The sequence below is a fragment of the Arvicola amphibius genome, chromosome 15 (assembly GCF_903992535.2).
Source record: "Arvicola amphibius chromosome 15, mArvAmp1.2, whole genome shotgun sequence".
In the NCBI taxonomy this organism is placed as follows: domain Eukaryota; kingdom Metazoa; phylum Chordata; class Mammalia; order Rodentia; family Cricetidae; genus Arvicola; species Arvicola amphibius.
In genome coordinates, this window is record NC_052061.1 from 42,997,128 (window position 1) to 43,139,141 (window position 142,014).

Here is a 142,014-nt window from a genome sequence, read left to right on the forward strand (position 1 = left end):
GGCTCTTTCCCTCTGGCACTGCGTGTCAACCTAAACTCTTTATCCCTCGAGTGCTTCTGTCAGTATATTTTATCACAATGACAGAGATAAAATTAACACACCTGCATGTCTATAACACGGGTGCTGGGGTATCAGACTCAAGCCAGCACTTGACACCCTCTGAGCTATAGCCTTGGCCCCATAGTCGTTTGGCCAGAAGGAGAGAACAGTGTTATGGGTTCGGCTCCCAGGGCCTGAGGGGAGGGCATGAGAGATGAGGCTCCAGCTGAAACCTGAGCATATGAGACAAGGATGAGGCTGTAACCAAACCCAGAGACTACTACAAAGGAATGACGTGGAGACTCCCATCTGAGACGGGTGTGGGGCCCCTCACCCTGGTGGAGACTCCCATCTGAGACGGGTGTGGGGCCCCTCACCCTGGTGGAGACTCCCATCTGAGACGGGTGTGGGGCCCCTCACCCTGGTGGAGACTCCCATCTGAGACGGGCGTAGGGCCCCTCACCCTGGTGGAGACTCCCATCTGAGACGGGCGGGGGGCCCCTCACCCTGGTGGAGACTCCCATCTTAGAGAGGCATGGGGCCCCTCACACAGCCTCACCTTGGCCTCTCCTATCAACTTCACTCAAGTTCTGGCTGGCCCCATGTCCTTGGACCATGCCAAGATCTACTCTGTCCTGTAGATCATTTCACACAACAGTATGTCCCCGCCCACAGCCCCTTTGCTCTTAGGGAATGTGGCTTTCTGGAGAAATCTTCCCCTGACCTCCATGTGTTGATGACTGCTCTCATTCAAGGTGCCCTTCCACACTATCCTCCACCCCTCAGTCTGGCCACCACCTTCCCCTGAAGCTGCCCAGTGCACGGCACCCCAGAACTCTCTAGATGAACCAGTGTCTGGATGCACTTCCTCTGCAGCCACAGCTCCTTTCTGGGTTCCAGTAGCCCCCTCCTTCCTCTCATCCTTTCAAATCCATGGCTGGCAAGAGCTTTCAGCTGATGCTTCTCTCTAGGATCCTCAAGGGCCCTTGTTGGTCTTTTTAACCCTAGCCTTACCTCTGAGATCGTTCCCCTAGTGAAAATGCTTCAACCCATCTGAAGCAGCCGTTCCCTGCAGGACTCTTAACTGAAACCTAACCTTGAGAACACTGTTCCTCCAACACCACCCCTCCTCCTCCACACCCATCCTGCGTCTTCCTCCCCTCTGACTAGAACCTGGCTCAGCTTTCCACAGAACCAGAGCAACTTTTCAGCCCTGGAGTCCCTTGTACTTCCTCTCCCTGTCCCCGCTCCTTTTTCATTAAGTAAGTGATCGAGCTGCAGGTGGAGCAGGCCCTCCCAGCTGCTTGCCTCTTTCCGGATTGCTTTCTTCTCAGAGACAGTTTTGGCAGCGCGGCCTCTGAAGGTCACTCAGGACATCCTGTTCCAGGCTCACAGGTCTCTGTCTCTCCGTGACTTCTCCTCTACTTCCTGAGGTCTGAAATATAGAATTTCACCTGCGTGTGGCCTGTGCCTCTGTCTGCTCCTTATACACTCAAGGCCCCTAATAGATGATCCTGTTCGGCCTTCCACCTCATTACACCTCACCATCTGCCAGTTCCAGGCCCCTTGAATCTCTAGACTCCTCTCTCCACCTGACAGGACCCAGAAGGGTCACCTTCAACCTGGATCGCCCACACCTCCCGCCTGGAACCTGTGTTAGTCAGGACCCCCACCTAAACAGAATTAATAATCTCGGGGTTATTATAGAGGCCAAGGAGTCCCACTGTGTGCTTTCCACAAGCTGGAGAGCCAGGCAAGGTGGTGCTATAATTAAATCTGAGCCCCAAGGCCTGAGACTCAAACACAAGTTGAGTCGTAAAGTCAAAGACCTGAGAGCCAGGGCTTCTCACGTCCAAGGTGGGAAGGGATGGATGGCCCAGCTCTAGAAGACAGACCCTGCCTTTTCCCTGCCTTTCTGCTTCATCCAGCCCTTCTGCAGAGTGGCCGATGCCTGTCCAAATGAGCGCTTATCATCAATTAGAAATTGAGTGTTTTATTCTTACATTTCCTGGAGAGACCTTCACGAACACCCCAGAAACTCTGCTATTGTAAAGCTCTCTGATACCTTTGGCCCAGTTACACAAAAGAATCTCTGGCCACCATCACCACCCCATTCCTCTCTCCGTGTTGCCAGCTTCCATCTGTGACACTCATGACATTTCACAGGTATGGGTCCATGAGGCCAACGTCCAGGATGCCATGGCTCCCCTCTTGCCTTCTCTGCCTGCCCTATGGGTGGGCACTGCCCTGATGGTGGTGCCTGGACAATGGGCACACGTGTCATTTCCAAACCAAACAGGCCAAATTCACCAAGAGTACTAAAGCCACTAGGCCTCATCCAGGCACTGCTAAGTAGACTCTCCAGGGGTGAAACCTATGCATTTGTATTATTTAATCAAGCTTCTGAATGATGGGTATGTGAATCTACTGGGGAAACCTGTGACCCCAGGGGATGGTGTGGGTACACTTTTTCACTAGATTGTATAGTCTACTAAATAAAGAGAAACAAATCAGTAAAACAAAGCAGCTTCTAATGTTTTTGAACTTTTAAGTATAATTTTTTTAAGTTTTAGTACCACATACTAATAATACATAACTATGGGTTTCATTAGAACTTTTTCACACATATACATAATGTCCTTTGATCATATGCGCCACCACTGCCTTCTTTTGTCTTCCTCTCTCCTCTATGGATTCCCCTCTTCCTCTCAACTCATCCCCTTTCAAGTTCATGGCTTTTGCTTGGGGTTTGTGTTTTGTTTTCTTTTTTAGTGACGCGATGACTTAACTAGGTTTGCTTACATCAGTATGGACAATGTACCGGGAGCTACACGACTGAAGGGGATGAGTCTGTCTTCCAGAGCAACCATTAACTGACTACAGATCTTGAGGAAAAGTGGGGCCTCCCTGCTCCATAGGGAATGTTGACTGTCGGCTACTGTGTAGGTGATCACACCCGGAAGACAGTGTTTCCCAACACTGTTCCCATTCCTATGGCTCTGATGTTCTTCCTCCCCTTCCTCTGCGATGGTCCCTGAGCCTTGACAAGACTGGTATAGAGGTTCTGTTTTTAGCCGAGTCTTCAACAGTCAGCATCTCATCACCTTGACTGCAATACCACCGCCCAATGCAAAAAGCTGCTTCTCGGAAGTTGACAGCACCGCTAATCTTTGGGCATGAATATAAATAAACATTATGAAGGTATATGATAGCCATAGCATGTAAATTTAGCAAGACAATAAATAATAGCCATTTCACTTCGAGAGCCCATGACCTCCCTAAGTAGCCAGCTTTCAAGCAGGTTTAAAGTAGAAGATGAGCATCCTCTCCAGTGGAGCAGACCCCATATCCTTCCAGAAAGTGGCTGGTTACCCCTAAAACAGACATACCACTATTGCACTGAAAGCACCTTTGGCCCCCACAGCTTCCGGCTTGAAGGCAGAGCTTACATGAGAACTTATGTAAGCGGCTGTAGCATTCCTGATTCTCTCTCTGGGTGACAAGAGCAGCTTCGAGACCACAGGGGGAAAGACAAAAAGGTATGCTAGGGGAGAAAAGAAGAGAAATGAGGGGGCTGGAGAGATGGCTCAGCGGTTAAGAACATTGCCTGCTCTTCCAAAGGTCCTGAGTTCAACTCCCAGCAACCACATAGTGATGGAGGAGAGTTATCTGTCTATGTTTCTTTCATTGGTTAATTAATAAAGAAAACTGCCTTGGCCCTTTAAGAACAGAAAATTAGGTAGGTGGAGTGGACAGAACAGAATTGTGGGAACAAGGAAGTAGAGTTAAGGAGAGACGCTTCAGGCAGTCGCGTGGTGAGTCTCCATGCTGCTCCTCTCCGAGATGGACGCAGGTTAAGATCTCTCCTGGTAAGCCACAACTCGTGGTGCTACCCAAATTACTAAATATGGGTTAAAGGAAGATGTGAGAATTAGCCAATAAGAGGCTGAAACTATGGGCCAGGCAGTGTTTTAAAAGAATACAGTTTCCGTGTAATTATTTCGGGTGTAAAGCTAGCCGGCGGCGGGTGGCGGGACGCAGCCCCGCCGCTTCCCACTACACACATAGTGAGTGGCTCACAACCATCTGTAATGAGGTCTGGTGCCCTCTTCTGGCCTGCAGGCATACACACAGACAGAATATTGTATACATAATAAATAAATAAATATTTTTTAAAAAGAAGAGGAATAAAGAACAGGGAGGATTCGTAATATAGAATACTAAAGTATTTGTATTTTTTTTAAATCAGGACATACAACTGCAGCACTTGCTGAGATGAAGGGAATTGAGACCAAGATGTCAAGATATGGGAAGAAGTTAGTCAGCCTCCTCTCTAACTAGACTTCTGTGGCTTTCCACGCTTTCAGCTTACTTCCGTCTTTGTTTTTCCATGATCTCCCAGATGTAATTTCCCCTTGTGAGGAAAAGCTCACTAACACTCAGAGCTCCACAGTGTTCTCAGGCTTGCTTCTGGCACCTTGGTGCTGGCGACCCACCACCCGTTTTTTTCAAGTGCTCAGTCTAAACTGTTCTCTCTAAAAATAACTCGAGTGGACTTTGGTAGCTGCCTTCAGCCACTCAAAAGGAATATTCCACTTTTTTTCTAATTTTCATAATTATCCTTCCGTCAGAAAGACAGAGGAAAAGGGGGATGCTTAAGGCAATTTTACCTACGACCTCTGTTTTGAAAGAGACTCGACCCCATACTCCCTCTGAAAGGCAGCTGAGATCACTGTCCCAGGCTGGTTAGTATAGAAGTCAGTCCTCCTGCCTCCAAGGCTCTGAACCATCGAGACACTGTCTACCCTTGGGACTGGAAGCACTGTTGGGCTGGAGTTCTGTGTCTAAGCAGTAGCGTGCACCCAAGGCATGTGTTGTGAAATAATCTTTTTGTACACCATGAAGTTGTGTCACTCAGACTGGTTTAATAAAAAAGCTGAATGGCCAACAGCTAGGCAGGATTTGGGGGGCAGAGAGGATACTGGGAAGAAGAAGGGAGGGGTCATGTGGAGACATGGAGGAAGCAGGAGAGCAAAATAGACAGTACGTAGATGAGGTAAACAAGCCACGGGGCAGTACATAGATGAAGAGAACTAAATTAACCTAAGTTATAAGAGCTAGCTAAAAGCAAGCCTAAGCTATTGCCAAGCTTCCATAATTAATAATAAGTCTCTGCGTTGTGATTTGGGAGCTGGCTGGTGAAACAGAGACAAATCATCTTCCAGGCATGCTTCTGGGTGCCTATGCCTCCCTGCCCTAGTTGAGACCCAACCCAGAAAGAATTCTGGGGAAGCTGGATTGTCTGTCTCCTCATCAAAGCCTGGGCAGCACTGTGCTCCCAGCCAGCTTCCCTGTCACTTTCTTTGCCCTCTGCTTACAATGGGTAAAGGCACCACCCTGGTGGAGTCTGACCCATCTCACTAGTCACAGGTAAGAAGTGCTACCCACTCAAGGAAGGCCTACTACCCTGGTGAAACTCAACCACTTTCTCGGGATGGCTCTTCTGTCCTCCCTGGCACAAGCCAAGAAAGGTCCGTGAGTTTTAGAATTCCAGAACTGGATGGAGCATCCCCAGCAAGGGCCAGAGGCAAGGTCAGGGCTCCTAATGCTCAGCCTTGTCCTGCATGTGTCATCTCAGTCAAGGTTCTCCAGGGAAACAGATGATGGATAACGTTTTAATGGTCATAGTGCGCTTATCAGGAGCTCTGTTTAGGACAATGTTCCTATAAAACCAGCCCTGGAACTAGAGTTAAAGATAGTTGTGAGCCGCCAGGATGCTGGGAACTGGACTTGGGTCCTCTGCAAGAGCAGCCAGTGCTCTTAACTTATCTTAAGCTATCTCTCTCCAGCCCCTGAGTTAACATTCTGATCTTCACAGCCTGATCCCTCACCCCAAAGTCCAGACTCACAGAGGAGGTTAAGGAAAGGCGGCTAAGGGTGTTATTGAGTACCAACTGTGTGCCAGGAACTTCATAAACACCACCTCATTTAATTTTAACTTAATTGTAATCATGCCCCATAGCAGCTAATATTTGTCCATGCATTACAGGTAAGGAAACAGAGCCTTGCAGAAATGAACGACTTACGCTTTTTAATCTGCATGCCAGCTCAGAAGTAACTGGATTTCACATAACCACCACAAACTGAGCTGAGCAAGAGAACCAGGGGGCCACCAGGCCCCCGTTTTAACACTGATTCCACCAGCTGCTCGCAAACCTCAGAAACACCTGGAGGCCTTGGCAAACACAGGCAGGGGCTGGAGAGATGGCTCCAGAGTTAAGGTGCTCACCACGTGTCCTAGCTAGGGTTTTTTTTTTTTTTTTTTTTCTGTGATAAACACCACGAGCAAAAGCAGCTTGGGGAAGACAGGGTTTGTTTCATCCTACAACTCCCAAGTCACACTCCGTCACTGGGAGAAGTCAGGGCGGGCGTCTGGAGGCAGGAACTGAAGCAGAAGAACCACGGGGGAACACCGCTCACTGGCTTGCTCCTCACAGCTCCCAGGACCACCAGCTCAGGGGCGGTACCTGCTCATACTCACCATTTAACAAGCCAATCCGGTGAGGGCGCTTCCTCGATTGACGCTTTCTCTTCTCAAACGACTCTAAGGGCATCGAGCCAACAAAAAAAGCTAAACAGGTCTTTACGAAAGCGTGAGGGTCAGGGTTTGGGTCCCCTGAACCCATGTAAGTGCTGGGCAGCATAGCAGCCCACCTGTGATGCCAGTCTCTGAAGGTGGAGCTGAAGAACCCCTGAGCAAGGTGGCCAGTGAGGCTAGGTCAATCAGCGAGCTCAGGGTTTGATTGAGAGACTCTGTCTCGGTGACGTAGGTAGGAGAGTGATTGAGACTGATTCCCGACTTCAACCTCAGGCCTCTAGTGCACGCTCACACCGTCAGACAACTAGCCAAAGATAATAATTACTATAACACTAGTCAAAGTGAGCTAGGGTTCTGGAAGGGTCCAGGCTGCACTTTTAAATAGGAGGGTCAGAGCAGGACTCTCAGGGATGAGCAAGGACTAGAAGGTGAGGTGAACTGTGAAGACTCAGAGCAAGTGTCCTTGGGGCAGCAGCAACAGTATGTGCAAAGGTCCTGGGGTGAGGGCCTTTGAAGATCAGTCAAGCTGTTGCAGGACCCAGTGAAGGAAAGACAATTGTTCACAGAGTATGATTAGGTGGTTTTTATTCCTGGAAGTTAGAAGCCAACGACAGGCCACAGACGCTATATTAATTATTTTTCTATTCCTGCGGTAAAGCACCATCTCCAGAAGGAGCTAATAGAAGGAAGAGTTTATTGGGGGGAGGGAGGCTCCAGAGGGCTAAGAGTCCATCATGATGAGGAGGTGTGGCAGCAATGGCAGGCTCAGGCAGGAATCAGAAGCTGAGAGCTCCCAGTCTCAACCATAAGCCCAAAGGGGAGGAAGAGAACTGGAAGTGGGGCGGAGCTACGACCCCCCTCCCCCAGCCCAATGATATACTTCTTCCAGCAAGGGCAAAGGGCGTCACCAACTGATGATTCACTGTCCAGGTACCTGAGCCAGTGAGGGACATTTCTCATTTAAACCAACAGTTGTAAGTCAATTTGCCTAGAAACAGCGACCGAGTCACAAACTTAATATTTGCAATGTTTTACACGATACCGCAATCTTGGCAAACATAGCTGTGTAAAGTCTGCTCTTCTGGTTAATTAAAAAAGAAAAAAAAAGAGCAACCTTCGCTAATACCAGTCAAGCCTAGACTCTCAGAAGGAGAACTAGAAAACAAATCTCCATGACTCTGCCCAGACAGAAGGGCAGGCAGACCTCTGAACTCGCTCTCGGAAAAAAAAAAAAAAAAAGTTTCTTTCTGGAATCCATCACAGCCACCAGCACGCTGGCCACAAGAGGATGTTACTTCACACTTAGTGCCTTCTGGGCCTTGGGGAGGAGCCTCCTCTCTCCATCCTACACTCCCCTGAGCACAGTTGGGCGGAGAGACTGGAGGGCAGGAACAAGCTGTCAAGACAGGGAGAGAGAGGATGAGAACGAAGCTCAGGGACCTATGGCTGCCTGGGCTCTGCTCTCAGGCAGCTTCTCTGAGATGGCACTGGGGACTCTTCTTTATTTCTAACGCACCCCCCCTCCAGGGGGGATGTCACATGCTAGGCAACAAGGAGACAGCTCTTTCTGCCAGTCATTCCTCTAAGAAAAACGATTTACTAACGGAAGGGTTTCTTTTGGCTTACGGTTTCAGAGGCTTCTGCCCAAGACTAGTGAGCCACGCTGCCCTTGGTTCACAGCAGGGCAAAATGTCACAGAGAACACATGGCAGAGCAAAGCTGCCCACTGGGTGGTGTCCGGGAAGCTGAGAAAGATGGGGATGGAGAACAGAGACAGGACGAATGCTTCAATACATGTCCATTATCCTCCTTCCTCCCATCAGATTCCAGGTCCCAACAGTCCCTCCAAGTACAAATCCATCTGTGGGTTAACTCATCCATCCCTTCAGACTCCTCGTGGTTCAGTCACATCTCCCACTTGTGAATCCTACCTGTACCAGAAACAAAACCTTCAGCACCGAGTCTTTGGTATCGTTCACAACGAAATTGGCAGATAAACCCAAAGTGGGATAAAGCAATAACGGGAACGAGCGTCTATGTCACACAGCCTCTGAATGGCAACCCTATGACGTAAGACTTGAGCAGAAGGACCCAGCCTCGCCAAGAGGAAAGGGACCTGTGTGGAAGGCCTGGGTGGAGCAGGACCTAGATGTGTTACAGGCCCAGGGAGGAAGCCAAGAGGCTGCTCAGAGATGACAGTGAAGAGAGCCAGGCCATAGGGCATGGTGTGGGGATTTATTCCTAACGTGCAATGGAATGCCACTGGAATCTTGAAGCAGGGGAGTTCCTGATTGACATGAAATCGTGAAACACATGTGCATGCCCCCTTGAGAGAGATGGTCTATACTCCACCCCTTGGGTCAGCTGTTGTCTGCAGCTGCTCTCGCCTGGTGGCGGCAGTGCTGTCTGATCCCATGGAGGCTAGTGACTAATGGTAGCAGTGGGAACTGATCAAAATGATGAAACGATTATACACTGAGATGGGGTCTCAGATACAAGGAAATTGTTCCATGGAGAAGTAGAGACATGATTTAGAAGAGGGGCTGGGGGAAGATTTACTGAAGAAATGTTTGACTGAAGAAAGCTAAAAAAAAAAAAAAAAAACCCTTTTGGAGCTGGTCTTCCAACCAGAACCATCTGCCACAGAGGGAGGCCAAGGTTTTGCTATTGGATGTAAGCCAAATGGAGCGAGAAAGTTTCCGGTCTTGATGGCAAATGATGAGGCATTATGGACTTCTTCCTCCTGGGACAATCTCGTCCCTCTGAAGAAGTTCCCAGATGGAGTAGCTACCATCTCATTGCTGCGATCAAATACAGACGCTAAGGGAGGATGGGTTTGTTCGGATGTGTTTTGAGGACATAGTAGATTATTGTAGGGAAGGCGTGGTAGCAAGGAATATACAAGAGCAGGAAATACTGGCCAGTGGGAGTGGCTCTCGGCTGTGTTGGCAGGAGCATTAAGCTACCTGTTAACATCTGGGAGGGTCAGGAGCAAAAGAAGAAGGCTGGAAGCTTGGCCCGGCTGTACACTCAAGGCTGGCTCTCAGGGACTCTCTTCCTCCAACCGGGCCCCAGCTCCCAGAGATTCTACAACCACACTGTCTTAGTTAGGGTTTCTACTGCTGTGAAGAGACACCATGACCATGGCAACTCTTATAAAGGAAACATTTCATTGAGGTGGCAGCTTACAGTTTCAGAGGTTTAGTCCATTATTGTCATAGCAGGGAATATGGTGGCATTCAGGCAGATGTGGTGTTGGAGAAGCTGAGAGTCCTACATCTTGCAGGCAACAGGAAGTTGACTGAGACACTGGGCTAATCCTGAGCATAGGAAACCTCAAAGTCGGCCCCCACCGTGTCACACTTCTGATGTAAAAGGTCCTTCTGTCTATGTGTTGCTTTTATTGGTTAATGAATAAAGAATTGGCCTGTTGGCAGGGCAGAGTAGAAATAGGTGGGGAAAACTATAATGAATGCTGGGAGAAAGAAGGCGGAGCAAGGAGAAGCCATGTAGCCCCACCGGATACAGACACTAGAATTTTACCCAGTAAACCACAGCCATGTGGTGATACACAGATTAATGGAGATGGGCTAATTTAAGATGTGAATTAGGCAAAAGTATGCTTAAGCTATTGGCCAAACAGTATTGCAAATAATATGGTTTCTGTGTGGTTATTTCAGGGCTGAGCAGCTGGGAACAAACAGGTGGCGGCCTCCTACAACACACCTCCTCCAACAAGGCCATGCAAACTCCAAAACAAAGCCACACCTCCTAATAGAACCACTCCCTATGAGATTATGGGAGCCAATTAGATTCAAACTATCATACTCGCTAAACAGCACCTCCATCTGGGAATAAAGTATGCAAACCCCAGAGCTTGTGGGAGACATTTCACACCCAAACCACTGCACCAGGTGAGGCTGGCCAGCACTGCCTTTCCCTGGTGAGTGAATCTGTGCAGGATCAAGAGAACCCAGAGCATCTGCTCCCCCAAAAAATCCTAAATTTTGTCAAGATTGGCCATTCAAGGATGAGGGATATGATAAGCCTTATGCTATTAAAAGGAAACTTTCTGACAGAGTCGCAATGGACTCAAGGGAAGAGATCCTGAGGTTTGTATTTTCTAGTTTCGAAGCAGAGAACCATGTGGGCCCTGTGTTTATGCACAGGCTTCAGGGTTGTTTGGGTGTGTCTCTGATGATCTCAGCTGTCCCCCTTTTCCTAACTAGAAACAAGATTCTAACCTACATCCATCTCAGGCCGGAAATTCATGGCGTCAGCCACACTTCCCTTCTTCCCAGCATTCTGTTCTGTCTACTCCACCCACCTAAGGGCTGCCCTATCAAAAGGCCAAGGCAGTTTTTTTTTATTCAACCAATGAAAACAATGCAAATACAGAAGGACCTCCTACACCAGGAAGAAGTTTGGGGGAGGAAGAAACAAGTAACATGGGGTAGGTGAAACTGTCCTTGGCTGTATGATTTGCAGTGACATGACTGTGTGCATCTGTCAAAGACCTTTAAATCTGAGCTTTCATCACAGAGTTAGGGCTACTGTGCTCTGAACATAATCAGGATTACCACCCTAATCAGACCAACAGTGATCATCTGCAAGACACCCTCAACAAGGGCTGGCATGTTAGAAAAGGAGGGGGTGGTGAGGCCATTAGACTCTGGCCTGAGACCACAGTCATGCCTTCCAGAATCCCGTTCTGACCTGTATGTAATTCTGTCCCAGTTGCATGTGGTCCTGGGGTATACTACAGAGGAGGCATGTGAACTAAAGCAAAGACTCCATCTGTGCAGCTATGGGGGTGTCACCACTCTGGTGGGAGTTTTCATCAACACAGCTGTGTTGGTGATCTGTCATATTCTATAAGCAACCCCAATCAACTCATTGGTTCACCAAGCTAGTTCCAGATGGAATTGCCACTTTGATGTGTCGTGGGCGCCCTCTCTGGGGTGAGTAGACAGTTGTTCACACAACCAAGATAGAGGAATACATTTAGAAGAGATATATCAAATTGTGAGGTAATTTAGAATTATGTAAGCCCTTTAAGACCCAATGCATAGCTAGGGAAAGGGTATAAAAAATTTATATGGGACAGTATGAATAGTTGAGAAAGGCATAGGAGGAAATCTACGCTGTTGAATTTTACATTTTTATTGCATGTGTTTATTTATGTCTTTGAGCACGCACACGTCATAGTGTGTGGAGGTCAGAGGACAACTTGAAGGACCAGTTCACTCCTTCTGTCGGAACCCATGAATGTGGATCCATTCCACTGTGACCAAAGGTCAGAGAATTCAGCCTATTCTTGCTCCTTCAAGGTTATGACAGGAGATTTGACCTAGGATGTGGCTTGGCCTAAGGTTTGGTCACTGCATGTCCTCCTAAACAACAGAATATTTAACTCAGGATATAGTTACTTGATGTTGAAATGGTAATTGCTGTTTGGTCTTTGTATCATATTAAAGCAGTCTTTTGCCTTCTCCCTCCCACCCCGCCCACACACTCTTGGATTGGGGTGTATAAGCATATGGAAAAGAAATGTGGGCGAATTCAGTATTCATTGGGTTGCCCTCCTGACTCTATTCTGGGTCTTTTTCTTTTGTATCTCTGTTTTTTCTAACATTTCTAATTCACATGCCCCTACCCTGGAACATACAAACCCATCAAGGCTGAACCCCGACAGATGTTGCCCAGATGTGGGACCATGACATCCTTCCACCTCACGGATTCTGGGGATTGAACCCAGGTTATCAGGCTTGGCAGCAAGCACCTTTACCCTCTGTCTTAGTAAGTTTTCTATGGTTGTGACTAAATGTTCTGCCAAGGCACTTATAAAACAGTTAGAGGTTAGAGTTAGAGGGTCAGAGGCCATGATGGTAGAATTAAGACATGTTAGCAGGAACAGCTGAGAGTGCACAGCTTGATCCATAACCACGAGGCTGAGAGAGTTCACTGAGTGTATTGTCTTTGGAAACCTCGGAGCCCACCCCAAGCGGCACACCTTCAACAAGGCCACGCCTCCTAATCCTTCCCAAACAGTTCCACCAACTGGGCACCAAGTATTCGAACATATGAGCCTGTGGAGGCTCTTTTCATTCCAGCTACCATGCTGTGCTGTTTGGGAGACTATGGACATTTAGAACACAAAGACTCACTGGAGAAAGCGTGTCCTAGGAAGTGGGGTTTAAGAGCTCATAGGCTCACCACACTCCAAGTGTACCCTCTTGATTTCCTGACAACAAAATGTCTTCAACTGGAGTCCAGCTCCAGGTTCCTGCTGCCATGTTTTTCCCCACCATTATATATTTTGGCCGTCTGGAATTATAAGCCAAAAGAAACTCTTGCTTCCTTAAGTTGCTTCCTGTCTCGGTATTTTATCAGAACAACAACAACAAAAACTAATTTATAGTCTGAGCAATCACCTGCTCCCTGTTAAATTTCAATGTGATGCCAAAGGAACCTGACATGTCGTCGGCAAGCTTCTGGATTTGGTGAACTTTCATAAAATAAGCAATATGTATAGTGGGCCAGGTGGTAATGGAAAGGGAGTGGGCCTCCATTCATTATGGGTATCAGTACAAATAAAGACGGCCTCTGGGAAACAGCTGTAAACATTTCCCATAATTTCAGCATTGGAAATGCATTCTAAAAAAAAAATAATTCGGCAAAATCAAAATGTCATGTGTCACAAAAATGCTTATTACATTGTCTGCTAATACAGAAAAATAACAATGGCTAGAAACTGAATATCTAACGCTAGGAAAATAGGATGATAAATTATAACATATCCAGTAGACACGACATCTGAAAAGCTGAAGAGACTATAAAAATGCTAATGAGTATTTCTGGGTTTAGAAAATGATACAAATTTTCATATGCGATAGCTTTTCACTCCAAAGGAGAACTAAATTTTATTGTCTGTAAACAAGAACAGCCTATATATTTCAAGATAACAGAAGCCGATAACATTTGGAAAACAAGAATAGGGATTGTATCCAGTTCCGCTTCCCTTGGGCTCCCTCTCCTTACCAGCTGTGTAGGAGAATCACATCCCTTAGTGTCTGCTCCTGGATTGTAAACTAAGGTAAATAACAAATTTCCGAGAGGGAAAAAGTAAAGAAAACTCTCTGTCCGTGGTGAGGGCACGGTGATGGAGCTCCATGTTGTCATCTTTAGCAGCCTGAAGAGTTCCCCCCCACCTCCCAATCTTTTAAGGACCTCAACTCCTGCAAACCCAGATTTGTGAATTTGACACAGAAAATAATTGCAGACTAGGCTGTATAAGACCGAGTTAGATAGCTTATTAAGGAGATTTTAATGTAGACTTTAAGCCCCAAGAGTTAGGACAAAGAGGTGTGCTCAGAAAGAAAGATCGACGTACCTCAGGGCAGGAAGCAGACCTCCAGAAGAGTGACAGAAGTAAGACACACTCAAGCGTGGGTGCCACTCAAGTAAAAGTCGCAACTGTCTCTGTATTAGCCTTCTTGGCATCTTGCTAGCTCTTGGGTTACATAGTCAAAGATTCCTATGAACTTTAAGTTTTCATTCTCTCTCTCTCTCTCTCTCTCTCTCTCTCTCTCTCTCTCTCTCTCTCTCTCTCTCTCTGTGTGTGTGTGTGTGTGTGTGTGTGTGTGTGCGTGTGCGTGTGCGTGTGCGTGTGCATATGTTGGGGGGGTTGCTCACAAGTGCACATGTGCTCCCAGGTGACTTTGGAAGCCAGAAGGCATTGGATCAGGGTCCTAAAGCTGCAGATACAGGTTTAATGTCTTGTGGGCAATGCGAGCCCAACTCTGGTCCTCTGCAAAAGCAGCAAGCAGTCTTAAGTGCCAAGTGGTCTCTCCAACCCTTCAAAGCCTTTACCAGAGCTGAAAATGCTCCTTAAAATTTTATCACTTCTTGGTATTCTAACCCATGAGAACAATCACGACTGGGTTCAACAGTTAAAACCAGTAAAGAGCTTTTTCCAGTGTGAGGAATCAGACAGGTGAAACAAGAGCTAAGACCCCAGCCCAAGGGTTTGTCTTAAACGTGGTCAGATGCAGACAGGAGACTATAAAACCAGGATGTCCTTCCCCACCCAGTCCCACCTACTCCAGTCCCAACCCCACCTACCCACCCGGTTGCCCCTGCCCCACCCCTGCTGGAGGGAAGAAAGGAGAAAGGGAAACCAAAAGAGGAGAAGGAAAGGAGGCAGGGGGATAAATGGGGGAGGAAAGGAGGGAGGGGAATAAATGGGGGAGGAAAAAAGGGAGGGGGAAATGAGGGGGAAAAGGAGGGAGGGGGAAATGAGGAGGGGAGGAAGGAGGGATATGTTCATACTACAGAATAGCAAATATGGGTATGAATCTCAATTTTAAAAATTCCAAATAAGAATTTAAGAAAGCAGTAAGCATCTACTGTGTTTGAATGATTCTTTTAGACAGGCAATTCAACAAACAGAAGATATACCGAAAAATGTATAGATTGTTTTCCTAATGTGAAGACACACACACACACACACACGCAAAGTACTAGGATAATGGTCACAATGGTATAAATTTGGAAGGTGATATCTTGAAAATATTATACCTATATTCCTTCCTAAAGAAAAACCAGATTCGCAAATCATTATTGAATAATTTCAAAATATAATCCATATATCATATTATATTATATCCAGAGATGGCAACGGAAAAGTGCAAACAAGGGGAAGCTGGGACCCTGTCACACATCTGGAATCCCTGGGACCTTGCCACACATCTGGAATCCCAGCACATCTGGAATCCCAGCACATCTGGAATCCCAGAAGTTAGAGGATTAGAAGCTCCAGGCTCTCCTCCGCTACATTGTAAGTCTGAGGCCAGCCTGGGCTACACGAGAACCTGTTTCACCAAGATAACAAAACCCACCACACAAAACAAAAGCTCAGAGTTCTTGATGAGGATTGGATCCAAACAGAGATCATGGCACCAGTGAGAAGGCTGGGTGGGTAAAGCTCTTGCCAGCAGTTCTTACAACCTGAGCTTAGTCACAGTGGGAGGAGAAAAGCAACTTGTCATCTGCCCCCCAGAGCCAGCTGGAGTGGGGTGCGGGGGTGGAGAGAACAATGGTCTGTAACTCTAGCTCTAGGGTACTCAGTGCCCTCTTCTGGCTTCCGTGGGCACCAGGCAAACACATGGTGCACAGACATATACCCAGGCAAAACATCTACACACATAGATTAAAAATGATATTTTACAAAATGTTAAGTGGAGGTAAAAAGACAGATGTTCAAGGCAAGCCTGTCCTTTAAAAAATACAGATAAGCCGGGCGGTGGTGGCGCACGCCTTTAATCCCAGCACTCGGGAGGCAGAGGCAGGCGGATCTCTGTGAGTTCGAGGCCAGCCTGGTCTACAAGAGCTAGTTCCAGGACAGGCTCCAAAGCCACAGAGAAACCCTGTCTCGAAAAACCAAAAAAAAAAAAATAATAATAATAATAAAATAAAATAAAATAAAATAAAATAAAAAAATAAAAATAAAAATAAAAAATACAGATAAATAATTAACCAACAGTGAAGATGCATGGGAAATATATTTATGTCACTCAACAGTGATGTTCTAAGTGTGAAAAATTAAAAATAATCATAGTATAACTTACAAATCAAGAAGCTAAAAGAAGGGGTGGGAGGAAGGATTTGTGCTAAATGCTTTCAGTTTCCCTAGCAGGAATTAATTAACTAGCTAAAATTGAAACACATTGCTTTTTAAATCTCCAACCACTTAATTCTCCCCCTTCCCTCCCCTCTCCTTTCTTCATGTTCTTTCTGAATTTTTCTTAAAGGAATACGGAATATTTTACTGTTCATCCTGTAGTAAAATACATTTACTTAAAAATTCAGCAATTCTTTTCCATTTCACTGTAGTTTCTTGAATCCAAATAAAATCACCAACGTGAATTTTTTTTCATTTAAAAGTAACTATTTTAAGTCTCGTTTTAATAAGATCTCTTTCTCTAACTGCATACTCCCGTAAAATACAATACACTTGAGGGATGTCATTCTGGTAACTATAGCTGTTCCTCGGTAGTGGAAATTTTGGTTTGCTCCAGTGTGAAATTTATTGCATCTTTTGATTTACTTTAAACTAGTCCGCTGCCTCTTAGAAGGAGGTGCCTGTCTCATAGAGATGATGGAGGAGAGGAAGAGGGAGCAGCGAGTGGAGGAGACTTGGGAAGGGAGGGAGCCCGGGCTCAGGAGAGGCAGGAAGCTCTCCAGGAGGCTGCTGGCCGCAGGCTGACCTAGTTTCTCAGTCGGGTTTGCAGCCAGCGCTACCGCGAAGCCTTGAGCTCAGCCCTAGCCTAGGAGGAAGTCAGGCCGGCGGCGCGCCAGGACTTTCTGCGGGCGCCAAAGGCCGTGAGTTCCTTCCAACCCGCTTCCTGGCGGGACATCCCCTGACGATGAAGGCCAGGCTTCTAGAAAGAGGTCCAATCGGCTTCCTCCTGCTTACTGCGGTAGCTCCATGAACCTCTCTTTTCACCCTGGAAAAGACTAGACCCATAGGCGGGAGGCGGGAGGCGGGAGGGGACGGTATTTCTGGGATCCTGGCCTCTTTAATCCAGGTCCCCTCTGGTTCTCCTGGCTTAGGAACATCCCCCGCGGTCACAAGCACAAGTCCACGTCCTTCCTGGTCCAGGTGACTCCGAGCACCTGCTGCAAGACCTGAAAGGAGCTGGATTTGGCTCCACAGTGCTGGCTCTCTCCCGCCTTTGTCTTTGGACAAGTCTTCTGCACCTGGGAATCTTCTGCTTTGTCCTCGTTTTTAAGACGAAGAAGATGTGGTCTTCACCTCAGTCCCAGTGTGGAGATTATAAAGAAAGTAACACGCGTGAGAGTGCCTGGCAGAGCAGGTGGCATTTGGCATGTGCCCGGTGAAAATGTGGGTTAGGAAGAAACTGCTTGGTGGGACATAGCTGGTCCCTGCAGGCAGGCCACAGTGGACAGCTGGTCTCCAGTATTCTATGCCATCCCAGTCACGACGAGCCCTGAGGAAACGCCTCCTTCCAGGGGCATTCCTCATGAGGCACTTTGTTCTCGTGTCCATGCCTGAAGATGGACGTTGTGGGTTATTGGCTTTAAAAAAAAAAAAAAAAGGAAGGAAGGAAAGAAGGAAAGAGGGAAGGAAGGAGGGAGGGAGGGAGGGAGGGAGGGAGGGAGGGAGGGAGGGAGGGAGGGAGGAGCGAGCTGGTCGGTGGTGGCGCATGCCTTTAATCCCAGCACTCCGGAGGCAGAGACGGGCAGATAGATGTCTGTGAGTTCGAGGTCAGTCTGGTCTACAGAGCTAGTTCCAGGACAGGCTCCAAAAAGCTACAGAGAAACCCTGTCTGGAAAAACCAAAAAGAAAGAGAGAGAGAGAGAGAGAGAGAGAGAGAGAGAGAGAGAGAGAGAGAGAGAGAGAGAGAGAGAGAGAGAGAAAAAAAAAAAGAGAGAAAAAAAAAGAAAAAAAAAGAAAAGAAAAGAAAAGAAAAGAAAAGAAAAGAAAAGAAAAGAAAGGCAAGCTGGCAGGTGACTCAGATGCTGGCCACCAACCCTGCCTGACACCTGAGTTCAATCACAGGGACCTGCATGGTGGAAGGAGAGAACCGACTACGGCAAGTTGTCTTCTGACCTCCAAGTGCCCTCTGTGACACATGAGCGCGCACACACGTACACACACACACACAACAAATAAAGTTTAAACTTAAAAGGATAAGTCATCAACACCCTAACAGAGTGACTATGACGTACACGGAAAGGAGGAAACTCCCAGCAGAATCATAGATCTTTAGGCAGTGGACCTGATGCCGAAGAGGAATTCCCTGCAAGGGGGCCTCTCCTCATGACCCCTGACTGAAATGGCAGATCACTGGAGACCAGCTGTCCACTGTGGAAAGCCTGCTCTACAGGTCTGAGCAGGTGCCCTGGCCGTGAAGTAAATAGCCCCTGAAATAAGCCAGAGTAACAAGAGGATTTGGAAGGTGGCTGTGGTCCCTCTGTTGCGAAAATTCTCTCCCTGGGAAAAATGCAAACAGCACCCATACCTCCTTCTAAGGGTCCAGTGACAAACTGAGGTACCATTCCACCAAAGTGGAGAACCAATGAGTTTATTGGGCCAACTAGAGAGTATGAGTGAGTGGTATTACAGGAACACACACACACACACACACACGTTTGCATCCTGATTCTGGCAAGAACCATGCCTCCACTTCTTCCTGGAATTCCCCTGTGGACAGAGTGGTTAGGGATAGGAGTACAATCCAAGTCAGACCCACCCAAGGTCTTTATTGTTCATTGTACCTGACAACAGCCTCAGAGGACCTCTGCCTCTTCAGCCAGGGAGAAGGCTCCGGTAGTGAGCAGAGAACAGTCATAAAAGCCAGAAGAGGCGGGAGATGAGCAGCAGAACGTCCAGGTCCACGCGGGAGCTCTTCTTTCCTCCTGTGGCCGTCCCTCACACACACACATACACAGAGGCACACAAAAATTAATAAATATCATTTTAACTTTTGATTATTTTAATTTTATGCATGTGGTGTTTTATCTTCTTAAACGTGTGCAGCACCCGGGTGCAGTATCCACAGTGTCCAGAAGAGGGTATCAGATGCCCTGGAACTGAAGACAGTGTGTGTGGAATTCTAACCTGGATCCTCCACAAGAACAGCAAGTGCTCTCAACCAATGAGCCACCTCTCCAGTGTCTAGGGTTTTTTTGGTTTTTTTTGTTTGTTTGTTTGTTTGTTTGTTTTTGTTTTTTTAAAGCTTATTTCTTGCACTCAAGTTAGCTGCTTGGCTCCCTCGGGGACTCGGGGTAGAAGGAACAGCCACACTGTGGTGCTTACCGTTCTTACGGCAGGAGATGGGAAAGCGAGAAACAGAGAACTCAGCTCTGCGATCTTGCAGACGCTTCTGTCCAGACTTGAAATAAATCACGGCTGCTGGCATTCCAGTGGCAGAGCCTACAGATGTACTCCACCTACTGGAACCACTCCTGAGAGAAATCCTTTCTGTCTACTGCAGTGTTTTGCTGACTGGAACAGCTCCTGGAAGCCACACAGCAAAATGGGAGAGGAAAAAGCGTGAGAAGAGAGTAGCCCTCAATAGCCGTGCCTGTAATATATACCAAGTCACAGACAGCACAATGGGACTTGGGAGAAAACTACCTATCGTCAGGAAGTCTCGCCAGGATGCCTGGTGGAAAGGGAACAGAGGAAACTCCCAGACCCCAGAATGGAGCCCTGGTTTTGGACAGGGTAGATTCTACAGGCCAAACAAGGACTCGAACACTAGACATTTCAATATCTGGGGTCCAGTTGGGGACCTAACAAAACATCAGGCCCACAAAACAATGATCCAAGCAGATAGACGATGACTGTCAGAATAACCATTGTCTCGGGCACTGTTAGTGAGTAATTTCCCCCGGGCTCTATTGTGCTACTTCCATAATTATATTTTAAAAAACAAAACAAAACTGTGGGGTTTGTGGCGGTTGTTTTTTAAGCCGCATGCCCTTCCTGAAGCCCCAAACAGCATGAGCCAGACAGGAGTGGCGGCTGCTTTTCCTCCAGCCCTCGGGGCTGGGAAGGCTTCCCCTCCAGATGCTGCAGTGAAGTGCCCATTTCAATGCCAAATGGTCCTGCCCATTATACCTGACAAATGGAAAGGCAATGATAGGGTGACCTTCTCCTTGGCTAATTGTGTTTGCTTGCTTTGTTTCATTTGGTTTGGTTTTGGGTTGGTTGTTTTTGGGTTTTTTTGTTGTTGTTTGTTTCGTTTGGTTTGGTTGGTTTTTTATTTTTTGTTTTTATTTATTTATTTTTGGTAAGCAAATTAGGCTTCACTTCCTAAATCAAGACATTTCTGGAATTTTCCACTGCAGATTCTGTCAGAGGTTGAAGGAAGAGAAAAGCCATTATGAGTTCACTATCCAGGACATCCTGAATCTCTTTCTGACCCAAGAGAGATTAGGAAATGGAGACTTATAGGTGTCCTGGCTGGCAAGAAACCTGTGACAAGCCAGCTCTGTGGTTATGTAACAGTCAAACATCAACTGGAGTCGAGTTACGTGATCCAGATGAACAGAGGCCCGGGCTTTTGGTTACTCAGGCCTTTGACACTTGGCCTTGTGTTTCATAGCTCAGCTTTGGGCAAATGATTTAACTTTTTGAGCCTCCATTGTCTTCTTTGAAAATGGGGTGCTGGGCTGAGGATAGAACCCAGTGGTAGAATGCCTGCCCAGATGGCACAAGGCCCCAGGTTCAATCCTGGACAGCAGCAAGAGGAAGGGGAGTGGACAGGAGAGAAAGGAGAGAGGGAAGGCAAGAGAGAAACTCTAGTGGCTCCCACGGTTAGATATGTTTTTAGAATAAAATATAGACACACATTGAATAAATAGAAATTTTTGATCCTAAGTCTTAATAGAGACAAAACTGATCAATCTATCAATCCATGTATATTTGTGCTGTCCCCCGCCCTCCCCTTACCGCCCTTTACAGAAGCTAGCATCGGCTGTATTTCCGTTCTCCACATTTTCCTCTCTCTCGGGGTCTTATTGGAGAAATTGGGCAATCAATGGAAGAACCAGAAAAATAAGAATAGGAATTTGCAATAGAACAAGCTAAACAAATGAAAATAAGAAGAGCTTATGATAAAGGGGGCATCAGAGGGGTGTAGAGAACACAAAGGAAATGAGAGTGTGTTTATAGAAACTTTGGGAAAACCAAGGAGCATAAAACAAGAGGAGAGACTGAGGACGACAGTGTGATGTAATATATATATATGTATACACACACACACACACAGATTCAATTAGAATGAATAAAGAAGTGCCAGAAGCAAGCTATAAACACTACACGGTGTTGCCTAAATAAAATGTTCCTTTATGTACACTAGTATCCTGTTTATGGATACTCACACATGAAAATGAACTACATCTAAGTCTGTGTAGCAGTTCTCTCTGGCAACAAGAGGAACAGACATGGGATAAGAAACACAGGAGACTTTGCTCATATTTGCAAAGTATTCTTTCTTAAAAAGAAAGACAATTTGAAGCCGGGCGGTGGTGGCGCACGCCTTTAATCCCAGCACTCGGGAGGCAGAGGCAGGTGTATCTCTGAGTTCAAGGCCAGTCTGGTCTACAAGAGCTAGTTCCAGGACAGGCCCTAGAAACTACAGGGAAACCCTGTCTCGAAAAACCAAAAACCAAAAAACAAAACAAAAAAGAAAGACAATTTGGACTGGGAAGATGGTTCAGCAGTACTTATGGGTGCACATGACTCTCTTTTTTAAAAAAAAAATACTTATTAGCCGGGTGGTGGTGGCGCACGCCTTTAATCCCAGCACTCGGGAGGCAGAGGCAGGCAGATCTCTGTGAGTTCGAGACCAGCCTGGTCTACAAGAGCTAGCTCCAGGACAGGCTCTAAAGCTGCAGAGAAACCCTGTCTCGAAAAACCAAAAATAAAATAAATAAATAAATAAAAAATACTTATTTATTATGTGTACAATATTCTGTCTGTGTGTATTTCTGGAGGCCAGAAGAGGGCACCAGACCCCATTACAAATGATTGTGAGCCACCATGTGGTTGCTGGGAGTTGAACTCAGGACCTTTGGAAGAGCAGGCAATGCTCTTAACCTCCGAGCCATCTCTCCAGCCCCCATGCACATGACTCTTGTGGAGGACCCAAGGTTGGTTCCCAGCACCTGTGGCAGGCAGCTCTCAACTGCCTCTAACTCATATTTCAGGGGCTCTGATCCCCCTGGCTTCCACACGCACAAACAGCTGGGGAGATGCCTCCCTTGGTAAGGTGCTGGCCATGACCTGAGTTCAGTTCCCAAGCTCCTTAGAACAACCAGGTGTGGCAGGAGCAACCCCAGTGCTGGAAGGTGGGGAGTTGGGCCTATGGGGCTCCCTGGTCAGTCAAGTCTAGCTTGCCTGGAGAGTTCAAGGCCAGCGGAAGATGCTCTCTCAAAAATAAAACAAGTGTTTTAAAGGGTGAGCAGCACCTATAGTACTGCAGGAATGACACCCTGAGGTTGTCCTTGGGCCTCCACCAGCAGAGACTGGGATGGCTGTTATTGGTTGTCAGCTTAACTATCTCTGGAATTAACTAAAACCTAGCAGGCAGGGTATACCTCTGAGGGAGTTTTCTTAATTAAATCATTTGAAGTGGGAGAATCTGTGAGGGCCCACAGAGCTGTGAGCCTGTTCCACCTTGACTGGAGGTCAGAGAGTTTGGGCTTATTTTTGCTCTCTCGAAGTTGTTGACAATAGGTGTGGCTACGAGAGACTCTGACCTAGGGTGTGGTTAATTAGTATTTTGGATGTAGAGGTGGGTCCTCTTCACCTGGACCAAGGGTCAGAGAATTCAAATCTATTCCTCGTGTCATTCTATGAAATCTGTTGCCTCCCTCCTCTCATTTTGGAGTGGAGTATATAAGCGTGTGGAAGAATGAACGAGGCGAATTCAGTATTCGCTGAATGTCCCTCCCGATGCTGTTCTGTGTTTCTCTCTCATTTCTCCTATATCTCTATTCCTTTTGCTTAATAATTCTAGTCTCACACTCCTATCCTAGAACGTATGTGTTTTGTCAAAGCTGACTTTCGACAAAGACCCACCTTAAATCTGGGCCACACCTTCTGGTGGCAGCATAGATAAAGGACAAAGAAAAAGAAAGCTTCTGTTCTGCTCTTAGCCTGCTTTCCCTCACTCCTTCTAGCAAGTCCATTGCTTCACCAAATTAGAATTACTTTTTTGGGAAGCTGGCATATACTGAAAGCCAGCTGAGACACCCAGTGTCGTGGACTGAACAATTGCTGGGCTTTTCCAGTTGTAGAGAGCCACTGTTGGACTAGCTGGACCCTAGCCCGTAAGTCATTCTAATAAACCCCGCTTATACATACATATTGATAGACAGACAGATAGAGTCATTCATTCATTTGTTCTAGCAATTCTGAGAACACTGTGTCCTACAAAAACCTCAAACACGTACGGCAGAATGGTGACACCGAAAGCCTGGGAGTGGCAGGCACTCATCAATCTACGCGCTTCCCTACAAAACAAAGCAATTCATCTTTAAAGGGCAATATCATATAAAAGGTCTATTGCAAAGTGTGCTACTCCCTCCTCTCTCTCTGGCTCAGGAAGGGTAGACACGCTTAGCTAGGTTCTTCTGCCAGCACTCTGCTTTCTCTTGTCTACTGCCCTCCTTTTGAGGCTCCCATCTTCCCATGTGACCAGCTGCTGGTGAGAACAGACTTGTGCCCAAAGGAGGAAGAGCAGCCCGTGTCCATCCCTAATACATTGAGGCAGGTGGTGGGGACAATGAAGCATCAGTGGTACTTACTTTCCCAGGGCTGTGATAAAGCATCACTTCCAGAAGAAAGCTAATTTGGTGTGGTAGTTTGAATGTAACCGGCCCCCATAATCTCTTAGAGAGTGGCGCTATTAGGTGTGGTCTCGTTGGAGGAAGTGTGTCATTATAGAGGCTGGCTTTGAGGTCTCATATATGCTCAAGATACCGTCCAGTGTTTCAGACCGGTTTCCTATACTTACCTGCAAAATGTAGGACTCTCAGCTACTTCTCCAGCACCATGTCTGCCTACACACTGCCATGTCCCACCATGATGATAATGGACTGAACCTCTGAACCGTAAGTGAGTCACCCCAATTAAATGCTTTTCTTTATAAGAGTTGCCCTGGTTGTAGTGTCTCTTCCCAGCAACAGAAACCCTAACCAAGGCACTTGGACTGATAACAGCAGGCATGGTGGCTGGAGCAGCAAGCACCACTTACACAATCACAACCGTGAAGCAGAATGCAAACTAGAAATGGTGGGAGTCGGGGGCTGGAGAGATGGCTCAGCTGTCAAGAGCACTGCATGCTCTTCCAGAGGTCCTGAGTTCAAGTCCCAGCAACCACATGATGGCTCGCCACCATCTGTAATGAGATCTGGTGCCCTCTTCTGCTGTGCAGGAATACGTGGAGGCAGAACACTATGTACATAATAAATGAATAAAACAAAAAAAGAAACAAATGGTGGGAGTCTTTAAAACTCTCAAAGCCCATCCCCGGTGACTTACTTCCTCTAACAAGGCCACACCTCCTAATCCTCCCAAATAGCACAACCAGCTAGGGACCAAGAATTCAAATGCCCAAGTCTATGGGAAGTATCTCAAAGCACTTTCCTTTCTTCCCATTGGTAGTTAGTGCCTTCAGTGAACTCTCTCAGACAGGCAGACAGGCTACAGATTGAGGGAGGATTTGGACAAATCTAAGAATCTAAGACATTGGAGATTTAACTCAGTGACAGGACACTTACCTAGCAAGAACAAGGCCTTGGATTTGTTCAGTCCCCAGCACTAGAAAAGGGGGAAAAAAGGGGAGGGGGAAAGAAAAAGATAAAAAAAAAAAAAGGAAGTAAATGTGGACCCCTGAATATAAGTATTCAGCAGGTTCCAACTTCAGTTTCAGGCTGTGGAGGAGAAGGCAGTGCCTCTGTGCCTGTGAGACATGTTTGTTCATCTCTGCTAAGTACAACATGATCTCTCTGTCCAAGTCAAGTGGCAAGTCAGGGGGCACAGTTTATTTGGTTCAACCCAAGATTTTTCAGGAAAACGCTGTGCACTCAGCTAAAACCTCTGGAGACTAACCCGACTTTAAACTCCATTTACAAACGGTCAGAAGCAGTTCAGCTCTCTATCCTCACTTTTAAATATAAAATTCTGCTTCTCGCAATAAGCATTAGTAAATACGTTGTGAGCAGCGCCTCAGGGATCCGTGTTCAAAAAATTAGACTCCTCAGGAAAACCTTGGCCTGAGTCCCTCAGCTTCCAAGAGACTTTACCTTAAGACCCAAAGGTGGAAGGAGTTGAAATGTGTATCTATTCGCCTCCTCGGCATCCTGCAGACCAAATGCCTCCCCAGTTCCCACAGAAGGAAAGCCGAGGCTCGGAAGCTCACTTGGGGCGCACCTGTACTCATGAGACCCCACTCTCACCGCCTCCCTGGCCGTCACTCACCTGCAGCACCTGTTATGCCCAGATCTGCAAAGTCCCCTAAAAACCAACAAGGAGACTGAGTCCCGGATGTAAAAGCAAAGAGCCTTTATTTTATACAAACTCGGTCTCTCTGTATGTCCAATGTATTGGAATAATTGGAGAGCCCCAAGCTCAGTTAGAGTTGGGTATTTGTTTATTTATTCATTTAGAGTTGAGTTTTTATAGTAGTAAAGGTGGGGGTGAGTGAAATTACGGGACATGCAAGAAACTCGCTTAGTTTATTAGAGCAGGCGTGTATAGGCCTAGAGAGAGAGAGCGAGCACTAGCTGAAGATGGCGCCTCCAGCTTTTAAGGACTGTCTAGCGCGCACACGCACAGGGGGATGGCGTGGGTACATCATGCACAGATGAGGGAGCTCACACATGCGTGCAAGGGCTCACGTAGCTGCGTCATATGTAGATGATGCACGTGGGTCACTCGGGGTCCTTTAAGATTCCCGGGGCCATCAGGCACTTCTGCCTGAGGGCTTGTCCACACATGCATGACCCTGGAACCCGAAGTGTCAGCCATGTTGTGTGGCTGTATCATTACAGTGAGGGATTTCTAAGGTTCAGGACCCCTGATTGGTTGACATTTGTCTAGGGGTGTGCTGGTCAGTGTGCTGGCAGGTGATCCTATCTACAGTGGTTGGAACTTTAGGCATTTCCTTTGGACGGTCTGTTCTTGGATGGTGCTCAGGTAATCTCAGTTTATGGTCCTTCCTGCAACCTGGTATTGCTTCAGGGTAAACTACTGAGACTCGGGCCTTCATTAAACTTATGAATGGCCCAGTCCTACACGGGCAGGTGATAATGGTTGGAAGAACTTCCTTTGGGTGGTCTCTTTCTATTTAGCTTATCATGGCTGGCTCCTACACATCCAGCAATGACAAAGACACAACTCTACAAATGTGAGAAAGAAGTTTCTGCTCCTTTGCACCAAGAGAAAAAAAAAAAGTCAAAACTCTTGTTTGCTCTGGAAAAAAATAGCAGGGAGATCCCACCACCATCTACCGCAAGCTGAAGAAACTTAGGAGAGTAAAGACACCGTGTCGATCAGAGGTGTTATGATTGTGGAGGGTCGGTCAGCCTTTCCATCCCCGGGGCCAAGGAGCCAGCAGAGTGGGTCAGAAGTATTTGCTGGTTTTTTGACTTGGCACAAGCTTGAGTAATTGGATGTGTTAATGACTTTGCTATTGGTGTGACAGAACACCATGATCGAAGCAACTTAGTAATGTATCTATGTTGCATGCTGTGGTTCCCAAGGCCCAGGAGCATGGACCTGCCCACCTCCCCTTTGGTCTCACTCTGCCTTGTTCATGCTGCTCAGCTCGTGTGTTCTCATCAGGCTCTAAGACAGACATAGCCTACGCTGCCAAAGCCTCGAGTGTGTATTTCACAGGGATTGAGAATGGCGAGGATCTCCAAAGACTAAGACCTTACCCATGGCTTGCTGCCCTAGGAAAGGAGTTCCCAGACAGGTCTGCAGGTGGGCCAGACTAGAGCAGGAGAATCGTCCTGTGCAGGACTGCACGCCTCCACAGACCCTCAATATACTACTCAGTATGGTAAATTCCACTAGTGAAGTGGCTCCTTCAGGGGTGAGAAATGTCAGCACAGTAAGCCGAGGCCTAGCTCCCATGGGAAACAAGACAAAACAAACAGAAACCTGACTAAAGTACTCATGAGCACAAAATCCATTAAAGCAAAAGAATGCTACCCCAGCTGGAGATGGATCCTATCCTGTGCAAGGCCCTGGGCACATGGCACACACAAGTTGCCTCTTTCTTCTTCTTCTTCTTCTTTTTTTTTTTTTTTTTTTATGGGGGGCAGTTTCAAGACAGGATTTCTCTGTAGCTTTGGAGCATGTCCTGGAACTAGCTCTTGTAGACCAAGCTGGCCTCGAACTCACAGAGATCAGCTTGCCTCTGCCTCCCGAGTGCTCGGATGAAAGGCGGGTGTCACCACCACCCAGCCCTCCTACTTCTGTCTAACTTAGCACCCAGGCTTGAGGCGCTTTGGACTGTCAACCTCTAGTGTCTAGATGCATACACACAGCTACACATAAGTGAACATGCGTAAACACAAGCATGTGCACCATAAAAAAAAGACACCAATATTGGAGTTGAACCAGAGACTGAAGTGGCATAATCAGTGAACTTAAGAGACGGGCCATCGTACCACAAGCACATGTGCTCAACTATGCTCATAGCAGCATTGTTTGTCATAGCCAGAACCTGGAAGCAACCTAAATGCCCCTCGACCAAAGAATGGATGAAAATATGGTCCATTTGCACAATGGAGTACCACACAGTGGAAAAAAAGAACAACTTAAAATTTGCAGGCAAATGGATGGAGCTAGAAAACATCATACTGAGTAAGGTAACTCAAAGCCAGAAATATCATATGTACTCACTCATAAGTTGCTTTTAGAAAGAGAGCAAAGTAAAAACAGCCTACAACTCACAATCCCAGAGAACCTAGACAACAAAGAGGACCCTAAGAGAGACGTACATAGATCTAACCTACATGGGAAATAGACAAGATCTCCTGAGTGTGGGGATCATGGGAAAGGGCAGAAGAAGAAGAAGGAGGAAGGGAGGGGAGGGGAGAAAATACATAACTCAAAAAATAAATAAAAACAGAAAAATAAGCTGAGTGATGGTAGCACACACCTTTAATCCCAGCACTCGGGAGGCAGAGGCAGGCGGTTCTCTGTGAGTTCAAGACTAGCCTGGTCTACAAGAGCTAGTTCCAGGACAGGCTCCAAATCTACAGAGAAACGCTGTCTCAGAAAAAAATAAAAAAATAAAATAAGAGACAGCCCACGGCTGTTTGTAGCATTCATTCAACTACAGCTGGAGACGGCTGCTTATCTAATGTGACCACGAAGAGTTAGGCTAGGACTAGAGGCCTTTGGGACCCTGAACTCTGCTCCTGGGCCACAAACCCATGCAGGTCTCATTTCCTTCCTCAACCCATGAAGCAGGTGGTTATTCAATCTCCAACAAAGTGACGGGCCCAAGGGGCCTTTTAGGATGGAACACAGGGCAACCCAGCCATCCCGGGGGCACTGAGCAGAGTCCCAGTCAGTGCTCACAGCAGGTTCTGTTAGTTCTGTCAAAGCTCCTCCGAGGCCATTTCCCTGTAGGTCAGCAAAGACGCTGGGAGCAGGGCAAGCTGCTCTGGTGAGCGCAGCTGGACTCTCCTTTGCTTTTCTGGCTTCCCTGAACAAAAGGATCGATTTTGTTCCCAAGCTATAATCAGAAAAATCTCATTAAAATACAAACTGAAATAGCTCCTTCTTGCAACTCTCCTCACTACCACACTAAAACCAGTACTGCATACTTCAGAGCTTTCCAGGTGCTTCTTCCTTCATCATCAGCTCCACCTTCCATCATACCGATGCTCTGCTGGTACAGTGACAGTACCCCAACTTAGCTTGCCAAAGGTCACCCTCATCAAAAAGCTTTCCTGGAATGACTCCATGAACACTGGACACAAGTGCCCCTGGCATGGTTTCTTTAACACCTCAATAATCATGGGGTTTTTGTCATTGTAACTGACTATGATTACCAGTCAATTTATTGGCTTGCTACAAGGCTCTACCAGCAAAATGTCTAAATACCCATATCAGCTTTCATAGGAGGGACTTCAAGAATTCTGGTTCCACCCCCACTCCTTTCATCAGCTGTTTTATCCTGATTGGCCACTCTGCAAATTGAATGCCCAGCTTCTCCTGCAATAGGAAAATCATTTATTAAACACCAAGGTCTCATACACGCGTTACACACCAAGTACAACCAGAAGCTTATAGCCTGGGTTGTCTTGTGGCTCCTAAGTAGCCCTGAGAAGCCCTGCTGGAGCTGTGGCTAAAGCTGCCGGGTTCCAAACTGCTGAAGGTCTCAGAAACCAGTGGTAGGAGCCAGGAGCGAACACAGACAGCCCTGAGGTTCTAAAGCCCAGGAGTCAACTGGTACCCATGGTGGGAACATTTAACCAAATGAGAAAGTGGAGTTGACGGGACCTGAACTGGATGCAATGTTATCCGTGTCAATCATCACTTCAAAGGTTGGGCAGTTCTGTTTCTAGGACCCTCCACTACTCAAATCTGCAGATGCTCGAATCCCTTAAGGGCAAAGCATTTGCATAAAACCTACACACTTCCACGAGAGGCCACTCCAGCTCTAGCTTACCTATGCCTGACATGACGTTAATAATGATTAGCAGTTCTTGTGCTGTATCATTTAGAAAGTGGGAAGGAACATGCACATGCCCACTATAGGTCAAGCTTTTTCAAATATTTTCCATCCATAATTGGTGAGCTAACTAGAAATATATGGTCTTTCAGAAAATGTCTCTTTAAAAAGATAAAATTGGGAACTTCACACAGTTAACGCTGTTGGAATTTCCCCAGAATTCCCATGCTAGGTTTTGTCTTCAGTGCCTAATCTTCAACACCACATTCTCAAACAGAGGGACCTACTGTCTTTCTTTCTCTCTTGCCCTGAGAAGGTTAAAGAAAAAGGGAGGACAACACTGTCCAATTACTTTATTGTGGGAGGTGAGTTGGCACTAGATGGGTGGAGACTCAGAGCAGCAGCAAACTGTTAAGCAGGCACAGCCCATGGCACTAAAGGCTTTTGCTCAACAAGTACTAAGAATCCATATTCTCATGTTTCTCCATGGTTCAGTTCTTCATGGGTCACCTTTCATTCAAAGGGCCATAGAGACAAAAGAAGGGATTTTTTTCCAGCTCCCAGCCACCTTCAGGTCTCGCAGTCAAGGCATCCGGCGAACCTATTTTCCAGCTTCCTCTGGAGGGTTGAAAAGCCTCGCTCGCATGGCAACACCGTGCTCCCTGCTCCTGGTCCTCTTCTCTGAATACTGGAAAGGAGAGAGAAGAGGCAACAGGTCACACCACCCTCAGTTACGCAAAATAATGAACATTTTTACTGACGAGACTCTGGTCTTTCATTCACAGACCAGAGACGAGAGGCAGTGATCCCTGGGCCAACACAGGCTTGCCAACATCAACACAGACAGTCACGGCATCAAGCTCCTCACAAAGACGTCAAGGGGCATTTTGGACAGATGTATTCTGCCCCTGGCCCCAGAAGCTCCTCTAAGTACTGGGGTCACTACCTTGAGAGCAGCCTGCTCAGATGCTGGGTGGTTCTGCTGATCCAGAGTTGTCATGGTGAACCTGTATTCTCCTGTAAACTCCCACCACCTGCCATTACCCTGCCTTCTTTAATCTTCAAGTGACTGACAGCCAATAATGACTTCCCTTCCCTCTTCTTTAGCCCACATGTTACTGTTTTCTCCAAGTGTTTACAGGGTGCGGCCTTTTTCTTCTGATGCCTACAAAACAGCACCGTAACGGCAACGCTCTTTATTAAAAATTCAGAACTAGACTTGAACAACACGGTTCTCCAGCCAATGACTGGCAGACAGGGGGAAGGGAGCCTACTTCTGATACGGTTCTCTAAGCATTAGGAAGAGTAAGCAGCTCGTGGCAGTCACAGCTCCCAGTGATTCCCAGGTCACTTACAGCAGGATTTCTCCATCATCAACTGTCACCACACTGGGTCCTCCATAAACTCTAAGCTTTTGCAACTGGCCTGCTCTAAATGCAGTTTCTACCTCGTAGGTCTGCAACTGCCGTGCCTGTCTGGACATACGGCCAGCAGCCATTGTAGGTTATGGGGAACAGAGTGTACAGCTACTCACTATGAAAGAGCACTTTGATTTTCTCAAATGCTTATTAACCTACATTCTGAACAGAATGCTTTAATACACATGTGTTTATATGCTACTAATAGATATTGACAGATTTTAAAAAATAAATTATTATTCTTCCCTGGGGAAGGAGAGAGAAAGAAAATAAATTAAAACATGAACATATCTCAACAATGGAACATCTTTTAAGGGCCAGAGACATGGAAAGAAAGGACACAAAATCAGAGGACTTAGTAACATCTAAGCAAGGACTTGATTGAATTCCTCCCCCACTCCCAATAAGAAAAATATGAAGATTTTCAACTTTTAAATTCCTCCACTTGTCTGGGGCAAACAACAACCATTAAGAAGTTTCAATCAATTTAATTTCAAACTAAAGATTTTGATTGAAGAACTGTATAAATTCTTTTGAATGGCAGTTTTTAAAAATTACATTTATTGCTAGACATAATGGCACATGCCTTTAATCCCAGCACTTGAGAGGCAGAAGCAGATAAATCTCTGTGACTTTGAGGTCAGCCTGGTCTACAAAATGAATTCTAAAACAGCCAGAGCTACATAATGGGACCCTGTCTCAAAAAAAAAAAAAAGGCATTTATTTTGCATCTGTTTATGTGTGTGAGTGCACAGACGTCATAGTTCAAAGGTGGAGGCCAGAGGACAGCTTTTAGGACTTCATTCTCTCCTTCCACCGTGCATGGAACTTAGGTGGTCCACTTGACCACAAACACCCTCACCTAATAAGCCATGTTCTCAGCCCTTGAATAACAATTTTTCAAACTGTCCTTCATCAAAAGGCTTCTCTGTAAGTTCGAGGCCAGCCTGGGCTACAGAGCGAGTCCCAGGACAGGCTCCAAAGCTACACAGAGAAACCCTGTCTTGAAAAACCAAACCAAACCAAATCAAACCAGGGAAGAAGAGATGGAAGACAGACTCATAGGCAATCTTGTAGGTGCAGGAGGCCAAGGCAGCGTGGGCTCTATGAGACCCTGCCTCAAAAACAAAACAGAACAAAAGGATTATTTGTGAGAAAACATATAAAACACTATTCTAGAACACAGACAGGCATGTGCTCTAGGAAAAACGTTATGACCTGTCTGCAGCGACTAGAAGAGGAGAGTCTAAAGGTCAGAGTTCAGAAGGTGATGACACAGCAGGCCACTAAAAGCAGCACACTGAAGTAAAAGTTATACTACTGTAGTTAATAAGTCTATCCTAATGTGGGGGAAAGGGTAAATGTAAAGTCACTCCCAAGACATCATCAAAAGAGAACTTAGACAACAATGAGGACACTAAGAAAGACATACATAGATCTAATCTACACGGGAAGTAGAAAAGACAAGACCTCCTGAGTAAATTGGGAGCATGGGGACCTTGAAGGAGGGTAGAAGGGGAGGAGAGAGGCAGGGAGGGGAGCAGAGAAAAGTATAGAGCTCAATAAAAAAAAAAATTTTAAAAAAGGCAGAACAAAGAGGACATTAACCACACAATGCAGAACAGGAACAGAGGATATGCAAATGCAATTAACAGCAAAAACAAACAAACAATAAAAGGCAGCAAAGAGGCAGCAACAGCAGACACTTTGAAAGGGGCATGAGATACCCCAACACACTGGGGTTGAAGATGGCTCACTGGTTTGGAGCCTGTGCAGCTCTTACAGAGGACCCAATTGCAGTTTCCAGCACCCATGTCAAGCAGCTCACAACCACTTTAACCTCCAGCTCCAGGGATCCAACATCTCTAACCTCTGAGGGCACCTGCATGCATGTGCAAATACCCAAGCACATACACATAATTAAAAAAAAAAAGGTTCCAAACATGGAGGGATAGCAGGAGAGTCACTTTTTTATTGTTGTTGCTGTTTGTTTTTGAAGACAAGGTTTCTCTGTGTAACAGCCCTGACTGTCCTAGAACTAGCTTTGTAAACCAGGCTGACCTCAAACTCACAGAGATCCGCCTGCCTCTGTGCTGGGATTAAAGGTGTGCATCACCACCATCAGGTGGAGTCACTTTTAAGAACACAGGAACCACAGAAGAGCAACATAGATTTGGGAGTGAAGAAGAAAGATCGGACAGAGCAACATTCATAATGAAGCAGCATTAAACACAGGAAACTGAATAGTTTTAAGTTAACTTGACACAAGCTAGAGTCATCAGAGAGGAGGGAGCCTCAACTGAAAAAACGTCTCCATGAGATGGGGCTAGAGGAAAGCCTGTAGAGTATGTCTTAAATAGTGATTGATAGGGGAGGAATCAGTCTATTGTGGGCGGTGCCATCTCTGGGTGTGGTGGTCCTGGGTTCTATAAGAAAGCAGGCTGAGCAAGTCAGCAAAGAGCACCTTTCTGTGGCCTCTGCATCAGCTCTGGCCTCCAGGTCCCTGCCCTGTTTGGGTTCCTGCCCTGACTTCCTTCAGTGATGAACTGTGATGTGGCAGTGTGAGGTCATGGCGTTCATCACAGCAGTAGCAACCCTGAGAGAGAAGGAAGCAGGAAACCCTCTGAAGACAGACACAGACAAGAAGTCTCTACGACATTCAACTGGAGAGTCACTAGCAGTACTCAGGACAAGCTGGGAAGAGAGTTCACAGGAGGTTTTAGCAATGGAAACAATGGCAAAATTACTGAACTCCACAGGGACAGTGAACCCAAACATAGGTAAAAAGCTGTAAAACTGTGAGAAAACAAAGAGCAGGTGTTGGACAGAAGAACAGCACAGTCCTTGTTTCCTGCAAGCATGTGAAGGAAAACATTTTTCAAGAATCATCTCTAAATCCTAGCATACAGATTTGTAATCACAAAGAAAATCACCCTGGATATACTCGCTGGGCATGGCAGTGCATACCTTTAACCCCAATATTCAAGAAGCTGAGGCATGAGAAATGAGAGTTTAAAAATCAGACTGAGCTACTACCAAAAAATGCACCCTGAATAAAGACTCCTTCAAGAAATAAGATGACGACATCACAGTGATAAAAACTGCACAGAGCAGAAAGTTCATATAATGCAACATAGCTTCAGATATTGTATTTAAACCTTTCAATCTGAAACTAATGGGGAGGAGCCATCCCAACACACACACAAACTGGAACATGGATTTTTAGTATATACATACACACACATATACATATACATACACACACATACACATATACATACACACATATTTAATCATTGCTTATTTTTAAAAGTTCTGGCTATAAGGTGACTGATGTGTAAAACAGAGATGAAATTAACTTATTGCATCAATGTGTACCAGCTAAATCCACATAAAACCTGAGAGAGCTTGGAAAGGAATTCTAGACAGAAAAAAAAAAAAAAAAAACAGTTTAACACAGCTTCCTGCTCTGTTTGCTGGTGGAAAGCAGAGACATGGCTCTTTAAGAGGTTTCCTGACTCAGCCTTAGCAGCAAAAAATATGCAGTTTCATTAAAAACAGCGGCTTCCTGGCTCGCCAGCTCAAACAGTTCTGACTCTTTCAGGAGGTCCTGCTACAGAGCATTTAAATGGGATTTGTGAGTAGTGTGTTACAAACTACTTAACAGTGTAACATAGATCTGCTGTATACCTGGAACTGGGGCAGTGTGCATAGCTCACAGAGGTGGTGAACATGCCCCCACCATGTTGGATGGGGCAGAGCCAAAGGCAAAGCAGCTTTAGTCCTAGCCATGCTGCTTAGCATTTTAAGAAGCAGTTCTGGTCAGAAAAGGATTACAGATACATAATAAAGACAAATTCAGATGAAAAAGACCTCTAAATGGGTCACATAATGTTTAAAAAATGTACGTAGGCTTGGGAGAGAGAGAAAAAAAGTGTATAGAAATTTATAAAAACAGCTGGGCGGTGGTGGCGCACGCCTTTAATCCCAGCACTCGGGAGGCAGAGGCAGGTGGATCTCTAAGTTCGAGGCCAGCCTGGTCTACAAGAGCTAGATCCAGGACAGGCTCTAGAAACTACAGGGAAACCCTGTCTCAGAAAACCAAAAAAAAAAAAAAAAAGAAATTTATAAAAACAAAAGCAAATGACTTTTTTAAAAAATAAAGCAAAGTCTTTTAAAAAGACAGTCATAGGTTTAAAAAAAAGAAAAAGAAACCATGTAAAGATGGAATATACACAGAGTTTGGATTATGTATACTATTGTATTTTCTTTAAATTATTTGACTGTGAAGGAGCCAAGTACAGAGAAACATTTCATTGTACAGAATGCTAAACTAAACCAACATATATATTTTAAAAGTATATTGACTTCAAAATTTGGGTCTTAGAATTTGTTGCTTTGGAAAAGAGGTTCTTCTTTTGTTTTCACAGAGGATGAGAACCTGTGGATTCCGTCCAAACTAATATGGTTTGATGGACCAAGATCCCCCAAATGGTCATCGTAAAAACCCTCAAAAATTACTTCATCCAACAAAAAGCAGGAAGCATTTTGAAGAGAACTACGCCCAAATTTCCAAATATTGTTTGTAAATGTTTGTTTACATTTAAAGAGGGATATACTATAGAGATGAATACTTTGCACTGGTATGGATATTGGTCTATTGCTACAAATTTAAGGTCAATTTTGTTATATGTATATTTCTGCTCTTGATTAAGGTATCACATCTGGCCGGGCAGTGGTGGCACACCCACACGCCTTTAATCCCAGTACTCGGGAGGCAGAGGCAGGCAGATCTCTGTGAGTTCGAGGCCAGCATGGTCTACAAGAGCTAGTTCCAGGACAGGCTCCAAAGCTACAGAGAAACCCTGTCTTGAAAAAAAAAAAAGTATCACATCTGTGCAGCTCATTTAAAAATGTAATGCATAATTAAGAAATATAGGTTAATAGAGAGTCATCAATAATAGTCAAGCTTGTAGTCATGTTAGTTAGGTTTTCTAGATACATAGAGATATATTTCAGTTAGACAGATATTCTTCAAATCTTTCAGAGACCTTCAGAATGTGGCATTTAAAATGTTTCAAGAACTTAGGACTTTTCCTGACAGTGAGACATATCTGCTCCTGGCAGCACCAATCTACTTCAAGAGATGATGGGCACTGAAGAGGTTCCTCATGGAGTTTGTTAGACATTTGGGCAAGAAACTGCTCTTGCCTGAACTGCTTAAATGGACTTTCAGGACCCACAGAAAAATGACTGCTGAAGCTGCCTAAAGAAGGTGAGACAGTCCTTCGGGGTTCCTGCTTCATGAAAGAGTCTGCCAGACATTCTGCAGGACACAGAGGAAAGTGACTGACAAACTGATAATGTAGGTGGAACTGTCTTTGAAATTTCCTGCTTCATGGAAAGGTCTGCCGGATACTGTGATCCTGTAGGCTGAAGATGGGCACCCGCAACATTACGTAAGAACTTTGGGTGTCTGTCCAAGCAGCAAAATGTTTCTGTCAATTCTAGAGTTTTGGAAGTTTGCACTTCCTGTTTACTTCGGTAATATTATATCCTTCTGGAGTCTTTGATGGAGATGAAGAATAGATAGTTATAGTTTTCCTTAGTTATAATAAGAGATAAAGTAGATATAAATATTGTAATTGTAATTCTTGCTCAATACCTGTTTTATTATATATAATTTTACTATGTTAAAGTTAAAACCTTCCTTTTTATTTAGATAGAAAAAAAGGAGATGCTGTGAGAAATCCTTCTGTATATGTGTTGCTTTTATTGGTTAATAAATAAGCTTCTTTGGCCTGTGATAGGGCAGAGTACAGCTAGGTGGGAAAACCACACTGAATGCTGGAAGAAAGAAGGTGGAGTCAGTGAGAAGCCATGTAGCTGCCTGCAGGAGCGCACCGGAACCTTGCTGGTAAGCCACAGCCACAGCCACATGGCAATACACAGAATAATAGAAATGAGTTAAGATATGACAGTTAGCCAGAAATACGCTTAAGCTATTGCCCAAACTGTACTGCAAATAGTTTCTGTGTGATTATTGTGGGACTGGGCAAGACAAAAACCTCCACCAACACACACACATACACATACACACACACACACACACACACACACACACACACACACACTGTCCAATCTCAAAGGAACATACAGAGGCTTATATTAATTATACACTCTTTGGTCTATTAGCTCAGGTTTATTATTAACTAGCTCTTACAACTTAAAATAACCCATAATTCTTGTCTATCTTTAGCCACATGGCTTGGTACCTTTTCTCAGTGAGGCATTCTCATCTTGCATGCTCTGCATCTGGCTGATGATTTCCTCTTCCCTGAATTCACTTAGTCTGGTTTTTCCACCAATACTTCCTGCCTGGCTGCTGGCCAATCAGCATTTTATTAAACCAATATGAATGACAAATCTTTACAGTGTACAAAAGCCTTCCACAGCAGTGTCTCTTCATAGCAACAGAAACCAAACTAAGCAGGGCGGTGGTGGCGCACGCCTTTAATCCCAGACCTCAGGAGGCAGAGGCAGGCAGATCTCTGTGAGTTTGAGGCCAGCCTGGTCTACAAGACCTAGTTCCAGGACAGACACCAAAGCTACAAAGAAAAACCCTGTCTTGAAAAACAAAAACAAACAAAAAAACCAAACTAAGACAGGGAGTAATGTTCTAAAGCTGTCCCCAAAGCAAAATTCAGGCCTCTAGGTTTTAAAGAGAATGCCATACAAATAAAGCTGATTTTCTGAGAGATTAAAATTATAGAAAATTTAATAATAAAAACAATATAACATTAAAAATGTTATGCTGTTTAACTCTGGGCACAGTTCTTACCTCATTCTTCAAGCACTTTCTCATTTCCCGATCAAGATCGTTGCAATGACCAAAAAATTTCAGAATGTTGTGCTAAGGGGGAGAAAGAAGTAAGATATTTCATCTCGTAATATTCTAATGTCTCTGAAACACAGAACATAAACAGATGCTGCTATGGTAATGGGGTCTGCCGCACGTGGCTCTGGTAATAAGCAATTAGGAGTCAAACAAAACACCTAAGGAGGCCTACCCTGCCCTCCCTCCATGGCAGGAATGAATGTTTGCCAGACAGAAACAAAGACAACCGTGAACGATGAGATGACTTGGTGGGTGGAATGCTTGTAAGCACAGAGATGTGAGTCACACCCACAGCACGGACATAGAAGTCGGCAGCCCAGGAAGGTGGGGACAAGGAGATCCTGGGAACTCCATGGTCAGCCACCTAGCTGAATCCATGAGCTCCAGGTCAGTGAGAGATCTTGTCTCAAAACAGGGCGAAGTGATAAAGACATCAGACATTGCCCTCTACACTCATATATGTGTACACACACACACACACACACACACACACACACACACACACACGCCGCGCACTGCACCCCCGTGTCTGCATTTGGTGCTTGAACCCAGTTACCGAGATTCAGGCAAGGGGCAGGAGGTTAAAATACACAAACACATACAGACAGAGAGTCAGCGACACGGGTCATCCTTGAATTCCCCAAGAATGCCCCCTTTATTGTGTTCAGGGGCAGATTATATAGAGATAGCCATGCCCCAGCCAAACCCACCAGAAACCATTCTCCTGCCATCAGGAACTCCTGAAGGTCTCGTGCTCAGAGCAGCTGTAGGCACTCAAATCAGGGGATTACAAGAAATTCAGGATCTGGGGTCTCACTGCTCCCAACACACACACTTAGTTTAAAAAACAAGAAAGCCTCCTACCCCATTAAAATCTTATATAGCATAAAAGAATGGGAAAGTTTTAATCACAGAGCAGGAGAAATGGCTCAACAGTTAAGGTTACTTGGTATTCTTCCAGGACCCAAGTTCAGCTCCTATCACCCACAACAGGAAGCTCAACAACCTGCAACTTCATCTCCAGAGGAATCCAATGCTTCTGGCCTCCAAAAATAACCATATGCATGTTCTCTTATAGAAAAACACACAAACACATAATTAAAAACTTAAAATGATGGGCTGGAGACGTGGCTCAGAGTTTAAGTGCACTGACTGCTCTTCCAGAGGTCCTGAGTTCAATTCCCAACAACCACATGGTGGCTCACAACCATCTACAATGAGATCTGGTGCCCTCTTCTGGCGTGCAGGCACACATGCAGGCAGAACACCATATACATAATAAATCTTTTTTAATAAGTAAAAGGTTTAATCACCTAAACCATCTCCTTAATTAGCACACACCACCCCATCCCTATTAGAGGGATATGGCTTCAGCAACATAAGCAAAGACTCACTTCACTAGCAAACACTGATCCACAAAAGTTACTTAAGGGGCTGAAGAGATAAGTCTGGTTAGGAGTGCTTGCTGCTCTTGTAGAGGATTCAAATCCAATTCCCAGAACTCACACTGAGTATAATTCCTGTTTCAGGGGATCCTAAGCTCTCTTCTGGTCTCTATAGGCACCAGCACTCATGCATGCACGCAGTGTGTGTGAGAGAGAGAGAGAAAAAAAAAACTTTTAAAATGTTATTTATTAAAATGTTTGCTGCTGAAGCCACTTTCTCATGTGCCTCTATTCCAAAAGCTACCATCAAAATACATCAGACATATACTGCATCATTAGATAAGCCACTGGCTTATAAGAAAAACCTGTGTTGGGGCTGGAGCGATGGCTCAGTCCCTACTCTTACCCTGGTCTATTCTAAGGCGTACAGGGGTCATAACTCCAGTTCCAGTGGATCTGATGCCCTCTTCTGGCCTCCATGGGTAATGCATGCATATGGTGCACAAAAGCACATATAGGCAAAACACCCATACACATAAAATAAGAATAAATAAACCTCAAAAAATATTTTTAAATCTGTCTAAAGTTCAAAGTCTGCTTGGTTGGAAGCGCAGAACTAAAAATCTCATCTAGATTTCAAACCCTGTTGCCAGAACTGTGAACGCTGCATGTCAGATGCCGAGCTGGCACTAAGGGCCTGGGCTCTAGTGAAGTCAGGGTTGTTTGCATGCGACAATGTGTAAGGCGGGGCGGGCAGCACAGTGATCTGCAATAATGATCTGCTGTAAACGCTGAACTTGCGCCTGTAATAAGCATGGTTTTCCTTCTCCCCCTAATTATGGCTTGCGTAGGAACCAGACAACACATAATTAGGAAGCGACGCCTTGTGCTATTTCTCATTCCTCCTTCACCACCACAGAATCACTTCTCAGGTCGACGCTGCATAAACGGTCAGAGCTGTTCCAATAAACCCTTAAGTCAGTCTAGGATTTCCTCTCTGTTACCTAACGGCCTTTTCAGAACAAACACTTCCTTTGTTTTCCCTAAATGACTTCTGTGACAAAAAATAAACAGGGAAAACATTTTCACCCTTTATAATAAGAACTACAAGCGGACACTCTTAGAAATCACAGCACAGTGCTCAGTGTCTACAGCACCCCATAGGAGTGTGTGTACACACACATATACATGTCCCCACCCCAATGCATGTACATATGTGATCACGATTCCATCATGTGTGGAGGCCAGAGGTTAATGTTGGTGTTTTCTTCAATCTCTTTCCACCCCATTTTTAGAGTCAGGTCTCTCCTGAACCTGGAGTTGTCCAATTGGCCTACGCTGGCTGGCTAGCAAGCCCCAGGGATCTTCCTGTCTGAGACTCCCTAGACCAAACACAGGCCCACAACCGCTGCGACCAGCTTTTCCACACGTGCTTACCTCAGAACCACGCCCTCACACTTGCAGTTAGCATTTACCAGCTGGGCATCTCTCCAGCTGCCCCACAGACACACATCTTATTTTAAAATCTAAGAGAAAAGCTAGCTTTTGTCATTTCACCTCCACGCTAGCTAAGCCCAGATGAGAATCACACTTTGTGAAGTGGAAAACGTCAGCCGAACACCCAGGGGGAACTGTTAAAAAGCACCTGTGCACGGAGCCTCCTTGAACCTGCTAGTACTGGATGTGCATTCTAGAAACCAACCCACCGGAGTAGCGGGTGAGTGGGACCTGCGCACCTTTCATAGAGAGAGCAGTGGACCAGGCGCTGGGGAATCAGCAGTGAAGGAGCGAACTCCAACCCTGCCGCCATTGCAGGGGGAAGACAGGGCGAGCCATTTCCATACAACACTGCTGTAGTGGAGGGACACCTGGGGGGCCCAAGAGTCTGTCATCAGGAGATGCACATGGGTGGTTCTGGTTAAAATCAGTGGTGATAAAACAAAACAAAACAAAAAAGCTGTGAATGTGGGGGAGGGGTCAGTGGGGAGGAGAGAGGGCAGAGGTGGAGATGAGAGGAGGGAGGGGATAAATAGAAAACACTGTATACATGTATGAAACTGTCAAAGAACTCAACAAAATAGACATACAATTTAGATATGAATTTAAACACTTGAAGCTGCACAGTGGTGGCACACGCCTTTAATCCCAGCACTCAGAAGGCAACAGCAGGCTGATCTCTGAGTCTGAGGCCAGCCAGGTCTAGAAAGTGAGTTCCAGGACAGCCAGGGCTGTACACAGAGAAACCCTGTCTCAAATAAAAAAAAAATAGTAATGATAATAACTTTAAATACTTGAAAACTTCCCCAATAATGCAAGTACGTCTCTGTTCTGCTCACTGTCACCCTTCACAAGAGTGACAGCAGACATCTCCAGAGGCTGGGGAGAAGCGGGGCAGATGGAATCAGAGACAACACTGGTCTCCCCTGGCTTTGACAAGTAGATGTCACAAGACAGAAAAGGGGGACAGTCTAAAAAGAGCTGAGTTTGTTTGTGGAACAGTTAATTCATGGAGTTAACGTAGAGGTAAACAGAATTCAGAAAAAGAAAAAAAGTTTGAGCTAGAGATTTCAGTTGCCAAAATCACAGAAGAATTTCTCTGGACGCATAGCTGAGAAATAGGCTTAAGGTAGAGGCAAGATGGCCAAGGAGATGAAGCATAGTCAAGACTAAGTAAAACCAGGGAACAGACAAGGTTGCAGAAGAGACCAAATGCTGGCCTGAAGAGGTGAGGTAGCTGAAGAGGTCCACAGAGTTTAACCATGCTCTAGCCAGTGGCCTCAGTTGGTTCAGCATCCTCTCAAGGAGCAGGCAACCAGCTGAAAGAGGAGAAAGCCAACAGTCCTTCCAGTCTGCTCTGAAGCCTGGGATTACTGAAAGGTTTATGTGTTTGTGTTCTCAGCAAGGGAAAGACGGGAGTCTTTTAAAATGTTATTAGGAAGACTCCCTGCAAAAGGGGGGAAATACAGAGATAAGAAAATGCCCCCCCCCCGCGGTAAAGCCTATTTGTAGTGACTATTTCTGGGTGGCAAAGGAATGGTAGTTTCTGTTTCCTTGATGCTTTCTTGGGTTTTTCATACTGTCTACAAAGACATGTATTACTTAAATATTGCCTTTATAAATCAGAAAAAAAAAACATTAAGGGCTTGCAAGTGGCTTTGAGGAAAGCAGCTGCTTTACATTCTGTATTCTAAGAGCAGATGACTTGAGTCTTGCTGACAAATGCAGGCAAAACAGCCCAGCAGATCAGAGGCAGCCTGTAGATACTGACGGCCACGGAAATGACATGCGGCTGCAAAGACCACAGAAAACCATAAAACACGGGGAAAAGATGAAAGCACAGCAAGGCAGGCTCTGCAGAGATGAAGGGGCCCTGGACTTCAAGAGGACTACAGAGCACCGCAGCATCCCTGCATGGAAAGGGACTTCCAGAGTGATGGCCTCATAACACAGAAAGATTAAAACAGCCACACATATTGGGGCCAGAAGCTAGACAACTTCGTCTACCATCCTATCAATTAAACTACGAGGCAATGTGTGGTACATAACCCAACATCCTCAGAGAGTGCAGGAAAAGGCAGAAACTTGCAAGAATCCTATCAAAGTACACACACGGTACGTCCCGCTCACATCAGATGCAAATAGAATCTTAAAACCATTAGCCATTGGAGAAATACACTCTTAAAACAAAAAGGAGACATGACTACATCCTCATGAATTGGCTGAGATTAAAACACTTATCGCAATGCTGGTGGGAACGTTAAACAGCACACAGCGGAGGAGTCTGCTATTTCTTATAGACACCACACAATCTGGTCATTCCATTTCCATGCATTCATCCAAGACAAATTAAAAGATCGCCACACAACTGCTCGTGAACAAATGCTCACAGCAGCTTTATTCAAAACAGACAGCTCCAAACAAGGCCAATGTCTACCAGCATGCAGACTGTCAGACAGTGCACCAATCCCTGAAACAGGAGCCTGCAAGCCAGCGGCACAGCCAACAGGACACAGGCACAAGGTGAGGGTACATAAGGGTACATTTAGCAAACGCCACAGCAGCAAAGCCCTCTACAATGACAGAAAAGGTAGTGCTGAGTTCCCGAGGCCGGTGTGAAGCACACTGCAAACTGCGGGGTACTGGCGGGGAGTATTGGATTGTAGTTGTACTGACGGCAACATGGTGACAAAGGCTGGCCAAACTCAGTAAATTGTACACTTAAGATTATAAATGTCACTATTATATGTGTACTGACAATGATAATTTTTAATTATCTTTGGTTCTAGAATTTGATTTTTTACCTTTTCTGTATGAAATGTTTTAGAAAGAAAAAGCAGAACCAAATGCTTAAAATTATTCAAATTTATAGCAGTCTGGGACCAAATGTTAATAAACAAATAACAAACATGTAACACAGAATAACTTTTTCAAATGACATTAGCATGTGTCACATGCACACGCACGAGTGGATGTCAAAGCACAGCTTTTGGGAGTTCTGGGGTCAAATGCAGGTCTTCAGGCTTGGCAGCAAATGCCGTTACTGAGCTACCTTGTCAGCCCAACGAAGAATATTTAAAAGCAATGACTGACTGAAACCCCTGACTCTTAACTCACTAAGGCAGAGAGCACAGAAGAAAAGATGGCATCCCATGGCTAGCATTAGAGCCCAAGACCCTCAATGACAAGAGAACTGTCTTCCTATGAAGTCTCACGGGCTCTCTGTCGATCCCGCTCCTTTTCTGTCCTTGCCTGCATGTTATCACACGCGGCAGTGAAATGATGGGCGCTACATCAGCACAATCAGCTCCTTAAACAACATTTTACGGTTTGACTTTAAAACCCGTAAGTTGTGCTTCACTATGTCACCTGGTTCATTTTCCAGTTAGGGAGAGTGTTTACCAGAGAGCACCTAATTCTTTTTTTGTCGTTTGTTTGTTTTGGTTTTTTGTTTGTTTGTTTTCAGAAAGGGTTTCTCTGTGTATATCTAGCTATCCTGGAACTCACTCTGTAGACCAGGCTGGCCTCTAACTCAGAGATCCACCTGCCTCTGTCTCCCGAGTGCTGGGATTAAAGGTGTGCGCCACCACCTCCCAGCATAAGAGTGCCTAATTCTTGATCCACATATATGTTGTGTGAACTGTTTACCCAAGTATGTTGTCATCAACAGCATTCTTTGACCCAATAAAACATCTGTCTGCAAAGACTGTAGGCATTACTTATCATCACTTTTTGGGTCCTAATCTTATTCATCTGAGTGGCAGTCACTATTGCTAAATGTGGTGTATCTACAGTTTACATCATCATGAGATAAATAAAAGCACAACTTTAAAGAAATACACTAATAATTCATAAAACCATTAAAATGAACCAAATATTCAACATCTACAAAAAAGTCAACTTGATTTAATGTAGTCTCCATATGGGCTCAATTTTTACTTTCCATTTTACTAAGTGTTAAGTAAATTCATCAAATCTGGCCAAATAAAAATTAGAGCTTGCTAACATAAACTTACATAAAGGTGACTATAAAGGAGCAGACAACCTTAGAATGACGCCACATGGTCAGGGATTGGAGGTGCACTAACTGTCCCAGCATCCTTTGGTCAGGGATTGGAGGTGCACTAACTGTCCCAGCATCCTTTGGTCAGGGATTGGAGGTGCACTAACTGTCCCAGCATCCTTTGGTCAGGGATTGGAGGTGCACTAACTGTCCCAGCATCCTTTGGTCAGGGATTGGAGGTGCGCTAACTGTCCCAGCATCCTTTGGTCAGGAATTGGAGGTGCGCTAACTGTCCCAGCATCCTTCAGTAGGGAAGTGACATGTCTCCCTGTAAGAACATGCATTCCAACTACTGCACAGGACTGGATAGGACCGCACGGGCTCTACTTTGCTAGTAATAAAGAGCATGGAGTCACACACACAAGCTTCAAGCAGCTCACTCCTGTTACTAATAATACACTGCCCCTGTCCCTTTGGGCTATGGGAAAACACTTCACATCAGCGCTGTACCTAAGTTTCACTTGTGCGTTAAGGTCACTCTTCTGAATCCTTACATTTTTGTGACATTCCTTAAGCAAGTTAATCAAGACGTTGCATTCCTCGGTGTGCAAATGTGGTGATAAGTCAGGATGCATCTTTAGGAGGACGAATAAATGCAGGGCGACCTGTGAACACAAGAATTCCTTGAGTATGCATGAATATACTTGTATTTTCAATGAGAGCCGGCAATGACCTTTATCAGAATCAAGCGTCAACCATTAACCAAGTGTGTAGCTGGAGCCAAGCGTTTAAAGCGAGCCTCAGCTCCTTTATAGTGATGAGAACAGCCAGCATGTTCCCCAGGTTTAGAGCCTGCAGTGATGAGAACAGCCAGCATGTTCCCTGAATGTAGAGCCTGCAGTGACGGAACAGCCAGGACGTTCCCTGGATTTACAGCCTGCAGTGACGGAACAGCCAGCATGTTCCCCAGGTTTAGAGCCTGCAGGTCCCCAGGAGGAAGAGCAGTCCCTCCCTCGGAACACTTGCCTACAATAACAGCTGGACTTTAAAAACTTTGCTCAACACCAGGAACTAGTTAGGGCTCTTCTTATTAGGGTGAAAGTTTAGCAACTGGGAGAATTGGCTTATAACTTCTTTTAATCTGCATGCTCCTCTGAGAGGGTCAGTCTCACATGAGTGTGAATTGACTCGGACTGCTTTGTAACACCTGGCCGAGAAGACTTAGCTAAATGATGAAGTGAGACAATAAGTAGTTTTCAGATTCACAGAGCTGTGCACAGAAGTAATCACTGCACCGAAAACAGAAATAGAAGATCCCAGGAATGTGTTTAATGGGTCAACCACAAAAGAGAAAATTACCAACTAAGATTAAGAAAATGTATGGTTTTAAAATGTCTGCTATAGTTATATAGTGTTACTCTATTTTTTAACTACATTTTTTAACTCAGAACATGACCAAAAGAACCATTTAGTTGTTTTAATCTTAAAAGCTCTCAAAAAGAAAACATTAGAACTACCCCAGATCTATTAAGAAAGCCATGTCATCCGGGTGTGGTGGCACACAACCTTTAGGCCAGCACACAGGAGGCAGAGGCAGGCAAATCTCTGTGAGTTAGAGGCCAGCCTAGTCTACAGGGTGAGTTCCAAGACAGCCAGGGCTACACAAAAAAAAATTCGTCTTGAAAAACTAAAAAAAAAAAAAAAAAAAAAAAAAAGAAGAAGAAGAAGAAAGGGAAGGAAGGAGGGAGGGAAGGGGGGAAGAAGGGAGGGCAGGCAGGCAAGGAAGCTATTGTTATCAGGTATGGTGGTGCACTCCTTTAATCCCAGGATTTAGGAAGCATAGGCAGGTGACTCTCTGAGTTCCCAGCCAGTCTGGTCTATGAAGAGAATTCCAGAACAACCATGGCCACACAGAGAAACTTTGTCTCTCTCAAACCAACCAACCAAACATATAAAAAGAAAGCTGAAAAAAAATAGGGGGGAGGGGTGCTGAGAGGTAAGAGGTATGAACTTGCTGTCCTTACAGAACTCGAGTCCCATTCCCTGCCCACAACAGGCAGTTCATAAACCCCTGTAACCACAGCTCCAAGGAATCCAACACCCTCTCCTCTTCTGTCCTCCAAGGGCACATGCATGTACATGGTGTGTGTAACACACACACACACATATAATAATAAATGGGTTTTTTTAAGTAAAGGAAAATAAGGGCTGGAGAGGCTGTAAAGAAACTGGTGAGACTGTGACCCTTGCACACTGCTGTGTGACATAAAATGGTGTGGCCACCGTAAGAGTCATCTAAACACTCAAAGCATTTCATAGGGACCCACACCTGCAATCTCAGCTCTCAGAAGGCAGAGGCAGGAGAAACAAGCTTAAGGCCAATCTGACACAGTTGCATAGCAAATCTCAGGACAGCCCAGGCTACACAGCAAATCTCAGGACAGCCTAGGCTACACAGCAAATCTCAGGACAACCTAGGCTACATAGCAAATCTCTGGACAGCCTAGCCTACACAGCAAGACTGTCTCAAAAAGGGAATGAAATGGACCAGCTTCATCAGTGATGGGTGCTTCCTGCACAAGGCAGCTCACCAGTGTCTAACTCTAGTTCTGGGGGTTCCAATGTCCTCTTCCGACTTCTGCCAACACTGCATATATATTGTGTGGGGAAATCCCTCATACATAGAAGATAGATTTTGTTTTCTAAAAGGAGAAAATGAAAATGGAATTACTACACGAGGTAGCAATTCCGCTCCTAGAAATACCCCCAAAGAACTGCAGGCAGCGTCTAGAAGAGACAGCAAGACACCCACATGCACAGCAGGTCATTCCCAATACCAAAACAAGCAAAAAAAAAAAAAAAAAAAAAAAAAAAAAAAAAAAAAAAAAAAAAAACCAGCGAAGTGCTACCTTGGCCACACACAATGGAAGACCAATAAGCCTTAAAAAGAAATTAACTACATACTGCAACATGGATGAAGTTGGGGATAGGCTGAAGAAAATATTCCTGTCTCAAAAAAAAATGACGGAAAGAAAGAAGGAAAAGAAAAAGCACAGCACAATGGCACTGCCTGAAATACGTAGTCCACACGTTAAGTATAGAGAGGCAGCTCTAAGAGAAAAAACGTCAAAGATATGTAAGGGACAGTTCCCTTTCCACAAGAAAAACTGTTGCCGTAAAGATGGTGGTGACTGCCATACAACATCAACCTGTTCAACACCGTGCCCGGAAAAGGTTAAGAAGGCACATTTCTTGTTAGGCATATTTCACTAGAACAAAAGGGAGAGAAGAAAAAAACAAAAGCATGCCATTACGTTGGGCAACGACTTCTTAGATCAATCAAAGGATCATCCACAAAATAAAAATTTGATTATCTAATCAAAATTAAAATCTTTTATACTTTAGAGAACACAGTTTTTTTAAAAAATGGAAAGTCCCAGGCTGGCAAGATGTCTCAGCTGATAAAGTCACTTGCTGCCACACAAGCACCACAACACACACGCCCCCAACACACATACTGTAAGGAGCAGAGCAAGCTCTGAGTTAAGTCCCAGTGAATGTGTGTTATTGACACAGTCACAACTGTGTCAAGGAGAAAAGGACAGGGCCTTCTCCCTGAGGGTAAGGCTCAAAGGGAAATGGCAAAGCTGCCCCTCTAGTCTGAGTGTGGATATTGAGAGGGTGTGTGGAAACGCCCACCACAGCTTTGTCCCCAACCCCACCCACCCATGCTCAGATATTTAGTCTGAAGCCTGCTCTCTTACACTGACAGTTTCTACAGAGATTAGCTAAACCTGTCTGCATGGTCCAGCTGACTTCTTTTTTATCTGCATGTATTACCACTGTCTTCCTTGGTTTAGTTGTCCACAGTAGCCCCACCTCCCTGTTCAGCTCCATATAATAAACATGTTGAGTTGCTGTTTCTCCAGCCAAGAGCCCAGACCACCCAACCCCAGCTTTTCTGTCTCTGTGTCTGTCTTTTCTTCATCCACTCCTCTTCCCAATAGGTCTGTCCCTGGAGTCTTGCTCAAGGGGGCAACACACAAAAAATAAAAGAAAACCATAAAGGTCTGGAGGTCTGTACAGACAAATAGGAAGTGGTATGGCTGGGAGGAGAGAGGAATATAAGGCAGGAGACAGGAGTTCAGTTCTTTTTCAGCTGAGGACTCAGCAAGGTAAGAGTTGGCTGTGGCTTGCTCCTTTGTCTCTGTGATCTCAGCATTTACCCCGACATCTGGCTCCAGGCTTTTGTTAAGACCAATTAAAACTTGTGCAACAAATGACACCTAATGTTCAGCAAACTACAACCACATAAAACCTGAGAGAACTTGGTGAGGGGTTCTAAACACAAAAGAACAGAGCCAAGCACAGCTTCTCGGTAGCAGCACTTTCTTGGATGGGCTGTGTTTGCTAGAGGCAAGCAGAGGTGTAGCTCATTTAAGAGAGGCTTCCTGACTCACTGTTAGCAGCAAAAACCAGGTAGTTCCTCAGCTCCTGCTACCAAACACTTAAAGGATGTTTTTTGGGTTTTGGTGTTTTGTTTGTTTGTTTGTTTGATTCTGGGTTTTTATTGTTGTTGTTTTTTGTTTTTGTTTTTTTGTTTTGAGGCAGGGTTTCTCTGTGTAGCTTTGGAGCCTATCCTAGAATTAATTCACTCTGTAAACCAAGCTGGCCTTGAACTCACAGAGATCCACCTGCCTCTGTCTCCCTCCCAAGTGCTGGAATGAAAGAAGTGCACAACCACAGCCTGGCTTAAATTGTATTTATAAGCATCCTGCGGCTCTTGTACACTGTTAAGATTTGTTGCTCATATTGGTTTAATAACAATTGGCCATTAGTAAGGCAGGAAGTATAGGTGGGGTGATCAGACTAGGAGAATTCTGGGAAGAGGAAAGGCAGAGAGTCAGTCACCAGCCAGATGCAGAGGAAGCAAGATGAGAATGCTGCACTGAGAAAAGGCAACAAGCCACATGGCTAAACATAGACAAGAATTATGGGTTAATTAAATTGTAAGAGCTAGTTAGTAATAAGCCCGAGCAATAGGCCAAACATCTTACATTAAATATCAGTTTCTGTGTGTTTATTTGGGATAATAAAAGCATTTTTTTATTAATATAATTTTGGTTTTGTTTTTAAAAATAAGCTCTCATCAGGTAGCCCTGGCTGGTCTGAAACTCACAATGTAAGACCAGAATGGGCTGGATCTCAGATATCTGCATGCCTTACCCTCCCAAAGACTGGAACTAAAGGTATGTACAGCTGGGTAAGAACATTAGCTTTAAGAGTTAGGCCTGGGAATATAAAGCTACCAATATCTAATAAACAGGTGAATATTTAAACAAATGTGGTTTAACTATACAATAGTATACTCATTAGTTACATGTTCTAATCCTAATGAAAAGCCCTATCCTGGATGAAAGTAGACACCAAAGACTCCATATTGAATGTCTCTATTTTCAGACAATATTTACAAAAGGTTACATTCATGTTCACAGAAACAAAAATCAAGCCACTGGTTGTACAGGACTAAAGATGAAATGAGGGTTAATTTGTAAATGGACACAAACAAAGCTCTTAGAGCAGCGGTTCTCAACCTGTGGGTCACAACCCCTTTGGAGCCACATATCCGATATCCTGCGCATCAGGTATTTATATTATGACTCATAACAGTAGCAAAATTACAGCTATGTAGCATGAAATAATTTTATAGTTGGGGGTCACCACAACATGAGGGACTGTACTAACGGGTCACAGAATTAGGAAAAGTTGAGAACCACTGCCTCAGAGTAATGAAAATGTTCTAAAATTGGGTCCTGGTAATGGCTGCACAATTTTACAAACTTACTAATATCACTAAATTCGCTTACAATGGGCAAATTTTATGGTATGCACATTTTATGTAAAAATTTTTTATATAAAAAAATCTGAGAAATGTGTGTGTGTGTATGTGTGTGTGTATCTGAAATTCTCAAACTGCCCACCTCTTTCCCAACAAATACAAAAGAAAACCTAAATAAATGATCCCAAGTACTAAAGCACAGCCACTATCTTAAGTTGCAATTATCTGCTTACTGTTCAATTCAGTAACTATTAAACACACATCCACACCACAGCTAAAGACCACAAATCAAGCAGTCCCACCCAGCTAAGGGCTTGAAATGGAAAACAGAAACACAGCCAAGTTCAGATTTTCTTTGCTCTGCACTGACTACATGTCGTCTTAATGACACAAATTATATGCCTCAGAAGCGTGAAGTTCGACATAGTCCATCAATGTAAGTCATCAGCTTATGTTACGGTGTTAATCACCAGACGCTACCATGTATAGTAATGTAATAGAATGTAGAAGAGCTTATGTTATGGTGTTAATCACCAGAAGCTACCATGTATAGTAATGTAATAGAATGTAGAAGGGAGTTAATCTTGTTTTCATCTCACTTATTTTTTTCTAAAAGTACACGGATTTGTCACCTAGAAATTGATTTGAATGTTTTGTTTCAAAACGTACTTGTCAAAATATTTTTGCACATTCTGATCAAGCAGTCCTCAAATTTGTTCCTTCACTGCTCAAATGCAAATTTAAGATGTTCAGAAACAGCTTTTCTAATTAGCAAAGCAGACACATGGTCTCCAACTTTTGATGGCCCACCTTACAATTTCTCGACTTCAATTCAGGGAAAGACGACACACATTCGGAACCTGTCGTTCTGACCTGAAGCTTTTCATAAGCTAGCAATATACAGACCAATGCTGTCCTGTGTCATGGTGCTGAGCAGTGTGAACCAGTGCTAGCCCCAGAGTTACAGTGCAGAGAAACTGCCCATGCACTAAAGTATACTGGATGGCTACTACCTTTTTGAAGGATTATGTTTTCTGTTTTCACACTCTTTTCATGTCTGGAAAATACATATGCGTGTATGCATAAGTGGTGAGCCCACAAGTGTTATAAATAAATGTACAGCTGACATCGACTGGACTAATCCACGGGCAGTGTATATGTACACATTCCCTTGGGCTAGCCCGTTTTTACAGAGATACGGGAAAACCTGTCTTTTGGATAAGTCACTGTCGATTCTGTAGAAATCCTTTGAAACCATGATATTTCTACCTTCTATAGTATCCTAGCAGGGTATAAAACTGACCCTCCCCCCCTACAAGGGTAACTGGATACCTTCCCCACAGAGTGAAGCCCTAATATGAAAGTATTCACTCAGTCAAATCTTTGTTCTTAGAGCCAAAACCTGCTCCCCACAGACTTTCTGTATTGACAGTACTCACCGAAGAGAAAGGAGGCCGTACAGGCCGTAATGTCTGCTCTAACAGCAGACCCAGAGGGGTATCTACTGGGTCTTCTGCCGACTTAACAGGCTACTAATTAATATTCTGTATTTACCGGAGAAATAAAAATGGGGTCTTCTCATTGCTTAACCTAGATGGCTATTTGAGAGAATAAAATGTTAACTTTGTTTTTTTTTTTTTTTTTTTTTACTCTTGGCAAGAAGAATGCTATTTAACCTAAACCCTAAACACTCAACTTTACCTAACAAATTCCTTGCTTGACACCAGATGGCACCTTTTTAAAAATAAAGAGACTCTAGCACGCGTGAAAGCACGCTAATAACGCAGAGGGCATTATAATAGGTGAGCTCCCTCTATTTTAATGCCATGTTTTTTTTTTTTAGAACAGTGTTTCTCAACCTGTGGGTCACAACCCCATCGTATCAGATACTTACATTAAGACTTATAATGGCAGCAAAGTTACAGCTGGGAAATAGAAAAATCATTTTATGGTTGGGGGTCATCACAACATGAGGAACTGTAGTAAAGGATCACAGCATTAAGGAGGCTAAGAACCACTGCTTTAGGAAGATTTTGCTATTGTGTGGCTGCCTAAAAATGAAATGTACACTACAGTTGCTATTAGCTTAAAATAAGCAAGGGGCTGTGATGGAGGAGGGTCATCTGTCTATGTGTTACTTTCATTGGTTAATAAAGAAACTGCCTTGGCCCTTTAATAGGACAGAAAATTAGGTAGGCAGAGTAGACAGAACAGAATTGTGGGAGAAAGAAAGCAGAGTCAGGCAGACGTCTCAGGCAGTCGTCAAGCCTCTCCTCTCCAAGATGGATGCAGATTAAGATCTCTTTTGGTAAGCCACCACCTTGCGGTACTACACAGATTACTAAATATGGGTTAGTCAAGATGTGAGAGTTAGCCAATAAGAGGCTGAAACTAATGGGCCAAGCAGTGTGTAAAAGAATACAGTTTCCGTGTAATTATTCAGGGTAAAGCTAGCCGGGTGGCAGGAAGCAGCCCGCTGCTCTCACTTGTACAGGGCTGGAGAGACACTCAGTGGGTAATGCCTCTAACCTTTATGTGGAGATGGAGGTAGGCAAGACCCAGGGGGCTGCTCAATGGCCAGTCAACCTAGCCAACGTAGCAGGCTTACACAGGTCAGTGAGAGGCCGGGTATCAAGCCAGTAAGGCAGGGAGTGACACCAGACTTGACTGGACTGAGGTCAGTCCCAACCCTGCAAATACACACATACAAACACACACAAAACAGAATTAACTAAGGGCAGCAAGTTGGCTCAGCGCACGATGACTTGAATTCAGACTTCCGAATTCACATAGTGGAAGGAGAAAACCAACTCCAACAAGCATTCTCTAACCTACATACACACACACACACACACACACACACACACACACCGACATGGTGGTGGGCACAAAATACAAGTTTAAAAGAGAAGTCATGACTCTGAGATTTGAAAAAATAATAAAATAAAACACACAAAAAAAAGGAGAGAAAAGTTATCTTTAGTCTGAAGATTTGTTCTTTAACAAAACTGGAAAATCTACCTTTAATGCTTTTTTAATCTTTTTTTTTAAGACAAGGTGTCAGGTATTCCTTGAACGCCTCACCTCCCCCTCCACACCTCCTGAATGCTAAGACTATTGATGTGTGCTTGCTGCCTGGCCTAGTTTGATGCGACGTTAGGGATCAGCCCAAGGGCTACCCGCACACTAGGCAGCGCACTCTGCCAACTAAGCTACACCCTTGCTCCTTAAAAAGCCTACACGTTTGGCCCATGAGATGGCTCAATAGAAAAAGGCACCGCAAAACCCGAGGACCTGGGATTGGTGCTTGGGACCTACATGGTAGAACAGACTCCTACAGGTTGTCCCCTGACAGCCACACATACACCATGGCACCACTTGCCCCCACACGCACACACTCACGCACACACAAATTGATCACACCTCAACTATCACCCTTACGAAAAATAACAGTCACATTGCCCACTACTTTGAATTCCATCAAACTGCTTCACAAGAAATAGGCCTCCTATGCATCCTTCTGGAACAGTGGGTAAGCATTCTGCCAAGACAAGAGGAATTTTAGAGAAATAATAATCAGTCCTCACACTCATAATTGAACAGAAGCTTGTGAGGGAGTAATCTAGTAAATGTATATAGTGAAATGCCCAATAAATGTTTGCTGAATGTTGAAATTACTACTGAAGGGGCCAAAAAGAGGCTCATTTTGACTTTGTTCAACCAAACCAATACAAAGGGTTAAATGTACAAGACAGAACGGATGTCACAAGCGAATCCCTTTTGCCGATGCAAAGTTGTAGACATTTAAAGTAGGTTTAGTTAGTGACACAGTCTCATGTAGTCCAGCCTGGCTAAGAACTCCCTATGTACCTGAGGATGGCGCTGAATTCCTGACCCTGATCCCTGCCTCCAACTCCCCAGTACTGGGATTAAGGCAGGAGTCACCATACCAAGCTTGTTTTGTGTGTGTGTGTGTGATTTCGCAAAGTTTTAGCAGAGGTTTCTAATATTTCGACTCTACATACATCTATTGGGAAAACACAATCACAATGGTCCTCGAAGCCTATAAAAAGGACACGAAACGTAACTTTCCTTGCCCAGCGTACCGTGGAGATCCTTGTGGATACCTTCATCACCAGCCAGTAAATTGACTTTTCTGTACAAGAACTTTCACGGCAGCTAAAGTTTCGCACACTACCAGATGCCCGTTTCTGCAGGCAGATCCCTAGACGAGCGTCACGCATCTCCAAAAGCGCTGAGACAGGGGACGCGCACTCTATAAGATCGCAAGGCAAGAGCGGCTGCGAGCTGTCACACCCCGTAGAGGGTCACGGCCGCGGCTCACCAACCGAGTGTCCCCAGCCAAGGTCCAAGGACAAGGACGTGGGTGCACCCCAGCCGCCTCAGCATCCCGCCTAGCGGGGCGTGGGAACCCGAAGAGCCGTGTCTTCGCGCCGCAGGCTCCCAGAGGCCCCGAAGCTGAGGCCCGCCCGACACTCACCGCAGCTCGGCCCCCTCGGGAAATATTGAGAGAAAAGTCACGCACTCCGAGCACGCAGCTCCGCCGAGTGGACCGCCCTGCCCCGCCTCTCCGCGCGTGCGCCGCCCGCCGTGCGCCTCCCCGCCTGGATCGAGCCACTGTCCCAGGCTAAGGGGGATGAAGGGCTGGTTCACCACGCTCGGCGTGGGCAGCAGACAACGCGGACTGCAAGGAGGGATTCTAGACAGATGTCACCTTTATTTACCTGATCCTGCCCCTGAGTAGAGCGACTCTGGGGACCTGACGCATTTCCCATCGGGCGTGCCCACTACCGCGTTTCCTCCCCCCCCCCCCACCCCCATACACCGGGAGGAGTGCGGAGGCCTGGCCAGGTGGGCGGGGCCAGAGCAGCCATTGGCGGCTTCGAAAGCGCCGCGGCGGGAAGGGCTGCAGACGCGGCGGGCGATGTGGACAGGCCAGGTAGGCTTCAGCGACGCGCGTTGGGACCCGGAGGGTGGTGAGAGGACTAAGAGAGCCAGCCCCCAGTCCTCTATCGGAGCCCTGTCACGGCGCAGTACCGCCGCGGGACCTTGGCCTGAGACTAGTGGAGCCGGAGCAAGAGGGCGGTGATGCGCGCCCGTGGCGTCACGTCCGCCCGGAGTGGGGCGGGACTTTACGTGCCGCTTGGGGTCTGCGCTGCGACCTACGGCTCTGTCTGCGGGAAGGTGGCTCTGCTTTGAGACATGGGGCTCCATCAGGGCATTGGCTCTCCAGCCCTTGCCTTGCGTCTTTTTCGTCCATGCATCCTGTTGGTTTACTCGTTGTCCTCCCTGCGCGTCCAATGGATTGTTGCTTCAAGAGAGATCTTTTCTGTCGCTTGTTTACTCAACAACTGTCAGAGCACCTACTGTTTTAAAGCGCCAGAAAATAGGAGTTGACACAGTTACAGGGGAAACGTTCATTCAAGGGATTGCTAACTTTGCCGATATTTTACGCCCTTTCTGTCATTTCTTCTAGGAATGACATTCTGCAAGCCACTCAGAATTAAGAATCTTCAGAAGTGCTAAGGAATGTTATATCTCATCTTTTGGGCACCCCACCCTGAATGCCCAGACCTCGCCTGATTTTAGCAGGGTCAAGCCTGGTTAGTACGGGGATAGGAGAAATGCCTGCTTTGTATATACCCTCCCCGTTTACCTTATCAGTGCCCACGAAAGCCCTCCCAGATGTTCTTCATGGATGAAGTGTTGGCTTGATAGTTGACAGACTATGAAACCCAAATCCTTGCCATACGCATTATGCTTAGGGGGAGTATCCATCCTTCGTCCTTCAGGCGTTTGTCAAGTGCACATGAGATGGCTCCTGACTGGACTCCCTGGATGACTTGATTGACAGGCACTGAAATTGTTAGGGTCGGGCTGGTGAGATTGCTCAGAGGTTAAGAGCACTGGCTGCGTGCGCTTCCAGAGCTCCTGAGTTCAATTCCCAGAACCACATGTTGATGCACAACCATCTGTAATGGGATCTGGTGCCCCCTTCTAGCCTGCACGCATGCATGCAGGTGGAACACTATAGATAATAAATTTTTAAAAAGAAAAGAAATTGTTAAGATCAGAGCCTGGGCCTGGATAACCCTAACAAGCTAGGCTCAGTGGCCATCCTCAGTAGGCCAATTAAAAGGACAAGTCACAATGAAAAGCGGAGAAATGAGATTTATCCAGTGTGACCATACTTGGAAGAACAAAGAGGTCTGGTGATCCACCCCCACCAAGTTCATCTCTGGTGTCCAGACTTGAGACAGAAGTTTAAACAGAGAGCAGCAGGTACACACAACTCAGCAGTCCTGGTCACGGGGTGGTCCTGCCCATCTCTGAGCCAATGTGTCCTGGTGGCAGTCTCTCCCGCAGGAGTGACTGACAGGTTGGCAGAAAAGCTCCTCTGCTGGCTCCGGGTGCCAGCCTTTCCTTCTGCCTTGTGTTCCTGAATGAGTTACATTTTCTTGTTATCTGTTGTCTCAAAAGGGACTCTCCTTAGAATGACCTTACTCCTGCCAGGACAGTAACAGGGCTTTTACTGACAAAGTAATGAATAAGACAAACATAGTCCCTGTCTTGAGCACACAAAAAATTATTGTAGCTGTGATAAAATAATAAAGCTGATGGCAGGTGGCTCTGTAAAGACAGTAAGCACTGGAAGGTTGTAAAATAACTTTTTATTGGATGGTTGCGATAAGTTTCCGGGGAGAGACTTGGCTGAGGGCTGAATTACAGCAAGAACCTTCTAGTCAAGGGTTGCTGCAAATACAGTGCCCCGTCCCCAGAAGGATCCTTTAGTCTTACAGGAACTGAGACACAGTGTAGCTGAAGAGGTGGGCCTGGAGAAGTAGCTCAGTCGTAGAGTATGTGCCTCAGGGAAGGCCCAGAATTCTGTCCTCAAATCCACGTGCAGAAATGAAGAAGAAGATGAGGGGGAGGTAGACAGAAGGAAGAAGGCAAGGGCCAGGTCATATGTGGTCTTGTAGGCCATGATGATGGTTTCAGTTTTGACCTTTAAGGAAAAACAGTCTCATAACTGAACAGTACAGCAAATGATACTCCATTTTCACAACCTTAATTCAACTATTTTTTCATCCTAAAACATGCTTTGGTTTTCAGTGCCTTTTTAAAATACGGTCAACTGGGCCTGGGGATGTAACTCATGGGAATGTAACTCAGTTGGTAGAGTGCTTCCCTAGTGTGCAGTAAGCCCTGGATTCATCTCCCAAACCACATGAAACCTGACTGTAGCTCACGCCTGTAATACCAGCGCCTGGGAGATGGAGGCAGGAAGATCAGAAGTTCAAAGCTACCCTGTGATTCATGAGACTGTCTCAAAAGGCAAAAATAAGGAGCTAGAAAGTCGCCCCTTGCTGCTCTTGCAGAGGTCCTGAGTGAGTTCCCAGCAGCCATGTGAAGGGCTCACGGCCGCCTGGAACTCCAGCTCCAGGGGTCATGACACCTTGTCTAGATGGGGGTGCCAGCATAACTAGTTCACACGGTCACACGTTCATATAGAAGATAAAGTACAGTCAGTTGCCTATGGTTTAGCCAGCAGTCAGTAAGTTCAATGCAGTGTTCAAGAAGTTCTTATAACATTAGATGTCAGTCACAGCCAGGACTCTCGTGGAGAATAGTCCTCCATTTATCCTTAGGAATCCTAGGGTTGTGGGGAAGCGATGAACATGACAGACCTGCCTTTCATCTTAAGCATGGATACCCAAGTCTGTGTTCCTCGCTACAAGACACGCTCTTTAAGGAAATTGAAGTTTACAGAGACTTTGTTTAGTCTTTGCTTTCAAATCCTGTTTGCTCGCTGGGCATGGTGGCACAGGTCTTCAATCCCAGACTTGAGGCAGGTGGGCCTCAGAACTCGAGGCCAGCCTGGTCTACAGAGTGAGTTCCAGGACAGCCAGAGCAACATGGTGAGACCCTGTCTCGGAAAAAAAAAATAGAATAAAAGAAAAAAAAATGTGCTTGCTTGCATTTTACCTCCTGCGTCAGTTTTCCAGTTTAGGTAACAGTAGCCTTAGCTATGCCCTTTAAAGGCTCCGAAGAAGTAATAGAAGGCTCAGGATCTCTCTTCCCTGCCCACAGCTTTAATGCTCCCGAGGGTCCCTGTTGTTGAGGGAGTTATCCCATGTGTGGGGCTCAAGGCTAGGAGTGCACCGGAAGACTATTTACCTGCAAACACAGCAGGACAGTAAGGTACAACTGGCAATGCACCGAAGCATGAAAACAAGACGCTATATAGAGTTGTCCACACTTACTTCTAGTTTCACATTGTATAGGGAATCTGCTGCTGACTAAGTAGTCCATGGAAAATTCAAGAAATAAGTTCTTTGGGTTTTTGGGTTTTTTTTTGTCTTTTGTTTGGTTTTGGTTTTTTGTGGTGGTTTCTCTGTTTAGCCTTGGCTGTCCTGGAACTTGCTTTATAGACCAGGCTGGCCCCAAACTCATAGAGATCCACCTGCCTCTGCCTCCAGAGTGCTGGGATTAAAGGCGTGCGCCACCACCACCCAGCAACATTTTTATTTTTGGAGACAGTACGTCACTAGATAGCTCGAGGCAGCCTCCTGTCTTTGTCCTTAAGAATGCTAAGTTTAAGCCGGGCGGTGGTGGCGCACGCCTTTAATCCCAGCACTCGGGAGGCAGAGGCAGGCGGATCTCTGTGAGTTCGAGGCCAGCCTGGTCTACAAGAGCTAGTTCCAGGACAGGCTCTAGAAACTACAGGGAAACCCTGTCTCGAAAAACCAAAAAAAAAAAAAAAAAAAAAAAAAAAAAAAAAAAAAAAAAAAAAAAAAAAGAATGCTAAGTTTATAGACCTGTTTCCCAATGACTGGATTCATACACCCCACCCACCCTGTGAGTGTGTGGGGGGTGGGTGTGCAAGTGAGTGATAGCTTGTATATAATTGTGCTTGTGTGTGTGCTCTAAGGGTAGACATTCAGTATCCTCCTTAGTCACTTTCCACCTTATTTTTCGAGACAGTCTCACTTAACCTTCAGCTCACAATTCTGCTAGACTGCCTGGCCAGCAAGCCTCCTACCTCCAGCCTCTGCCCTGCCCCCTGGCACCAGGATTTCTCCAAGGGCACAAGGGATCCAACTCACTGATCGCATCATCTCCCCAGCTCTCTTTAAAAAAAAAAATCCTTGTGGAAACTAATCTGACTTCCCATGAGTGCCTTAATCCCTTCCGAGGGTTGTACCTCAGTGGCCTACCTAATCATCTTCCACTAGGCTTCTAAAAGATCCACTACTTCTCAGTACCATTAAATTGGTATTTAGCCCAAACTTTTGCATACAAACTGTGTCTAAATCATAACAGCACTTTTTTTTTTAAGTTCTAAAGCATCCTGGCTATAGTGACTCACAGTTCTAATCACTGCTCTTAGGAGATTGAGACAGGAGGATTGCCACCACTTTGAGGCCAGACTTGGCTATATAGTAGATTCCAGGCTAGCCTGGGCTACAGAGTAAGGCTCTCTCTCTCTGGTGGGGGGAGGAGGCGATGTGGATTTTGGGATGTGGCTATAGCACAGTTGGTAGGGTATGGCCTGGCATGCAGGAAGCCTTAGGTTTGACCGTCACCGGCTAGAACCCAGCAGTGACTCACTGCATAATCCCACATTTGGGAAGTAGAGGCAGAAGGATCAAAAGCTGAAGGTCAGGCAGCAGAAGTGGCTTAGCAGTTAAGAGCACTTGCTGTTCTGGACGACCCATGTTAGGTGGCTCATAACCAGCTATCACTCCAGTTCCAGGGAATCTGGCACCTCTGGCCTCCTCAGACACCCATATCCATGTGCGGAGATACATACGGGCACTCAAGGAGACAAATGTATTATATAGTTTTTTAATGATTCAAGGTCATCCTCAGCCACATGCTGAGTGTAAGCCCAGCCTAGGCTACATGAGACCATATGTCAATGCAGCTTGAAGAGTAAATTCTGCATTCTCAAGCAATGCAGACTGCTGAGAAAAGGTAAACCTAACAAACCCTGGGTTAAGTAGGATACTAAGCAATGTACACTGAGGTTTCTGAACTTGGTTAATACATGACTGTGTTCCTCTTGTATCAGGGCCAGAAAGATGGATGAGAATATTGCTGAGTTTCTCCGGAGGAGCATCTTGAAAATCCCCTTGCATGAGATAAAGACCATCCTAAAAACCTGGGACTTTCTGTCTGATGACCAACTGGAGACCATAAACTTGCGGCAGAGAAAGGAATCTCTGGCCCAGGAAATAATTCTGCTCTGTGAGGTAACAGTGTTGAAAAATATCAGCCAGAGAAATTAATCAATAGAATACAGTTAGACCAATATGTACATATGATTAATGGATCTTCTTAAGCAATGGTACAAAAAACAATTCTGGGAAGAAAGAACATTCTTTCCAAGTTTTTTTATTTTTTTTGGTTTTTCGAGACAGGGTTTCTCTGCAGCTTTTTTAGAGCCTGTCCTGGAACTAGCTCTTGTAGACCAGGCTGGCCTCGAACTCACAGAGATCCGCCTGCCTCTGCCTCCCAAGTGCTGGGATTAAAGGCGTGCGCCACCACCGCCCGGCCTCTTGTTTTGTTTTGTTTATTTCAAGACAGGTTTTTTTTCTGTGTAACAGGTCTGACTGTCCTGGAACTCTTCTATGGAAACCAGGCTGGCCTCAAACTAACAAAAGTCTACCTACCTCTGCCTCTGCCTCCTGAGTGCTGGAATTAAAGGCATGTGCCTGACTGGAACAATCTTTCCAACAGCCTGGCTAAAACAACTGGATGCTCATATGCAAAAACACCTCTGCTGGTCGAGGTGCTGCATCTGTTTAGTCCCAGAACTATGAAAGCCCAGGCAGGGATGTCCAGGGTTCAGGTGAAGCCTAGGCTGCATAGTGAATGCAAGGGCAGCTGCATAGAAAGAAAAAAGACAAGTTCAGTCCATCCCTCTACTGTGAAAAGAAAAGAAGACTCAAATAGATCCAAGTTCCAAATGTAATACTTAAAACCATAAAGTATGTAGAAGAGAGACAGACAGACCGACAAAAATCTTTGTGTCATTGGACTAGGCAAAGGTTTCTTAGAGCATCGAAAAGGTGGTTCATAAAAGAAAAAAGAGTAGAATTAATCTAACCTAGTAGAATTAATCAATTTTTTTTCTTTGAAAAGGGGTATTAAAAAAAAGCCACAGACTGATGGAAACTATTCCCAAACCCTGGCCTGTAAAGGACCTGCAGCTGAAATATGTTAGAAAGTCTCAAGAGTCAGTAATAAGAAAAAAATCTTAGCTTAGTGGATAAGAACCCCAGCTGCTTTTCCAGAATACCTGATTCCATTCCCGGCACCAGCGCAGCAGCTCACAGCCATCTGTAACTCCAGTTCCAGGAGATCTTATGCCCTTTTCTAGCCTCTAGGGTACCAGGCACACACATGGTACACAGACATACACATTAAAAATATTTTTCAACACATAAAAGATTTGGTTAGACACTTTCCCAGAGAAAACATACAGATGGAATAAGCATATGAAGAAGTGTTCAGAATCCCTAGTCATCAGATAAATGCAAATAAAAGTTATAAAATATGATCATTAGGATGGCTAGGATTGGCAACACTGATTATACCTATTTGGAATAGATGGGTTTTTTTTTTTTCTCTTTCTGGTTCTGGACATTGGACCCAGGGCCTTGTGCATGCTAAGCAAAGGCTGTCTGCTGAGCTGTTTGTACCTTAAGCCCAGCATTTATTTTGTGTTTTAGAGCTGGGGATTGAAGACAGGTCTCATACATGCTGAGTAAGTGCTCTACCCCAAGCTACATTTCCCAGCCCTTGATAGTTTGTCTTAAAAGTCTAAACATTTGCCACCATAGATTGAGCCATTCCACTGCCAGGTATTTGCTCAAGAGAAATGAAAACACATGCATATCCACAAAAAGACACATATATTAGCACAGTGTTTATCAAAGCTAAAGCCTTGAAACAACCCAAGTCCATCCACAGGTAAGGAACAAATTGTGTCATATTCCCATAACAGAAAACCACTAGCAATAAGAAAGAATTGAACTATAGATGCAAAAATATGGCTAAGTGTCAAAATAAGTACGCTGAGTAAAGGAAGCCAGATCAGAAAAGAATCCAGCCTTATGTTCACATTCATATAAAGCTAGGAAATACAAATGTTGTGACAGAAGGAGGATCTGTAGCTGCTCAGCCAAGGTTGGGAGGAAGAGAAGTGGGGACAGAAGAGGACAGGAGTGAGAGGCAGGGGGAGACTGGGCGTGGAGGTTGGGCGTGTCCAGCACATTGACCCAACAGTGGCTTCATAAGTATGTTTATGGCCACATCTGAAATATTTAAGTGTGTTGTCTCACTTGTGATGGTGACAAAACGCCCTGACAGAAGCAATGTCAGCAGGAAAGTGTTTGTTGAGGTCACATTCCTGGGGTTCAGTCCAGAGCCCAGTGTGCAGGAAGTATGGCCAGGCTCCAGAACCTCATGGCGCCACTCCACTGGGGCTCCACCCTTCCCCCACACAGCGCCACCTGCTGGAGACCAGATGCTCACTATGTGCGCCTGTGGGGACATTTCACATGCAAACCACAGCTTGCATGCAGTTTAGTGTATGCTCAAGAGTGGATGTTCTGTTTTGAGACAGAGCCTCACTCTGTAGTCCTGATCAGCCTCAAATTCATTGCAGTTCTTCTGCTTTTGCATTCCAAGTACTGGGATCACAGCTGTGAGCCCCCATATCTAGCTTTTTAATGTTTCAGAAATCTAAAAGTTAAGTGATAAATGTGGAGTGAGTTTCAGGAGAATGTGGACTGATGCAAAAGTTGAAGGTGTGACTGGTTAATAGGAGAGTGTAGACTGGAGATAGATTATCAAAACAGTACTTCAGGCATGCGAATCGAATGTTCTCGCCAGCCCTATAATAGGCTTGAGAGGACTAGCAGCAGACCAGGTGTCTCATTTCCTGACCAGTTCACCCTTTCTTTCAGGGGAAGAATGCAAGTCTTGATGACATGGCCCTCTTAGACATCGTGTGTAAGTTGGGGGATTTGTCTTTACACATTGGAATTTTGTTTCATCAGAAGGAATGTCTTATATTACTGCAGATTCTAGAGAGGTGGCTCAGCAATTAAAAGCACTGGCTGCTCTTGGAGAGGACCTGAATACACACATAGTGACTCAGAACCATCTGGAGCTCTAGTTGTATGGATCTGATGCCCTCTTCTGGCCTCTGCAGGACACTGCATGCACATAGTACATACACACATGCAGGCAAACACCCATACACATAAAAATGAATCTATAGTTGAGAGGCCTGGTACCAGATCCCTGCTGTCTCACTGGTGGGTACAGTGTCCCCTGCTGAATTGTGACTCCTCTCTGACCCTCAGATGCCACCTAAGTCAGTGGACATGGAGTGGGCAGTCCCTGCTTTTCAGGACTGTGGGAAGTCAGGACCTTTAGAGATAGGAACTGGCTCACTGTGAGCACAAAGTGTCCTTTGTTGGACTTGACTTTGTTGCACATTTGAGCGTGTGCCCCAGAGAAGCTGTCATGCATGCAGCCTTGCTGTATTCCACATGCATGCATGGAGTGCTTTACGCAGGCAGGCTTAGCCTGGGCTACAGCACTGACCAAGGCCCTCATCTTCACAATGCCATGGAGAGAACCAGGGGCAGCTTGGGTGTAATCAGAGTAAGCCATTGAGTAGTTGCTGCTGAGGAAAGGGTGGGCTGGGTTGGGGAATGCGGTGGTTAAGGACCCGGAAAAGAGGCCTCAGGCCTCACGACCAGCCGACCTTCCATAACCCTGTTGTCAGAGTCGCTCCATCCTGTGGGTGTGTGCTGTGTTTTGTGTGACAAAGGTATATAAAAATGACAAATGGGGGGTGAAGAGATGGCTCAGCTATTAAAACACCTGGTATTCTTCCAGAAGACCAAGGCTTGATTCCCAGCTCCCACATGGCACCTTCCAACCGTCTGTAGCTCCAGTCCAACTGCCCTCTTCTAGCCTACATAGATAGATATAAATTCAGGCAAAACCTCCATATACAGAACATACATGTGCCCATTTAAAATCTAAATTAAAACAACCAAAGACTTGCCAAAAAAAATGATAAACACCAAAACTGAACTGGATTATCTATGTTGAATTGAGTAATTAGCATTTGTTTGTCTGCAGTCAATTTCCTCCATTTAAATTTTATGGTTTGGGTTTTTTAAGTTTGCACTTTAATTTCAAAGCTATGTCACCCTGTTCATGGGTCGCTATTACTTTACAATATTAACAATATGTACTTGTGGGAGGATGGGAAGGAGAACCACAGAAAAACACACTGTGTTCAAAACTATCAGTGTCATCTAATGCATCAGCATGGTTAAAAACATGAATGTGGGTTTATCGGCACACGCCGCAGGTCCTAATATCTAGCACTAAGGTGTGAGCCCTTCTCTCTCAGACGCTCAAGTTCACCGGCACAAGAAGCTCTGGGACGTCTTTGAGATGACCAAAGAACCAGGTAATGTTTTCCACTTTACACAAAATCTTCGAATTTGGTGTTTTGGCAATTTAAAAATGAGGAGCAAATGTGATCTTTTCGTTGGAGAGTTTTGTTTTGTTGTTTTCTGACTCATTGTGTCCCTGTGTAGCATAGGCTAGTCTAGAACTCTCTATTATATAGACAAAGCTGGTCTTGAACTCACTATGTAGCCTAGTCTGGCCTTAAATTTACTGCATAGATAAAGCTGGTCTTGAACTTGTGGTAGTTTTCCTGCCTTTCCCTCCAAAGTAGTAGTTCTCAACCTGTGGATCGAGACCCCTTTGTGGGGACCCTTTTCCAGGGGTTGCCTAGACCATTGAAGACATAGGTATTTACATTATGATTCATAACAGTAGCAAAATTACAGTTATAAGGGTTGCAGCATCAGGGACGCTAAGAACCACTGTTCCAGAGTGGTGTGGTGACGGCGATATGCTTCCACACCCAGCCTCGCAGTCTGCGATTTGACTATTGCTCGTTTATGTCCCCTGGCGCTCGGGCATGTGTGGTGTGGCCATTACTGTTCTGGGATGCACAGGATGAAGATAGTGTGGCTCCCTTAACCTCTTTGTCTTTCTCCCTGCACTTTGACAGGTGAAGATGTCGACCTTTTTGACATGAAACAGTTCCAAGATTCCTTTAAGAAAATTCTTCAGAGAGCATTAAAAAATGTAAGAAAATAATCCTCTTGGATTTCTACAAAATTAAGTTTAGTGCTATCGAGGGAGGGAGGGGGAATAATATGTCATTACCTCAACAAACTGAACTATTACAAAACCTTCCCTCTCTTACCTGCCCATCCCACCCAGTGCTCTCTCTATAGGAGCAGTACTGCCCACGGGAACTCTGCCATGGTAGAAGCTTCCTCTGTTGACAATGTCCAGCACATAGCTGGTTGCCACATGAGGACTTGATACGTGGCTGTTGTGACTGAGCGAATGAATCTTTAAACTTACTAAATGAATTCCCATTACATGCTCCACATGTGGCTAGTTGCTCAGCTGTTGGCTACCAGTCACTTTGGCTTTTGCAATGGGAAGTGAAGGCATCCAGAGCAAGACCCTCTTCTGTTCCAGCCAGTAAGGGCCACTGAGTTCTCTACCTCCCACCAGGGGATGAGACACCATTCTGCAAACCTACGGCCCAGACAGGGAGAGGCAGCCGAGTGCTGAGTGGCAGAGTTTGCTCTGAGCCAGCAGACAGCATAAGCACCTGCTTTTCCTAGAGTAAGATCCCAGAGTGAAGGAACAGCAAGCCAGCTGGTCCTCTCTTCAGGTTCTCCTTTCCTGGGTCAGGGCCCAGAGGGAAAGTGGACTGGAGCTTGCTGATGGCCTAGCAGTGGCTATTAAAGTCCAGAGCAAGTCATAGCTGCAAGTTTAGAAAGATCGATGGCTGGCTGTGACATGGATACCATGCAGAACCCCCATGGGCTGCCACATTCCTAAGTGGCTCTAGCTGCTGGGATGTGTGTGGAAGAATTATCAGGGTCAGTGTACTCTGAGCTTGTTGCCACATAGAAATCCTGCTGTGAATTTCAGGGGGACACTAAGTGTGCTAGCCAGCAATACTAAAAAGGCTTCATAGAAAAACACCTTTTCCCCTTTTGTTTGTTTTGTTTTTGAGATAGAATCTCACTATGTAGCCCTAGCTAGATAGAACTCACTCAGATCTGCCTGTCTCTGCCTCCCAAGGCTGGCAATAAAGGTTTGCCCAGCCAGATAGATCATTTTTTAATTTTTTTAAAACTTTGTTTTAAGCTGGGCAGTGGTGGTGCACGTCTTTAATCCCAGCACTCAGGGAGGCAGAGGCAGGAGAATCTCTGTGAGTTTGAGGCCAACCCGATTTATAAAGCGAGTTCCAGAACATCCAGAGATACACAGAGAAACCCTGTCTCAAAAAAAAAAAAAAACAACAAAACCTTTGTTTTATTACTGTAGTGTTAGTATTTGTTGGCATGTATGTCTGTGCTTTGAGTGCATGTATGGTGTCTGCAGAAGTCAGAAGAGGGCATCACGTCCCCTAGAACTGTAGTTATAGATGGTGGTAAACTACCCAGCTGATGCTAGGAACCAAGCCGTGATCTTCTGCCAGAGAGCAAGTGCTTAACCTATGCGCCATCTCTCCAGCCCGATTATAAGTTTTTTCAAGGAATTTTTTTTCTCAAAAAATACTTTGCAAGTTTTAAGTATATCTTTATAAAATGATCATAAGATGTTTTCACAAAGAGTCCCAGACACTGTTATAAAGAGTAGGACGAGCCAGTGTGATGGGGCCGCTGGCATTACTCGCTGCCGACCCCACCTGATGACCTGAGCTGGACCCCTGGAACGCGTGCGTGGTGGAAGGGAGACAACTGATGCCTGCGAGTTGTCCTCTGACCTCCACATGTGCTGTGGCAAGTATGCGCCCTCACACTAACTTAGAAATAAATAGAATTTTTAAGTAGAAAAAAGGCTGTCAGGCGTCCGCATGCATGAAAAATTAAAGTAACATTGCTTGTGTCTCGGGTATCTATATTGGTGCCACGGTGAGATCTAATCAGAAAGCTTAAATCTTTTCTTTATAAGGTTGCAGTCAACTTCAGAGTCGACCAGAAGAACGCTGTGTGGATTCGGGTTGCCTGGGGAACACAACATTCACAACCAAACCAGTACAAACCCACTTTTGTGGTGTACTATCCCCAGACTCCATATGCCTTCATTTCTACCTGCCCCCTGAAGAGCACTGTACCCCTTCTCCATCAGGTAGGGAGCAGATTCCAGCAGCTGGAGTACTCGGTGCTCTTCTCTCAAAGGCCCACATAAGTATAAACGCTGATAAGATTTAGTGTAAAGTAACTTAGTTCCCGTTCTTCTAAGGTAAGACTCTTACCTACAGTGGAAATGTGACAGAAAACAATAGCTTGGTCTAGTCTTTTTTTTTTAATGTAAAAGTAATGCATGCTTAATATGAAAACAAATGTAAGCAGTTCAGAAGTCTCTAAAGGGGAGTCTCAAAACCCCACCCCTTCTTCCTGCTCTACTCACCCCAAGTACTCACCATGCTGGGGAGCAGGCAGCACGCATGGACTGGAAGTGGAGAGAGCTTCATTCCTGATCCAAAGGCAAAGGGGGTGAGGGGGAGACTGGGACATGGGCTTTTAAAACCGCAAGCCCACCCTAGGGACACACTTCCTACATCTACTGCACTGAGGCCACACCTTCCGATCCTTTCACACATTTTCCTGGCTGGTCTAAGCATTCAGATATATGAGCCTGTGGGAGCCTTTCTTATTCAAACCACACTTTGGTATTACAGGTATCCTAGCTTCTTTCCCAAAGTTGGCCTATTCATTGCTACGCCCCCTGTTAGCACAGAGCTAATAGAGTTCTCCCAGAGCTCGAGCTCAAGCTTGGGTGCAGGTGAGCAGCGCTGTAGTTGGCTGCCTGCTTCCCACACACATATCTACCAAAGTACCACACACTGCACTGTCAGCAGCAGCCTCAGGGTCCCAGAGAGCGAGAAGCAGGCGACAGGATTAAATTTCTTAAATTCCTTCTCACTGGTGAGGGGTGGGGGAGCCATTGTTTTGAGCCGGGCTCACCCCTGCCACAGCCTCCCCAGGGCTGGGATCCCAGGTGTGCACTGAGCTTCTGCACAGTGCGCTTTCCATTCTCAGCTGGAGCGCCTGCATTTCAGTTAGCAAGACGTGCAGACCCAGGTGCAGCCCTAACAGTCTTGCTCCTTTCCCTCCAAGGCCCTGAAGGTTGCAAGCAAACACCATCATATGGTGCACCTGAATCTGAGAAGCCGGCACCTGGACTCGCTCAAGGCTATCGTTTTTAGAGAGTATAATCAGGTGAGCCAGTCAGCAACTCTTAAAGTCGAGTGTTCCTTGACTGTTCTGCACACTGAGCAGGTGGAGCCAGCACTCCCAGCCCGGCCTGGAGTAGATGAAGCTTTCCCTCACTTCACTTTGCTCACGCTTGTTTTAATCTTTCACAATTTCATACATATATAATGTACTGTGATCATATTGTCCCCCATCATCCTCTTATGCCCTTCCCCATCCCCCCGAACCTCTTCTTCCCAACAAGTCCCCTTCCTACTGTCATGGGGCTAGTAGCGGTTCTTTTGAGCCCACTGCATTTAATTAGGGCTGCTTGCATGAGTATGGATGTGGTGTTATTTCCTAGAGCAAGAGCACCCACATTGGCTACATCACTGAGCGTGGCTACACCACTGAGCAACTCAACTTCTTTCCCCCAACAACCATCAACTGCCTAGAGCTCCTCTGAAAGGGGTGGGGTCTCCTGAGCCCTCCCCTGTCCAGGATAAAAGGATGAAATGGTTGGATGTGGTGTTTCCATTTCCTGACAAGGACAGGTCTACCCTTGTGGTCTTAAGTTTTCTTCTGTACATGGCAAGTGTTTGTGCATGTTCATATCCTTTAGGTGAATGGGCTTTCTTAAGAAGGTTATGCTGTGTGTTATGTCCTAGGGGGAGAGAAAGGATGGCTGTCTGCAAGTCATTCTTTAAGGGGAATGCTGTAAAACTGGGAAATGGACCTTGGCGGCCTTGGCGGGTGAGAGCCAGAGGCCTCACAGCGGGCAGGAGACAAATACACCATGCAGACAGAGCTTGAGCGTGGAGTTTATTGAGAGAAGGGTAGAGGTGGGGCAGAGAACTGCTTGCCTGCTCAAAAGAGAGCAGGAATGGGCAGAACTTGTCTCTTAAAGGGACCTTTTGCACCTGCCTACAGACTACGAAGTGACTATGTAGCAGCCTTAGAACCTGGGCTGGCCAGGGTACTGCCTGGGTGCATCCTGCCAGGTGGTGGGACAAGCCAGCTTAATGCCTGAATCCTAAGAGAGGAAGGGTAGAAAATTGAAGGTGCTTTTGCCTCAGGGTATTGCTAGCCACTTTAGATAGGAACCTCTAACTGTGAGCCAAAATAAGTGTTTCTTCCCTTTAAAAAAAAAAGTAATTTTTATTTGTTGTTGGGGTTTTAAGATGGGATCTCACATACCCCAGGCTGACCATAAACTCTTTACTTAGCTGGGGCCTCTACCTCCCAAGTGCTGGGATTGCAAGCCTGAGCTACCACGTTGACCTCCTAGGAATTTAGATGATGGCTTTCTCCCTCCCTATCCCTTCTTTGTCAGCCCTCTACCCTCCTGCCAAATAGACATCAACTGCTGTCCATCCACAGCATTATTGAGAGGGTTCACACTGTTAGCCACCAAACTGGAGAAACGGTCACTCCCTCGAGGCAGTTGCAATAGAAGGGATGCGGGAAATGTGGGCTCATGGTGGCACAGTTATCTTTCCTAAAAGGGCCCTGAGAGGTTTTTCATGGTCTGACGACAGTGCTGACGCCAAGATGTCAGGGTTGTCTTCCATTCCTCTGGCTCTTGTGCCACCCCAGCACCTTGAGTGATTTTCTTTCATACAGTGCTGAGGATGAACCCAAGACCTCACATACGCTTAGGCAGGTTTCTCTACCACTGAACTGCGTCCTCGGCACAGACGCACTGTTCCGTCAGTTCCTAAAGCAACCTTGCAGCACGGCTTACCGTTCTAAGAACTGTGTTCAGTTTAGCCAGCCTGTGGCAGAACCATTGTTTCTTTCTACTAAGTAAGAATATACAATATAAGACCTCTTTTTTAAAAAAAAAATAATAATAAGATTTTCCAGGCAGTGGTGGTAACACCTTTAATTCCAGAGCACTTGGGAGGCAGAGGCAGGCAGATCTCTTGAGTTCAAGGCCAGCCTGGTCTACAAAGCAAGTTCCAGGACAGGCTCCAAAGCTACAGAGAAACCCGGTCTCAAAAAACAAAAACAAACAAACAAAAAACCACACACACAAAAAAAATAATGATTTAACACTTTACATCTTAGAACCATTGATATCTATGTATCCCAACATGTTCTCTTTTTCTCTCTCCTAGACCTTTGACAGCCACAACACCACAGTGCCTCTGCAGAAAGGAAGCTTTGGACTAGACGTGAATTGTATGTGAGCTTTGAAACAGCTGGGGTCGGGAAGGGCACCTTTGCCTTTCAGGTGGCTGCTCCACGCTAAAGCAGTTGTGCTAGGACCACATTGCAGATCTGGGTCATACTACAGAAAAACCAAGACTTAAGAGTTTGGGGGCAGAAAGCCACGCTAGCACAGGTGTTCTTCAGAGTTCATAGATGGCTAGCAGTCATTGAGAGTACCTTTCATGCCCAGCAGCTGACACACACAGTGTTTACATACGATTGTCATGTCAGTGTTGACAGCCGGCCTGTGAAGAGACACTCTCCACTGGGAAACTGGGTCACAAAGCTAGGTCTGTCCGAGGTGGAGCCCATGGTTTCATGCTCTTAGTGAGCTGCATATGCCGGGTCTAGAATAACATGGTGGTGTCATGGCTACTCACTCAGACCCCGAGTCTCTCCCTAGAAAACCGAAGCTCAAGTTAACAGTAGAAGAAAACAGAACCCAAGTTTGGAAGAGAGCACAGACTCCAGAGGCATAAGACCTGCTGTGGGTCCCATGTTTAGTAAAGATAGAAACGTATTCATGTTAACTACACAGAAAGTGTATTAGAACCTAGATAGTGTCGTGGTACTATAGATATTTCTTACTTCCTTTTGTCAGCCTGTGATTTCCAGCTGTTCTGTGGGATGACTATTTCAATAAAAAGAAGGGACAGGAAGCATATCTGAGCTACAAAAATCGTCTGCAAGTTTAGGATGGGAAGAAGTATGGGGTGAGGTATATTCCTAATGGTATCTCAATCCGAACTCTCATTCACAGTGGATTCAGACATCATTCTTGAAAACACAGAAGAAAAAGAAAGAATCCAAAGAGTCACCCAGGAGACGTTTGGAACCTATTCCCAGCCACAGCTGGAATTTGCACAGTATAAGGTAGGATAGCGCAGTGAACAGCACTTGCAAGTTAGTGCCTTTTTTTTTTTTTTTTTTTTTTTGAGGTACAGAAATCTTAGCTGGAAAACGTGTCCAAAACCTACTCCTTTTTCATTTATCAGCTTTATGTAACAAATATGTAAGTTACATAGATCTTTTTATTATATTTGTAAGTTCTCTGTTAGCAAAGGACACATCCTGAAATTTTGAATTTGTTTTTGTCTTTGCAGTAACTCAGCTGTATATTGCTACGGGGGGCGGGGAGGGAGGCGCTACATGGGGGGAGAGCCTGTGCACACCTAGAACAGTATTTGGCATATAGTAAATGCTCGTAACTACTTGAATGGATGAGCTGGTATGGTGGCACACACCTGTAGTTCCAGCACTCAGAAGGCTTAAATTCAAGGCGAGCCTGGGCAAGTTGGTAGCAAGTTGGTAGCAAACTTGCCTGAGTGACTCAGAAGCACAAAAACAAGAGAGAAAACACATTTACTATGTAGCCCCACTGACATCAGATGGAGAAAATCAGCAGTACAAAATACTGTAAATTAAACTTGTTTCTAAGGGGTGCTGCTGCCCATCATGTGACCAAATAGGAATACAGGAGTCAAGCTCATGGCCACCGTTAGAAGAACTTCAGTATATGACATAGTCATCCTAGCATGAGCCCATGCTCCTACTCTTAATACTTTCCTTCCCCAGCCCCAATAAAATAGTTTCCTATGAGTCTTCTTACAGCTGCAGGACACGCTAAAGATCTGCCATTGATCTGCTCACTTAGGCCCAAAGGCATTTTGGTTTGACTTGTTTTTAAAGGAAGATGGCATTTTTCATGATGTTTTGAGAAGTTTTATGTTTGTTAATGTGTGCGCACACACAGCTTTGCTCACTTGTTATGGAGGCCAAAGGTTAGTGTTATTCTTTGAGAATAACCTTTGAGGGTCTGTCACGGAGCCTCAAGCTTCTTTTCAGCTGGACTGACTGCAGGAAGCCCCAGCTTCCTCCCGTCTCTTCCTTCCTCTCAAGTGTTGGGGTTACACATACATGGCTGGGTGCTAGGGACCCACACTCAGGTCCTAATCCTCAAGCAACAAGCACTTTACCCACAAGCACTTTACCCATCTCTCCAGTCTGCTTGATTGTTTTTTCAGACGAGGTATTGTAGCCTAGGACAGCCTCAAATTCCCATGTAGCCAAGGCTGGCTTTGAACTTCTGGCCCCCCTGCTTCCTCCCTGTCACAGGTGTGGCCACCACACTTAGCTGAGGCCCTTTAAAGAGCTCCTAATATGGAATGGTAGCTCTAAGGGTGTGGTCTCTGAACTGGTAGAACCAGTCACGCAGGAATGGGAAGGGAGCACAGATCTTAGCTCCACCCTTTTCCTCCTGAGTCAGGGCGAGGTTGTGTCCACTGTCTGTTTCTGCATACTGGCTGCTCTGGGCTATACACTAAAGCTGGAGAGCCACTGACTCAGGAGATAGTTTGCTTGTTCAACCTCTTAGGGTGGTTGTGTTTTGATAGTCTAAGTGTGTCCTCACACCTGATTTTCTCCAACCTCAGGAAATGGCCAGAATATTATACTGAATGCCACCTGTCCACTTTAACTAGCCAATGGCCACATTTTGCCATGTCCTTTTTCTTTCTCTTTATTCTAAGTGTAGATTAAAGAAAAACTGAATTCACTGCAGACAGTAAGTATCCCATAAATATTTCAGCATAGTGCCTCAAAGTTTTAAGAATCACTAACACCAGGCGGTGGCGCACATCTTTAATCCCAGCACTCAGGAGGCAGAGACAGAGGGATCTGTGAGTTCGAGGCCAGACTGGGTCTATAGAGAGAGTTCGAGGACAGGCTCCAAAGGTAGAGCTACCCTGTCTAATATTTTTGTTGTTAAATGTGGGCGTATAGGAGGCACAGGCAGAAGGATCACTCGAAGTTCAAAGCAGCTGGTCTACCCCAAGTTCCAGGCCAGTCAGACCACAGTGAGGCACTGTTTCCAAAAAGAAAGGAAAAGGCTAGGGTCACATACTATGATCCTTAGGTATTTGATGACGTGGAAGAACATTTGTGTTTAGGGCTGTGGCTACAGCTCAGGAGTCGAGTGCTGGTGCCATCGCTGTTCTGTTGCTATGAAGAGACATCGTGACCAAGGAGACTCTTACAAAAGAAAAGCATTTAACTGGAGGCTTGCTTATAGTTTCAGAAGTTTAATCCATCATCCTCATAGCCAGGAACATAGTGGCATGTAGGTAGGTGCTGAAGCCATAGCTGAGAGCTACAACCTGATCTGTAAGAAAATAGAAAGACTCTGGGCTTGGCATGAACTTTTGAAACCCCAGAGCCTACCCCCAGTGACACACTTTTTCAACAAGGCCATTCCGCTTAGCCCTTCTAATCCTTTCAAATAGTGCCACTCCCTAGTGACTAAGCTTTCAAATATTTGAGCCTCTGGGGGCCATTCTTACTCAAACCATCACAAGTGTTTACACACATTAGGCCCAGCACCTGAGAAATTAACAGTGAGCAATCAAACATTCGCTGCAATCTGCATTCTCAGGAGACCGGGGTTAAAACCTGGTCCACATAGTACAATCCTGTCTCGCAACAAAATAAATAAAATGATGTACGGCAATGGACCTCTTAGATACATACTCAAGTATTTCCAGGTCAAATACTATGTTGTTTGAGATTTGCTCCAGTCTAGGGGCAAGAGATGAATCCACCGTTGATAACTGGTTCAGCTGGATGGTGTGCATGAGGAGCTCACAGTGTGCTCCTTCTGCGTGATGTGGTTAGCTGGGAAGGGCTCTTGGGGGCAGTTGGCAGTTGAGATGGTATCTGGCTTCAAACTTGGAATCCATGACTCAGCTTCCTGGAGGTAGGGTTATAAGCTTATGTGCTACTACATCCAGCGTTTAGATATGCCCTCAGTCTTCCATAGTAAAAATCCAAGACTTTTTTTCTATGCGTATAAGTGTTTTGCCTGAATGTGTGTAATATACCACATGTGTGCCCATGGCCTGTGGAAGCCAGAGGCTGTGTAGAATCCACTGGAACTGGAGCTGTGGACAGATGGTTGTAAGACACCATATGGGTATTAGGAACCTAACCCAGGTCTTCTGCAATAGCAACAAGGGCCCTTAACCACCGAGCCATCTCTCCAGCCCTGAGATTTATTGTTTTTATGTTGGATGCAAAATGTAATAGGCACGTGAGGGCAGCACAGACTCTTGTCTTCTCCTGCAGATCAGTTGCTATCCTGAGGGCGGTGCTGGCACTCAGCCTCACCTGTGGGTCCATACCGTGCTGAGGGCGGTGCTGGCACTCTCTGTTGGATGTATTTTCTATACCAGATGCTTTCATTCTTTGTAGTTAGCAAGTTAAACGAGCTCTGCCTGTATTAATCCGTGTGTTTTTTGAAGGCAGGAATTAATGGAATACATAAACTATTATCTCTCACCGTCCTAGCTGCTCCCAGTACTGACCATCATTTATAAACTTTCTTTGACAGCTGGAGACCAGATTCAAGAGTGACATGAGTGGCGGCATCTTGGCTGACAGGAAAGAACCCCTCCGGTGCCTTATAAAGTTCTCAAGCCCACACCTTTTGGAAGCATTGAAATCCTTAGCACCCGCCGGTGAGTGGTCAGCGTGTCCTACCAGCCAGACAGCTGCTTTTGATTCTCAGTAGAAGACTAGCTAGTTACCTCTGAGTGTTCTGCCTCTCCAGTCTGCTGCCCACCAAGCCCTGTTTTGCTTCTGTGCTTAGTTAGTAGGTAGTAGAAGATGTCCGAGATTTGCTCTGGTTTGGGCCATTTTTAAGCTGATTGTCCCCAGGATCATCTGATGTTTTTTTCTTTTTTTCAGGTATAGCAGATGCACCGCTTTCTCCACTGCTCACCTGTATACCAAGCAAGAAAATGAATTATTTTAAAATTAGAGATAAATGAGATACATGTGGCTTTGCTCGTATTGCACATGGAATCCCCGTTGTAGCCGGCTGGCTTTGTATAGACTCTTGTGCTTTAGAAATCAGTCCTTGGCATTGGAAAGTCAGTGCTTTTAATGTAACTATTGGGACTAAATATGTCCTCCCTATGTGCTCTTGCACTCTTGCTCCTCTGACCTACTAATTACAGCAGCTGTGGGCATTTGAGAAGCGATACCTCTGGCTGCTCAGCAGGTCTTGGGCCAGCTGCGTAAAGGTATAAAAGGCCTTAGCTCGGGGCAAAATAAAGGTTGCTGTTCTTCCACCTGAAAAGAAGCCTCTGCCTCTCAAACCCGGCTCAAATCCAGCTGTAGGTCATCTTTTAAATTAGTGATTGATGGAGGAGGGCCCAGTCCATTGTGGGTGGTGCCATCCCTGGGCTGGTGGTCCTGGGTTCTGTAAGAAAGCAGGCTGAGCAAGCCAGTAAGCACCACCCTCCTTGGCCTCTGCATCAGCTCCTGCCTCCAGTTTTTTGCCCCTGTTTGAATTCCTGTCCTGACTTCCTTCAAAGATGAACTACGATGTGGAAGTGTCAGCCAAATAAACCCTGTCCTCCCCAGCTTGCCTTTTGGTCATGGTGTTCCACCACAGGAATAGGAGCCCTGACTTAGACAGGCTCAGATGCTACACCCTCTATACATACCTTTTTTTTTTCCTTTATAAAGATTTTAGGAACTGGCCATTCAGTGGTGGTGCACACCAGCAACTGGGAGGCAGAGAACTGTGAGTTCAGGCCAACCAGGATTGTTACACAGAGAAACCTTATGAGGGGGGAGGGCATTAGGATTTTATTTTATGTATATGTATTTTGCTTGCATCTGTTTATGTATACCACATTCATGCCTGGTGCCCTCAGAGATAAGGAGAGAGCACTGGATCCCCTGGAACTGGAGGCATGGATGGTTGTAAGCTACCATGTTGGCACTGGGAATCAAACCTGTCCTTTGTAAGGACAATAAGGGCTCTCTACCACTGAACCATCCCTCCATCACCACTCCCTTTGACCATTGTGATCAGCCATATACTAAGAAGGCATTCTGCCCACAAGGTGTCTGAATGGCCAAATGGGAACGCAGAAGTCCTTAAGCTTTCTGGGGTCTCATGGAGACCTTTGAACTCCCTGGTGTATTCCACGACTTCCTAGCTCTCCCTGGTATGGCAGGATGAAGACTGGAATTTGAACAAGACCCAGCAGAGTCATTTTCTGCCTCTAGTAGGGCCATAGGCTGCGTCCTGTGGACCAGACCTCCCAGAGTGAGGCTCCTTAAAATTCTCACACCTACTAGTTGCTTGGTGGCCATCTGCAAACGCTTGGGAACAGATACTGCAGTCAATGCAAAAGCAAAGACCTTCAGAGTCAGAAGAACCGACTCAGCATAGTCCCTGTCTTTGTTACTTTCCTATTGCAACAAAACACCACGTGACCAAAGCGACTTGTAAAAGAGCATTGGCCAGGTGTGGTAGCACACACCTTGAATCCCAGCACTCAAGAAGGTAGAGAGAGGTGGATCTCTGAGTTCAAGGCCAGCCTGGCCTCCAAAGCAAGTTCCAGGACAGCTAGGGCTGTTACACAGAGAAACCCTGTCTTGAAAACAACAACAACAAACACTTTAATTGGGGGCTCATAGTTCCAGAGGATTACAGTCCATACCCATCATTGGAGGGAACATGGCCGCAGGCAGGCATGATGTTAGAGCAATAGCTGAGAGCTTACGTCTTCACAAACAGGAGGCAGAGAGAGGAAAGTGGGAACGGCATGCCCTTTTTAAATCACAGGGCCCACCCTCAGTGACACACCTCCTCCTGGGCTGTACCGCCTAGTCCTTCTTAAACACTTCCACTAACTGAGAACCAAGCTTTCAAACATGAGCCTGTGACGGCCATTCTCATTCAAACCACCAGTCCCCAAAATAACAGCTGTTTTTCGAACACTTGGCATGCGGCAAGCACGGTGGTAGTCACCTCAGGTGCATCAGCCCTTATCCGTTCTCATAAACGGGCAGCATTCTGACCTTTGTGGGAGCGAGCAATGCTCAGGACAGTTTTACCTTGTAACCTAGCTGCCTTGAGCCTGCGGCAATTCTGCCTCTGCTTCCCGAGTTCTGTGGTGGCAGGTGAGCCACCATCTCCAGCAGCATCACTAACCTTATTCCGCTGACATGACTATCCATCCAGCAGTCAGCCTTCATAGCCTAACGTCATACTGAATAATTCTCAAACATGTCTGCATCATGATCTCTGGAATCTGAGTGTGATCCCAGGGCAAAGGGATCCTGAAGTTGAGCACCAGGCTCTGTGATACCCGGACAGGCCCAGTGTGATAGGAAATGTGTTGAGTGAAGAGGCCACCAGTTACGGAACGTGACAGATTCAACTCCCCATTACTGATGTTGGTGTAGAGGAAGAGGACCATTGGCAAAGAAAGCTGGAAAAAGCAAGGTCCGTGGAGCCTCAAGAACCAGCCCTGCAGACACCTTGACTTCAGTTGAATAGATCCACTTCAGACTTCTGCCCTCCTCGGAGACAGAAGATAATCAGTCTTTGTGGGCTCGGGATGTAGCTCAGCTGTAACTTGCCTATCATGTCCAAGGCCCTCAGTTCAATCTTCAACACCACAAACAAGGCCTAGTATAATTCCAGCATTAGGGAAGGTGGAGGTAAGAGTATCAGGAATTCGAGGGCTTCTTGACTCTCTGGGGAGGTTAGACCAGCCTGGGCTACATGAGACTCTGTCTCAAAAATAAAATAAATTGGCGCTTTGCCCCCCCCCCTTTTTTTTAAGTGCTGCGGATCAAACCCAAGGCTTTTGGCATGCTAGGCAAAAGGTCTGCGATATGAAACTAATTCATAATAATAATAAAGCAACAACTAAAAAATAAAACTAAAAGCATCCCTTTTTCTTCTATCCAGGTATTGCCTGAGCTCGGGAAGAAAAATGGGGACCCATCCAGGTCTCCTGTTCTCCCAACAGTTGGCTCCCCTAATGGACGCTCCTCTGATCCGCTCTCGCCGCAGCCGGCTGGGGGCGCTGCAGCGGTCGCCCGGCCGGATGCTAATGAGCCCGGCGGCCCCGCCCCCTGCCGGAAGTGGCTGCGGCGGGGGCGGGCACTGAGAGGGGCCTGGCGGCCGTGCGGGAGTCATGGCGGCCACGGAGGCGGCGGCGGCTGCGTCCGCGGCTCCGGCCCCGGGCGTCCCGGCCATGCCGGCGAGCTTGCGGGGAGCCGCCGCCGCCGCCTCGGGCCCGTGGGGGCCGTCGGAGTCGCGGCTTCAGGGCAGCCGACCGCGACCGGCCAGGGCTCGGGCCGCGGTCCCGGTGCCACCGGCCCGGGAACTGATCCAGCCGTCTGTGAGCGAGCTGTCGCGGGCTGTACGCACCAATATTCTGTGCACTGTGCGTGGCTGCGGCAAGATCCTGCCTAACAGTCCTGCGCTCAACATGCACCTAGTCAAGAGCCACCGACTGCAGGTGAGCTGGCCGCGGTGGGGGGCGCGGGGTTTGCGGGGTACCCGGCCACCTGCGCCCGACCACGCACGGAGGGAGCGCGGGGCGCGCACACGCACCGGGCCAGCCGCTTCTCGGTGGCGTGCCCACAACACCACAGCGAGCTGCCTGTTACCCGGGTTCTTGGATGAGCGACAGGTGATGCCACTAAGGCACCTAGGTGCAACCCCAGCGCTTTCCACCCCTTCCGCGAAGCCGCCGGTGGGTCCTACCCGGGTGGTCATTCAAACGCAGCTGTGGGGCTGGACTCTCGGCACTTGAGCTACAAGTTTCACAGGGTTGCCAAGATCAACTCTGCGCCGGAATGAGAGGGGAGGGTGGCTTCTCTGGATCGTTAGGAGGAGGTCCACCGGTAGACAGCACGACAGTTGTCTGAGCAAGACCTCCCCGTGTTACGTAAAAGGAGACAGTGACTTTCAAACCTGTGGTATATTCTGGAAGCTTGGTAAAAATCAGATGTTGGGACCCCACGGCAGATCTGTTAAAGTCACAGCATCACCGCTTTTAGAAAAGGAAGCTTCTTTCCACCATGAGATCTCTGTATGCCAGCAATGCTGTATCTGGAATACACCAGTCACTGAAAGCAGCTTTGTGCAGGTTACCCTGGTCCGATCTGAGGGTCAGCTCAGAGGGTTGCAGGCTCTGTCTGACCTTCTGGTAAATCCCGCCTTGGACCCTTCCCATGGGAACTAATCAGCAGCAACTCTGAGTTTTAGTCTGTAGTCGGGCAAATACGTGTGTACCTGAGGGATGGCCCGCCTTTGCTTAGCAGCTGCTCACAAGAGGTGGCAGTGATCTCACAGAAAGGTCAGTCAAGAAATGTCAACAGGGCCATGCTGAGGAAGTTCTGTGCAAAAGTATGGGCCTCCTTAAATACAGCTCACCATGGGCTTCGACCTGCAGTTTTCGCTTTCATCCTAAATGTTAATAAAACTCTCCCTTTTTCTCACCACCATTTAGGTGAAAAGTGAGTGTGTTTGTAAGAATTCTACAACCTAATCCCTCGGTTGTAATTTGCTTCCAAAACCATAATCTGCCTTTAGTATCGTCCCTTTGCTGATAGGTTCATTCGTGTCTCATGTAGCCAAGCTAACCTCAGACTTACTATGTAGCTGAGGATAACCATAAACTTAATCCTCCTGCCTCCACCTCTCAGATGCTGAGATTGCAGGCATGCACCATCAGGCCCAGCTTTATCCGATGCTGGGAATCAAACCCAGAAAGGAAAAATGCTAGTAGGCAAGCACTCTCCTGAGCTACATCCCCGGCCCCACGTTGTATGTTTCTGAGTGCAAACCAAAGCCTCCAGTCTGACCAAAGGCTTCCTCGGTCTTGGCTGCTGTGACTCTAGCCAGCATTTCTTAGCAAGTCTCTTGCTCTTTTCTCTGGAGCTGCTGTTAGGAGCGCTGTGCCTCTCAAAACTTTGTTATGCCTTGGAAGCCCAAAGCTCAGGAATACACAAGAGGCCAGACCGTGACAGGAGGAACACATCTGAGCCAATACAGATTTGGTTTCATTCGGTTCTCTTCTGAGGCAGGGTCTTACTTACTACATAGCCCCAGCTGGGCGGAACTCTAGACCAGAGTAACCTTAAACTGCTGGGAATAATGTTCCTGCCTCTACTTCCCAAGTGCTGGGACTGCAGCATGTACCACCATGCCCTGCTCTTGCAAATATAGATGTCAAGAGTCAGATTTTTACTCAGATTTGAGCTTGTCAGTGTTCTGGTGTCCTCTCTTACCTGGAGCCCGTGTGCAGTCATCTTTCCAGAAGTGTCATTTATTTCTCAGATTCTCTTACCTGGAGGAAGCAGTAAATAGGCTGGTCCCTCCCAGAACCCAGATGTTGAGCAACAGAAAGATGGCCTGTTTGGCAGTATTTGAACTGCCTCAGAACTGTGGCTGCTCTTTCCCTCTCAGGCAGCTCACTTCTCTGTAAATCCTTGGCTTGGTAACCTCAGAGCCCACAGCCCCTGGGCATCTGTTGTCTGGTGGAAAAGGAGTCCATTTTTTTCTAATGAAGGGAGCTGTGTGATGAAGCCATACCTATGTGGTAAGGCCTCAGGTAGACACTGTGTGTCCCCTCAGGCTGCCACTACCCAGAGGCTCTTCAGTCCAGTTCTTGACTCTCAGAGTATTAGGGAAGGGGGTATGGGAGCAAATGTCTTTTTGTCTCCAAAAGGCTCTATGTGTTTGGGGGATCATGACAAATCAGTTAGGCATGTGTACCCCCTTCCTGTTCCAAAGCTGCCCTGAAGACTACCTGATTGACTGACTTTTTTAAAATTAGATTTTTTAAAATTATGCGTGTCTCTGTGTCAATATATGCTCACAAGTATAGATGACCTTGGAGTCCAGAGAGGGCATTGACTCCTCTAGAGTTAGAGAGATACAGGTGGCTGTAAGCCACATTAGCTGGCATGGGTGCTAGGAACTGAATTTGGGTCCCCCACAAGAACAGTCCACAGTCTCAGCCACTCTTGCCATTTCCTAGCCCCATGTTGACTGACTTCAACTCAGTGGAAAATTTCATTGTCTGGGCTACAGCTACTTGTGTGGTTCTAATTTCTTTTCTTGTTAGTCTGTTTTCCTGGCCATGATAATCTTTTATTCCCTCCCCCATTAGTTATATGGTTATTTTATTCTAATCCACCCCCAGCCGAATACCTAAGCTTCTGAAGGAAGGCGAGTGAGACTGAGGAGCTATGAGCCACCTTTGGTTTTCCATGGGTTCTCAAAATAAATGCCTGTCTATATTCCACACCCTGAAAGAAAATCTGGACGTGTCATCAGCCAGTTGTGCCTGCAGTGGGCTCGGCAGAGAAGGGGAGCCGTGAGCTTTTGGAGTGAGAGCTGAAATGACCCAGAGAAAGAGTGGGAGGAAGCAGGCTCTGCCCGACTGCTGCAGATGCATTTGACAGCAGGGAGGGCAGGTGGGCACTGATGGAGCTTGTTCTCAAGCAGCATTCATGCCTTAAAGCCTAGCTCGGTGGGTTCTGCATCCTGTTCCATCCAGCGGTGTGCTTTCCGTGATTTCCTGGGAAATTGTTTTAGAGGGGAAAGAAAGGCTGACAGGTTGCTCTGTAAACATTAGTGTACAGAGGTTACTGACTTCCAGTTTAGAATAGGTAAAAAAAAAGCAGGCTGGGCTCCTTGGGTGCTTTCCGTAAGGGTGGGGAGGCGCTCGGCATTCTGCCGCCATCTTTATGGTCTTCTCCTTGCCTCTCCTCTTCAGCCTCCTTGCTCTCCTTTCTCTGCTCTATAAAGCATTTTTGTTTTTATTTGTGTATATGTGTGTGTGTCCAAAGTGTGGGTGCATAGAGAGGCCAGAACCTGGCACTGGATCCCCTGAAGCTGGACGGGGACCCAGTGGTTGTTACAGGCAGTGTGTGTAAGCTGCCAGCTGACACATGGGTGCTGGGAACAGAACTCTGCAAAAGCAGCAAGTGCTCTTAACCACTGAGCCACCTCTCCAGCTCCTCTGCCTTTCTTTTGTGTATTTTTTTCCAATCCTATTTTTTTTGGGGGGGGGGCTGTTTTATGGTGCTGAAGATGGAACCTGGGCTTCACTCCTGCTGGCAAGTGCTTTTCACCGAGCTACACTCTTGCCCCCAACATCTTGTTTAGGACTGCCTTTATCTTTTGTAAATTCTTAGAATACTTAAATGTTATTTAAATTTGATTACTTATTAGTTTATTTCGTATGAGTATTACTTAAATAAAGTATTCCCACATTTTTATCCAAGAAAGACGTGTTTGGTTGGAAGTAGAGCACCTTCCAAGAACAAAGTAAACCAAGGGAGGAAGCAGCAATAGGGGTGGGGGAGTAAAAGTGTAATGGCTGACTGTGGACACAAGACATCATCCCTAAATGGCAAGTGTTTGCGACTGTGTAAAGGACTGCAGGAGACGGCTTTCCTACTGTGATTCCTGTTGTAGTGTGCCATTGTGTCTCCACTCCCTTTGAACTTACTGTCTCAGAATGCAGGGAAACATAGGTAGCCCAACGCCATATGGGGATCTATGATGAAGGAGCTGGCCCCCAGACAGTGGGGAAATGTGTGATGGTGGGTGGTTGCTGTGGTGCAGGGGTTTTTAGCATCCACTTGCACGAGTTTTGAGGTCTCATCTCCACATAAAGTGCGCTCTGCCCTGGGCAGGCCAGATGAACAACCAGTAGAATTGACAAGCTGGTCGTGAACATACTAGGTGCAGACTGCTCCCGAAGCCACCAGGTAACACAGATGAAGAGAGGTTGGGAAATTTAAACTACAGGCTGAGCATCTGAAGTGCTCCAAATCCAGAACTCTGGGAGCACCGACATGAAGCTCAAAAGCTTCAGGTTTGGGATCATTTGGGGGTTTCCAGCTAGGGACTCAGTCTATGCAAATATCTGAATCTCAGAGTCAGTTCTGGTCCCAAGCACTCTGTGACGGATATTTCAGTCTGAGTTCTACTAGGTGTGACAGCAATGCAAGGACGGGTGGGAACTGTGAGTGTCCACGGCTGGTGAAGTCTGGACGTGGGTGGCTTTGGGAAGCTGTTGAAAATGATCTGAACAAGGTAATCCGTGACTGAAGGTAAGTTGTTAAAATACTAATATGAGCCAGGCAGTGGTGGTGCACACCTTTAATCCCAGCACTCGGAAGGCAGAGGCTGATGGTCTGCGAGTCGAGGTCAGCATGATCTACAGAGTAAATTGCAGGACAGCCAGGGTTACACAGAGAAACCCTATCTCAGAAAACAGACAAACAAATATAAAATTAATCTGAGGGCTAAGAATTTTATGTTTTTAATTTTAAAATAGTAATTATAGAGATAGCTCAACAGTTCAGAGTGACTGCTGCTTTTACAGTGTGGTCGACCAGGTTCGGTTCCCAGCACCCACACGGATGCCACAACCACATGGAACATTAGTTCCAGATGATCTGATAGTCTCTTCTGCCTTCCATAGGCCATGTCTGTGGTATGCAAAAACGCATGCATGCACGCATAATACTTCACAATAAGAATTTTAGTACAAAATATATGTATCTGGCAGATATGCAGGATGCCCTTTTTTGGCAGTTTAACAGCTTGGGACCTGATGATGGAGACAACTCTGAGTACGGACTGGCTGGAAGAAACTCCATCGTGGACATGTGCGCTAAGGAGTCAGGAAGCTCTTTCAGTTGAACACACTCGTATCCCTTTTCTCTAATAATACTAGATGGGGAAAGTATGCGTCAATTCAAATGTTTTCTTTTCCTTTTTGGATTTTCAAGGCAGGACTTCTCTGTGTAACAGCACTGGCTGTCCTGGAACTCACACTGAGGAAGACAGATCACTAGCAAAGATCCACCTACCTCAGCTGCCTGAGTGCTGGGATTAAAGGCATGCACCCTCATGCTCCACCCAAAAGTTGTTTATAAAAATAAAAGCAAAAAAGTCCTGGGGGGCATGGCTAGAAGCCGCCCAAGCACCCTCCGTGGGGCCACTATGAAGAGCAGATATGTGATGGAGCTGGAAGTGGAGCTGGGATGGTGGGGTGGCAGCAGTGGAGATCCAGGCTGAGCAGCTCAGCTATGGTGGGGGGAAGCAATGGAGACCTGGGCTGACCAGATCAGCTATGGGGGGAGGGGGTGGATGGGGGGGAGGGGGCCAGTGGTAACCCAGGCTGACCAGATATATGGGGTGGGGTGGGGGGGGCGCGGGGACAGACAGTGGGAACCCAGGCTGACCAGATCAGCTATCTGGCTGAGGAACAGCAGAGACCCAGACTGACCAACTCAGCTACCATCCAGGCCCAGATCCAGGGCCCTGAGTTGACCGACTGAGCTGACAGCATGAGAGGGCGTCAGTCCCCTGAAACCAAAGCCACAGGACGGCCATGATTCTGGGCAACAGCAGGATAGCCAAGAGGAGTCTCAGCGAGGGTCCAGTATTGATGGTAGTAGAAGCCAGAGGCCCTGAGCCAGACCAGCGACTCATTGCAGTGAAAGCTGTTTGGGCAGAGGAGTCTACCGTGTGACACAGTGCAGCACCCAGTGCCGCTATGACACACCAGAGCACCACAGAGAGACAGGAAAGACAGGAGCGTAGTGACCAATAGAGGAGCAGGCTGCTGCCCAGGGAGGTAGGCAAGATGTAGTTTTTAATCTTAATTTTTATTTTTTAATTTTCTTTGGGGGTGAGGTTACAAGGGTGGAGGGCACACGGACTGGAGAAATGAGTGGGATTAGGGTGCATGATGTGAAATTTCTAAAGAATCAATTAAAAATTATGTCAAAAAAAAACTGATAGGGCTGGAGATTTGGCTCAATGGTTAAGAGTGGTTAAGGCTGCTCTTTCAAAGGATCCAGGCTCAATTTCCAGAATCCACATGGCAGCTCACAACTGTCTGTACCTGTAGTTTCAGATTATCCAACACCCTCACACAGATACACATGCAGGCAAAACACCAATATACATAAAATAAATAATTTTTTAAAATTATATTTCATTTTTTTAAAAAAGCTGATAAACGAAATGAGGTTGCTGATGCAAGACACTCTCAGTTGTCATTACATAGCAGGCACCAGTGGCCAGCGAAAGCACTAGTTTATTGATGGTAAGTCTTTGGCAAAAAACAAAAAGGTTGGGGAGGTAGCTCAGTTAGCCCCACAAAACAGTAACAACAAAAACAGAAAGCTAAAGATTGAAGCTAGAGAAATGGCTCAGTGTTTAAGCGTGCTTTCCAATTGTCCAGGGAACCCGAATTCAGTTCCTAGCTCCCACATACGTCGGTTCATTAACAGCCATCTGTCACTCCAACTCCGGGGACTCTGACGCCCTCCCCTGACCTCAGGAGGCACTGCACACATGTACAGACATGACACACACATATACATAAATCATGTTCTTTAAAAGAAGATTAAGGGGCAAGCTGAGTAAAGCAAAAGCCGTGGATCCTTAAAGAGTGGTGGGCGACTGAGCTGTGCGTGAAGAAGGAACAGAAAAGGACGATTGTGGTGACCCCCTTAGGGGGGTCCGGAGGAGCTGGAATTATGTGCTTTGGTTAAACAGTGATAGATGAATACTTTCACTGGAAACTGAAGAGAAAGGAGACTTCAGCAGAGACCGTGTAAATGTCCAATGAGTATGAGTTTAGTCCAGTGGTTCTCAACCTGTGAGTCTCAACCCTGCATATCAAATCACAATTCATAACAGCTATGAAGTAGCAAGGAAATAATATGGCTGGGGATCACCACCACTTGAACTGTATTAAAGGGTCACAGCATTAGAAGATTGAGAATCACTGCTGTAGACAGTACATGGCATAGTCCTGATGGAGTAGGCCAGCCCTAAAAACTTGGAGAGATGACTGCATCTGAAATGAACAAAGGCAAGGGATGGAGTTTGGGCAAAACCGGACTTCCTTCCCTTTTAATGAATGGGCAGGCAGGAAGGCCACATGTTCCTCTTAAGAACCAGGGGACCATCTGCAGACCCAAAGCTGCAGGACCTCCATGTCACCCGGCAACAACAGGATGTCCAAGATTGAAAGTGTAATAGAAACCAGAGGCCTCACACCAGACCGGCGACTTTGCAGTGAACATTTGTACATAAAGATATATGGATAGAAGGGTTCACTGCGTGACTCACTGTGTCACAGTACAGCTTCTATGATGAGATTTTCCTTCTTTCTTTTTCTCTGAAAATTTATCCTGCAGAGGTTGCAAGGGCAGAGGGTGGATATGAAGGGATGGGAAATGAATGGGCTCAAGATGCACAACGTGAAAGACACAAGAATAAAGTTAAAAAAAAACGTGGGAAGACTTAGGCTGGGCAGTTAGTAAGTCTCACACCCTGAGTGCACAACAGATAGAGAGGAGGGTGTGTCCCAGGGCCTTGTACCTCTTAGCAGGATGCCAGAGGAATGGATTCCTAGGTGTTCCGCAGCAGCTGGCACTTGAACTGCCACCCACTTCTTTCTCTAATGGCCTGTAGACAGGCAGGGCACCACCCACCCACTTCCTTAGAGCCAGCTGAGAGTGATCAGACATGAATTATATTTGAAGCCACCAAGAATCTCAGGCCAAGAGTGAAAAGCCACACAAAGGACTTGAATTTGATCCCCCCATAGAACCCATGTAAAAATGCCTCAATGTGCTTTGTAACCCCAGGGCTAGCAAGTTCCAGGCCAGTGAGAGACTCTTTCTCAAAAGGACTGGTCACCATTCCTGAGGCTGTTCCCTAAGGTTTTCTCCAGCTTCCACACATAGGACATATACATGCATTTAAATTTTTTAAAACTCCTGGTTGACATCACTTAGAGCCCGACGTGGTAGTATAAATATAGACCTGTCTGCTCCAGAGACTGAAGGAGGATGCTTGCTTGAGCCTCAGAACCTTCCTGAACAACATATTAAAAACCAAGTCTTTTAAAATATACTTTTATTTATTTCAATTTATTTGCTATTGTTATTATGATTATTGAGGGGCTGACTCACATATGGATGTCAGGACAACTTTCAGGAGATGGTTCGCTCCTCTCACTGGTTTCAGGTCACTGGACTCATGTAACATCTTTACCCACTGGAGCCATCTGGGCTAAATAAAACTTTTCAAAAGCTAGGCATGGTGACGCAGACATTCCAGGATACTTCTGAGCCTGAGGTAGATGGGCAAGTGCAAGGCCAGCCTGGACTACTTAGTGAGGACTTACAAAGGGAAGTTCGGGAGGAGGAGCTGGAGATGGTAGAATATTGGGTTAGGAAAAAGTGGACTGCAATTAGCAGAAACTTACCAGAAGTGGGGAGGTAGCTCATTGGTTAAGAGTACTGGCTACCTTTCCAAAGGACCTAAGTTCAATTCCCAACACCCACAATGGCAGCTTATAACCATCTGTAACTCCAGTCCCAGAGGATCTGGTGCCGCCTTCTGGCCTCAGTGGGTCCTGGCACACAAAACTCCCTGTACATGAAATAAAATGGGGTGAGGGTAAGGCTCTTCATGTAGGCTAAAAGGTGACTCAGTTTATTAAGTGCATGTGATGCAAGCATGGGGACCCAAGTTTGGAGGCCAGGCCTGTATTAACGCTGGGAAGGGGGACAGGACGATCCCTGGGACCTAGTGGGTTGATGAGCTCCAGGATCCGTGAGTATGGTAGGTAGGTGGATGGATGGATGGATGGATGGATGGATGGATGATGGATAGATAGATAGGGGGTTATTGGAATGACTTAACAGGACTCAGCTAACCCAGCAATAGGTGACTGTGAACAGAAAGTCAGGAATCCAGTAGTTGTTGAGTCCACAGGGCTGGATGTCTCAGCTGCTCTTCTGTATATGTTAGAGTCCAGAAGAAGTAGGTTCTAATGCCAGTGGAGGAATGGATGTGCTAGCCATGCAAGGGTAAGGAAGCAAAGAACAAATGTGATGGAGGAGAGTCATCTGTCTATGTGTTACTTTCATTGGTTAATAAAGAAACTGCCTTGGGCCTTTAATGGGACAGAAAATTAGGTAGACAGAACAGAATTCTGGGAGAGAGAAGGCAGACGCTTCAGGCAGTCGCCATAGGCAGTCGCCATGCTTCTCTCCAAGACAGACGCAGGTTAAGATCTCTCCTGGTAAGCGACCACCTCGTGATGCTACACAGATTACTAAATATGGGTTAAAGCAAGATGTGAGAATTAACCAATAAGAGGCTGAAACTAATGGGTCAGGCAGTGTTTAAAAGAATACAGTTTCCGTGTAATTATTTCGGGTGTAAAACTAGCTGGGTGGCGGGACACAGCCCCGCTGCTCCATCTACACAAATGCTTCCTTCTTCTGTGACCTTTTATATATAGACTTCCAGCAGCAGATTTGGCCCAGATTAAAGGTCATCCCACCTCAAAGTTATGAACTAGAAGTGGATTCACTCACTTCAAACCAAGCAAAAGATCTCTCACGGGTGTGCCCTCCATTTCTGGATTGTAGTTCAGTCAAGTTGACAACTAAGAATAGCCATCATAGTGAGGGGTCATATCTCAAAAAAAATCTAATGGAGGGCCAGTGAGACAGCCCACCGGGTCAAGGTGCTGGCTGTCAAGCTTAATGACGTAAGGATAATCCCTGGACCCACATAACAACAATAGATTCTTACAAGTTGTCTCTGACCTCTACATGTGTGCTGTGGCACATGCATGCACATCCTAAGTAAATAAACATAATTTTAAAAGTAAAAACAAAATGGAGAATGAGCTAGGAAGATGCCTGCTGTTGACCTCTGACCTCTATATACTTGACAGCACGTATGAGCACCTCTGTGTGTGAGGACTCACTGGAAAGCGGAAAGCCACAGTGCTCCCAGTGAGCCTGAGGTCCTTTTCTCAGGGGCTCACACTAAGAACGTGGGGAGGTTGAGAAACAGGAGTAAGGAGAAGCCTGGGAGCTGGGGGGCGACTCTACTTGCAGACAAACTGGCTGGGAGGGCAGACGGATGCCTATTTCCTTATCTCTACCAACCGTGGCGATGGGTTTTGTAAGACAATTGCTAAGCGCGGTGTGATGGGGCACCCCTTGATTCCAGCACTCCAGAGGCAGAGACGGGCAGATCTCTGATGCGTTTATCTAATTAATTTTTATCAATAAAAAATCGGGAGTCAGATATCAGGTAAGAACTGAATGATCAGAAAAGCGGTGGAGAAACCACCAGTGACATCCTAGCTCTTCCAACCCTCCATCCAAAAGGACTGAGATCCACTCTAAGCCCTGCCTTACTCCTACTTTCTGTCTGTCTGTCCTCAGTCTTCCAAAACCTCTATGGTTCATTTTGGTCAGCTAGTGGCTAGCTCCACCCTCTATTTCAAAGCAAGCTTTATTGTCATAATGTGATCAGAATATCACACACAGAGCTCTGATTTTGAGGCCAGCCTGGTCTACATAGTGAGTGCCAGGCTAGACAAGACTATATAGAGAGACCCTGTCTTGAATGGATGGATGGATGGATGGACGGACGGACGGACGGACGGACGGACGGACGAACAAGTGATAATTGCTGGATTTTACTTTTGTAGGATGGCATAGTAAATCCAACGATAAGAAAAGACTTGAAAACTGTCCCAAAATTCTACTGCTGTCCAATCAAAGGATGTCCTCGAGGCCCTGACCGGCCATTCTCCCAGTTCTCTCTGGTTAAACAGGTATGTCACTATAATATCACTATACCTTTTTCAGGATGGTTCAGCAACCACATGGCAATTTACAAATGTCTGTAGCTGCAGTTCCAGAAAATCCAGCACTCTCTTCTGGCTCTGGAGGAATTGCACACGTGGTACATAAACATACATGTATGTAAAGTACCCAGACACACAAAATCTTTTTTAAAAATAAATAAATAAAAATGGCATGACTGAGGCACCTTATAGGAATAAGTGTCTATTTGGCTTACAGTTCCAGAGGGCTGGGAGTCCGTCCTGGCAGGGAAGTGGGGCAGCAGGCAGGCATGGTGGCCAGAGCAAACGCCAAGTGTTCACATCTTCCAGTGCAGGCAGGATGCTGAGAGAGCAGACTAGGGAGGCAGGTGGCTTGGAAACCACAAAACCTGTCCCCAGTGCCATACTTCCTCCAGCAGGAGTTCACCTCCTAAACCTCCCCAAACAGCACCACCAGTCACCTGGGGAGCCTGTTGTCATTCAGACCAGCACATGGTGTATAGGCATAGACTTGGCTGTGCTCTGCCTGCTGAGCAGGCATAACCAGGCTGTCTTGTGAGGAGGGAGGGACCCTGCTGCTGGGGAAAGAGAGGCTGGAGGCTGAAGAGATTGATCCTTAGGGCTGGAGAGAAGATCCAGTGGCTATAAGCACATACGACTCTCGGAGAGGACCTATGTTCTCTTCCCAGCACACATGTCAACAGTGGCTCAAAGCCATCTGGCCCCACAGACCCTGAACTCATGTTCACATGCACGCATAGACACACATACATAAAAATAAAATTTGATAATCAAAAGTGAAATGATTGCTGAAGTTGTGCTGGAGAGCCTTGAGAAGGACATTGCCGAGACTGTATGTCTTAGGAAGGGTTTCTGTTGCTGTGATGAAACACCGTGACCAAAGCACAAGTCGGGGAGGAACTGCTTTATTTGACTTGCACTTCCATATCATAGTCCATCACCGAGGGAAGCCAGAACAGAAACTCAAAACAGGGCAGGAGCCTGGAGACAGGAGCTGATGCAGAGACCACGGAAGGGAGCTGCTTACTGGCTTGCTCATCATGATCTGCTCAGCCTGGTCTTGGGTTCTATAAGACCCAGGACCACCAGTCCAGGGATAACACCACCCACAATGAGCTGGGCTTTCCTGTATTAGTCACTAAGACAATGCCCTAAAACCAGAGCTTATAGAGGCATTTTCTCAACTGAGGCTCCGTCCTTGCAGATAACTCTAGCTTGTGTTAAGTTGATATAAACCTAGCCAGCACACTGTATATTCTTGGCCCACAGCACTTAATGTGTAGTTGAGAATCTGAATACACGGGTTGGTTCCAAGGCAGCCTGCCCACTCTGCAGAAGGGGAAGCATATGTTAAACTGAAGCTTGTCTGCTTGCAAATGCTATACCTGGTGATCACTGGGAAGCTGGGGGTGTGGGTGGATCTTAGTGTGATGCTGTCTCTCATCTTAATTCCAACTGTGTTTTTTGCAGCACTTTATGAAAATGCATGCAGAAAAGAAGCACAAATGCAGTAAATGCAGTAATTCCTACGGCACCGAGTGGGACCTGAAACGACACGAGGAAGACTGTGGCAAGACCTTCCAGTGTACGTGTGGCTGCCCCTACGCCAGCAGAACCGCGCTGCAATCTCACATCTACCGAACTGGCCACGAGATCCCTGCAGAGCACAGGTAAAGCACAAAGAGATGGTGCTGAGTAGCCGTGAGAGGTTGGAAAGGGGGCTTCCTGGGGAGCCAGCCATGTAGGGAAAGAAAGGAACAGGACAGAACCTGTGACTTTGAAAAGAGTTCTTTTTTTTTTTCAATTCTTTTATTTTAATTTTATTTTCACTGGCGTTTTGTCTGCATGCATGTCTGTGTGAAAGTATGTCAGATCTTGGAGTTACAGACAGGTGTGAGCTGCCATGTGGGTGCTGGGAATTGAACCTGGGTCCTCTGGAAGAGTAGTCAGTACTCTTAACCACAGAACCATCTCTCCAGCCCCCGAAAAGAATTCTTTTGGAATAGCAGCAGTAATAACAGAAGAGCACTCCTGGGCCAGGATCTTTTACTTTGTGTTTGAGCCTGGGCCTGTGGTCCCCCTGCTGCAGCCTCCCCAAGGCTGGGCTTGCAGATGTGTGCACCAGTGCCCAGCTGAGCCTGAGATGCTGACCCACTTGCTTTGTATGTTTTCTCCTAAGGATTTTTATTTTCACTTACGTGTATGTGCACATATCACTGTGTGTGAATGACACATGTATGTAGGTTCCTGAAGAGGCTAAAAGAGGGCATTGGACTCCCTAGAGTAGGAGTTACAAGTGGTTGTGACCTGCCCAATGCAGGTGCTGGAAACAAATTCAGGTCTTCCAGACAAACAGCAAGTATTCTTACCTGCTGAGCCAGCTCTCAAGCACATAGTTCCTGAGGCTTCCTTCCTCTTCCCATTCGAGAATCTCAGCTTTCAGCACCTTCTCCAGAGAAATGGATTGCTGGGCACTGAAAGCTGCATCGTAACGCAGGGTTCCATTTGTCTGTTTATTTTCATCCTGTGGTGCTGAGGGTTGAATTCGAGGCCTCATGAATCCTGGGCAACTGCTCAGCCCTGAGTCACATTCCTTCCTCATTTTGCTTCTTTTTTGACACTGGCCCTGAACTCACTCTGTAGCTAAGGCTGGTCATAAATGTTCTACCTCAGCCTCTGTGTAGCGAGGATTATAATTCCAGGCCCCACTTTAAACATTTTTGAAGATCAAATTTATGTTTGGTGCAATGGCTTTTGCTGTAGGTATGTTACTTATAAGTCTCTCCATCTATTTTTTAAGGTCCAAGGGGCCAGCAGACTAGCTCAGTAGGTAAAGGCTCTTGTTCTTAAGCCTGATGGCCTGAGTTTTGATCCTCAGGACCCACATGGTAGAAGGAGAGACCCGATGCCTGAAAGTTGTTCTGACCTCCGTACAATCCATGTGCCGTGGTACATGTGTTCACACACAATAAATAAATGTAATAAAAATGTAGAAGAATTTTGAAAACTAATTTGAGGATGGAGTTCATGTAACATATGTCTGTAATCCTTTAGAAGGCAGAAGGAGGTCCCAAAAGTTAAGGCCAGTCATAGATATAAGTCCCTGGAAAAAGGGAGTGGGAATGTTTCTGAGTGCAAGCCAAACTCTCAGAGATGCCAGAAGGGATGTGTTGCCATTGTCCGGATCCCGCCTTTCCTGTGTAGTTAATGAGAAATGAAGATAGAGTGGTGTGGTAATGAAAACTACATTTAAAAAAAAAAAAAAAAAGATTTGTTTTTTATATATACAGTGTTCTGCCTGCATGTCTGCCCGCAGGCCAGAGAGGGCACCAGGTCTCATGATAGATGGTTGTGAGCCACCATGTAGTTGCTGGAAATTGAACCCAGGACCTCTGGAAGAGCAGTCAGTGTTCTTAACCCCTGAGCCATCTCTCCAGCACAAAAGCTACATTTTAGGAGCCAAAGAGATGGCTCAGGGGTTAGGAAAGCTTTTTCCACTCTCACAGAATACCTGATTCTGGTTCCCAGGACACGCGCCAGGCAGCTCACCAGTTCCAAGGGAATCCTACATGCATTTCCAACCTCTGTGGCCGTGTACACATGCTAACAAACATGCGTGCACATAAATTTTTTTTAAATCTTTTTTGTTTCATTTTAAAATTGGTTTTATTTTTGCTTTGTCACTGTTTCCAGAGACCCACCTAGTAAAAAAAGGAAAATGGAAAGCTACCTGCAAAGCCAGAAGTTGTCCAGTAAAAGTACTGAACCACCGAGCGACCAGCCAGCCCCTCCCCAAGATGCTCATGAACTGGAAGCAGCAGAAGTGAAGCTAGTGGCATCGCTTGAAGACTCTTACAGCAATCACGCCAAAAAGCAGAGCATCACAGCACCGTCCAGGTGCCCCCAGAAGCTGCTTTTACCAAAGCCCAAGGTGGCTCTGGTTAAACTTCCGGTCATGCAGTTTTCCCCTGTGCCTGTCTTTGTGCCTACAGCTGACCCCTTGGCCCAGCCTGTGGTGTTAGGTATGGACCGTGGTTCTGCGGCCGGAGCTGTACACTTAGTCCCCTTGCCGGTAGGAACCCTGATCCTCAGCCTGGATCCAGAGGCCTGCTCTCTGAAGGAGAGCCTACCCCTCTCGAAAGTTATCAGTCCCATTGTCGAGCCCATCAGTACAGGTGTTCAGGTGAACTTGGGGAAAAGCCCTTGTAGTCCTTTACAAGAACTCGGGAGTGCGTGTCAGAAGAGCAGCCTCTCCTCAATCAACGTGCAGACGGACCTGTCCTATGCCTCACCCGACTTGATACCTTCTGCTCAGTGGCTCAGCCCAGATTCCTCTGTGTCATCGTGTTCTCAAACGGACCTGTCGTTTGATTCTCAAGTGTCCCTTCCCGTTAGTGTCCACACCCAGACGCTGGTGCCCAGCTCAAAGGTCACTTCATCCATAGCTGCTCAGACAGATGCACTTATTGATGCCTGTTTCCAGCCAGGTGGGATCTCCAGGGAAACCCAAACCAGCAGGATGCGAGACCCCAGCCATGACCCTGTGCAGGTGGACCCCACTGGCCTGTGTGGGGACATCTTTGAAAGTGTCCATTCATCATACAGTGTCCCCGCGGACAGCATCATGAGTAGCAGTTTGGTTTCAGAGACAGTCGCTCATGGTCTGTTACCTCAGAATGACCCTAAGGTATTAAGCCAAGTCATTGAAAAGTCTGCGCCTTTGTTACACTTCAGTGCCCAGAACAGCATGCTTCCCTCACAGAACATGACTGATAATCAGACCCAAACCATAGATCTACTGAGTGACTTAGAAAACATCCTGTCAAGCAACCTGCCTGGCCAAGCACTGGATAACCGCAGTCTTCTGTCCGACACTAACCCGGGGCCTGACGCCCAGCTCCCAGCAGGCTCAGCCCAGAATTCTGGGATTGATTTCGATCTTGAAGAGTTCCTCTCGGCCTCAAATATCCAGACTCAGACTGAAGAGAGTGAGCTCACCAGCGTGAGCACTGAGCCCGCTCTGGAGTCCCTGGACATCGAAACTCAGACCGACTTCTTCCTCACAGACCCCTCCGCCCAGCCCTACGGCTTCAGGGCAAGTTCAAGCTTTCTGGGCCTGGAGATGTTTGACACACAGACACAGACAGACTTAAACTTCTTCTTGGACAGTAGTCCTCACCTGCCCCTGGGCAGCATCCTGAAACACTCCAGCTTCTCTATGAGCACCGACTCATCTGACACAGAGACCCAGACGGAAGGCGCCTCCCCTGCTCAACACACACCCGCGCTGGAGAGCAAGGTCCAGCTGAACAGCACAGAAACACAGACCCTGAGTTCTGGCTTCGAGCCCCTGGGGAACTTGTTCTTCACCAGCAATGAAACTCAGACAGCAATGGGTGACTTCCTTCTAGCCGACTTGGCCTGGAACACAATGGAGTCCCAGTTCAGCTCTGTGGAGACGCAGACATGCTCCGAGCTGCACGCCCACGCCGTCTCCAGCTTCTGAAGGGGCAGCCAGGCTCCCCTCCCCCTGTAGGTTTAGGACATGGTGAAAGGACAGCCATACCAACTGTGGAGTTGGTGGGGCAGCTGTTAAGATTCTCCGCAGTTCTTGGCGTTTGTACTCGTGAACACAAGATTGGTGTACAAATGTGAGTGTATTATAAAGTGTAAGGTGTTGATCTGAAAAGTTTCAGTGTTGCCTACGTTTGCTCCTGTGTAGCTATTCTCTCCATCTTAAAAAAAAAAAAAAAAAAAGCATTTCACACTGTAAGACTTACAACCATTTAGCTGAAGCCAAGCTTACCAGATAGTAGGGCGCAAGCTTTGCAACCGCTTTAACCGAGTTTAGCGCGCTTAAACAGTCAGACAACGCTTGTGTGGCCCTGGCTCTGATGCTGCTGCCCTTTGCCTTGTGATGTCCGTTCTGACTTGGAAACACTAAGGGAAGCCACAGCTGTCTTTAGCTTTTATGACAGTTTCTACATCGTCACTGCTGTCCCTTCTCTCCCGAGCAGTGACTGCTGCCAGCTTTGTTTGCTGTCCATTTCTCTCTCTGAGAGTAGCAAGCACTTAGTGTAACTAGCCGTCCTTCTAGTAAGAGTAAGGCCTCCAGACCATGGAGTCGGCTCTGTGGAATCCTGCCGTTTCCTTCATCTCAGGCTCCTCCTGCACCATGGAAAAGTTTTCCTCTCACTATTGATGGTCAAGAAGATCCCTGTGACCAAATTTATGGGATTGATTGCCCATGTCAGCAGGCAGCCAGTTGTGAGCACACAGTGGCCAGAGGATCGTCACTCTGTCTTGGAGCTCAGGCCCCAGAGCTTCTACCTATCTGTAAATCGGGGTTCCTGTGACTCCCCACTCTTTGAGCTCAGTTAATTTACTAGAGAGGCTTACAGAACTCAGGGATACAGTTATTGCAAAGGGTAGAGTGGGTACAAAAGGGGCAGCGGGTTTCTACACCTTCTCTAGGCACAACACCCACCAAGAATCCGCGTTTTTTAGCCTTGTAGAAACCCTTCAAACCCAGGCTTCTGGGGTTAGTGGCTGCTTTGTTGTATGGGTAGAGCTGCTTAAATCATTGCCACTAGTGATCAACTTAACCTTAGGTACCACCCTCCCCATTGGATTGGGAGTTAGGGATGAAGTTGAAAAGAATCCCAATCTTCCAATCATTAATCATGCTTTGGTCTCTCCTGTGACTTGTCCCCGTCCTAATGCTACCTGGAGCTACCAGCTACCAGTGACCTCATAGCAAGCAAAAGCAAACCTTTCTTCTAAATATTTTGGGGTTGGGGAGTGTTGTGTGCAAATACATACTTTATTTCATCACATCCACAAACATCCCATTTGACAGTAGACCCTGGGGGCTACCCTACTGCTTCCTGTTATGTACTTACAGGCTCTCTAAAAATTAAAAAGGAAGAAGGAAGGCAAAGGCATCCCTGTCAAGCCCCCTTTCAGTACTTTGCACTTCTCATCTTGATAGGAGGAACATGGCCTACAAAATCTTTCCTTCCACCCACCCCACCCTTTTCCTTGAAGGAAACACTTTGGTCTGGCACGTACATTATGTGTACCTTGAGACTAGCAATTGTAGAATAGAGCCATCGAAAGTATGCTAGTCTAGATTCTGTTGTGAGACATTCTTTAAAGGGGAAAGGTTGTAGACCATTTATTTGCTTCAATACTCGAGAGCATTTTGAGGGGTGAACGTGGTCAAGCATGCCTTGCGGGCTCTCTGTGCTAAGTAGATCATGGATTCTTAGGCAAATCTGAGTACACACAGCCTGGGGAACCGTCCAGTCCTCCCTGGGAAGCCCTGTTCTTTCTGTAGCATATGCTTGTGCTGCCAATAAGCTGAACCCTTAAAACCTAAGGGGACCGATGATTCCTTAAGTAAATGGGGCGTTGCTGCTGTTGTGTCCCGCCCACCTTCTGGAAGGCCTCAGAAATGGGCTAACACACCTGGCAGATGAATGCACCCCACTAGCTAAACAGTGGTTTGGGTCACAGTTGCCTGTGAATGTGAGTTCAGAACAGACATAAAGCCTTAACTTAGATTTTCTGTTGTGTTTTGGAATCATCACTGCCTTAATGTTCAAGCATCTATTAAGCCCTCCGGCTGAAGGAGAAATGCATGTCTGCTCGTGACTTTTTGTAAATATAAGTGCAGCGAGCTATTGCCTTTAAGTTTCAGTTTTTGTTTCTGTGGCAATGTCTCTTTATAGTTACAGGAAAAAATGGAGCATGTAATTGTCTTTCATGTGCAAGAACTGTCCCGACAAACCCTTCGTCACTTGAATTCTCCCACCGTTGTTTGTAAACACAGATTCGGTGATTAAAGAGAAACTAGAACTCTCCCTTTTGGTGTGAATTTAATACATACTCATGATGTGACTTATCTTCTGAACTTGGAGGACACACCCTAACACGTGTACATATAAACATTGAGAAATAAACACAAGTGGGGCACACCTTTAATCCCAGTACTCAAGAGGTAGAGGCAGGCAGATCTCTGAGTTCGAGGCCAGCCTAGTCTACGTAGCAAGTTCCAGGACAGCTAGAGCTGCATAGTGAAACTATCTCAAGAAAAAAAAGTGTGTGTGTGTGTGTGTGTGTGTATGCTTAAAAGATAGTCACTAGTTTGCATTTGGATATGATATAGATAGCTTGGAAATTTTTTTAGGAAAACATATTGTTAGTAGTCAGTCCATGCACTCAGCACAGACTCACTCTTCCTTTTCTTCCTGAACAGCTTAAGAATAAAACGAGAGGCAACAAGTCAATAGCTCTTTGCTCTGTCATTAATTTACAGGAAAAACAAACTGATGTTTCTACTCCCTTTCAATAAAGGGAAAGTTCAAGTTTTTGTAACTCATATGAAAGATGCTGAGTCAAGTTCAAAGTTATGGTTTTCATTTGGAGAAAATGACCAGTACTGGTCTAGCTGCGAAATCCCTCTCGAAACTGATGGGGTTACATTTTCACTTAGTTTTTTATGAATACACACACACACACACACACACATTATACACAAGGACTAAAGTGGACAGAGTAGATAAGCCAGCCCATAAATAATGTAATTCCAGAAAGGTAAAGAGGGGCTGCCCAGAGCAAGCTGACTAACTAGACCAGCCTTATCAGCAAGCTCTGAGCTCAATTGAGAGGTCCTGCCTTCATAAATAAGGTGGAGAGAAATCAGGGAGACTATGGATATCAGCCTCCACCTGAACATGTTTACCACATACTCATGGGTCCACACATGTGAACATACATGCAGACCACACAGACACGTGAAAATAAACCTAAGTTCTCCAAATACTTACCAGATGCTTTTGTTTAGCTCATTTTTTGAGCCGGGGTTTTGCCAGGTAGCCCTAGCCTGGTACAGTATATCCTAAGCTGGTCTCCAATTTAGGTAATCCTGCTTCAGCCTCCTAAGACCTCGTCTATTTATACCAGTGCCTCTCAGGCTTGCTTGCTCAAGACCTTTAAAGAGATGTGGAGGAAGGGATATGTAAGTTTGGGGTCAAGTGCTACGAAGTCGGTTTCTCCTCTCATCTCACAGGGATCTGTGTTGTCATCTGAAGGGTGTTCGAGTGTCAATGATTTGACACAGGGAGAGGACAGCATAGACCCCTGCATACTCAATATCCAGATGTGAATCCTATTGTTAAAGGACATGGATTTTCCTCTAGGTTTGTCAGACAGATGCTGCCCTGCACAATGTTCTTAGGAGCAAGCAGAGAGTGACTCGGTTGTCCGGTGCTCACAGGTCCTTTCTGTTGCTGGGCTGTATTTCTCGGTAGACACAACACACAGGTGCCTTAGCTCACACATCAGGAGACATGGGCTATGGGACAGGTGGAGAGGGCACTCAGGTGCTTGGTTCTCAAGCAGCTAATACCACGGACTACACTGAAAAGGGAGTTTCTGGAAGGAGCCAGGCCCAAACTGGGTGAATGAACAGAAGGCACTGCTTGAACCACATCAGCGAGGCTCTTTGTTCTTTCAAAAGACATAGGGGGAGAAAATACATTTTATAGTCTCTTACCAAGTAACAAAATAAAATCAGTTGTAAATTGGTTCAAAATCTACAGATTTCACAGGTTAGCCTATGAGAAGCATAGTGACTCTAATAGACCTCTATTAAGCTTCCATTCTTTGAAGCAAGTTAATATTACAGGACAGAGGCTTCCAAAGGACAATGGCAACAACAAAAAACAATTTTGATAAAACAGTCGTAGTTCATACAGTATGTCGAAACAAAAGTGAAGTGGAAAAACTATCTTTGGTGACTTGTTATCTCCCTCAAAGTCCTTTGCTCGACACGGACAGAGACCTGTTGGGTCTAGAATAGTGGGCTTTTAAGCCTAGCATGTGCAAATGAAACCTTGTTCTAAGCCCGACACCTTCTTGCCACGGACCCTATTTGCCGCCATTTGAGCTCTGCTTTCTGGTAGTCTGCTGCTTCCCCACACCCCGGGTGCCATGTGGAGGTGTGGCTGCATCTTACATATGCTGATTGGAACCAAATTCAAAACCGATTGCTCACTCTTCTTTCCAGTGCTGGGCAACTCCAGAAAATGTAGAGCCCATGCTTCAAGAAAAACCTGGCAGAAGTCAACGCTTCCGAATTGAGTTGCCACGGACAGGTATGTAGCCATGCAGATTCTCCTCGATGGGGCTTGAGACATGGCCCAGTGTTTCAGAGCACTTGCAGAAGACTTGGGTTCAGTCTCAGCACCCACATGGCAGCTCACAGCCATCTATGAATCCAACTCCAGAGGGCTCTGGTGACCTCTTCTGACCTCCATGCATGTGGTAACACATCCATACATGCAGTCAAAACACAAACAAATAAAGAAAATAAAATTTAATTCTCAGTAACTTTTCTCTAATATTGAAATTTCTGTACAACATGTTCGAGAACTCATGCCAGTCTTGGCAAACTGCCTTAGGAATTGTTTATACTATTTTATTTTACTTCGCAGAAATTATTTTTGTCCCACTATATTTGAGAGTCAGTACTGCTAGTAAATTACACTGTTTCCAATCCCTCTTTTTTCCCTTTTGCACCTTTTTATAGCAAGGTGTATTTTTGTGGTTTTGTAGACACCCAGAGTCCCATCTCCTGCAGGAAGAAGCTTCTCTGATGATGGATGGGGAAGCAAGGCCCTCATCTACGGGTGTGGCAGTGTTACTAGGCGTCACTTGACTGCTATGTCCCTTCAGCAGAACAGTAGGGTATGTTCTCCCCTAGGCCCATGACCTCACTAGTCTCGAGTTCTCAGTCACTTTAACAGGGTCCTTTCTCTAGACCAGTTTAGCTTGTCTCTGTGGATGATTTCACTCCCAGTTTGTCTCAGGTTGTTTTTGAGATTAGCTCCGGTCATCTACCAGTCCTGTGTTAAGTAAAGGGAAAGGCAAAAAGTGAACAGGATGCACGTTCCCATTGGATTTCCAGCCATTAACATGGAGGGGAAAACCCATGTGTCACGTGTTGATCATGTGATGGAGGCGCTGTGCCTCTCCCTACCTAGAGGTGATGGCCATCTTAGGTCTAGTCCCTAGTCCTCTGCAGCCCAGGCACAGACAGCCCATGGTGTCATTCCTCATCCCTTCCTTTTTGATACAAACATTTCTTTTAAAATGGCCACATGGAATTCTGGCAGGACCCAGTGGGGTTCCCACACGATCTAGGGTCTCTTGTAAACGAGTGCTGAGGCAGGGGAAGGGGCAGAGAAAAAGTAATTCTCTCTTCTCCCAGACAGCCTGGGCAATGCGTAGAGGTGACTGGTATCACTCTTGACCATAGAAAAACTGAATCAGAGTAAAGTACGGCTAGGCTTAAACAAACGAGTGCCGCACCTTTGGCTCTTTTGGAAAACTCATCCTGTTTTTTGTTTGTTTGGGTGGGGGGGGGGTGTTTTGTTCTAATTTTTTTTTTTTCTTGTCCACTTTGTTTTTGAGACAGGTCTCTTATTCCAGGCTAGCCTCAAAGTTGCTACATAGTTGAGGATTACCTTGAACTCCTGAGTCTCCTACCTTCACTCCACAGTGGCTGGGATTACAGCTATGCACCACCATGCTAAGTTTATATGGCTGTGGGGATGGAACCCAGGACTTTGTCCATGGTAGTCAAGCATTCTACCCACTAAGGTACATTCCCAGCCCCTAATCCTGTCATTTTAGCCCAGTCGCCTAAACTTAATGAGGACCCACAGTCGCGGAGAGTTCTTTATGCCCCAAGGTTTTTGTTCATTCACCATGTAGCCCTGACGGGCCTGGAACTTGCCATGTAGACCGGGCTGGACTCCAATTCACAGAGATCCATCTGTCTCCAGCCCTGGAATGCTAGATTGGCTAAAGGCATGCCCCACCACATCGTCTTAGATTTGCCCTGGATCCTAGACTTTCTAGTATGCTGGAAAATAAGAGTGAAGAGCTAGAGAGGTAGCTCAGCAATTAGGGGCACTTGCTGTGGCTTCCAGGACATTCACCTTTCATTCCCAGTGCTCACAAGGAAAAACAACACATAAACTTGGAGGCCCACACCTTTAATCCCAGCCCTCAGGAGGCAGAGACAGATTGCTGAATTTGAAGCTAGCCTGATATACAGAAGGAGTTCTAGGACAGTCAGGGCGACACAGAGAAATCCTGTCTTGAAAAGGAAGAGAGGAGAGGCAGAGAGAGAGGGCGTTCAGTTGGTTAGGGGTTAGTGACTAGAACTTATTGTTGCTGCAGCTTTTCTGTCAGCCAAATTACATAAGTAGAACCCTGGGCTCAGGTGCAGAGGGTGCAGGGCAATCATGTTCTGGTTCTTTTTTTTTTTTTTTTTTTGGTTTTTCGAGACAGGGTTTCTCAGTGGCTTTTGGAGCCTGTCCTGGAACTAGCTCTTGTAGACCAGGCTGGTCTCGAAGTCACAGAGATCCGCCTGCCTCTGCCTCCCGAGTGCTGGGATTAAAGGCGTGCGCCACCACCGCCCGGCTGTTCTGGTTCTTTTGAATAAAAAAAAAAAAACTATGTTTCTATGTGCCTGTGTATGAAAGTGTACATGGATGCAGGTTCCTTCGGAGCCCAGAAGAAGGCATCAGGTCCTCTGACGCTGGAGTTACAGGTGGTTGTGAGCCACCCAACATAAGCGCTGAGATCTGAACCTGGGTCCTCTGCAAGAGCAGCAAGTGTTCTTAACTGCCGAGCATCTCTCCAGCCGATGCCCCGGCCCTGATGATGAGCTTGCTCAGGTCTCAGGAAAGAAGCAATCCCAGACCTGTCTTCTCCTCTCTGAGGAAAGATGCTTCTAACAACCATGCTGGCTAGTTCTATGTCAGCCTGACACAAACTAGAGTCATCAGAGAGGGAGCCTCAAATGATAAATTGCCTCAGTAAGATGGGGCTGCAGGCAAGGCTGTAGGGCTTTTTCTTAATTAGTGACTGATAGGGGAGGATTCAGCCCACTGTGGGTAGTGCCAACCCTGGGCTGGTGGTCTCGGGTTCTATAAGAAAGCATGCTGAGCAAGCCATGAGGAGCAAGCCAGTAAGCAGTGCAGCTCCATTGACTCTACATCATCAGCTCCTGCCTCCAAGTTCCTGCTGTGTTCCTGTCCTGACTTCCTTCAATAATACAGAAGTGTAAGCCAAATATATATACCCTTTCCTAATTTGCTTTGGTCATGGGGTTTCATCATAGCAACAGTAGCCATAACATAACAAACTGTAACCACAGCATAACCCATTCAGGAAGAGCTATGAGTATCATCTTATCCAAGACTGTTTTAGAAAGGTTCTCACAATTCCAAGGTGTTCAATTTATAGTGGTCCAAGTTGGAGGTTGAGCTCAATGGATAGAGTGCTTGCCTAGCATGCACAAGGTCCTGGGTTCAGTCCCCCGGACCATATAAAACTGGGCATGGTGGTGCATGCCTGTAACATATATTTAGCCGCTAGCTTTCAAGTGATCCCAAACCATGGGGGAATCACTGGGCCCTGCTAGAATTCCATGTGGCCATTTTAAAAGAAATGTTTGTATCAAAAATGAAGGGATGAGGAATGACACCATGGGCTGTCAGTGCTTGGTCTGCAGAGGACTAGAGACTAGACCTAAGATGGCCATCACCTCTAGGTAGGGAGAGGCACAGCGCCTCCATCACATGATCAACACATGACACAAGGGTTTTCCCCTCGATGTTAGTGGCTGGGAATCCAATGGGAATGTGCATCCTGTTCACTTTTTGCTTTTCCCTCTACTTAACACAGGACTGGTAGATGACCGGAGCTAATCTCAAAAACAACCTGAGACAAACCTGGGGTGAAATCATCCACAGAGAGACAAGCTAAACTGGTCTAGAGAAAGGACCCTGTTAAAGTGGCTGAGAACTCAAGACTAGTGAGGTCATGGGCCTAGGGGAGAACATATCCTACTGTTCTGCTGAAGGGACATAGCAGTCAAGTGACGCCTAGTAACACTGCCACACCCGTAGATGAGGGCCTTGCTTCCCCATCCATCATCAGAGAAGCTTCTTCCTGCAGGAAATGGGAGCTAACAAAGACCCACACCTGAACAATGCACAGAAAATTAGGAGTCAAGGCTCTGGTGTTGCAAGGAGGCCGCTTGTTCATTTCCCGGCTGCCCAGACTCCCAAAATAATCACACAGCAACTATTATTTAAATCACTTTTTGGCCCATTAGCTCTAGTTTCCTATTGGCTAACTCTTACATCTTAATTTAACCCATCTCCATTAATCTGTGCATCACCACAAGGTCATGGCCTACCAGCAAAGTTTCAGCATGTCTATCTTCAGAAGAGGCTCCATGGCTTCTCCTTGACTCTGCCTTCCTTCTCCCAGCATTCAGTTTAGTTTTCCCTACCTAAGTTCTGCCCTATCACAGGCCAAGGCAGTTTCATCATTCACCAATGGTATTCACAGTATACAGAGGGGATTCCCACATCACTCTGGGATCTATTCAGAAGTGTAGGCAAGAAGAATGTAAGAACTGGAGGTTGAAGCACGATTAACAAAAACCCAGAGACAGAAATTGGGGTTCAGCCTGAAGGTCTGAAAAGCAAAGCAGCCAGCCACTGGTTCTTACCTTGACCACAGTCTGAAATAGCGATCCTGCCTCCCGAATCTCAGAATGAGATTGTGTATTGAGAGCTGTTTCCTCCCGTTTTATAACCCTCTCTAGGGCTGGGTTTAAAGGCATGTACCACCTGGTTTCTATGGTAACTAGTGTGGCTACTGGGACTAAAGATGTGTGTTACCATAGCCTGGTCTGTAAGGCTGACCAATGGGACTGTTTTACTCTCAGATCTTCAGGCAGTCTTTATTAAAATACAATTGAAATGCCACTACATTTCCCCTTTTTGTCTAAAATAAAAAAGGCTATAACTAATATAAGAAAACACATTAAGTACAATGACTACATACAATATTTTCATGTAAATAATATATCAACAATTTGACAAATTCAGAGAAAATATTTCATATCCTATCTTGGTGAGTCCAAAGTTTTATACCTAATTTACTTTCTATCATAACTTGCTTTCTGTGTCTGGTAAACTATAACTATAGTTATATAGCTATCTAATCTTTTAAAAAAATTTTATTTATTATGTATACAATATTCTGTCTGTGTGTATGTCTGCAGGCCGGAAGAGGGCACCAGACCTCATTACAGATGGTTGTGAGCCATCATGTGGTTGCCGGGAATTGAACTCAGGACTTTTGGAAGGGCAGGTAATGCTCTTAACCACTGAACCATCTCTCCAGCCCTCTAGCTATCTAATCTTCAACTCCCTCAGAGACCAAGAAGGAAATAATATTAGCTGAGTAAACAGGCAGTGTGAGCAAGTGACTTCCAAAAATTGTAATGGCTGAAGCAGCTGGCTGCCTGGACGGTCACCCCAAGTTCCTCTGCAATGTTGGGGCACTCATCTTTGGCCTACAGGCCTAGCATATTTGTCAGACTTTTCTGTAAGCAGGATATTTTGTGTCCTGATTGTCTAATTAGGACAGCATACTGTCAGCAGTTGAGGCAGGAGCATTTTCTTGCCCAGTGGCTTACCGTTGCCACAAAGAAAGTAAATTTCAAGTGGAGTTTCTTCAATGCCCATTATCTTCTCTGAAGCAGATTGGTGCTGCCAGGAGCAGACATGAATCATTGTCATAAAAAAGAAGAACCTAGGTTATTAAAACATCTTAAATGCCATATTCTGTAGATCTCTGAAGTGTTTTAAGATGACCTGTCTATCTAAATTATATCTTTGTTTGACCTTGAAAGCACACCTAATGTGACTAACAAGTTCGATTATACTAGGTGATTAACTACTAACTAATGTTTATTATCCTAAACAGTTGATAATAATTTTCAAGGACTAGAATTTTGCATTACATTGTTAAATGCCACTACAGGAGGTAATGGATGGCTCCAAAGAAACAGTGTCTTCTAGACACAACAGGCAGCCATATGCAACTCCATATATGAAGTATGCTAATGATATAGGAAGGGAAAAATGATCAAAATATATTGTATAAAAATAATTTTTTTAAATGACTGTAGGAGACTATATCAGACACTTGAACAACCACTTGGGCAGGGAAGTGCCTAATGCAAAAAGTTCATGTGTCCATAGAGGCATCTTCTGCATATTTTGTTATAGATTATCTGGTCAAAAGAAATACAAGAGCCGCACATCAAGGCCAGCCTGGATTACACTGTGAGATCACGCTTCAAAGGAACAAGGGAGGAGGGGCTGGCAAGATGGTTCTGTGGGGAAAGAAGCTTGCTGCCAAATCAGATGATCTGAGTTCGGTTCCCAGGACGCACTTGGAGGAGAGAGAACTGACTCCATTAAGCAGCCCTCTGACCTCTAAATACACGTCAAGGCACATGCACATGTATACACACATATGCACATGTATACACACATATGCACATGTAAACACACAAATATAAAAAAAAACTGTGCAGGCTACTACAACTTGCATGGGACTGCAGTGGGGCTCTTGGGTTCAAGTCAGGGCCTTGCACATGCTTAACAATGACTAGATCTCCTGTGTCCCCCACAAACCTTAGGACATGTTGACCCTTTATTCAGATTGGCCCTTCTCCTGATTCTAAGTGATTTTAAGGGGCTGGGGGTGTAGCTCAGCGGAAGAGCACTGTCCTGTGTTTCCACCAAGGCTTGTAGAATGTTCAGACATTTTTGTCTATGTGTATGAAGTGGGTCCACATGGGTGAAGGTCAGGGGACCCCTTGGGTGTTGGTCCTCACCTTCTACCGCGAGACGAGGTCTGCGTTGCTTTTCCACAGTATACGACAATCTGGCTGGACCACGGCTTCCAGAGATTTTCCTGTCTATGCTTCCTTCTCCTTCTGAGAGCACTGGCATCATAGCTACGCAGAGTCTGACTCCAGTGTGGGTGCTGGAGATTTGAACTCGGATCCTCATGCATGCACAGCAAATTCTTCTACCCACTGAGGCAGCCCCCAAGTCACTTAAAAAAAAAGTTAACATTAGCATACAAAGCGATTGTGGGGAGCTATGGCCTGCATGTTGAGTTCAGAGGACAGTGTTCAGATGTCTACCCTCTCCTACCATGGAATCCAGATCAGGTTTGTACATGCTCCTTATTTACTGAGCCACCTCGAAGGCCCAGTAATGGATTTTACAATGATATTTCATGCATAACATATTCTAATTTGTCCCTCGGCACTTAAGTCTCATCTGAACAAAACACTTTTTTCTATTTTACAAAAACATTTAATTATTGTATATGCACTTGTCTATCATTCATGTGGCGTTAGGGGATTGAACTCAGGTCATCATGCTTGGTGACAAGTGCCTTTCCCTGCTGAGCTCTCTCACCAGCTCCCAAAGACTTTCTTTCAAAAATTACCCCACCAGGCAGTGGTGGCACACACCTTTAATCCCAGCACTCAGAGAGGCAGAGGCAGGAGGATCTCTGTGAGTTCGAAGGCAGCTGGTCTACAGAGTGAGCTCCAAGACAGCCAGAGCTACACAGAGAAACCCTGTCTCGAAAAACAAAAACATAAACAAAACAAAAAAATATTTCCCCCATGCATGAGTGTCATAATGAAACCCATTACTTTTCTGCTAACTTAAAAATTGGTACTGTGTGAGCTGGAGAAATGGCCTAGTAGCAAAGAGCATTGGCTGCTCTTATAGAGAACCCAGGTTTGATTTCCAGCACTCACACAATGGCTCACAAATATCCATCACTCAGGTTCCAGGGAATCTGACACCTTTTTCTGACTTGTATGGGCACCAGGCACACACATAGTATGTAGGTAAAACATTCATAAACATAAAATAAATCTTACAAAATTTAAAACTTTTTTTTTGCTTTTTGAGACACGGTTTCTCTGTAGCTTTGGAGGGAAGAATTTCTAACAATTCCTTCTAGACTGCCAAGCATCCACCAGCTAGGGCAATCATTATCTTTCCGACCCTGTGCTGTGGCCTTTCCTTTCCCTCTCAGTTTCTCTGGCTCTGTTTGGCCTTCCTGGGGGTTGGGATTGCAGGCTTATACTACCATTCCTGGCTAGCGTTTTGGTTTTTGTTTTTCAAAAAGGCTAGGCATTGTGGCATGTGCCTATAACCTAAGCTCTTGGGAGGCCAAGACAGGGGTTATTGGTTCAAAACTACCCCAAGGCCATTGTGAGTTAGATGAAACCAAAATACCACAAACTATGAAAACCTAGGCTGACAGACAGGATGTTAGAGACCAACTCTGTAGTCATATTCTGCCATCATTGAGGAGATGGGAAAATCTAAGAGTTCGAAGACAGCCTACTCTAAGCAATTCAAAGTGTGATTACAAAGCAGTTAAATGATTACCGATATCACAAAATGGTCAGAGCGTCTGTCTACATAGACGTACCACTTGGCATTAAAATATGCTTCATTTACATTTAATATACAATTTAGGAAGCTATGCAAAGGTGAAATTAAGAGGACAGCAGGAAGTCAGAAGGGAAAAAGTAACAGCCTCATTCCCTAATTGTCTAAAGGCTGAGGGTTCCCAAACAGAAGGGGCAAATAAAAATGGGAGAAGGGAGGTCAGGCCAGGTCACAGTGATCAGGGAACTTTTCTCCCCAAACAACCAGTTATTCCTAACCTGCTTCCCAGGCTGGATTTTATTCATCTATCAATGGCAGAGATTAGCCTGCAGCTGCAGTATGCAGGTGTGACCTAGGCAGCTGAGGCACTGGACTATATTCTTGAATGTAATGCGAAGATCCGGCACCTTGGATACTGGGATACATATCCACTTGGATATAGTTGGGGTTTTCCATTCTGTCAAGTGTTTTACATTTTTGTTGAAAGAAAGAAGGCAGTGGCAGCTGCCTGTCTCAGAAGACAGGATAAGCCAGCGCTTCTCTAAGCTCAAGGAAGGCTCTGCTGTAGGCAGAAAGCTGCGACAGGTGGCTTCTGGGCTATGAGAGTGGGGGCAGCACAGAGTGCCTTCCCACACTCCGCCTCCCACCAGGGGAGGCACTGAGCAAGGAGAAGGCCAACACAGGCTGGCGTAACTGAGTTTTGTAAATGGCTTAGCAGCAGAAGGAGGTACCATGAAAACCATGGGTTCTTTTGTTTTTGATTGGTTAAAAATAAAAAAAGTGTCTTGTATAGCCCAGGCTGGCCTTGGACTCTGCCATCCTCCTGCCTCATCTCCCAGATGCTAGGATTATAGGTGTATGTCACCACACCTAGCCCAGTATGGTGTTTTTGAGGCTGAATTCAAACCCATTCAAATCTGCTCAATTTCCCCTGGTTCTGCTATTTAAAAAAAAAGGGGGGGGGGTGAGGAGTGGAGAGGTTAGAGAAGGGGAGAAGAAGACTGAAGGGTGGACAGGAAAGGGAGAGGGTAGGAGAGGGGAAAGGGGGGACAAATGAGCTGCAGGCAGTACTCATTCCCAGGAAATTATATTGTGACCAATCAGAGGACTCTGTGCGTGGAGACGGGGATGACAACCCTGCTAACTGTGAGGGATGGCAAGAGAGGTTTGGGGAACATTTGGGGAGCTAGTGCTCGGGACCTGCTTTCCTGCTTAGCCTCCCCGAGAGTGTGTCTGGAGGTGTTCCTGGAAGGTTTGGATTCCTTGGCTTTGAGTCTGCTTCTGTAGCTTGGCATTCCCTGTTTTTGCAAAACCTGCAAGGTGGCAAGATAGCGGATGTTGTCGGGGTTGGATGGATACGTAGAGCTCTTCTGGGGCAGGAGGGACCAGCGCAGGCAGCACCTCTGGGACTCTGCCGCCAGCAGGTGTGTCCGGACCATAGGTGGCGGGAAAGGCAGTTGGTCGGTGACCTTCAGGCGGCTGGCCAGCTCAAGGTGTCTCTTTTCTCCTTTCCCATCGACTGTTTTCAACCTATCTGAACAAGCCACACACTCGTCCTTTTCCCCTCTTTGTGCCTTCTCTTCCGGCTGCCAGAAAATACTCCTGTCCTTCTTACTCAGGACATCCAAGCTGTTGGGGGGGCAGCTTTTCAGTGGGGGCAGAACCACGAGGTCCTTGGATGCGAGGGAGTCGGAGGCAGAGAGGCTCCGGTCAGTGCTTCCGCAGGGGGTTCTGCAGGTCTTACTGCTAACTGTCTCAGGAATGGCCCACTCTTCCATGCACCAGATAAATTCCTTGATTTGCAGGCTTTTTTTTTCTCCATGCAAGTATGTGGGAAAGCAGAGTTTGTTGGGCTCTCTGGAATCAGTGCTGGGGTCCTGGGAGGGGCTGCTCCAGTTCTTCTCGGGGCTCACCTCAGCCACAGCACCGGCCTCCAGTTTCCCAACCTCTGAGAGGGAACAAGCCTCCAGACTCCCTTGGGAAAGACTCATACAGAACAAGCAGTCGCTGCCGCCACCAGTGCCTTCTCCTACCCTCCCCTTTTTCACTTTCTTCCTTGACCAGATGCAGGCAGTTGGTGAGGCTCGTCCCCAGCCACGGACCTGCAAAGAAAGTAGCATGTTACCCTCTCGCTAGCTGTGCCAGGGCCTTGCTTCCCCCATTTGGGCTACACTCCTGTTCTGGCAGTCTTATTTGAACCACATTTTTTTTTCTTAAAACTGATTTATCTTAAATACACAGAGACACAGACACATACAGAAGACAGACAGACAGATATCTTACCATGGAGACTAGCTGGCCATAAACTCACAATACTCCTGCCCTCTGCTTCTGAAAAGCAAACAAAACTCCCAGCCTTTCCTATTTCAGCCTCACGCGAGCAGTGCTACTACAGCCGTGAATGCTAATCTCAACTACTAGCCAGGAGTGGTTGTTTCTGAAGCATGGGCAGTGGCACCTGTACAAAGCCACAGGACTGGCTACGGCTCCCTTCAGACACAGTTTAGCTTCACACTGTGGACCCAAGCTGCCATTCCCGTCCAAGGATTCCTTGTACTGTCAGTCAGTTTCCCAAACGCCAGGAAGATGGCTCAGAAAGGCTGGAGGGCCAGCGAGGAACAGAGGCAGTCCTGGGAACCCAAGATTCCTGAGTGCCCAAGGTACAGCTATGCCTACCGACCCCTGGAGCCCCTGGCTGCAGCTGCCATCTAAGAATAAAGGACTGTATCTGGGATGAACATAACACTAAGTAGTTAGGAATCACTCACCTGAAACTCAAATGGGGCAACCTGTATTGTTGGTTGTATAACCTGGAAACCCTGCATTTAATCTTGGATTTGACCAAGTTTCCTTATCATTTACAATTTTTTACTTAGAGAGAGAGAGAGAGAGAGAGAGAGAGAGAGAGAGAGAGAGAAAGAGAGAGAAAGAGAGAGAGAGAGAGAGAGAGAGAGAGAGAGAGAGAGAGAGAGAGAATGTGTGTGAGTTCACACAGGCATGTATGATCTATGTGTGAATGAGCATGCCACAGTGTGAGCGTGAAGGTCAAAGGCAATGTGGAGTCGGTTCTCTCCTTCCACCTTACTGTGGATCCCAGGGATCGAACTCAGGTCTCCAGACTTGTACTGCAGCTGCCTCTACCTGCTGAGTGGTCTTGTCGACTAAGCTTAGCCAACTAAGTCACAAGGCCCCACATTCTTTATGAACTTGTGCTACCCAGGCACCTGCCTTACAGTTTCAAATGTCGGCTTCCACCGCTGGCTCTGAGAAGGCACAGGACTCTAGAGAGCAGAGAGGATACAGCCTACGGGTCTCTCAGGCGCTGAGCACGGGGTTGGAAATATTCTGGCTCTCTTTGTCCAGTTACTGGTCAAGTGATCTCTGTGATACCACATTTTACCTCACAGAGTGGGCCCCAGACGGCTACAGAGGTGTTGAAAGAATAGCTAAATGCTTACCTGTCCGCGAGAGCTGTCCACATGTGCCCAGGAGTGCACACTGCTGTCACTATATTTCACTTATGCCCAAGGCTCCTATATTTACGCCAACATCTTTTGGTAACACAAACTACTTTGGAAAAAGACCTGTAGTAAAGACCCAAGAAGACACTCACGGCTTCCTCCCACCCAGTGCCGATGACAAACTCGTTGGCCCGCTCATCCTCTTCCAATGTGAGGTCGCTGACTCCGAGAAGACAGCAGACGTGACTCCTTTCACTCCTCTCATCTGGACAACTTAAAGTCCGCACGGTTTCCTCTGCGCCTTGAACTTTCTCATGTCCGTCATGTTCTGCAACAATCTCATCTGGACAACTTAAAGTCCGCACGGTTTCCTCTGCGCCTTGAATTTTCTCATGTTTGTCATTTTCTGCAACAATCTCACTTTCCTGACAGAGATCCATTGCTGGGGTGACTGCTTATAGTTTTTAACATCTTCTTCCTGCAACATCCAATTCGACTTGGTTTTAATATTGACTTTTTAAAATCAGGTATCTCAAGTGAAATATTTTAATATATTCAAGAAGACTGAGAATAAACCTTTCAAAATGACCCGTTTCCAATTGCTGTCAGAAAAGATAAGGCTAATTTTAATTAAAAACTAATGTCTCTCTTTTTTTAAAAACTTTTGTGTGCGTGAGATAGGGGGTGGTGGAAGGACATGCCACGGCGCTCTAATGGAAGTCAGAGGATAACGGTTCTGTCTTGTCTTGTCTTTCTTTCTTTCGCACACAGTGGCTCTAGAACCATCAGGCTTGTGAGGTAAGTGCGCTGACCTGTTGAGTCATCTGCCAACCCACGACTGATGAATTTAATAAATACCAAAGAAATGAAGACACCTGGAAGACACTAGCATTGGCTCTACCTCTGGTTACTGTGACAGAGCTTACAAGAGATGCGGGTCTATACATGACATTGCTAACATCAAAAGAATAGTGGGGACTCACAGACGCCCAGGATTCACCTGTTCCCAGAGCCCTCAGAGTTGGCTGAGGTCCACAAGCTTCTGAGGAACCCAAGACGCTTTCCCACAGTGGGTAAGCGGGCTCTTATTTCTCCCTATTTCTGCCAACACTTGCTGCTTTGCTTGGTTTAAGGAAAGCAGAGTGGGACCAGGTAGAAGTGTAGGAAGGAGAGTGAAGCAGGTGATGAGCCAGTTCCTAGGCTCTCTCTGCCCAGCCATATCACTTCCCGTCTCCACCTCCCTAGTGCTGTGATTGGGTGTGAGCCACCACCTTTTGGCTCTGTTTCTCTTTTTGACTGAATCAATCTCACGTAGGCCAGGGTGGCTTTGAACCCACAGAGATCCGTCTGTGTCTGTCTCCCGAGTGCTGGGATTAAAGGTGTGTGCCACCACTGCCGGGCCTCTGTGGCTAACTAGTGTGGCTAGCTCCGCACTATGATCTTCATGCAAGCTTTATTGTTAAAGCCCAAACAAAATATCACCGCATATTAGCACTGTGCCTGCCTGTGCTTGGTGTGTGCCTAGTGCTGGGGAGGCCAGAAGAGAGCACTGGACCCCCTGGAACTGCAGTTCTGGACAACTGAGCCTCCATGTGGGGCTGGGAATCAAACCTGGGTTCTCTGCAAAAAACAAGTGCTCTTAACCACACAGCCGCCTCTCCAACTCCTCTAATGTGTTTTTGGGACAGAGTTGGCCTTAAACTTGAAGCAAACCTCCTTTTTCTGCTTCTGTGTGGTTTCTCACAAATAATACACAGATTTCCTCTAAAATGCAGAACTTTGTATTGATATATTTTCACTTTAAATTTTTTTAATGTGTATGGGTGTTTTGGCAGCATGTATGTGTACAGCATGTATGCTTGCATTGTGTGTTAGGAGACCAGAGGAGAGCACTGGATCCCCTGGGCTGGAATTATAAACAGTTGTTAGCTACCATGGAGGTGTTGGGTATTAAACCCTGGGTCCTCTGTAAGAACAGTCAGTGAGTGCTCTTAACCCCCTTAGCCATCTTTCTAGACCATATTTTCCATTTTTTAACTCATTTTTTGTTTTGTTTTATTTTTGTTTTTCGAGCCAGGGATTCTCTGTGTAACAGTCCTAGCTGTCCTGGAACTTGCTTTGTAGACCAGGCCAGCCTCAAATTCACAGAGATCTGCCTACCTCTGCCTCCTGAGTGCTGGGATTAAAAGCATGTGCCGCCACCACCCAACTCTTCAGTCTCTTTTTTATAGACGGCTTCATGTACCACAGACTAGCTCATGTAGTAAATTCATGAATAGCTAACCCTTCTGCCGCAACCTCCAGAGTGCTGTGATCAGAAGCCCAGGGCTTCAAAATTAAATATCATGTGTGTATGTCTACTCAGGGGGTCAGTGAATGTGTGCACGGGAGTGTGCACATCAGGTGTCTTGCTCACCTGCCTTGCTCCCCTGAGACACTCTCTCACTGAACCTGGAGCTTACATGTTCAGGCTAGACTGCCTGGCTAGCAAGCCCGAGTATTTCACCTAGGCTAGGCTTTAAAAGATGGCTCAGGCAGACAGCACTTGCCACACAAGCTTAAGGAACAGAGTTCGGATCCCCAGTACCCACCTAAAAAGACATGAGTTGTGTGATATATGCCTTTAATTCCAGTGCTGGAAAGGCAGAGTCAGGAGTGGTGTAGGAGGTTCTTCTGTTCATGTGTTGCTTTCATTGGTTAATGAATAAAGAAACTGCCTTGGCCTAGCTGATAGGGGCAGAACTTAGGTAGGTGGAGAAAACAGAACTGAATTCTGGGAGGAAGAGAGAAGCCATAGATCCTCCGCCAGAGATGGACGCCAGTTAGAATCTCTGGTAAGTCACTGCTACGTGGCAATACACAGATTAATGAAGATGGATTAAACTAATATGTAAAAGTTAGCCAATAAGAGGCTAGAACTAATGGGCCAAGCAGTGATTTAATTAATACAATTTCTGTGTGGTTATTTCAGGTGTAAGCTAGCCGGGCAGCCAGGACAAACAAGGGACCCTCTCCTTGCAACACAGGAGGATCCTTGGGGCTTTCTGGATAGTCAGCCTAGTCAAAATCTGAGAACTCTGGGTTCAGTGAGAGAACACGTCTCAATAAAAATAAGGTGTGTGAGGACTAGAGAAATGGCTCAACAATTACGAGCATTTGATACTCTTGCAAAGGACCCAGGCTTGGTTTCTGGCACTGAACCCACAAGAACTGGCAACTTCACTTCCAGCAGACATGACACCATTTTCTGGCTTGGAGTATGACTGTAGTTCAGGGGTGGAGAACACTTTATAGACTAGGAGGTGTCTATGACTGCATAACAGCCTCTCAGAGTTGTGAGGTTAATACTGGAATCTAAGCCTCAAACAAGAAGCACACATATTTATATTGGCTGGGGCCATCTGATGTAAACAGCACAAGCCTCACCAGTTTGGGGTTTTGCTTTTATTGTTTTTTTTAATTCATTTTTATTTTATGGACACTGGTTTCTGACTGCATGTCTGTCTGTCTGTCTGAGGGTGTCAGATCCCCTGGGACTGGAGTTACAGACAGTTGTGAGCTGCCATGCAGGTGCTGGGAATGGAACCTGAGTCATCCGAAAGAGCAGTCAGTGTTCTTAACCACTGAGCCATCTGTCGCTCCAAACGCTCTCGACTGATTTTTTTTTTTTAAGACTGTCTTGCTATAGAGCCCAGGATGTCCTGGAACTTGTTAGCCTCGAATTCATGATCCTCTGCCTTGTGTCTCTGAAGTGCTAGGATTACAGGGATGTAGGGTTGGCCAAAACAAATTCAGCTATGGTGTTTTAATAAGTAAATAACCCTAATCAGGGCTAGATACATAGCTCAAGTCAACAAATGCTTGCCTTGTAAGCATGAGACCTGGGTTTAATCCCCAGCCACTAGACAAAATGCTAGGTATGATGTCATGCATTTGTATTTCTGACACTGGTGGGACAGAGACAGGAGGATTCCTGGGGTTTGCTGATCCAACTGATGAGCCTTGGGACCAGTAAGAAACTCTATGGCAATGAAAATTATTAAAAGTCATTACTACGTAGCCTGCAGAATCTCCAGGGAAGAAATAGTTTCCAATGCCAGACTTTGAAACTGTGAAGCTGGGAACCATGCCTAGCCACATTACTTAGTATGATGTAATACATGATCCTACTCTCAGAAGTAAGACAGTCGGGACTGGATGGTAACATTGCCACCCCCAGCTCTTACAGCCCGAAAGAATTTTCTTCCACCCCTCTACAACAGACTGCTTGTTATTCACTCTCGTTGTGCACAATGCAAAGATATTCAATAACAGAACCAATGTCATATGCCAAAACGCTCACTGTATGGAGGAAGCTGGGGTTTCTGTTCTACCTTGAGGATATACATACATGGGCCAAATGTGTTCAGGGCACAGAGATGCTGTGCCCCTACAGCAGACTTCCAAACACAGCGAACTATCAACTGATTGGATTATGATTCAGAATGTGATTCTGATGTCCTACAGTTTGTCCTTTTGCCTTAAAACACCTTTAATTTGTCAGGGATGGTGGCACACATCTTTAATCCCAGCATAAGGGGGGCAGAGGCAGAGGCAGGTGAATTTCTGTGAATTTGAGGCCAGCCTGGTCTATACAGTGAAGTCCAGCATAGCCAGGGCTACATAGAAAATCAGAAAAAGTGTTCTACCTGGCTTTGAATCCCACCACCCACATGGCAGCTCACATCCATCTTTAACGCCAGTTCTCGCCCGTTAAGGCACAAGTCGCCAGCACCGTGTCCAGACATACATGCGACAAAACACCATACACATAAAAAAATTAAAGAATAAACAAAAGGAGGACATAGATAGTTTTGTAAGTGGAGCACTTGAACAGCACACACAAAGCACTGGGTTCCACCCCCAGCAAACAGGCATGACGAAGATGTGGGCAGGAGGATTAGACGATTAGGTCATTCTTAACTAACAAATTCACGGTTAGCCTGAGGTACATAAGGCCCTATCTTTAAAAAAAATAATAATGTTAATTCCTATCCCAATGATCAACTCCACACAAGCAGAGGCGACCTGAACGTGTTGAGGAGCTCGACACCTGCCCACTGCAAGAAAATGTTGGGTGATCGATTATGTCCGCTACCAAAGTAAAGTGGCAGTGTGCACGTTAGCCTTTGTCAGGGCAGCCAGACTAGGACTGACTAGCCGGAGATCCCTACATTTGACTGTCACAGCCCCAATCTATCAGCAAGCACGGAAAGCAGGGTGACTAGCAAGAAACAGAAGCCCAGGTACTGACGTCAAGGCAGGCCGGTTCCCCAAACCTCCTAAACACCCCGCCACAGCTTCTCACGGCTCTACACCTCCTCTTACTAAAAGCTACGGCTTTAAGGGAATCCGGGATTGGGTATCAGGATTCAGACAGAGTCGAGGTGTGGTGAGATGTGCCTCAACAACTCAGGAGGTTTCAAGCTAGCCTGGGCTACACAGCAAGACTGTCTCAAATAGACAAAACTAAATAAAAAATATCTTCCTATGTTAACTAACTGTGAGATGTACCCTATGGGGGACAGCTGCCTTACTGAAGCAATCCTTGAGTTCTTCCAAATTCAAGTAGGGCATGTACAACCATCCCTAGAACAGGTCACTTCGATTCCATCCACTTACAACTCTCGCCTTTTTTTTTACCCCCAGGGTCTCGATTTGGGTTTTGGCAGGGTCTCACTTTGCCCTTTTCCGCCTTTCGTTTCTGAATTCACGAGATGCCTAGTCCTGAGAGGATGGCCTCCAGAAGGCTCCTAAAGCTCAAGGCAGATAGAAAATACAAGCCCGATCCTGGCGCCCAGACCGTCTCATCTGGTTCCTCCCTTCTACTAGGGGTCCCATCACACCCCTTCCTTACACCCGCAGAGCAGCCTCACCTCATCAGGCTCTTCCCTTTCCTCCCAGCGGCTCCTACAGTGCCACACGCGGCTAGTTAGCCCTAACTCCAGGCAGCTGCTGGGGGCTGCACCAAGCTCCTTCATGGAACCCTCGACCACGCCCCCAATGACAACGCCCATCAAACGGCTCCTCCACCGAGGCGCGCGCGGCTCCCAGGCCCCGCCCAATGCAGGCTCGCCGCCCCTCTTGTTCGTCTAGCTTACCCGCCCAAAGGGTTGCTTCCTTCCTCGGTTCTGCCACCCGCCTGCCAAGTGTCCTGGGAACTCTTCCCCGGGGCAGGGACGTGGCCACGTCCACTCAGACTCTTCGACCGGGCCGCGAGGGAAGGAAGGCCCAGAGCAGCTCGTCCCCCAGAGGGAAGGTTAGAGCGGGGCCGTTGCCCCAGGTTACGGCCGCGTCGGGGGCGGGCCGGGAGAGGGGCAGCTTGGCGGAAGTGACGTAAACCTCAACAAAGCCACTCCAGGGAGGTGACTCTCCTTGAGGGCGGGGTTAAGGAGCGGTCCCTCCGTGCTGCGCGCGCTGCCTCCAGCGGCCCGTGGGGTAGTGTAGGGCGTCTGGCCAGCGGCGCGCCGTGACATCTCTGCTGGGAAACTGCGGCCCGCGTGCTTCGAGGGTTTCGCACTGTCGACGTTGGGCAGCCCAGTTGCGTCGTCTTCAAGAAGGGACGCGTCAGATGCCAGGCAAACAGTATTTGCAGATTTGGCACTTGTCCCTTCGCGCAGAATTGTCCCTTCCTTCTTGAGATCCCGCCAGTGCTAGTGGAATGCATGCCCAGAACTTCATGAAGAAGACTCATTTTCTATTTGTGTGCTGTGAAGCATGGTGCGGCCTCGCAGCCCTGGCGACCCTCCTTCAAAGTCTCCGAAATCAACCAGAAGAGGATTTAGGGGCGTGCCTTCCACGTTGGTTTAGTTCTTTAAGGTGCCGCCCACTTTTCTGGGACAGTAGCAGCGAGCACTTGCTGAGCTTTTGGCTACCTCTCAGCCACGCTGCTCTTGTTGCCCCTGAGCACTGAAAGACATACCCCGGGCTGGGAACCTATGCCTGAAGTGAAGCATTGGGTGGTAAGGTAAGTCTAGCACCCCAACTCAGGTCTAGTTCCAGGGCCCCTCTGCTTTCTGGTTTAAAATGTATTCCTACAGGAGGAAAGGAAAGCACTGTGACTCCAAGGCGATTGGAAAAATAGCTACAAATGACGACTTTTTACAGCATTATAGGTAAAGACGTGATTGATGTATGTGGTACATTATTCAATGAGGTTGGAGCAAAGTCCTCTTCTAGAATGACTACTTAAGATATTTCCTTATATATACATATCTACATATGTATGTATATACACACATATTGCTATCCCAATAGATTTCATAACACAGAAGTAATGGTATGATGCATTTCTAAAATATTATATGTATACTTAGATTTATTGATGAAGATGTTTTTGCTTGTGGATACGCATGTGCCAGGCAGTAATAAAGGCATGCTTAAAGTTAGCTATTTTATTGTTTCCCAACACTTATGAGCAAACCCAGGGCTTCACATCTATCACCAAGACGTGTCCCCGTTCTATGTTGCCTATTCTGGCCTCCAAGTCCGTATCTTCCCTCTGTCCCTGAGTACTGGAATTACAAGCATGTGCCACCAGACCTTGCCACTCGACCATAACTTTTACACCCGAAGGTGGACGCTTTTAAATATCTACAGAAAAGCCCAGAAATTTGGAAAACAAACAAAACAAAACTTGCAATTTGCTGAGGAACTGTCTAAGGTCTGAAGCACTGGTCTTTTATACTGGAGCCTGTGCCGAGCGCCCTCTAGTGGTTCCACTAAAACCCAGTATGGTCAACCTTAGAACTACCTTCAAGGTGGTTTTTGTGGGGTTTTGTTGTTGCTTTGGTTTTTTTGTTGCTTCTTTTTGTTTTGACTGCACGTGTATCGGTGCACCACTTCTATGCCCGGCGCCTATAGAGTCTAGAAGAGGAACTGGATCCTCTGGAACTGGAGTTTCCAGTGTTTGCGAGCTTCCATGTAGGTTCTGGAAATTGAACCCAGGTGTTTTGAAGAGCAGCCAAATCTTTTAAGCACTGAACCATCTTTCTAACCCCTATTATATTTCTGAAATTTTAAATCTTTGAAAAAAGTCTTCAAAAATGACAAAGAATTAAAAAAAAAAAGGCAAAGGAAGAAATAGTAAGCATTCTTCAAAAGATTGAAGTCCGGCCATGTGTAGTGGTGCATGCCTGGGATCAGCGCTTGGGAGAGGACAGCAGGAGACCTGGGTCTCAAGGTTGTTGGCTGTCAATGCCAACTAGGGTGGCAGGCGTGCTTTCCCTGCTAAACATAAGCATTGTCCCTGGAGACCTAGACTATTCTGGTGGCTGGGACCCCTTGAGGCACAGAAGGGGCCAGGTCCTGCTCCCACATCCAGACTTCCATAATTCAGGTTTCTAACCCCTCAGGGTGGGAGAATGGCTAGGCCCTGCCCTACAGGAAAAAAAATCCCATCCATCCCTGAAGCTGCCCAAAGATGAAGCAACATAATCCTTCCAATCCCAGGCCACCCTGGAAAGTGTGTGTCTGTCCTCAGGCTCCCACCCCCTCACCCAGCAAGAAACTCTATATAAATCTGTTCTGCCCAGTTCTCTGCTGCTTCTTCCCCAGCAGAAGGCAGCCATCTTCCTGGGGTTTCCAGTCCCGATAAATCTCGTGTGAGGTTTGTTGTATGGTGTGACTTTGTGGTAACCTTGGCTCCCAACTGCCAGGATACCCTTTCTCAGAGCTGTAACACTTACAAAGGTGGTTTTTAGTTAAATCCTCCATACCAGCCTGGGCTACATGAGAGTCTGTCTCGAAAATACAATACAAACCAGGAGGTGGTGGGCTCACACCTTTAATCCCAGCACTCAGGAGGCAGAGGCAGGTGGATCTCTGTGCGTTTGAGAACAGCCTGGTCTACAGAGTGAGTTCTGACAGCCAGGACTACACAGAGAAACCCTGTCACGACAAACCAAACCAAAGAAAGAGAGAAAAGGGAGGAGGGATGGAGGGGAGGGTGGGAGAGACAGAGAGAGAGAGAGAGAGAGAGAGAGAGAGAGAGAGAGAGAGAGAGAGAGAGAGAGAAACAACTACTACAACAATTTTTAAAAGCCAACAAAAATTCACAAGAACAAAACAAAAAATACCACCAAACATCAAAGTCAAGCATGGTGGCTCAAACCTGTCATCCCAGCACTACAGAGGATGAGCCAAGAGGATTGCAGTGAATTCAAGACCAGCCTGGGCTACAGGATGAGATCTTGTATCAGACAAAGCATTCAAGGAAAAGAAAATTCCACAGGCAAACTATGTTTAAGAGGGCTGGGGATATGGCTTAGTGGTTAGAGTGCATGCTTGCTGTGCATGAGCCAAAAGGAAAATGGAAAAGGCAGTATTCTTTTATATCACCCAAATGGTAACAGAATTGAGTGTATATTCCAGATAGTTGAAAAAGCAAGTTAGCATATGTTCTGCTCACTGTGTGTGTGTGTGTGTGTGTGTGTGTGAGAGAGAGAGAGAGAGAGAGAGAGAGAGAGAGAGAGAGAGAGAGAGAGAGAGAATGTGCCTGGAAGACAGAGGTGTCTTTTAACCTGTTTCACTGAGATAGGGTTTCTCAGAACCTAGAGCCCCTCTTGTCTCTCCACAGCCACATTCGGCATTTCTGGTGGGTCCCAGAATCTGAACCCGGGTCCTCCTGCTCTCACAGCCAGAGCGCTCTCCACCGAGCCGTCCCCCAGCCTGATTTTAAACTCCTTTTTACTACACATGAATTCTGACTCGCACATCACATGAGGTCAGGTAAGAATTTTCCACTTATCCTCTTTTCAAGCATAAGCTTTTGAAGCTTTTAAAACTTTGTGTGTTCAGATTAGAACAGTTAGGGTCCCAGCTACATTTGCTAAGGGACAAATGAAAGTCAGACCAGGAAAGGTGAGAATCCTGCCTGTGACCAGTCTGTGATCAATGCCTTAACCACATCAGCTTTCTTCTCCGTGAATTGGCGTATAGTAATAGATAGTTGGTTAGAAAGATCAACGAACACTTAACGTAATTACCACCTAGTTCCCAAGCAGTAAGGTTAATTAGCCTGGTTGCCAAGCACACCGCAGTCAGCCAGCCATGACACCGCAGTGTCTTCGGGCGAGGATACCAAGACAACCTCGAGTGCTTTGCTCCCCTGAGGAAACTGCTCCTTTGCCACTCACGCACCACCAGGTGTGTCTGACTCTCTCCCTCTGCTGGAGTCCAAGGAACACATCGGAACAGCCTATCTACTTCTCTGTGTTTGTTGGGTGGTGCTTAAGTTTGTATATGTCTTTGTGAGCTTGTCTGGGCCCAGGCTGACCATGGGATCTGTAGCCAAAAGATGACCTGGATCCCCTGATCCTCTTGCCTCCACCTCCCGAATGCTGGGATTGTAGGTTTGAGCCCCCAGTTTAGCTAGTGAGCATATAGCCACCTCCAGTGAGCATTTTTATAATTGACTATGTTAGAGAATGTGCCGTAGTAGCCGTCTGGAAATACCATTTGGCAGTAAGTACACTTGAGCTGTAAAGGACAGTTATTAAGGCCGTATCAGAAAGTTCCAGTGTCTGCTTATCCCTATTGGATGGAAACCTGGGCATGACTTAAATTTGGTCCCACTATGTGCATTGCTGACAATCCGCCACCCATCTTCCCTCCTCTGAGCTAGCGTGATGAGAAGTGAAGATGGTGACTTCATTCTCTTTTTTAATTATCACAAGGGAGTGAATGCCATCTCTCCTTACTGCAAATTATATAAACTTTTGGGGAAAAGAAGGGTTAGTGCACACTAGAACAATGGGTGGACCTCGGCCTGGGAAAACCCACCCTTCCTGGTCAGTCTGCCCTGGCAGGTGGGCACAAGTGAGTTCTTTGCAATCACAGCAGATCGCCAGTGCTGAGATCCTGGCCAGCACAGCTCTATGTGCGTCCCTCATTCCTTTCGTGGCTAAGGCGTACGTTTCTTTTTCATTTTAGATTTGTGTACTCTCTGCCGGGGTGTATGTATGCGCGCACCTTATGTGTGTCTGGTCAGACGGCAGCAGATCCCCTGGAACTGGAGTTAGGGACAGTTGTGAGCTACCATGTAGGTGCTGGGAACTGAACCCAGGTCCTCTGCAAGAACGACAACTGCTCTTAACCCGTGAACCCTCTATCCAGGCCCTGGCTGTAGCGCGAATTCTAATTGGCCTTAATAATAAAAACCCAGAGTCAGATATTAGTGTGTAAAAGCCAAAAGATCAGAGAGGCAGAGCAACCAGCCACTAGTTCTTACTTCTACAAAATTCTCCGACCAAAAAGGGCTGATGAGCTTCTGTCTCCTCCCGCATTATATTCTTCCCTCTACCCAGTCATATCACTCCTGTCCCCACCTCCCTAGTGCTGGGATTAAAGGTGTGAGATCCCAAGTGCTGGGATCAAAGGTGTGTGGTCTCCATGGTTAACTAGTGGCTAGCTGCGCACTCTGATCTCCAGACAAGCTTTACTTGTTAGAGCACAAACAAAATATCAGCATACCTGGCTTAATTTTTTTTAAATAATTTCCCATGACTAGGCAGGGTACAGCTATTGATTATAAGACACTACACACAGACACACACACACAATAACTCCCTATGAATTAGAATTAGCCCTTCTAAAACTCGCAGTCACTAAATGAAACATTAATATCCAAATAAAAACCAAGACGAACAAAGAGGATGACTGTTTTATTTGTTTCTCACTGCATTGCAAAGCCAGTACTTCATAGAAGAAAAACATGGCAGCCAGCGCAGCACATGGTAAAATTACAAGAGTGCTGTCCTGCACCTGACACTGTATGATACTTTCCTGTGCTCCCAGGCATTGCCAATGAGAAGACACATGAAGTTTTTTAACCAAAATCCAGTGGTGGATGTGGGCAAGTTACAATATTATGGGAGATTTATAACACTGTTATCGTGAATTACGGAATTCTCATAATCACTGAGTAGGATCTCACCAAGTAACTCTGGCTGGCCTAGAACTTGTTAATAGACCAGGCTGACCTCGAACTAACAAGAGATCTGCCTGCTGAGTGCCGGGATTAAAGGATAGGTTCATCACCAAACCCAGCTTCATAACCATTTTTTTTTAAGATTTATTTATTAATTATGTATACAATTTTCCCTGCAAGTATGCTGCAGGCCAGAAGAGGGCACCAGATCTCATTACTGATGGTTGTGAGCCACCATATGGTTGCTGGGAATTGAACTCAGGACCTCTGGAAGAACAGTCAGTGCTCTTAACCTCTGAGCCATCTCTCCAGCCCCATAACCATTTTTTTTTAAACCATAGATGATCTCAAAAATTCTAAACACCAGTGCTTAACCCCTCGTTTAAATACCTAGTATGGAGATTATTAAAAATATGTACATTGTGTTTATCTGCACCCATCAGGAAGTTGGGCTTTTTAAGTAGCACTGTAGAGATAGTTTCCTTCCATCAGTATTGCTAAAAGTTACTTCAAATCTTCTATCCTCCACTAATTTAAGACAAGCATACTGGATGGGAGTGGGGTGCCGTGTTCACTCCTCAATGGATTTCACGTACTTTTCATAGGCTTCTTCACTCATGAGATCATCCAGCTCTGAAGGGTCACTCAGTGCCATCTTGATCAGCCAACCTGTAACCAAAACAGAACCTCGTTTCAAATCGCCTTTTTCGAAAGATAAACTCATTCAAAACATAAATTTGAAAGTCCCTCAAAATAAACAGTGCTCTCAATTAAGTGATGCTGTTACTCTAATATATATCCATTATTTGTTCAATAAATTTTAGCCCTAAGGAATTAGTGGGCTGGGATGAGATGGCTCGGTTTTTAAGAGAACATACTGCTGTAGCAAAGGACCCAAGTTTGGTTCCTAATACCCACATCAGGTGGCTCACAACCATATATAACTCTAGCTCAGGGGAATCAATGCCCTTCTCTGGCCTCAGGGCACCCGCACTCAAATGTAAATATCCCTACACAGGATACATACATACATACATACATACACACACACACACACACACACATTTTAATTAAAATACTTTAAAATAAAATCTTGGGGCTGGGGAGATGATGGCTCAGCAATTATGAGCACCTGCACATACACACATATAAATCTATATTTTAAAAAAAGGAATACCAAACACTGTAACTATTGGGCTGTAGAAAGACCTAGAGCCAGGCATGATGGCACACATCTCTAATTCTAGCACTTGGGAAGTAGAAGTAAGAGAATCTCTGTGAGCTTGACACCAGCAAGGGCTACACAGAAAGACCCTGTTTCAAACCACCCAATCCTCACCCTCAAAAAAAGAGAAAGCCCTAGAAAGTATGACGGGCAAGGCAGCAGGTCAAAGAGAACCATGACCAAATCCTAATGTTGCCACTTATTGGCTGCATGACCCTGTGGGGTCCCTATTTATCTGCAACAGGGAGAAAACCGCAGCTGGCGTCTTTCACTGGGTTACTGTAGGGGAGAAACTCTGAGCAACAACGTACCATCTTCATAACAGGATTTGTTGACGAGCCCCGGGTTTTCTGCAAGAGCCTCGTTGACTTGGGTCACCTCTCCCGACAGAGGGGAGTAGAGTTCACTGGCGGCCTTCACACTCTCCAAAGCACCAAACTCATCTAAGGGGAAACAGTGAAAGTAAACAGTTAACACAGGGTGTGGTGGTGATGCCTGCAGTCACAGTACTGGGGACAGAGGCAGGAGAATCAGGAGTTCAAGATCACTCTCAGCTACACAGGAAGCTGGAGGCTAGCCTGAACTACAGAAAATCCTGTCTTGAAAATATAAACCTATCAAACCAAAAAAACCTTTAAAAAGAGTTCCCTTGAAATGGCTTAGTGAGTCAAAGTGCTTGCTGCTAAGCCTGAAGACCTGAGTTCAATCCTCAGTACCAAAGTACATGAAGAGAACCCCTGACAATCCCCCAAATAAATAATGTTATAAAACAGTTTAAAGACAAACTATGAAAAAGTGGCCACCTCCCATACAGCCATGGTAAAAAATTCTGAATTTCTTTCCTTTTGGTTTTTTGAAACAAGGTTTCTCTGTGTAGACCAGGCAGTCATAGAACTCAAAAATCTGCCTGCCTCTGCCCACTGAGTGCTCGGATCAAAGCCGTGTACCACCGTCCAGTTCTGAATTTCTTTATTTAAACCGTAGGTTCTGTTGGGTTTGTATGAGAAAGGCATAAATGGCCGCAGCAAAGCAAACACACATTCTGCACACAGTGAGTAGCAGACAGCAGTGTGTCTGAACACCAGTGTGCTGATGTTCAGTAAACATAATTCTTACAATTCACCAGCCAGACATGGTGTCACATAGCCTGATCTCTGAAGGAGCCTTAAACCTTGTGTACATAGGACATCCCAAGGGACTTGGTAGGGCTGAAAGAACTGTGCCCAGATTTTAACTATAGATCACCCCCCAGGGAGACTGTGTTTTAGAGTAAAGATTACCTAGTCAAATGGAAGCCAGGTGTCTTAGTTACTATTTTCTTCTTGTGAGACACCATGGCCAAGGCAACTTTAAAAAGGAAGCATTTAACTGGGGGCTTGCTTGCAGGTTAGTCCATTATAATCACGGCAGGGAGGGTGATAGCATGCAGGCTGGGATGGTGCGGGACCAGTAACTGAGAGCTCACATCTGATCCACAAGTTGGAGGCCACAAGAGGAGACTGAGCCTGGTATGTGCTTTGGAATCCTCAAACCCCATCCCCAATGACACACATCTTCCAAAAATTCCACACCTCCCAACCCTAGACAGTTCCATTAACTGGGGACCAAGCATTCATACATATGAGCTTATGGGGGCCATTTTCATTTTTTTTAGTAATTTATTTAAATTTATTTTATGTGCATTGGTGTGAAGGTGTCAGATCCCCTGCAACTGGAGTTACAGACAGTTGTGAGTTGTCATGTAGGTGCTGAGAATTGCACCCTGGTTCTCTGGAAGAGCAGCCAGTGCTCTTAACCACTGAGCCACCTCTCCAGCCCCATGGGGGCCATTTTCATTCACACCACCACACAAAGCTTGTACCTTAAGAACCTAGAAAAGAGCCAAACATGGTGGTACACACCTCTAATCCCAAAACAGGGAGGCAGAGGCAGATGGATCTCTGTGAGTTCAAGGTCAGGCTGGTCTCCTATTAGTTCCAGACCAGGCAGGACTATACAGTGAGACCTTGGCTTTGTTTAAATTGATTTTATTCAATTTGCACTACTTGATTATTTTTTTTGTGTATGGCTGTTTAGTCTACATTTGCATATGTATTCTGTGCATTTGTATGCCGATGCCCTCCAAGGCCAGAGGGAGGCATCAGCTGCCCTGGTGCTGGAGGCACACATTGTTGTGAGTCACCTTGTGGGAGCTGAGACTCAAACCTAGGCCCTTTGGGAGAACAGTCAAAGCTCTGAACCACTGACCCATCTCTTCAGCGCTGAGACCACATTTTATTTTTGTTCTGTAAAAAAAGGTACCTGCTGCCAAGTCTGATGACCTAAGTTCAATCCCTGAACCCACAGATAGCTGAAGAGAACTGACTGCCCCAAATCACCCTCTGACCTCCACACATACATCATGGCACACACAAGACACACAGAAAAATATATATCTATATCTATAAATAAAGAGAGACTCTTGCTGAGCGGTAGTGTCACACACCTTCAATCCCTGCACTTGGGAGGTAGAGATGGGGAGGGGGTCTCTCTGAGTTCAAGGCCAGGCAGGTCTACAGAGTGATTTCCCATTTCCATGAAAGCCAGGGCTATGCTGTGGGAACTCCTTCAGCCAATAGCCTTTAAGATACTGGCCCACTTTGGGTGTGGCCACATGTACTATATATGCAGATGTAAAAGCAGCCCCTTTTGGCTGCTGGATTCCCCCGCCCACGCAGAGGACTGTAGATCACTGCCTTTTCTGTGAGTCTACCCCTAAATAATAAATAAACCTTTATTATACTCCATTCTGAGCTAGTGTGGGACTGTTTTATTATAAGCAGCAACAGACTACAGAGAGAAACTCTGTCTCTGAAAAATCAAAGAGAGATCCTAAACTGAAGGAGTCTGGGCTACATACAAGGAACCAGGCAAGGAAAAATAGTATGCCCACTCTCTTATCAAGGTAAACGTAAAATCCTGCAACACTATCTAGCCCTGGCTAGCCTGGAAATGGATATGTAGATCCATTTGAATTTAGAAACCTACCTGCCTCTGCTTTCAGTACTAGAACTAAAGATATATACTACCATGCCTGGCATTAGCAAAATATTTTTGTTTTGTTGTTTTGAGATAGGGTCTCTGTATGTAGACCTGGCTGTCCGAGAACTCTCAATGTATACCAGGCTGGTCTAGAACTCATTGAGATCCACCTGCTTCTACTCTCTAGTACTGGGATTAAAGTCATATGCTACTACACCCAGGTCTCTTTTCTTTTCTAAGATTTTTATTTATTATGTATAGTGTTCCGCCTTCATGTATGCCTACAGGTCAGAAAAGGACACCGTATCTCATTATGGATGGTTGTGAGCCACCATGTGGTTTCTGGGAATTGAACTCAGGACCTCTGGAAGAGCAGTTAGTTCTCTTAACCTCTAAGCCATCTCTCATCATGGCTTGGTGAGATTTATTCTAGTAAAATCAGGTTGGCTAGACATAAAGAATAAATCTGTGTTTGAAGTTCAGGGGCTCCTGCGGCAGCAGTAAACATGGACCTTACTGCTTAAACGGAAGCTCTCTGGGGTAGACGGTTACACAGGACTGTTTTACCATCAGAAAGACTAACACCGACAAACAAACAAAAATAGGACGCTAGCAAGACAAGTGGGTAGAGGTGCTTGGTGCCAACCTGACAACCTGAATTTGATCCTCAGGTCCCACATAATGGAAGCAGAAAACCAACTCCCAGAGTTGTTGTGTTCTCTGACTTCCACATACATGTCATGGCATGTACATTTATTTGAACACCCATTCCTACCACTTCTATTATAACATTTGTACCAGCCAGTGCAATAAGGCAAGAAAAGGAAAATCCATAAAGACTAAAGATTGGCCTCGAGTCAAGTGTAGTGGCAACACCTGTAATCACCGGAGGTTCAGAGCAAGCTTGAGTCCACTCTGATTTACACAGTGAATTCCAAGCAAGACCTTATCTCAAATAAACAAACAAAATACATCTTTCAGCAAAGTATGCTGTGAAACATGAATAAAACATATGAAAGAAGAAAATAAAGTCTCCAAAGCAAACTTAATGGCCTAAACATAGCCAGCTATGGTGGCACATGCATATAATCTAACCACACAGGGAGTTTGAGGCCAGTCTGAATTATGGTGAAACCCTGCCTATTTAAAAAAAAAAAAAAAAAGCCTGAGCTGGGTACGGTGGCTTAGGAGGCAGGCAGGTAGCTCTCTATGAGTTTGAGGCCAGGCTGGTTTGTCACATTCCAAAATGAGAAGTAAACTCACCTTGTTTTTTCAATTTTGTCCCAACTTCAGGCAGACTACAGTAAACAACATCTCCCAAAGCTTCCTAAAATACAAAAGCAACATGAAAGTGTCTCAGAAGTTGACCCCACCAGAGAACAGAAAAGAGAAACACCCAAGTGCCTATATTTCTGCCTATATATTTCACACATGAAGGGCTACATGCTTTGCTTTTCTTTACTACACTGTGAACATGTCAAATGGGCAGGCGTGGTGGCATAAACCTAAAATCCAGCACTGGGGAGGACAAGTGTAGAAGGGTTGTAAGTTCAAAGCCAGCCTCAGTTACATAATGAGACTCCACTGCACAAAAAGACTAAAATCAGATGAGAGTCAGTACACTTGTCAGAGTCTAAGGAAGAAAGAACCAAGTTCAAGACCCACCTTGGCTCTAGAATTGGCTCAAGGCCAGCTAAGATGCCTTAGCCAGAACCTATCTCAAACTGCAAAGGAAGAAAAGGCCAGAGATGTAGCTCAGTAGCGGGGAACCTGCCTAGCACATGTGACCCAGGCTTCAACCCACAGAAGTGCATAAAGAGGAGTCGGCTCTTTCCCTACCATGTGTGCCCCAAGGACCAAACCCGGGCAGGCTTGGTGGCAAGCACCTTTACTTGCTGAGTCATCTCAGCAGCCCTGAAAATAATTTTTTAACTCGGGAGCTGCACTACAAGCAACAAGCCCTCTAGGCTGGAGTAACCCCAGGCACAAAGCGCATGCTCCAAACAAGACTCCCAGTTGTTCTGAGCGCCTTGTGCTTTCCACCTCTGCAGTTTTAGGCCGTGACCCAAACGGCCCTGCGGGAAAACAGTGGTCCTCACGACCTGCCTCCCGTCTGCATCAGGTGACTGACCCAACTTTCCTCACACCACCCGGATGGGCTGGATCACACCACCCGGATGGGCTGGATCACACTCATTTTGTCAGTTGTGTCGTACAGGTGATTCCCCTCGTAGATGAACAACCTGTAATGGGCCCCCTCATTAGACGCACAGGGATGCCAGTGAAGGTATCAGAAACCTGGAGGTCTTCCCAACAGTTATGGCCTACCTCGCTGCTCACATGCATCCAGTTGAAACCCCTGGCCATGCTACTGCTTGGCTTCTTTTCCTTTGAAAAGTATCTCAGCATGAGGATAGTGACATAGGATTATTAGTAAAGGCCAGCTGAATAAAAGGACTCTCTTTGTGTCCGCACTGTTTATCTGGGTTTCCCGTCTTTGGTCGTGTGGGTTCTCACATATCTACAAGGGCACTCCCCACCCCAGCCCTTGAACTTGCTCTTCTTAACTGTTCAACACAAAACATTTCTTAAATAATGTTCCCTACTTATAAGTGTTGACCAAGTACTGTTGTTTAGCCCAGGCTGGTCTCAAACTCACAATCTCCTGCCTTGGCCTGAGGATGAGGTAGCAGGTCTCTTCTAACACCTACTTTACTCCTGACTTCCCCCGAAGGGTCTCTAGCAGAGCCCCAAAGCACTGTACCATTTCGTAAGGCAGAGACAATCCAAATGACTTGAGAGCAGACTGTTAGGAACACTTCAAGACAATCCAATACCTGTGCAAAATTGCTGATTCCCACTGTTCCAATACCATTCTCTGTGGTTATCCACTCGTGTTTCTCTGTGAATTTACGCACTAAAACAGAAGACCAGCATTTCAGAAAAGCAGCGGCATCGCTTCTTCAGCAGCCCTTCAAACCCACTCCCGCCACAAGGCGAGGCTCTCCCAGGACGGGGACCGACTTTCTGACATCGCTCTGCAGTGGTCTAACACCCAGTAAAGGACAGCAATAGGCCAAGACGGCGTTCTTGACACACATTTTTGTGTAGCCACAGATGCACTGAGATGAATGTTGTAAAACCTGGCTTTTTTAAAAAAAAGATTTATTTATTATGGAAACAGTGTTTTGCTGCATGTATGCCTGCAAGCCAGAAAAGGGCACTAGATCTCATTATAGATGGTTGTGAGCTACCATGTGGTTACTGGGAATTGAACTCAGGGCCTTTGGAAGAGCAGTCAGTGCTCTTAACCTCTGAGCCATCTCTCCAGCCCGTAAAAACTGGCTTTTATGTATGCATGTGCACTACATGTGTGCAGAGTCCACAGAGGCCAGAAGAGGATGTCAGATCCCCAAAACTGAAGTTAAAGATGGTGGTGCTGGGATCCAAACCCAGGACCTCTAGAACAGCAGCTAGTGCTCTTAACCACAGAACCATCTCTCCAGCCCCGAGAGCACATCTTAAATGGAACACCTTGTACATCCCCGGCCTTATCTGTTTCGACATCAGCCTAAATCACTCAAAAGATTTCAGAGTGTACTTCCTGAGTTCATTCTATGACTATAAGTCTGTCTTGAAGAAAGAACTCTATTCTTCTGGAAAGAGGCTTGGGGTCTAGGGAGACAGCATAAAGTTGTGCATGCCGGGATGAACACAGCTGACTCACCTGAAATACCTGGGCTGAAGGGGGAAGATTACAAGTTCAAGGGCCATCTACAAAGTTTAGCTGGACACAGCAGCATGCGCCTGTAACTCAGCACTTAGGAGGTTGTAGCAGGGAGGAGCAAGAGTTCAAGACTATTAAGATGGCTCAGCAGTTAAGAGTGCTGGCTACACTTCCCAAGGAACCTGGTTCAATTCCCAGCATCCACAGGGTGGCCCATAACCATCCTTAACTCCAGTCCCAGGGCGATCTGACTCCCTCTTGTGGCCTCTGCAGGCCCTGCACGCACATCGTGCACAGATAAAAATGCAGGCAAAATACCCAGACATAAATAATAAAATAACATTAAGATGATATAAAAAAAATAGGAAACAGTCTTTGAAGGACTGAGAATGTAGCTCAGTAGACCACTTGTCTACCAGGTGGGGCTCTGGTTCATTCCACCAATGGGGGAGGGGGATTGATTTACATAGGGCACAGTGAACTGTAAAACACCTGTAACTGTAATACTGGGAATGCCAAGGCAGGAGATCAGTTGAGTCTGAGAGATTAAGGGAGCTTGGGCAACACAAGACCCTATCTCAAAAATTTAAAAAAAAAAAAAAAAAAAAAAAAAAACAAGATTTGAGGCTAAAGAAATGGCTCAGCAGTTAAAAGCATGTATTTCTTTTTTTTAATAATTCATTTTTATTTTATGTGGTGTTTTCCTGCATGTATGTCTGTGTGAGGATGTCAGAATCCCTTGAACTGGATCTACAGACAGTTGTAAGCTGCCACGTGGGTACTGGGAATTGAACCCAGGTCCTCTGGAAGAGCAGCTAGTGCTCTTAACAGCTGAGCCATCTCTCCAGCCCTGTATGTGTTGTTCTTGCAGAGAACCTGGGTTCAGTTTCCAGCCTTCACATGGTGGCTCACAACTTGCCTGTGACTTAACTAGTTTCAGTAAACCTGATGACTCTCTTCTGACCTCCACGGGTACCAAGCACGCAGACGTACATGCAGGTAAAACACCTATAACATAAGTCCTTTAAGATATAAAAACCAGCCAGACAGTCGGCACATGCTTTTAATCCTAGCACTTGGGAGGCAGAGGCGACTGGTCTACAGAATGAGTACCAGGACAGGCTCCAAAGCTACAGAGAAACCCTGCCTCCAAAAACAAAACAAAACAAAACAACCACAAAAACCAAACCGAACAAAAAACAAACAAAAAAGATATAAAAACCAAGATTTAACCTAAAAAAAGGCAATGTGATTCTTAAGATAGAGTCGGCTAAGGTACTGCAGTTTAGTTATAAAGACTGAAACAGACTTTCTGTGACAATTATAACTTGACCAAGTTCCTAAAATTCTTCAATTATTTAAGCCTGTCCCAGAGAAGATGATTATTGTTGTTTAAAGAAGAAAACTGGGGCCTGGAGCTCAGTGGAAGAGTGCTTGTCCAAGCCTTGGCTTCAATTCCCAACAATACTAAAAAAATGAAGGAAAGGGAATTTGGTCAAAGATGATGTGTAGTTAAGTGGCTCAGCTTTCACTTTCTATAGTCTACAGTTCACTGATTACATTACCAATCACGAGAGGCTCAAAACCAACAGTGTCTGACTACAAGGGTCACAGTTACACATGTGTCACCTGCTAACACTGAGTGTCGCTACTCTGGCCTCTCAACCTTGCAGCTGTAGGTTGAGCCTGCAGCATTCTGGGCTCAGCACAACTAGGCCCACTTGACTTCAATGTCCATCCCATCCTTTTAGACCAGGCGTGCTGCTTAGGCTAACCACAGGATGACTCCAATCCTCCATTAACCCTTGACCCTAGGGTCAAAAAAAAAGCAGATTAGGTAAATGATTACTTTCTTCCTAAGTCTTGAGAAACAGGGTGATGTGGCTTAGCTGGCCGGGTGCTTGCCTATTTTACTATTGCCTATATTAATGAGGTAGTGGTCCCTGGCGCTGCATAACTGGGTGTGGGGGTGCCTGCCACCAAGGTCAGGAGAATCTGAAGTTCAAGGTCATCCTCAGCTAAGTGAGATCAGGCCTCAGGGAGCAAAAACACCCCATCCCCCCCACGGTTTGAGGCCTCAGAAAAACAGCTGTAACTGAAGTCAGCCCTTCATTCCCCTCCTTTCAGTTCTCAAATACACAATCTATTTTATCTAATATGGCTCACAGTTTGTTATGTGTCCATATTAGTCACGTGATTCACACTAATATTTAATAACATTGCTCAGGGTTTATGTGTCAAGTGGCAGGTGACAGGGCCTTCATTCACTTCTTCCTCCAGGTAACTCTGACGTTGTTATTGCCTCCACTGTTCTAACACAGGGCCTTGGGCCCAAGACCACACAGCTGGAAGAGGAAGAACCAGAACTGAGTAATGTCTGTGTGCTTTCCCAAGAGCAGCAAAAATAAGTGTGCATAATTCTGCCAGCTAAAAGAGGGTAAAAATAAAAACCCACGTAGTTAAGCAGACCACGGGAATTGATATTTTGGGCAATTTTTAACTAAATACCTGGAACTCGCAAGTCGCTCAAGCTGGCCTCGGACTCACAGTGATCCTCCCTCTCCCTCAGGACTGCTGGCTGACATTGTTACAGGTGGGAGCCACTCACCAGGCCTGGTTTGCAATGGAGGTCTCATTTGCCCAGTGCGCTACCCCTGTACTCCAGCCAGCAACACACTGATGTGTCCCAAACAGGAGAGAAATTTTAGCAAGAAAGGAGCAAACTTTGCACTCGACACCGAGGAATAACGTGATCAACATTCTGAGTTCGCCCAGATTTCTGACCCAGGAGACTCGCTGAGAGCAGCTGTTCAGATTTGCGCTGCCTGAATAGGGACGGTACAAAGGGCAGTTAGGGGTCTCCGCTCTTTGCACAGAAAGAAAGAAAATTGTTTCCCAGCTAACTGCGAACGCGTCTAAAGGGCAGGTCTCCCAGTTATTTCCAGTCCGTCAAATGAGCCTCTTTTCAGCCCCAGTACACATCAATGACTCAATTACAGGCGTCTGTAGAACTTCTCTGAAGTCTAGAACACTTGTCCTCGTCTTTCTGTAGTTCACAACTGAATCTTCAACGCCATGCTTGGCTTTGCAGGGGGTGGTAAAAAGCTTTTTCGTTTCTGCACTTTTTGACTTTTCTTTCATTTATCTGTGCGTGCACTCAGTGCTAAATATTTTAGTAAGTGCTTTTGCTTAGCTTCACTTCGCAGTTCCCCGTTGTGGTTCACTTAGCTAAGCACTCCACATTTGGGGTCTCGGTGAACCTAGATTTAAGCCACTCCTGCACCAGTGTGGCTTACCTGCAGGTCCAGCGGGCCTTGCCTCCCAGCGCCACCTTTTAACCGCGGGTACAAAGTTTGCTCGAGTCCTCTCGCGCCTATTTTAGGAGGAAGAAGGGCCGCAGAACCAGGATTCCAAGAGCGAGAAGAAGGGCGGACAGGGCTGCAGTTCGCTCGGGCCGGGAGGCTTGGTTGTGGGGTTGCCTGACGTCTCCCGGCCGCTCGGCCGCGGGCGGGAGCGGTGACCACGTGCCCCTCACTTACCCGACTGCACAGCGGATCCAGTGCGCAGCGCGCGGACGGCGGCGGCGCTCGGCACCCAGGGCCGCGGCGGGCAGGAGGCCAGGGCGCTGCGCAGGCTGCAGGCCACGGCCCGCGCGCTCCTAGCCACTCGCAGCGACATGATCGGGGGTTCCTAGGGTAACCGCACTGCGCCTCCGCCACCGGGCGGGTGGTCACCGGGTGGGCCGGAGTAAGCCGAGCACCGAGAGCGGGGCGGGGCTCGGGCAAGACGCGCTCTGATTGGACAGCTCGAAGGTCCCACTTCGGATAGGACGTCGTGCCCGAGGGGTGTGTGCCCGTGGAGGAGCAGAGGCCCGGATGGGGCTGTGCGAGGGGCGCGGAACGGTTGGGCGGGGAGGAGGCGGGGCCTCGCCGAAGGGCGGAACCTCGCACCAAGAATGGGATCTTGCAAATGGAAGCAATAGGTCGGCGATCTGTGCATTCCTCTAAACTGCATCATCTCAGTGGCCATAAAAGACTCCGTCCGGCAAGGATGTCTTTGCTGGGCTAACGCAGTATCATACCATTAAGCTAAAAGGTCCAGAGAAAGCCAAGCACTTTAAAGCACACAGTCACGCCTGTCTGCACAAGGTCATTCCCAAGGGGATTCATTTCATCTGAAGACCAGTGCTAGGCATAGGTCAAAGTCACTGTGACAAAGATCGTATTGCAGTTTTTTTATTTGTTTGTTTTTGTTTTTGGAGACAGGATTTCTCTGGAGCTTTGAAGCCTGTCCCGGAATTCGCACTGTAGACCAGGCTGACCTCGAACTCACAAAGATCCAGGCTGCCTCTGCTTTCTGAGTGCTGGGATAAAAGCCGTGTGCCATCACCCGCCGGCATTGTATGCGGGTTTTTAAATGCTGGAAACAACCCAGGATGCCTTTATTACTTTTCAAGACAGGGTTTCTCTGTAGTTTTGGAACCTGTCCTGGAACTAGCTCTTGTAGACTGTAGGAGTCAGCCATGATAAACTAAAATAGAAACAGACTCAAAGGAAGTTTTTTACTTCCAACCATTATCACCTGCCTGAGTAGGGCTCAGCCATCGGTAAGTTTAGTAGAGGCCTGAGTCTCAGTAGATTACCCAGATGCAATACCAGGTTGCAGGAAGAACCACAAACTGAGATTACCATAGCACCACCCAAGAACAGACCATCCAAAGGAAATGCCTAACATTACAACCGTTGTAGATAGGATCACCTGCCAGCACACTCACCAGGACACCCCTAGACAAATGTTAGCCAATCAGGGGTCCTGAGCCTCAGAAACCCCTCACCCCCACCTTTACTACTATAAAAAAACAACTCTGAGCTTGGGGCTCCCCGATTATTCTAGTACATCGGACATGTGGAGAGACCGAGTTTGCAAACTTGCATAAAATAAAGGCTCTTTGCTTTTACATACGGGACTCGGTCTCCTTGTTGGTTTTGGGGGGACTTCGAGGATCTGGGCATAACATAGTCCAGGCTGGACTCAAATTCGCAGAGATTCGTCTGCCTGGTGGCACACACCTTTAATCCCAGCACTCAAGAATAATGAAATTTATGCGGGCCTTGTACTATCTTTGATCATAGCATCCTGGAGGTGGAGACAGAAGTTCTCAGCCCATTGTTCCATAGCAGCCTAGTGTGGGCGCTGGAAATGAACCTGGGTCCTCTGCAAGAGCAGCAAGCACTCCTAACCAGTGACTGATTTCTCAACCCCATAAGAAGATTTTTAATTTCCAGCGAGGATATTAAATAGAAAGTAGGAGTTGTCCGTCCCCAGGGTAGATTATCAAGTCAGAGATCTCCATTCCTCAACGGCCACACTTTGTTTCTCTCAAGTCTTCACTATCAAGAGAAATGGGTTGTCATTAACAAGACAAAAGAGGATTTACCTTGAGGTGGTTGCAAAAGTCCTACCAGAGAAGGGGGTGGGAAGGGCTCCCTAGAAAGGGTCAGTTTTTCCTTAGCAAAGAGGGGAGCATGGGAGTTTGGGGCAGGGAACCTACAGGGTCTCTACAGTGGATTCAGGAAAGAGAGGGTCAAGTCGTGCCGGGCCCTGGTGGGGAGGAAGGTAGGAGTTAGAGAAACCCCTTACTGGCAGACATGGAGGCCGGCCATGACTAGGTAACAAAGGTGGTTAGCTTCCATGATGGCCAGCTTTTTCTTCACCCTCCTGACCTGAGACAAAAGCCTCAAAACTTAAAGGCCTTGTGGGCTTTCTTTCCCACCAGCATGCCCCACCCCTCCCTACCTCCACCCCCGCCCACCTCCACCCCTCCCCAAATGACCAACCCTAGAGGGTGTTATGACCAAATCTGCAGGGTCCCCACAAAAGCCAACAAAGGAGTCCCATATGTAAAAGACTGTTCTGAGACAAAAACAAAACAACAATAAACAGCTCTCAAGAAAAGACTGGAGTTCTTGGTTTCCCAAGTGCTTTACAGAGCATCTTTTACAGCTACTTGCCTGTGTTCCCTGCTCCCCAATTTAAAACAAAACAAAACAAAAAAACAAACAAAAAAACCACTTTCAACTGCTGATTTCTGTCTGCTTTGTTTACTGTGTTCAAGATTTCTCAGGTGCTACCTGCACAGATTTTTCTTCCTGCATTTTAATTGTTTAACAATGAAAACAAATCTAATCAAGACCCCTAGAGAGCAGTGGCACACACCTTGCAGCAGGAGGCAGAGGCAGGCCCATCTCCGAGATCAAGGTCAGCCTAAAGTACAAAGAGAGTTCTAGGACAGCCAGGGCTATACAGAGAAACCCTGCCTCAAGAAAAACAAAACAAAAATAAAACCCTAGAGAGTAATAATGTTCTTCCTGTTTGTTTGGTTTTGGTTTTCTGAGACAAGGTTTCTCTATATAACAGTCCTGGCTGTCCTGGAACTCACTCTGTAGACCAGGCTAGCCTCAAACTCACAGAGATCTGCTGCCTCTGCCTTCCGAGTGCTGGGATTAAAGGCATGCACCACCACCACCAGGCACTCTTCTTGTTTTTTAAGCCACTCAATTTATTGCTCTTGTTCCCAGAAAACTAACAGAATACCTGTTAGCATTTGGAAAAAATTTGAGAACCGTTCAAGGCAACTGCCAATAACCAAACTGGAGAATTAATTGTTATGTAGAGAATGTTCTTTTCCACATATGTGTATTTTATTTCTAGGAGGAAATACATTTGAACAGTCAGGCTCTCACAAAGTGGCAGGATTATATATGTATGTATTGTGACTATTTTACTAGCTGGGTTCCAGAACTCCTCTATAGGAAGCAAGGCCAGTTCTCCCATGAGACTCCAAAGTCACTGACAAGTGCAGGCTGGAAGCCCTGGCCTCTGCCACGTGTGGAGGAACAGTCTAAATCCGGGGCAAAGCTTGTGCTGGTTGAGGGGACAGAGCCTGGGAGGATGATGCCTCGGGCTGCTCGTTGCTGCTCTGGCGCTCTTCCCTTTTACACCTGATGCCCAAGAAGCTGAGGGTTTTCATCAGGAGCAAGTCTGCAATCTCTCCTTCCTCCGACAGCTGCAAGAAGAGAGCGTCAAGGGATGTAGCTGGAACCACCCCAAGATGTTACTGTTTGGTCCCAGGGTTGAGGCTATGGCTTGAGGTGGTAAAGCTCTGGGCTAGTTAGCTCAAGGCTCTGGGTTTTATATTCAACACCCAAAAAAAAAAAAAAAAAAAAAAAAAAAAAAAAAAAAAAAAAAAAAAAAAAAAAAACAAATGAAACAACCTGTTTGTTCCAAGCCTTAAGTCACTAAGTTGTTCTAGGGTTAGGGTGACCTACTTCTGAGGCTCTGCCTCCACTGGGGCCTGCGGGGCTTCTTCATGTAGTCCCCAGTAGGCCCTCTTCCTCTGTATTGAGCATGTATGGGTTTTCCCGGCAGGACTTCGGGACAGAGAAAGCCCTATCTGGTTATTGCACCTGAATTTAAGCACCAGTCACTTCCGAACACCATTCAGAGATGACTGTCACCCACCTCACTCAGCCCTGCAATGGTGCTTTTCCCTTGTTACAGCTGCCACTTCCTCTGCTTACCTCTCAGTCTAGCCCAGCATGGGAGGGATTCAGATTTCTGGGGGATGAGAAGCTAAATAGGCATTTCTCAATATACATTTCCCATACTTAACCATAAACAATAGGTAGGTAGGTAGGTATATAGACAGACAGACAGACAGACAGACAGAGCCTTAAACTAAAGAAGAGGGCATGGTGGTGCACACCTGTAATCCCAGCCCTTGGCGGCAAAGACAAAATCGAGCCTGAGCTGTCTATCTCAAAATCTGAGCTCCCGTCTCATTCATGAACAAATAAAGCAAAGCAAAAAACAGATTGGAGGACGTAAGAACGGCAGCCCATATTTAAAGGTTGTAGACAGAGCCATATAGGCATGGTGGAGCAGAGACATGGTGTTTGAGACAGGGTTTCTCTGTAGCTTGGGAGGAAGCCATAGCACTTGGGAGGCAGAGGTAGGAAGCCAGACTGAGATCCATGAGATCTTGTCTAAAACAAACAATCAGCATATATATATATATATATATATATATATATATATATATATATATATATATATATGAAGCAGTCCTATTGCATTAGGGAGCCAGAGTCACACCGCTTAACCAATTACACCAACAATGACTCTACTCTCCAATACGCTCATATATGGAAGTTGTGGGGCTTAGCACTTGGACCTGTTTTTTTAGGGGACAAAAATTCAGTCCATAACAGCTGTAATCCCCCTCCAAAAAGGTTCCAATGAAAACATGGGCAATATTTAGTTGCAAAGAATATTTAGTCTCAAAAAAAACCAAAAAAACCCCAAACCCCCCCCCCCCCCAAAATTGTCTTTGGACTGGAGAGATGACTCAGCAGTTAGAAGTGCTTGCTTTTCTTGCTGAAGACCCAGGTTCCATTGCTAGCACCTACACGGGGCAGCTCATAACCATCTGTAACTCCAGTTCAAGGGAATTCCAGTTCTGGCCTTCACAGGAACTACAAGCAGGTGGTGCACATACAAACACACAGGCATACATACGTACCAAATACAAAAGCACACACATATATGATCCCATTTATATGAAGAATAAGTCAAAAGTGTGTGTTTACCTGGTCATATTTTTGCTCCTCTCTGAAGGCCACCAGGATGACAGAGATAAACAGATTCAGTACCACAAATGTCATAAAAACTATGCAGGACCCAATGAGGAAGGAACCAAGAACTGGGCTGTAGTCCAGGACCTGCCAGGAAGAAGGCCAGTCATTCCATTTCTTGTAGCCACCATCCCCCTGAGAAACCCTCAGCAGCAAATCAGGTCCTCCAAGCTGAACAGAATCAGGAAGATGCCCTCTTCCCAGAACTGGAAGTGTGGACTGAGCTCTCCAGAGCTGGCCCACAAGGGGTGTGGGCTGCACCCCTGCCCATCACTACTTCCTCTAAAAGTAGGCACCATTTCTAGCTAGGTTTAGAAATTTCTGCAGCCCAGCAGGGCCCTCCTGAGGGTCTGGTGTTCTTATGTACGCAGGAGCCCCCCAGAGTAGGCTGCCTAAAAGTGGGAAAACATTTGGATTGGTCTAGAGAAGCCCTGAGCTTACCAGGCTCCGCGCTGCATTCAAGGCAGTAGAGGGGAAGGTGGGCAGAGAGTGCTTTTCTGACAGACAGATTTGGCCC

General features: G+C 46.2%; 5 protein-coding genes across 11 annotated transcripts; 2 read left to right on the top strand and 3 right to left on the bottom strand.

Moving 5' to 3' along the window:
- Positions 1-30,212: 30,212 nt before the first annotated feature.
- On the bottom strand, positions 30,213-55,758 carry Cmc2 (C-X9-C motif containing 2). Of its 4 annotated transcripts, none has more exons than XM_038313190.2 (4): positions 55,660-55,758; positions 45,630-45,740; positions 38,134-38,205; positions 30,213-30,562 (listed from the first exon to the last, which is right to left on the bottom strand). In XM_038313190.2, the coding sequence occupies exons 1-4, from the start codon at positions 55,708-55,710 to the stop codon at positions 30,476-30,478; spliced, it is 321 nt and encodes a 106-aa protein (XP_038169118.1). In that variant the 5' UTR covers positions 55,711-55,758; the 3' UTR covers positions 30,213-30,475. The 4 variants fall into 4 exon arrangements, with proteins under 4 accessions (XP_038169118.1, XP_038169119.1, XP_038169116.1 ...); XM_038313191.2 differs by lacking the exon at positions 55,660-55,758 and adding an exon at positions 55,416-55,537; XM_038313188.2 differs by lacking the exon at positions 55,660-55,758 and adding an exon at positions 55,021-55,328.
- Positions 55,317-76,732, top strand: Cenpn (centromere protein N). Of its 2 annotated transcripts, XM_038313186.1 has the most exons (11): positions 55,321-55,874; positions 61,011-61,191; positions 63,913-63,958; positions 65,382-65,441; positions 66,057-66,133; positions 68,030-68,206; positions 69,199-69,300; positions 71,394-71,457; positions 72,248-72,360; positions 75,872-75,998; positions 76,228-76,732. In XM_038313186.1, the coding sequence occupies exons 2-11, from the start codon at positions 61,021-61,023 to the stop codon at positions 76,308-76,310; spliced, it is 1,020 nt and encodes a 339-aa protein (XP_038169114.1). In that variant the 5' UTR covers positions 55,321-55,874; positions 61,011-61,020; the 3' UTR covers positions 76,311-76,732. The 2 variants fall into 2 exon arrangements, with proteins under 2 accessions (XP_038169115.1, XP_038169114.1); XM_038313187.1 differs by lacking the exon at positions 68,030-68,206 and having other exon boundaries at positions 55,317-55,874.
- A 2,755-nt stretch (positions 76,733-79,487) lies between these two features.
- Atmin (ATM interactor) lies at positions 79,488-98,893 on the top strand. Its single transcript, XM_038313087.1, has 4 exons — positions 79,488-79,814; positions 90,870-90,995; positions 92,499-92,698; positions 94,722-98,893. Exons 1-4 carry the CDS (start codon positions 79,488-79,490, stop codon positions 96,532-96,534), a joined length of 2,466 nt encoding a protein of 821 aa, XP_038169015.1. The 3' UTR covers positions 96,535-98,893.
- A 7,738-nt stretch (positions 98,894-106,631) lies between these two features.
- On the bottom strand, positions 106,632-118,895 carry C15H16orf46 (chromosome 15 C16orf46 homolog). Of its 3 annotated transcripts, none has more exons than XM_038312774.1 (3): positions 110,603-111,493; positions 107,812-108,035; positions 106,632-106,675 (listed from the first exon to the last, which is right to left on the bottom strand). In XM_038312774.1, exons 1-3 carry the CDS (start codon positions 111,391-111,393, stop codon positions 106,641-106,643), a joined length of 1,050 nt encoding a protein of 349 aa, XP_038168702.1. In that variant the 5' UTR covers positions 111,394-111,493; the 3' UTR covers positions 106,632-106,640. The 3 variants fall into 3 exon arrangements, with proteins under 3 accessions (XP_038168702.1, XP_038168701.1, XP_038168703.1); XM_038312775.1 differs by lacking the exons at positions 106,632-106,675; positions 107,812-108,035 and adding exons at positions 113,016-113,341; positions 118,779-118,895 and having other exon boundaries at positions 110,474-111,504; XM_038312773.1 differs by lacking the exon at positions 106,632-106,675 and having other exon boundaries at positions 106,732-108,035.
- A 6,260-nt stretch (positions 118,896-125,155) lies between these two features.
- On the bottom strand, positions 125,156-136,546 carry Gcsh (glycine cleavage system protein H). Its single transcript, XM_038312895.1, has 5 exons — positions 136,344-136,546; positions 131,915-131,994; positions 130,341-130,404; positions 126,368-126,499; positions 125,156-125,500 (listed from the first exon to the last, which is right to left on the bottom strand). Exons 1-5 carry the CDS (start codon positions 136,480-136,482, stop codon positions 125,403-125,405), a joined length of 513 nt encoding a protein of 170 aa, XP_038168823.1. The 5' UTR covers positions 136,483-136,546; the 3' UTR covers positions 125,156-125,402.
- Positions 136,547-142,014: the final 5,468 nt, after the last annotated feature.

What these genes read in the sequence shown, in the direction of transcription:
- C15H16orf46 (XM_038312775.1), bottom strand. Translation starts at nt 113,303, where the DNA reads ATGGATCTCTGTCAGGAAAGTGAGATTGTTGCAGAAAATGACAAACAT. An exon ending in GCACTGGGTGGGAGGAAGCC is followed by an intron (nt 111,505 to 113,015) that starts GTGAGTGTCTTC and finishes CTTTCTTTGCAG; the next exon opens with GTCCGTGGCTGGGGACGAGC.
- Atmin (XM_038313087.1), top strand. Translation starts at nt 79,488, where the DNA reads ATGGCGGCCACGGAGGCGGCGGCGGCTGCGTCCGCGGCTCCGGCCCCG. An exon ending in TCAAGAGCCACCGACTGCAG is followed by an intron (nt 79,815 to 90,869) that starts GTGAGCTGGCCG and finishes TTACTTTTGTAG; the next exon opens with GATGGCATAGTAAATCCAAC. An exon ending in AGTTCTCTCTGGTTAAACAG is followed by an intron (nt 90,996 to 92,498) that starts GTATGTCACTAT and finishes TGTTTTTTGCAG; the next exon opens with CACTTTATGAAAATGCATGC.
- Gcsh (XM_038312895.1), bottom strand. Translation starts at nt 136,482, where the DNA reads ATGTCGCTGCGAGTGGCTAGGAGCGCGCGGGCCGTGGCCTGCAGCCTG. An exon ending in GACAAAATTGAAAAAACAAG is followed by an intron (nt 126,500 to 130,340) that starts GTGAGTTTACTT and finishes GTTTCCCCTTAG; the next exon opens with ATGAGTTTGGTGCTTTGGAG. An exon ending in CAAATCCTGTTATGAAGATG is followed by an intron (nt 125,501 to 126,367) that starts GTACGTTGTTGC and finishes TTTTGGTTACAG; the next exon opens with GTTGGCTGATCAAGATGGCA.
- Cmc2 (XM_038313188.2), bottom strand. Translation starts at nt 55,158, where the DNA reads ATGCGTGACGCTCGTCTAGGGATCTGCCTGCAGAAACGGGCATCTGGT. An exon ending in TATCCACAAGGATCTCCACG is followed by an intron (nt 45,741 to 55,020) that starts GTACGCTGGGCA and finishes TTGTGTTCACAG; the next exon opens with GTCGCCCTGCATTTATTCGT. An exon ending in TTAAGGAATGTCACAAAAAT is followed by an intron (nt 38,206 to 45,629) that starts GTAAGGATTCAG and finishes TCTCCCCCTTAG; the next exon opens with CACAACATTCTGAAATTTTT.
- Cenpn (XM_038313186.1), top strand. Translation starts at nt 61,021, where the DNA reads ATGGATGAGAATATTGCTGAGTTTCTCCGGAGGAGCATCTTGAAAATC. An exon ending in CTTTGGACTAGACGTGAATT is followed by an intron (nt 71,458 to 72,247) that starts GTATGTGAGCTT and finishes TCTCATTCACAG; the next exon opens with TGGATTCAGACATCATTCTT. An exon ending in TGGAATTTGCACAGTATAAG is followed by an intron (nt 72,361 to 75,871) that starts GTAGGATAGCGC and finishes TTTCTTTGACAG; the next exon opens with CTGGAGACCAGATTCAAGAG.